The sequence below is a fragment of the Chaetodon trifascialis genome, chromosome 17, assembly GCF_039877785.1.
Source record: "Chaetodon trifascialis isolate fChaTrf1 chromosome 17, fChaTrf1.hap1, whole genome shotgun sequence".
Taxonomy (NCBI): domain Eukaryota; kingdom Metazoa; phylum Chordata; class Actinopteri; order Chaetodontiformes; family Chaetodontidae; genus Chaetodon; species Chaetodon trifascialis.
Window position 1 is genome coordinate 17,580,727 of NC_092072.1, and position 143,879 is coordinate 17,724,605.

At 43.7% G+C, this 143,879-nt stretch overlaps 7 protein-coding genes across 8 annotated transcripts; 3 read left to right on the plus strand and 4 right to left on the minus strand.

The window, feature by feature from the left end:
* The first annotated feature begins 2,744 nt into the window (after positions 1–2,744).
* cfap90 (cilia and flagella associated protein 90) lies at positions 2,745–5,910 on the plus strand. The gene is made up of 3 exons (XM_070983995.1): positions 2,745–2,861; positions 3,223–3,339; positions 5,731–5,910. The coding sequence occupies exons 1-3, from the start codon at positions 2,745–2,747 to the stop codon at positions 5,908–5,910; spliced, it is 414 nt and encodes a 137-aa protein (XP_070840096.1).
* Positions 5,911–7,270: 1,360 nt separating this feature from the next.
* adcy2b (adenylate cyclase 2b (brain)) lies at positions 7,271–50,895 on the minus strand. The gene is made up of 25 exons (XM_070984359.1): positions 50,156–50,895; positions 41,680–41,877; positions 37,172–37,333; positions 36,146–36,295; positions 33,432–33,580; positions 31,846–31,957; positions 30,447–30,574; positions 29,309–29,467; positions 28,121–28,253; positions 24,868–25,044; positions 24,735–24,775; positions 24,565–24,645; positions 24,258–24,327; positions 23,872–23,969; positions 23,053–23,137; positions 19,644–19,784; positions 17,791–17,916; positions 15,715–15,899; positions 14,540–14,624; positions 12,379–12,537; positions 11,368–11,514; positions 11,095–11,202; positions 9,820–9,934; positions 8,270–8,394; positions 7,271–8,188 (listed from the first exon to the last, which is right to left on the minus strand). Exons 1-25 carry the CDS (start codon positions 50,417–50,419, stop codon positions 8,036–8,038), a joined length of 3,351 nt encoding a protein of 1,116 aa, XP_070840460.1. The 5' UTR covers positions 50,420–50,895; the 3' UTR covers positions 7,271–8,035.
* A 13,311-nt stretch (positions 50,896–64,206) lies between these two features.
* Positions 64,207–79,863, minus strand: tent4a (terminal nucleotidyltransferase 4A). Of its 2 annotated transcripts, none has more exons than XM_070983979.1 (13): positions 78,834–79,863; positions 75,718–75,841; positions 74,077–74,123; positions 73,859–73,979; positions 72,784–72,891; positions 70,864–70,992; positions 70,457–70,670; positions 69,978–70,104; positions 69,776–69,879; positions 69,319–69,500; positions 68,856–69,014; positions 68,577–68,750; positions 64,207–67,558 (listed from the first exon to the last, which is right to left on the minus strand). In XM_070983979.1, the coding sequence occupies exons 1-13, from the start codon at positions 79,661–79,663 to the stop codon at positions 67,394–67,396; spliced, it is 2,484 nt and encodes an 827-aa protein (XP_070840080.1). In that variant the 5' UTR covers positions 79,664–79,863; the 3' UTR covers positions 64,207–67,393. The 2 variants fall into 2 exon arrangements, with proteins under 2 accessions (XP_070840080.1, XP_070840082.1); XM_070983981.1 differs by having other exon boundaries at positions 67,243–67,558; positions 68,697–68,750; positions 78,834–79,852.
* A 2,571-nt stretch (positions 79,864–82,434) lies between these two features.
* srd5a1 (steroid-5-alpha-reductase, alpha polypeptide 1 (3-oxo-5 alpha-steroid delta 4-dehydrogenase alpha 1)) lies at positions 82,435–88,552 on the minus strand. The gene is made up of 5 exons (XM_070983982.1): positions 88,090–88,552; positions 87,798–87,964; positions 86,078–86,179; positions 83,833–83,983; positions 82,435–83,744 (listed from the first exon to the last, which is right to left on the minus strand). Exons 1-5 carry the CDS (start codon positions 88,395–88,397, stop codon positions 83,678–83,680), a joined length of 795 nt encoding a protein of 264 aa, XP_070840083.1. The 5' UTR covers positions 88,398–88,552; the 3' UTR covers positions 82,435–83,677.
* A 1,824-nt stretch (positions 88,553–90,376) lies between these two features.
* nsun2 (NOP2/Sun RNA methyltransferase 2) lies at positions 90,377–100,454 on the plus strand. The gene is made up of 19 exons (XM_070985382.1): positions 90,377–90,600; positions 91,311–91,468; positions 91,754–91,858; positions 91,936–92,041; positions 92,244–92,315; positions 92,494–92,578; positions 92,731–92,923; positions 93,541–93,615; positions 93,782–93,912; positions 95,153–95,226; positions 95,409–95,539; positions 96,448–96,544; positions 96,744–96,958; positions 97,086–97,178; positions 97,262–97,397; positions 98,475–98,555; positions 99,007–99,145; positions 99,597–99,636; positions 99,724–100,454. The coding sequence occupies exons 1-19, from the start codon at positions 90,535–90,537 to the stop codon at positions 100,022–100,024; spliced, it is 2,298 nt and encodes a 765-aa protein (XP_070841483.1). The 5' UTR covers positions 90,377–90,534; the 3' UTR covers positions 100,025–100,454.
* An 18,318-nt stretch (positions 100,455–118,772) lies between these two features.
* On the minus strand, positions 118,773–132,466 carry ube2ql1 (ubiquitin conjugating enzyme E2 QL1). Its single transcript, XM_070984181.1, has 3 exons — positions 132,222–132,466; positions 130,639–131,561; positions 118,773–122,409 (listed from the first exon to the last, which is right to left on the minus strand). The coding sequence occupies exons 2-3, from the start codon at positions 131,341–131,343 to the stop codon at positions 122,278–122,280; spliced, it is 837 nt and encodes a 278-aa protein (XP_070840282.1). The 5' UTR covers positions 131,344–131,561; positions 132,222–132,466; the 3' UTR covers positions 118,773–122,277.
* Positions 132,467–134,037: 1,571 nt separating this feature from the next.
* Positions 134,038–135,820, plus strand: med10 (mediator complex subunit 10). Its single transcript, XM_070984182.1, has 4 exons — positions 134,038–134,283; positions 134,372–134,455; positions 135,048–135,150; positions 135,475–135,820. Exons 1-4 carry the CDS (start codon positions 134,162–134,164, stop codon positions 135,568–135,570), a joined length of 405 nt encoding a protein of 134 aa, XP_070840283.1. The 5' UTR covers positions 134,038–134,161; the 3' UTR covers positions 135,571–135,820.
* Positions 135,821–143,879: the final 8,059 nt, after the last annotated feature.

A 143,879-nucleotide genomic window follows, 5' to 3' on the forward strand; every position in this document is an offset into this window, starting at 1 on the left:
TGGCAGTTTGATCAAAATCTGCTCCCATGCTCTCAGTGAGGATTGGGGTTTATATTGTGGTTCTCTCTCTCTCTCTCTCTCTCTCTCTCTCTCCCTCTATCTGTGTGTGTGTGATGTGGTCTGGTCCGACTCACAGCACAGTGAGTGGTGTCCTCTATTGGCCACCCCCTGTTGCTCTGTCGTAATTATGTGGAAGGAGAGAACAATAACAGCAGGTGGCGGACAGACACTCACACCGTCATGTTTCCATCGCTTTTGGGGACATCACATTCATCTCTGACACTTGACCATAACCACTACTTGCCTTGAACCCAAGTATACCCACTTATATTTTGTCCTAGTAAGGAAGGCAAGTCCCTACAATGTGAGTAATACACACACACACACACACACACACACACACACACACACACACACACACACACACACACACACACACACACAAAGTGTATATCACAGCTGTAATCTCCCGAATGGAAAAAGCTTAGAGGTTAACGGTCCCACTATGTGGACAATGTGTGCTTTCTCTGAGGCCACTATCGGTGTGCAAGACACACACACTTTGTGACGTGTTAGGTTAAAGTGTGTTTGTGTCTGTGTGTGAAAGGGTGATCGAGGCAGGTGCAGACATACACAGCCTCTGAAATTGTGTGCTGCAAAATAAAACGACAACGCATTCATTTGCATTTTCATTTTTTAGCCACGTCATCCTGCTTTATCAAAAAACACACAATGCTGTTCTGTTTTAGTTTTTCAAAACATAATTTCACCCAAATGGTCAAATATGGCACTAATATAAAGCCTTCTTGAGTCTACCGACCACTCAAAGCACTTGATGACACATTCACTCATTCACCCAGCAGTGACACAGCCATCAGGGGCAGTTTGGGGTTCAGTATCTTGCCCAAGGACACTTCAACATGCAGACTGGAGGAGCTGGGGATTGAACCACCACCCTTCTGATTGGTGGATGATCAGCTATGCCTCCTGAGACACAGCCTTAAACATTATTTGGTATTTTGAAAAGAATAGTTCAGTCTAAATGATCGATCAATCTAGATGAGTAGATGCCACTATTATGTTTGTTTATTAAGCATGAAGCTACAATCAGCAGCCAATTAGCTTAGCATAGCATAAAGGCTGACAACAGGTCATCAACTAGCAGCACATAACCATCCATAAAACCAAGTTTGAACAGATCCAAGGTAGCAGTTTCCTCCGGGGTCAAGTCTTTATGCTAAGCTACGCAATCACTGTAGCTTCCTTTTTTTAACCAATAGGAAATTATATTGATCTACTCATCTGTCTCTCGGCAAGAAAACGAATGAGCATGTTTCCCAACATGTCTAAGTATTGCTTTAAGCACACAACATTAAAGATATCAATTGTTCATACAGAAGTTGTTTTGCAGCAACTTTTCCTATTTCCCCACTGGACTCAATTTGCCAAGATTAACTTGAGGTGCACCATCTGTGTCTTTATCCTGCTGAGGGACTGGGAGGGTATTTATACTTTATCTGAAGCCCTGGCAAATGGGCTTTTCTTGTGACAACCTAACCACATATTCCACACTGTGCTTGAGGCAGAGTCTGTCCACTGTTATAAATTGATTCTGCTGCCACAGTCATACAGCAAATGCAGCGAGAGACCTTCACAGGACCTTGAAGGCACAAGTGTTATTTGCATAAAGGAACGTACTTAGGCAACTGTGCAAGGATGTGCTATCACTTTATTCTGATGCTCCACTGTTGACCCTCAACAATCCTGCATCAATAAGTCAAAAGTGTATCGGCAACAGACAGTTTGATTGATATTTCTATGTGAATATCAGCATGTTGTAACTCAACTACAATATAAAACTATATAATTATAGTACTGTTAGATTTGCTGTGGAAGACATCTGCTTAAATCCACCTCCTCCTGCCAGACTGTCTAAGTTTAGTTAAAGACAAATCAATAAAATAAAAACTTTTTTTTTTATCATCAATGAAAATAATTTTGTTGGCCTGTTTTAATGTAGCAGCTCATCAGGGTTATGATAATAGTGTCTCTAATAGTACAAAATGGAATATAGGAGCCATCTTATTGATCTCCTCAAAGTTGCAAATGAAGCAAATTAAAGTTTTATCATTAATTGGTTCTAAAAGTGAGGCAATTGCGACAATTAAGTTAATAACCCCACCACCATCTCCTCCTTGCTTGCCATCCTTGTTATTTTCCTGCAGTTAAAAGAAGCTCTGTGCCTCAACAAAAAGGGTGCATTAGCACTGATTTCACATAAAGTTACATACTAAAGTGTGGCTTTCAGCTAAATCATTGAAATTTGATTATTTAAAAAAATAAAAAAGAGCAGACTTTGAAAACATCCCCTGAAATGTATTGTGAGGATTAAAGTGACCAGTAGCAGACTAATGTTCCCATACAGTTTGGCAACGTCTCAATGTGACACACTTATATAATCGAATTTCTTGCAGCAATCATTGGCATTCCGTGTCATACTTGTGTTTAGAGGACTGACTCATATTATACATCCCTAATCAAACACTTTTGAGTTAGCTGACATGTAGCACTTGGAAGCTCTGAAGTACATGAAAAGAAAGAGGTCATGAAGGCAGCACGTCAGGCATGCGCTAGAGCGCATCCGTATCCTAGCAACCACAGACGCCAGCGCGCTGCGTTAACTAGCTGTACGTTCATTTTTCTCCAGTTTTATTACCTTTGCTGAGTGATTTTTAGCCAAGAAGATGGACCTATCACTGGAAACTCAAACCAAACCGCTTTCCACCTTGTCTTCATTCAGTTACATTCCACCACGACGAAAGGAACCAAAAGAAATGTCGTACTTTAATAAAGTCTCAGAGGTAACTTGAAGTGCTAAGATAATCTCACGGCTAATGTAGCTAGCTAGGCAACCAGTTATATGGAAATATTTGTATTCATCATGTTATTGTGACGTACTGCTGATAATATCTGGATGTGAGTTTCAGACAAAGGAAGTAGGTGAGTTTAGTTAATGCTAAAGCTAAATGCCTAATTTATGAAAGGAATGTTCCTGAAATGTTGCTTGGATATAATCGTGTAACTTGAGCCAGCTTTGAGAAGAGATTGCTGCGATTGTTGGCTTTGGTTGCACCTCTACCCCCTGCGCCTTGCCCAAAGTGACACAAAACGATCCCTTTCTGTTTGAGGACAAACACACACTCACTGCGTCTCCTTTGGTAGGTCCCAGAAGTCTCCATGTATGACCAAGTGTTCCACCAGGCCGAGGGTTATGACATGAGACTGCGGCGAGATGACAGAAAACACTATAAAGGAAGAGGACTAGACATAAACAAAGAGGTAATGACCACAATTGACTGTTTTAGTCTTGAACGTCTCAATTTAAAAACGGTTTTAGCTTGCTGATGAGCTCAAACTTGAGTTCAGTTAATCTGAAGAGTATTTAAGGGAGCCTCAGCAAGATATTGGACTTCATGAACCAGACAGCTCAGTAATCCATATTCTGTACTGGATGTTATTTCATCCCCTGATTGATTGATTGTTGTGTAGCATCTAAAAACAAGATAAAAAGTCTGATCATAGATGAAGTCTATAATAGACCAACATAAAAACAAAAATGACTAGTTTTATTTATTTGATAAATTTAGCTACTTCTTCTTCACCAAATCACTAAATTCTACAGTGAAAGAGGCCATCTCAGCCCTAAAGCTGCTACACATGTTCAACTTCTCACTCACAGGGCAGCTGCATCAGAGCTGATCCTCTTGTCACAAACTGGATAATGTGACCAAAGGGTCAAACTTAATATTGCTACTTATAGTGATTTCATTGTTAAATTCCGACCTACTGAAATCCATGGACACAGACATGTAACTCACAAACTACAAATCCTTCCATGACTTACTGTTGAATCAATGGTACTGTGCTGAGAGGGATGGCTTTCCACTAACTGTACTACTTTTATCCCATTTTTATGTACTGGAGTCCGGATCATTAGGTTTTATTAGGCATAGCGATCTTCATGAAAGCTTGCTTTACATGTTCAGTGCTCATGAGTTCACCACAAGCTCAGTTGTTTTACAGCAAGATGCAATGAAGAACTAATGTAATGAACGGCCAAATGAATGCAGTACAGTGTTTTACTTGACGGCCATGGATATTGCCTTATGGCACCTCCGCACCACAGATCAGTGTACATTATACACATCTTATCTAGGTGATATTGACACTGTGACTGTTGCAGTGGTCCATAGACGGGAAATGTCAGTATATTGTAAAAATGAATTCTCAAAGAGCATACACTTCAAAATGTGCCATTTTTCTAAGTCTGTTAACATTCCTTTACCATGTGGTGGCTCACATATAGCTCTACGTTTTCTGACACTTGTTTATGGCTCCTGTTTGAAGCCTTTTCATCCCCACAGAGTAATTATTCATGTCAAGAAAAGTAGCTCACAGTGAGTTTCTGGGTCACTGAAAGCAGAGAGGGGGGTGAACAAAGCAGCCACACACACTGCTGAGCTTGTAATTACAGTTAGTTGAGTGGTTGGCTGACAGCTTCCTGCTGAATTAGGACATTTCTGTTGAGGAATTCACATTTGAATATGAATTAAAGAAACTATTTATTGTATAAACTATTCAGAGGATAATGGTGGTGTGTTAGTTTTTTGTTCCAGTTTCCACCAAGGCTTATGCAAATATGAACCCAGCAGTGAATCTGCCGCAGCCAGAAGCAGGTAGTGACTGTTCTGCAGATAGTCGGCCTGACCTTCCGGAAGTCAGAGGCTCCCAGTGTTCACAAATCTGTAGAAAAAGCTCACACTGAGACTCACTGCTGCCCTGGATAATCCTGAGCAACACATGTACTTCAGTTTTTCATAATATGACACTATGGTGGAGCTAATAGCTTCATTTGTTTGGACTATTTTCAATCCTGCTGGTCTTGCATCCTGTTACAAGTCGTGGCAGTGAGGAGGCAAAAAGAATCTTAAGGCAGAAAAGGAGAAACAATCATCTCTTCATCTCAGTTCTGGCAGAGAGCATGTACTTTTGCTTCAGCTGCAATGATCATAGCTTTCTAAAATCAGGGTCTTCTGCAGCTGTGTACCACCCCTCCCCTTCAATGCTAAAATGCTTTCATTGGGCACATTTTGGAGCTAAAAATAGCTCAATGAATGAGTATGACAGCATGTGTAAACATCAAATGGTTTATAAAACTTTCTGAGGATGAACACAGTTAAAACAGGCATGTACTCGAGGGGGTACGTCAGCAGTTACCAGGGGGCACCTGTAAAGATTCGACTAATTGGGAAAGGTGACATTTGATTTAAAAAATGACAGATTGCTGAATTATTGAAGGTTTTGACTTTCCCCCTAAGGCTATAGCTAATTAAAGTTAATAATTAAAGCCAAAATTGAATATTGATTGGTGTAGTATACCATGAATGGAATGTCTTAGCAATGAGCAAAGGTTGTGTTTGTGGAGCTGAAGAAAGTCTTCAATACCTTCTTCAATACCTGAACCCCAGAGCTGACACCCCGAACTGGAATGCAGCCATCATTAATGTCATTATTAACATCAGTGCTTTTTCCTGCATGTCAAAAAGTCTCCTGGGAAAAAGATCTATTGCATATTTTCCCCAGATCGATCAGCACAAACACAGGATAATGGATAGTCTCTCTTTCCTTTTTTAAAAACTGACTCTGCCCTCTTCTTCTGCTCAACGTCAGGAGAAGTCCCGAACGGTTCCCGTGCGCTCCTCTTCAGAATATGGCCGTCGCCCTGTACCCATCCTCTACCAGCCGGGCCGGCAGTACGCACGTGTGGCTTGTATAAAAGCTGAATTTTTCATGAAAAATGGGATCATCTGGAATGTGGAAGAAGGGTATGGATCAGTGGCCCCCATCTGAAAGCCTCAAGTTTCACAGCATTTACTAATAAACCAGTGTTGTAGTTTAAATTTCAATTTACTTGATAGGTCTAGATCATGTAATCTGATGGCATTTAATTATGGTGTTTTACTGTAGTATATGCTGGTAATTAGCAAGACAAATACAGTTCGTCTCAGTGCAGTATTATCTGTCAAAAGACCAGAAAGAATAATTCAGACGATATGAAGACAGTGACATTTCCCTCAAAGCTCAGACTATATTTTCTACTTTGAGGCTGAAATCGCTCCATCAGTGTGAGCGTCACTTAAAGGCTCAGGTGGTGCTGTCTGTAAGTCAAAAACTGTCTGCCAGTTATTGCAGCTCAGTATTGCACATGATATCAAAGATCAGAGTGTCGGTGTTCAGACTCCTTCCCTCTGTATAATGCTTGTTTTTATTAACACAGAGTGCCCTGGATGACGGGCACAATGGGACTTCTTAAACTGGGAGGATTTCTCTATCGAGCATGCCGCTTAATACAGAAAGAGGGACTAAAATTCTTTTATATAAACTGCATCCCTTCAACCAAACCCACACTGAGCACACTCATATTTCCCCTCTGTTTTCTCTGGTGCACTTCATGTGTTCCCCTCACCTTATGTAAACACAGTTCTTTTTGTGCATCACTAACCTCTTTGATTTGCAACTTCTTGGATTATTTTTGAGAATACATTCTGAACCCACGCAACTGAGACCAACCTCCCACATAATGGGATGTTTTTGAGCGCAGACATCTCTCATTTGCTGCTGCCTTTGTACTCTGGTAGGAATAGGCCTTTTATTGGGAGAAATAATGCAGTATTTGAATCTGTTTGGTGTTAAGAGGTGCAGTGTTTGTTTGGGAGGATTCGGAGCTAATACGCAAGGTGGTATTTAGGAAGCAGAAAGAGAAAAATAGCTGAGTAAAATGAAACTCTTGTCATACAAGTAATTATTTGGTCGCAGAAGCCGTAAGAAAACAATGGTTTCACACCGCAGTCAGCAGACTCATCCTCTCTCTGCTGGGTTTCTGCTTGGTCCTGCAGAAAATGTATGTTATTGCATCAAAGCGCATTTCACCTGAATAGCCTTTATTATGACTGCTGTCTGAGAGAAACTCATTTCTGAATGTTAATAAATATGTCAAAACGTATGTCTGATGTACTCTGATAGCGTTTTGAAATATTAGCAGTGACTCTCCGCCACATCGCAAATAAACTACAATAAATACAGCTGTACCGTCTCTAATCGCTCAAACTATTGATCTTACAAGCCTTTGACTACATTGTGAATGTTAATACTCTGACGAGCTGTTCACTTGTGTTGAGAGCACCAAAAGAAACACACAGAGACACAGGACGTCAGTTTATATACAAATGTTTAATGAATAACAAAAGGATGGCAGTGAACATTAACACACATTGCTGTTGGTTTGGATCCAGGTGGATTATAAAAAAAGAAACCTCTACTTTTCCTCTCGAATCCTGTGCCCGAGTCCACCTCCTCTTCAGTGGGACACAAACGCCGCTCTAAAGCTATAAATACAATTCACAGGTTTTTGGCAAACTACCCATCACACTAGCGATTTGTTGGCGTCGACTGCTCTATATGACAATAAACTATTGTAACATCCATTTAGAATAAAATGGAACGAACCGGCTCACAGTCCCAACCAGGCAGATATTCAAAAAAAAAGCACGACAGGCAGCTCAGTTTGCTCAAGTGTAAGGCTCTGAAGCACTGCAACACTGGCGTGGTTAATTAGCTCCACACCACTACTGTTGTACAGAAGGGTGACTGCAGTCCTTGAGAGCTGCACTAATTTAGCAAACCTCTCTTTAGTCAGGCACTCCTTTAGACAGTGAAGAGACTCCTCGGAGCAAAGTCCTTGTTACACTTGAGATGTGGAAACCATCTGATGTGCAGCGTTGAAGGGCGGCGCGCCTCGGCCCTGCTCTACATTGTGTTGCTAAGGACAAAACTGCTTCTCGACAATTGTCTAGCCGTTGCGCTGCTGGCTTCTGGTAATGGGTTTTAGTTACGGAGCATGACAAATCACTTCTACGGCCACTTTGCGCGTGCGATTGTGTTCTCGAGCCTCATTTGTTCGGTGAGTGTGGCGAGCTCATGGCATCACAGTCCCTTGTGACAGAGATCGGCTCATCTCCGTGTGAACAAAGTAGGTCTTCAGCTCTCCTTTGCCCTTCACGTTGATGATGCCACGACATGAACACATGTACCCGAGTGTGGATAAGATCCGATTTGTCTCCTCTGTTACCTGTACGGAAAGAAGCAAACATGATTAGAGTAAGAAGATCACACTGGAAGACACACACTGTGTTTTTGGGAGACTTCCCACCTGTATTTTTCCCAGCACCCCAGTGGTCTCCATCCTACTGGCCACGTTCACACTGTTTCCCCAGATGTCATACTGAGGTTTCTGGGCTCCGATGACCCCTGCGATCACTGGCCCATGGTTTATCCCTTGAAAAAAAAACAAACAAACCACCAAATCACAAATAACATGAATCACACATCATCAGCTTTAAGTTTTACTCCATCCATCCATCCATCCATCCATCCATTATCTTCCGCTTATCCGGGGCCGGGTTGCGGGGGGAGCAGTCTGAGCAGGGACGCCCAGACTTCCCTCTCCCCGGACACTTCCTCCAACTCTTCCGGGGGGATCCCGAGGCGTTCCCAGGCCAGCCGAGTGACGTAGTCACCCCAGCGTGTCCTGGGTCTTCCCCGGGGCCTCCTCCCGGTGGGACATGCCTGGAACACCTCCCTAGGGAGGCGTCCAGGGGGCATCCGATAGAGATGCCCGAGCCACCTCAGCTGACTCCTCTCGATGCGGAGGAGCAGCGACTCTACTCTGAGCTCCTCCCGGGTGACAGAGCTCCTCACCCTATCTCTAAGGGAGCGCTCCGCCACCCTGCGGAGGAAACTCATTTCAGCCGCTTGTATCCGGGACCTCGTTCTTTCGGTCATGACCCAAAGTTCATGACCATAGGTGAGGGTAGGAACGTAGATTGACCGGTAAATCGAGAGCTTCGCCTTTCGGCTCAGCTCCTTCTTTACCACGACAGACCGATACAGCGACCGCATTACTGCAGCCGCTGCACCGATCCGCCTGTCAATCTCACGTTCCATCCTTCCCTCACTCGTGAACAGGATCCCAAGATACTTAAACTCCTCCACTTGAGGCAGGAACTCTCCTCCAACCTGAAGGGAGCAAGCCACCTTTTTCCGGTCGAGAACCATGGCCTCGGACTTGGAGGTGCTAACTCTCATCCCAGCTGCTTCACACTCGGCTGCGAACCGCCCCAGCGCATGCTGAAGGTCCTGGCTCGAGGAAGCCAACAAGACAACATCATCCGCGAAAAGCAGAGACGAAATCTGCCGGCCCCCGAACCGAACCCCCTCCGGCCCCTGGCTGCGCCTAGAAATCCTGTCCATAAAAATGATGAACAGAACCGGTGACATAGGGCAGCCCTGCCGGAGTCCAACATGCACTGGGAACAGGTCCGACTTACTGCCGGTAATGCGGACCAAGCTCCTGCTCCGGTTGTACAGGGACTGTACAGCCCTCAACAGAGGGCCTCCAACCCCATACTCCCGGAGCACCTCCCACAGAATGACGCGAGGGACACGGTCGAATGCCTTCTCCAAGTCCACGAAGCACATGTGGACTGTTTGGGCAAACTCCCATGAACCCTCAAGCACCCTGTGGAGGGTATAGAGCTGGTCCAGTGTTCCACGGCCAGGACGAAAACCGCATTGTTCCTCTTGAATCCGGGGTTCGACTATCGGCCGGATTCTCCTCTCCAGTACCCTGGAATAGACTTTACCAGGGAGTTTTACTCTTGGAAAAAAATATTTTAACCTGTGAAAAAAATGTCCTCTCACCAATCCTGAGTCTGAAGTCGTTGAAGGAGTGTTTGTTGATGACATCCAGCTTCCCCACGAGAGCGAAGGCAAACTCCACCATGGTGCCAATGTGCATGTACTGTCTGTCATGCTCCTGAAGGGAATGCAGAGGGGGAGAAGAGAAGTTCAAGGTGCTGTCCGCCCCATGTTCAGACCTCAATGTGCCATTGTCAAATTAACATCGTAACTGGGGATGACTGTAAACACATAAGACCACGATCACCACGTGTGGCAATCTCAGTTTCATGCATCATGCACCCAGTCATGGTTTAGCAACCCTAATAGACCTTGACAGACCTGTCAAGCCTTGAATTTCTCAGCATGTTGAAGCGGTGTGCTCTGGACGCTAGAGAGAGTGACACTCAGCATTTTAAGAGTTTGGAGGATGGTGAATTTTTGTAATCACCTTTCCAAAGCCAAAGCCAGGAATGACACATTCATTGTGTGGGAGCCAGATGCTATCAGCTAATGTTAGCGGTCCTGTCCTGCTCTTTATTGGATTTGGGCAAGTTTGCACTCAGCCCAACTCGTTATATGAGAGTGTTGCGTTTCCCAAACTCATAAAAACCATTCCTCTAATGACAGTGATGCACGCCGTTTTAGAATATTGATTAGCTAGATGTAGCTATAGCTAATAAATGGACGATTAGAATGACTGCGCTAGGTGTTCTATGCGATGTTCAGCTCGACAGGATTAGCAACAGTAACTAAGGGGGTGGGGTTTAGTCAAGAAAGCAGATTCCCGACAATCAAGGACATATCTTTATCAAAACAATCTGCTGTCACATGAGTGATGATCTCATTTGCTTCCACTGATGCATTCAAACGATCGTAGTAATGAATCACTGACATGTGAGCGTTATGTGTGACACATTTTAAGGAGCAACCCACACAAAGCTTCCAAATGTATTTAGACAGCGAATAAAACTTTGATGCTTAAGCTTCGTCCGGCTTTGTGATCATGAATTAAAAATGACAAGTTGATTGAAGATGAGCTCCGGCTGCCAAAACAGTTTCAGTGCTCTGAAATGAGGCGAAAAGGCCTGTTGTTCTTTGCCTGGTTGTCGATTCCGTGATATTATTAGAACATGAGCTCCAATGGAAGCTGGACAGTTTAACCTTAGTCAGTGGGTCACTTTGCATTCAATGTGGAGGACACATTAAACATCGTGTGGCCATGTCTTCTCGATGCGCAATGTGTTGAGGTCATATGTCTGTGTGTGCACGTGCAGAAGAATGAGTGTAAAAGCGTGCCTGTGTGCACTCCGGCCCCGGTGTCACATTGAGTCCAGTTGCAGCCATGTAGGTGCTACCGATGGTCTTTATCTTCTCCACTCCACTGAACTTAGGCTTGGACAGCAGCTGAGGACACATGGAGAATACAGAGCGTCACCAAACACACACACAGGAGCAGGACATACTGGCACATTAGCCTGCTACATTAGAGCATAACCATCCTGTGTGACTGCTTCTGCTTTTTTCTCACATTGTCAGACAGCCGGGATTATCAGCGTGAGGGGAGTTTACCTCATCAAAGTCTGCTATGATCTCGTTGAGAAGACGGAGGCACTCCAGTCCTTCCTTATTGACATCAGACTCGGTATAAAACTCTTTGAAGTCGGGGATGGAGGCGAACATCACACACACCGACTCATATGACTGATGATAAAGGTCCTGGTAACGAGCACGAGAAAGATAAGAGCTGGATGTGTTGTACTGATGGAGTGCTGGTGAAAGGAGGTTAAAGATGAATGGTCTGTGGTTTCAATGAGCCTCGACCACAGGAAGAAGATCTATGGGCTGCATGCCTAATACTGAACAATGACACTGACTCTTTAAATAAATAAAATGAAACTTTAATCATCTCTGTGAGGACACTGGGTCACTGCAGCAGCAAAATAGTAACAGCATTCATCATGGGAAAGACAGAGAGTAAGACGGATGTAAGAATGGAGGAAATGAGGGAGCAGAGTGCGACCAAAAATGTACAACTCTGGAATGAATTAAGGAATGGAAAGTATGTTACACGACATCAATCCTCAGCATGTACGCATGGGCCACAAGCAACAGCGGCGAAGGGCGAAGTGAGGAAAATGAAAAGAACCTGTGTTTGTTCAATTATACTGAGAGGGAACATGGAACAGTTGAGAAAACAAAAGAATATGCTGACAAAACATGTGAATCAACAGCACATGCAGAGTACACAGATTTCATTTAAACACTTTTTTTTTCTCACGGCCTCTTTCCTCAGGCTGTGAGATTCATCAGTTCATCCTCCACACGTCACCATAAATAATAGTTCATTATACATAAAGTTACTACAGCTTACATTCCGCTGTACAAGCCTGTGTTGTAGAATGATAAATAAATGAACCCTGTGCCATGTTTCGTTGCAGGCATTTAAATGAGAAGGTCAGTAGAACTGCAGCCATTTAGCGCTTAGCTTAGCACAAAGACCCAAGACAGGGGGACACAGCTAGCCTGGTTCTGTCCAAAGGTCTAAAAACTCATGAATTAACACGTATCTTGTTTGTTCACCTCATTTTTCCAGTTGCGTCCCAGGAAGTGTTCGGCGACGTGTGCGGGTAAAACGTTCTCCAGCAGAACCCGGTTGAGGTTCTCCATGGTTTCGATCTCCTCGCACTCCCTCTTGAACTTGTCCCTCCACAGGAAGTCCAACCTACAGTAATATTCATTCTGTTACAGGAGGACACAGAGTAAAGAGACACCTGTGTCATTCACACCCAGCACTCTGCTCCAAAGCCACAGGCCACAGGAGAAGCCGACACCAAAAGAAAAGCAACTGAACAGCTGATAATTTGATTTGAACTGGATTTGGACCGCAGGCTGATCGGAGACGCCAGAAATGTATCCGAGTCCAGTCGTCCTCCAGCTACGGATTATTTGTCCTTGATACGAGAGCGTTTCTTACAGATAGGCCGCATGCATTCAGTTCTAATCATTACCACTAAATGGAAGCCATACAGGATTTCAGGGAAAACATAACCATCTGAAACTAAAGGGCTCGCTTGGTATTCATAGAAAATTAATGCCCAAATGACAACAGTGAAGAAACGCGAGGAGCTCCGCTGTCACTGCTCAAGGAAATGCAGGCAGGAGTGTTTTGCATAAAAGATATCCGCCGCTTTTTTTGAATGTTTTGGTTATTAATGCTTGAAGGGGTTTTAGATCTGCATCCCAGGAGTGTGTCCTACATCAGATAGGGTCCCCTGAACACGTCATCGTTATTATATATTTGAAAGCTGCAGGCTACCTGTGGTCTGGCGCCTACAGTGTGTGTATGGATGCATGTGGGAGTGTTTTCAGCCTCCCGTGGCATATATTTCATGTGTGTAGTTAGCGGTGTGCATGATTTATGTGTGAACTGACTATTTTTCCCGTTGAGATTAAAATATGGTGTCAATTTGGAGCGCTCCAACAGTATAGGCCCATACTGCTCCTGTGCTATAATGTTGATAGCCTGAGGCTGAATTAGAAAGACTTCCAGCCCTCTAAGGATGGTTAGTTCGAACCATTTGTGTATATATAGATATGTGTATGTGCAGTTTGAGCCCTTCCCATGGAGAGAGAAACTCCAGCACCTCAAGGAGTCCAGAAAGTAGGCCAGAGGAAACAAGGCTCGCTCCAGATGCCACTGAGAAACCAGCTAACAAGCCTGTAAATGAGCTTTGCTCCATCGTGCATCTGTTCTTGAGGGATGAATTACAAATGCCTTCGCCTTCCTAACATGCTTTCTCCTCCTTCTTACTAAACGGTTCGAAATGGGCTCATTTGGGTTGACGACAAACATTTTTGCAGGCCAAATTTGTTAATAGCAGATTGTGGACTGGGTGCTCATAGACCTTGTGGCCTCATGTCCGGCACAGATTTGCATGTCTGCATCGAGGGCTCCGGATGACGCCACTTGTGACACCATGTCCAGAGTTATTTAGATGATAATTGATGAAGCATTTCAACTGCACTAATTTATACCCAAACAGCATCCAGAAGGACCCAGCAAGAACCCAATTAATCCTGAAAGACCTTGATAAGAGCGCAGCCTGGAATAAGATATGACAGTAACAAAGAGTTTACCACAGCAAAGTTGTGTTTCCAAAACAAATGCTCCCCTCCCTTCTGGTGATGGTGACCCAGAATCAGAACAACACATGGAGCTGTTTGGACCGACTGTGGCTCTCAGGGGAGCCCCAGTTTCGTGTACAGAGCCTCATGGGGGACTCTTTCTGTCCAGAACATCTGCTTTGAGGTCAGAGCTGATGGATAGTACCCCGAAAAAGATACCACACGCACACCAAATCTGTGTCAGCTGAGACTAGCTTCCATAAGAAGTGAGGGGGGTGGACACAGAGGAGACGAAGGCAGGCGGGCTGACTGCTCCAATGCTAGAAAAATGTTCATCTGAACAAGTATTTTGGTCTGTGAGCACATTGAGCCAAATCCTTGAACGCAGCTCCAAATTCTGTTGTGGAGAGGAGTGATGATTAGCTCAAATCCCCCAAAAAAAAGCCCATCCTCAGGCAGAGATTGTTCAGTAAAACACGTTTCTGTGACAGTGCTGAATGGTCAAATCAAATGGGTACAACTGTAGTGAATGGTGAAGTCAGAACTAATATTGAAAATAGGCTGTAATTAAATGTCTTGGTGTCATCGTGACGGTCAGTTTAAGAAGACTACTGACCTGCCTGGCTAGTACCAGTAGGGTGACGAAGAAGATGAAAAGAGAAACAGAGCCCATCGTCTTCAAATCCTTCAACACTCCTGGTCTGCACACACAAAGAGAGAGAATACAATTATCACAGTGCTGATTATCTGGTGTCAGAGTCCCATGAATAAAACCAAACCTACAATGAACTGATCAGTAACAAATACTGGCTGTGCAGCATCTACTTCGTCACTGCCTGCCTTTAAAAAATCATTTAAAACTGTTTAAAAATAATGGTATGCCTTGGCAAACGATCAGCCATAATGTTTCGTAATTATGATTTGTAAATGGATGTAAACATGAAAAATCACGGGTATGGTCTTTTAGATACTCTCATAGTTGCCTGCCCCTGTTTATTGATGTGCATGCACAGTAAATGGACCATTAAAATTATAAAGGGTGTTGAAAGAATCTCATTTAATACCTATAAGATTCTACTTATGAGATGACTTCTTTTTCTTAATGTTGAGCTGTTCAGGTAGCTCATAGGTTGGTGTGTTTCTGCTTGCTTTTACTGGTGTACATTATTATTATAAACCCAAACTGTAGTGAGACACACACCTCAATGCCTCGCCAAAATATCTTCCAAGTTGATGAAGATTAAACTGATGCTCGTCAAGAAACAAAAGTGATTTATTCGTCTCTCCTGGTCCATTTCCTTTTCATTTAATACTGCATAACTACTCTTATTTAAACAGTATGTCCCAGCGCTTTGGCAGCAACAACAGCATACTCCTCATGCTAATAAAGTCGGGGTGAGAAAGAGAAACAAAGAGAAATAAGAGATGGAAACTTCACCAGTCTTTGTTAGCGCTCTAAAAATGTTTTGCATAATGGTATTTTTCAACAGTGAGACTCCAGCTGTCAGTCAAATGTAAGAAATGAATTCAGGTCCATCAACACAAAGTGCTGCATCTCATTCTGCCACTCATCGTCCTCCTCAGCTGGTTACACTTGTTCGACAGTCATGTGGGATATTGCTAGCTCAGCAGTACTCCTTCCCTCAAGACCAGGGTCCACTCTCGTGAGTCATTTTAATGGGCTCTGCTGCGCTCAAGAAAGCAGCAGGGTCAGAGGGGACATGCAGCGTTGACCTTAAGTGGTCTTAATAATTGTTTCACTGCTTAGAGTAGAGAGGAGTTTGCAAGTACCTTTCGAGCGTATCGGTGGGGTAAGGAGCTTTGCTAAATTTATCCAGCAGGGTGGCGTGTGTCTGGAGGATGATGACGTTGTAGATCACCACGGCAACGAGCATCACCACCATCTTCAGCTCATAGTTGATCCTCAGGAACACTGAGCACGACACTAGGCCCAGTATACAGCAGTAGATGAAGTACTGGAGACAGAGAGAGAGTCAAAAACGTTTCTCCAGCAGTGAGGCACTGTGCACCCTGATGTGTGAGCTCTTTATGACATTTGTGTCGCACATAATGCATGCTTCAGGCTACAAAAAAAAAAAAAAGGACGGAAATGCAGCTTTTGTGCTGTGTAATATGCTTTCAGGGAGTGCGGCTCTGACAGTGGTGAATCAGACAGCATACTGTGTCGTTAAGATGCAAGAACAGAACTAAAGGTTGCATACTGCCATGAGAATTTATCAATATTCTTATACAACACATTTTGTTTATGTAACCAACCAATGACACAGAAGGAGGATTCTGTAAGACAATGTTTAGTATGACCCAGATTCCGAAAAAGTTTGGACGCAGTGTGCAACTTAAATAAAACCGAATGCGCTAATTTGCTAATCCTCTTTGACATATGCTCATTGAAAACAGCACGAAGACAATAAACTGAATGTCATACCTCGTCGACTTGATTTTTGCAAATATAGTTGGGACAGGAGCAACAAAAAACTGAGAGAGTTGTGGAATGCTCCAAAAACACCTGTTTGGAACATTCCACAGGTTAACAGGTGTATTGGTAACAGGTGATAGTATCATGATTGATGCCTCGTCCACATGTACACAGTTACTTTTCAGCACATTGCTTTTTCTGTGTGTTTTGGTCTTTGGTCCACATAGAAAGGTTACTAAAAATTGAGTTTTTGGGGAAACTCCTTCCAGGGAAGATATTCAGAGTATTCAGAGAGTGCCCCATTATCTCCTTTGTTTACATGAAGCGATTTTATGAAGTGATGAGGCCAAAATAGTGCTGATGCTAACCTTGCTAACAGGACTTTTTGCATCTTTTACAATGCACTGTTAAACGTACAATTACTATTCAACTTTTACTGGGGAACAGAGGCGTCAGAATGCACCACGAGGTCACTGTTGCATAATCCAACACCCCCACAGCACAGACCACGCCAACATCACTGGCTTTGGACGAGACCTGGTCAGACCTCTGATTGCAGGTAGCCTACTGGTAACAGCTTTTTTTCAGGCTTATGATCAGCCAAGATGGCTCAAGGTTCAGGGTTATATCACCGCCTGTTGGTTTGGCACGCTCTTGACAGTGCTTTAGTTGTGCTTTTGCATTTTCATATGATGAATAAGATTTTTTTAAACAGCGTATGTGAGGACTAGGCATGAGTATGAAAGTTGCATCCTGGCTCAGTCGTTCAAAAGCAAGAATGAAGGCTCATCACTTTGTTGATCGCATAAAGAATATTATTACTATTCTTATTCAGGATCGCAGTTCTTTTGCAAATGATTGCATTCTGGTTTTATGTATGCTTTTACATAATGTGCCACTGTTTTTTTAGAATCTAGAATTTAGAAGAAGGACAATGAATGAAGGCTTTGTGCTCGAAGAAATCCCCAATATAGCTGACAATCTGATCACTGAAATGAATGTCTTGGTTTCTCTGAGTGACCTTTTTCCTCTTGCTTTGCATGAAACTATATTATTGGCGTAACAGACAGGAATCGGGTAAACAGAAGTTTCCTTGTCGAACTGGAAAAAACTGGCCGTCTCTCTGGATTGCTTTTTGTGTTTTTATTGGTAAAGAGACACAGCTGTGGGTCAGTGAGCAGTGAGAGATGGTTCTTCAACAAATGCCTGGCAGCGGGTCTCAATCCTGTGTTCACAACATACATGTGAACCAAATATGTCTACTTAAAGTTAAAAAAGAGAATTACCCTGAATGCTGCGAAGAAAGCTAAATTAGCATGAGCACAAATATCAGATACAGTCAATGTTTTAGATGACTTTGTTGTTGTTATTTACATGGATGACATATGACTAGCTAGTCGCCCTCTTTCCACTTCACCTGTTGCACTTACTGGCAGATAAAACTTGTTTTCTCCTGTGATGTCATCCTGGTAGACCAACAGGCTGTCATTACTTAGATTCACCGATGGTATAGTCAGGGTGTCCTCCATGGATCCTCCAGGATCCTCCACAAAGAACTAGCAAACACAACAAAAGGCAAAAAGTTTTGCATTGAGGTTTTGTCAATGTGGAGAGATAAGCAGAGCTGGATGATAGCTGAGCGCAGCAACACTTCAACTTCCTCTGAAGTCTTTTATCCGTGCCACCTTCTTTTAGCTCTGGTAGTTCCTTTCTTCTTCTTTTCTTTTCTTTTTTATTGGCTGACAACTGATGCAGAATCTGATAATTAGCTATTTTCAAACAAGCTTTCCTCCCGTGTGCTTCACCAGGTGGCACAGCAGCAGGCTGAATAGATAAATGTGTCCTTATAATCAGAGTTAGATGCCTTCATGTGTTAGGAGTATATATATATATATATATATATATATATATATATTTGGGTTCAAATACAAAAACATGAAAAATTTCGTGGTGGTGTGCGTATCCATTGTGTAGTACAGTCACAGTATCGGCACAAGGTCACGCAAGATCGCATGAGCTGAGAATCTATTGCTCTACGACCAATTCATGTGGTTCGTTAGCCTGATAGAGGTGATGGAGAGATGGGTCATCCAATCACCTGCCAAGTCTTTTTTGAAAGTGCCTGCCCTTTTCCAAACAGTTTCTATGATGTCCCAGATGGTTCTGTCTAACAATCCATCTGGCATGTCAGGTAATGGAGTGGCCTTTCATGCACGTCACCCAGTCAGTGAGTGTGAATCCATTACTATCACAAGCATGTAATGTAAAGCATGTAAACTACTCACTTACTTCAAGAAAGCTGACAAACAGTATAGGCAACAAATGGGACATAAATAACATTCTTGAGGTTATAAGTAATGATTCAACACACATTTAGCCAAAATAGTCTCATGCTGGTGTCATATTAAAAATATACATGTTTATTTCAAGATCTCAGGAGGTTTTAATGCCATTTTAAAGGTGCTTCTTCACCGGCTGCATTATCTTAAAGCTGCAGTATGAAGGATGGAGCAGAGAGCAGACTTAGCCTGAAAATTTGAACCAGCACAAGTTCCACGTCACTCCCCCTCCCTCTCCGCTGCACTCATGCCCTGCCTTCAAGCCCCTCCTCCCTGCGGTGTCTGCGTGGCTGCCGTGACAACCGGTAACGTTAGCCTTAGCATCGGAAACAAGCTAACTCTGCCCAGCCGCTACATCACAGTCGCTAACATACCATACACACTGTGTTACTGTAACAATCACCATATTCGCTGTGCTTAGCTATGGTGGCTGTTTCTCCGCCATAGCTCTCACTTGCCTCCTGACGCCGCTCACAGAGCTGTTTGACTGAGCGGCAGCCGGCAGCGTGAGTGAAGGGAGGGGGCGGTTCGCAGCGTGTGTGAGTAGTGATTGACAGATGTCTGACACTCCATTAGATGCTCCTCTGGCTCTGATTGGTTGTTTTGTGTCGGGCACGGTGGATTCTTGCAAATCGCAGTAGGAGCAGTAGGTGGGACCAATGGAGCTGCTTTTTTTTTTTTTTACAGATTACATGTTTCATGTGCTGCTGTCTGGGCATAGGGACAGTTTTAGCAAATATGGCAAAAAACTACTTTTATACAAGTTACCAACTGCAGCTTTAATGATAGCACTTTCATCCCTAGTGTGACCTCGAATCATCAAAAATAATATAATCTCCACTGTACTATTACAGCTACTGTCAGGACATGCCGTTCCACAATCACATTAAACATCTGTGGACCAACCACGTCCACGCCACCTTGACCTGTAACTGCTTTCTCACCATATTGAAGACGGCCATCACCAGGATGAGAGCAGTGGTCGTCATGGTGAGGACCAATCTTAGCCAGGGGTTATTGGTGACGATGATGCGGGAGGAAGTGGGGAACCAGGTTAGAGAGCAGGAGGAACCCTTCCTTCCCTGCTGAGGATGCAAAGAAACAGAAACAAAAAGTCAACTGGAGAAGCGAGTTATGTTTAGCTGAGAAAAGACTAACTTTTTTTGCTCTTACCTAAGAGTTTCTACATCTTCATATCTAAGCATATTATAGGTTGGTTCTGTTTTTTCCATAAAAATAGCTGAACTCTTTAGACATGAAAAACAATTTTCCAAGAAATGTGTTTGATCATGATAGCTGTGTAATGCACATTGTCACAGATAGAATAGACACAAACCCAACAAGTGCATGGAGCTACACACTCATCAAGTGTGATCTCGCTCTCTGTTCTCACTGAAGCGGCGTAGAAAGCTGGTATCTGGGTTGGGACAGACCCAAGTTTATTGAAATCCACATTAATCAGTAGTGACCCACTTACTGGGTGATAATACCCTCTTGAGAAGCAAGAGGGAAGAAAATGGGCTCTTAGGGGAGAAATCATTTATTGATTGTCCATAAAACACTTGTGACAGGAAGCTGTGGCAGCCAGTAAATAACACCCATCCCTCCACTTAACAAACAGCAGCAGTGAATTGATGGATGACGGAGAATAAAAGATAGATCAGCTCATATAAACCTTGTATAGAATGGCTGCTGGGCTCCTATGAGACACGTCGTTGTTGAGTTACAAGCTTATCCTGTATTCCAAAGGGTCTTAGAGTAAAAAGGTTGTGCTTGTGTGTTTAAAGAAGACAGAGGAAGAAGGGGAAGTATTGACTTTGATAAGAAGGATCTCATTCCACACTTTTCTACATGGAATTTTCTTCCATTGATCATCAAGTAATTACTGGTACATGGTTTAGTGCTTACTGGATAGCTCAGGTGAAGCGATTCGCCACCGATGCAAAAACCAGTGTGAGCACAAATGCATTCACATTTTTCGTCTACTTCTACTTTTTTTCCTTTTGTGCTCAGTTTCAGTAATGGGCCTCTCTATCTTGTTTGTTTATTGGCAACAGATCACTTCACTTCACAAGTGACTGGTGGAACATTTTGTAGGTTCGAAGCTGAACTCAATGCTTGTAAACAAGCACAGGAAAATGAACTCATGTAAAAGAGCGGAAAGGCTGAATTACCACGCTGTGAAACGTTTTGGTCATGGACCCTTGGGAGGCATCAAATTCAAAATGTGAAACAACACACTTTATATTAAAGCCACAGGCTTTAGGGGTGATTCAAAAACAGAAGCAAAATCTCAAACAGCTGAGATAATTACCACACCAATGCATGGTCAGGTGTCAAAATCCAGAGAATGCAAGTGAAAATAGAAAAACAAAACATGTACATGATTAGATGAGCAATGCAAAGAATAGATAATGCAATATTTCTTTCTTTTACAAATAAATCTTAAATGATGCACTGTATGAAAGGTCAATATTTTGTCTTGTGATACTTATTGGCTCAATAATTTCCACGATCATTAGAGACAAAAATAGGAAGATTTGTAGGGAGTACAAAGAAAAATGTGGTAGATTATTAAACATCAGACACTGCATGATGCTGCATATGAGGAGATTCTGAATGAATCTCAAAGAAATTAGTTTGACCATTCCTAGTTTCTTATTTGTATAGAACTAACAGATATATGTAACTGATGTATGTGTGTGTGTGTGTGTGTGTGTGTGTGTGTGTGTGTGTGTATATATATATATATTGTGGCATGCCGTTCAGGAAATTAATCTTTGAATATATTGAATGAAACTGTGAATATATTGAATGAATCCTTGAATATATTGACTGAAACCTTGAATATATTGACTGAAACCTTGAATATTTTGAATGAAACTTTGAATATATTGAATGAAACTTGAATATGTTGAATGAAACTGTGAATATATGAGCGAACTTTGATTATATTGAATGAAGCTTGAATATATTGAATGAAACTTGAATATATTGAATGAAACTTGAATATATTGAATGAAGCTTGAATATATTGAATGAAACTTGAATATATTGAATGAAGCTTGAATATATTGAATGAAGCTTGACTGACATCAACAATGCACTGTCGCCATCTTGCAATTAGTATCGTGTAATGTGTGGATACTGCTGCAGCAAGAGGTGACATGAGTCAGTCAGCATGGGACCGCGTTGCTGCAATTTTATGCAACGACAACATGATAAACTCATTAGCAAATGCGTGCCAAAATCCGGATATCCATAGGCCTACCCAACACCGGACAACCACTTCTGATGAAGAAGTTCAGTCACTTTTTAATCGTGGCAGACCTCCAACAGGCCAGGCAGCTTATTTAAACATTACTTACCTCGGCCTTCCTCTCTGAGATGCAGAATGTGTGCCCATGCCATGCGCTTGTACATCAACCTCCAGCTGGGATGTTATGTCCACCAACATCTCCCTTAGAGACTCGCAAATTCCTTCCAGAATGACGCATAATGTTCTTTCAGCAATTTTTTGTTGAACATTATTACCCATAAGCACTATGAATGCTGCAACAATGGAGATATGATCCTCAAGGTGACGCGATATAGTTTCCAAACTGTTAGTGTCATTTGGAGTATAACCAGTTGCAAAAAAGTTTTCCAGTTCAAGAAAGTATTGGAATATTTCAACTGTTGCCATTTTGCAAAAGAAGGCAGCGTTCAGAAGGCTGTCACTTTGATGAAAAGGACACAACTAGGTTTTTTATTTCATTCAGTGTTCTCAGTTTTGTAGAAGCATATTAAAGCTTCATTCAATATATTCAAAGTTTCATTCAATATATTCAAAGTTTCATTCAATATATTCAAGTTTCATTCCATATATTCAAGTTTCATTCCATATATTCACGGTTTCATTCAATATATTCAAGGATTTATTCAATATATTCATGGTTCATTCCATATATTCACAGTTTCATTCAACATATTCAAGTTTCATTCAATATATTCAAAGTTTCATTCAAAATATTCAAGGATTCATTCAATATATTCACAGTTTCATTCAATATATTCAAAGATTAATTTCCTGAACAGCATGCCACAATATATATATATATGTGTGTGTGTGTGTGTGTGTGTGTGTGTGTGTGTGTGTGTGTGTGTGTGTATATATATATATATATATATATGACATGTTTTTTTTAAGTTGCAGGCAGTTCAACAGGACATTTTATGAAGTGCTTAGAAGAGCATTGGTTAATGACATCAACTTGTACAGAATTTTTAAGAAAAAAAAACAAAACATCTTCTATATTTTTGTGTGTGTGTGTGTGTGTGTGTATTTTCACTTATAAATACATACAAACCCACCAGAATGTGACCAGCAAAGCAAAGCAGCAGGATTAATGCCAACAGCAGGAATGCCAGGCCAAAGGAGATCCCCAGCACAGCAGTTCTGCAACACACACACACACACACACACACACACACACACACACACACACACACACACACACACACACACACACACATTATTCTAAACCGTCTTGGCACTGCTCGGCCCTCTGCAGTGACATCCAGGGCAATACATGTACTGGAGATTCTAATGTACCTAAGACCTGCAATCCATTTACATTAAGCGTAACTGTGGATTGTTTCATAATGCAGTTAGGTTCATGATCATTTTCTCGAAGGAGAAACACCATATGGCTGATTTCAGGTCCCTTGCCATAAAACAGATGATGTCACATTTAGAAGTGCAGAGCGATGCTGCAACAAACAAGGCGAAGATAAAAAGAGGGTGAGAGAGAGAGAGAGAGAGAGAGAGAGAGAGAGAGAGAGAGAGAGAGAGAGAGAGGTGAATTAGACAATCAATGGCCTCTCAGATGCTGAATTACACCTTTGGCTCCCTGAGGCAGTAAATTAGCATGCCCATGAATTTCTCTCCTCGCCATTAAAGAGACGACACACTTTGATTCACCCGATGTATAATCACTACCAGACATGGTGCCCTTTCATCTCGATCTGCTTTTTAGCATTCTGCCTTTTGCCCCCCTGCCTCTTTCATTTCAGTGCAGTCCTGTTGATGAGACAGCTGGCGTCAAATGGCTTTTTCACATCAACCCGCTGCCACAGCTGGAGTTTGCTGATGCTACGAGTGTAAATCCTGTGAAGGGGGCGCAGACTCACTTGGGCAGGACGAGGACCTGCACTATGAATATGCAGCAGAAGATGAGGCAGGCGCAGGTGACGTAGTACTTGAAGGCTGGTAATGTTGTGGATCTGTACTGTTGAGAGGAGATAATTGAAAATTGAATGAGGCCAGAAATTGGGTACATTATGAAGATACGTAACACAGCAGCTGTAAAACATGCAAAGACAAAATGAATACCGATGGCGCACAGTTCAAATATACCAGACAGCTATGTGGAACGAAGCTAAAAAGGATAAATGATGTGAAGGTTGTAAGGTTGCAGACTCCTTAATGACTTCTGTCTCACTGACACCTATACAATTGTATTGATTTGTCTCCCCAGTGAACAGTGCAGGCTGGTGGTTTGTATGCATTTGCCTACCTCTTTCTCCAGACCTTTGTTGTGAAAGAACAATGAGATCCTCTGGATGTCCTCAGACTTCAGCCATTGTCTGGAGGCACAATCGAGCAGACAGATTGAGAAAACACAGAAGGACGAGGCCCTCCCAGCTTGTTTGAAGCATATTGTTGGCGTCAAATTCAGAATAAGCACATATTTACAAAAAATCAAAACATTAAATATGCTGTCTTTGTACTGTTTTCAACTGTTTGTCAAAAAGAATCATCACATTGTGATTTGCATAACCGCTGCAACAGATGCAGAAATTGGACGTGCGGCAGTCGCTTACTTCTGCGAGTTGATGCCGTCGATAGTGCGAATCATTCGCTCGTTGAGTTCCTCCTCAAACCTCCTTCTTTGAGATTTGGACCTGCATGGAAAGGGAGACGCAGAATGAAAGTGATGAAATGCCGTCAGTGCAGAGCGATTACATGCGACGCAGCATTGCTCCTGGCTTACCTTTCTCGTCTCTGGAAGTGGTACTGCCCCATTGGAACGTCCTGAAACAGGAATGGGACCATTCATCCATTCATGACTGAGATTCTCGTCGGTGTGTGTCTTTGAAAGCGAGTGACGACTGAATTGTACTTACAGTTGTGTTGATCTTGCCGTTGTCTGTGGTCATGCTGTCTCGATGGTGGAGGTTGGCGAAGGGCTTGGCGGCGCCCCAGGACTCCAGGTATCGGGTCATTCTGACAGACGCCCTCATCTTCCCGCCGTCCAGAGAAGGACGAGAGCGCACACCCAGCAGAGGGCTGTGCCTCTCAGTCTGGGAAAACCAGCAGGAATAGAGAAGGACACACACAGTAGGCTTCAGTGGCAAAACCCCTGAGAGCACCGAAGTGAACAGCTTGAGACCGCAGTTCGAAATGTTTTCCTCTCATTGTGTTGATTAATGTCATGCAAACAATGGCCATTGTGATTACCATAGGTGAGCCGCAGTGCATTAAACTGAACCTCAGCAAACAATGTTTGAGTTTGATTTTGTCTACGAAGTACGACTGAAAAGTGTAGTTTTCTAAAGAAGTAATCCTCACAGCACTTCAAAACGCCAGATACCGACATTTTGTAAACGATCCTCCAGAGTTAAAAACATCAAAATTCATTTTCTGGGAGCAAAAGATCATTATTCCTTTATGTCTGACCGAGCTGAGCAGTAATTCATGCTCACACTCAGTGGGTGTGAAGTAAAGAGGACGAGGTACTTGTGGTCAAATGACAGCTCTTGACATCTGTGACCTACCTGTCAGTGTTTTGAGCTACTTAAACCACTTTAAGAGAATGATGCAGCTCTCCTATTATTTTGGCATGTATGCTGAGTGCTTCTCTCTGACAAACACCACACCACTTTACAGCTGACAGAAACATTGCCCTGCACTGAGCCATACAGCAGTGAAAGTCTTTTTTTTGGGGGGGGGGTCGGAATGCAGTGGGCAAAACCAAGGAGGAACTGTCCATGGAAACTGTTTGGAAAAGGGCAGGCACTTTCAACAAATAGTTGGCATGTGATTGGATGAACCACCAGCTATCACAGCCCAACTTCAACCGCTGAGATTAATGAACCATATGATGTAACAGGACTCTTGGCGAAGCCAGTGGAGAGAAGAGCAAAAACATCTTTTTCATGAAGAAAAACCTTCAGTCCTGTTCTTTGCTCTTCTTGCTGCGAAGACATGCTGCTACAGCAGCATCTACGCTAACCTCTGCAGGAGTCGCCATTGGTGATTTTGAGCAAACTCTCCCGCTGTCGTCGCATCTAAACCACGCCCGCCCACAGCTGCCGGGACTTGAAGCCTGGCAAGATCTTGTTCGATCTTGTGAATCCAGCTGCCTCTTACCTTGTTCCATTCCTCTGGTGATTTATTGTAGAGAGTGTGACTGAGCAAACATGGCACATAAGCGAATAAGAATTAAAACAGACACTGTCAATAATGGCGGTGTTCATTTCCCACGGGTGCAATAAAGAGCTCTGACAGTGATGATCAATGACAATGACAGTGGAGATGACACCTCCTGCGACCCATGCTCCATATTTGGCCTTGATCCATTCATGGGCTTCTTGAAAATGTCACTGACCACCCACAGCCTTGTTTCCAATATCTGATAAGCTATCTCCAGCGCATTAAATAAAGGCCACAGAGCAGCATCTTCTCATATTTTGCAGAGACCTCCTAAGATAATAACATTATATTGAAAGTTACCACACTGTGTATACCCAAAGGCTCAGTTTGGGCGAAAAACTGGTGGTTTGGCGTGTTACTGTCGGGCTGCATGGCGCCAGAGTAAATTAGGTCTCTCTACTCAAGTGTTGCATTCAGAGGTGGGATACCAGATCTGAAAGACAAGCAAACAGGGTGAGTGCTAGTCTGTCATGAAATGCTCGAATACACTGCAGCGAACAGAGGGAGCTATTAAAAAGGCAGCTCATAACATGCAGCTCATATGATGGCCCATATAACCTCTCCTTCAAAACCAAACACCCGGTGGAGTTACAACAACAGATTGTTTGAACGTGGTGTCCACTGATGACAGAAGATGTCAGCACACATGATGTCTCTTTCTGACATTCTGCTCATCACAACCGTATCAAAGAAAACACGCTCCATCACTTACATTAGCGGCTTCTGTGAAGGATTCGTGAGCTGTTTTGTTTTGTGTATTTTTCTTGCAAATCCCAGTGCGAAATGCTGCTACTGAGTTGAACATCTGCACTCTGAGAGTGCTGAAACTGACTTTCAGGGAAAGCTACCAATCCGCGGTCAAGCCCTTTGGAGAGCAATCAGACGATGAAAAGGAGAGAAGGAGCCAAAGGATTGGATTTGGAGGAATGCAATGGAAAGCGTAACCCTGAGGTCTGTGAAGCAAGGAGATAGTGAGCGCAGGACGCCTGAAGGAGGAGGGTCTCACTGCACATATTTAAAGAGGTGGTTGCATCTTCGCCAAGTGATGGAGAGATTAGGAGGGAAGAGGACTGTTAAGCAGGGTTTTTAGTTTGCTGAGCCAAACACAGAGCACACGCTGGATGCCAACAACATATTCTATACAGAGATGTTCTCGGCAGATCGCTCAAATGTCCTTAAACAGCCCTTTACTCCGTCCTGGTTGACTGGAGGAGCTGCACCGCGTGTCACAGTGCCTCAAGCAGCGAAAAGGGATCCGTTCTCCTTAGAGTAATTGACTGAACCCCGGCCTAGGTGTTCATTTGATAACATACCGTCATTGGTTCACGACGCGCTAATATTATTTGCCAGCATGAGAGTAAATCTAATATTATTTGATTCCATACTTGACATTGTCAGAGTTGTTTAGCGGCCCACTGCGCTCCAGGCAGGATGGAAGGATGGCGTGGGATTTTTTTTTGTGTAAACCTGCCCTGCATGTTGAAATGTTTGGAAAGCTGTGGTGCTGAAAATAGACCCTCATAGTTTTGCATCCAGGCTCATTATATCATCGCGACCCAAAACTCATATAAGCAGTTAGCGCCGCGGCAAAGAGCGAGTGTGTTTACTGCCCTGCATCTCTACAACTTTTCGTGATAGAAAAATAGACATTTTTCGGCGAATCGAAATGAAGTGATGGCGACACGTTTTTCCAGGGTTAGGGAGAGGGGTTGGACAACAGAAAGACCGTTGAATAAACAGCTCTTTGACACACACAGCTGCAACTAAGCTGAAACATTCTGAGCTAAGTTAGGATTCACTGTGGGGCTGTTATGCTGGGATGCATTATAACGTCACATAGAGATGCAGTTCATTTCCCATCTTTCTTGTGTTAGAATAAACTTTTCAGTGGCTCTTTCTGACTGTATGTGAATGTATAGAACTTTGTAAATGATGGTGTCCGACCTTGGGGTTGATGACCAGGAAGGTGACCACTCCATGCTCTTTCAGGTAGGAGTCTCGGGTCTGTCCATCTCCAGGCTCCACCTTATAGGAGCCCTTTAAGTGCTCCAGCGTCACTGAAGAGATGTGGACCCTCCTGGAGATGAGACAGGAAGGGATAAGAGGACAGACATGAGAGGTTAAGAGCCATCAACAGGTTGATCAAATATATTAGTTACCTTCTGGCTTTATAATACGCCAACCTGCAGTTCTCATTTTTTCGGCTTTGTTTGTTACCAAACAGTGAGGGATGGAGGAATATGTGTTTTTCAGATATCTTTCAGCATGCATAAGAGGAGACAAACCATTAGCAGCCCAGTGAGACAATGCGGTGACACTGGAGAGCTCATTTTCAGTGAGCATGCACATAACCACCAGCACATTTCCCCATGGCTTGTTACAGTGCTTGGATGGCAGACCTAATGGCCACATAACAAGCATAGAGCTGGTGGTCAAATGAGGTGGCTGTAATTGTCTAAAATGTTTAGGATGGAGTAGAATCTCATGTTCCGTGTCAGTCTGTAAATTTGTGTATTTTCGAATGTAAAGCAAGTTGGTAATGAGGCGAGGAAGAAATGATTCAGTGTTGACTGTGCTCGGTCTTGGTGCTGTTGCAACACATCAATATGTTGTTCCCTCAGGTGTAATGTCATATTTGGTTTTAAGGGGGTGGTTTACTGGGGTTCAGCAAACACTGGTTTTAGAACACTGACACTGATGTGAATATTTTTAAGTTGTACTGCTCTGTGGTATTTCATGCTGAACCATATTCCACACCCAAGGATTGAAAACGCAGGTGAAAATTCAGCCTCTTTGAGACACTAGCTCTCCACTGAAACTCTAGATAATGATGCTCTTGTACATGTGGCCACCGGGAATTGCTCACTTCTACTTTAGGCCACATGGAACTGCAGTGGAGCAGATGGGAATTCACCAACTTGCTAAAGTGCAAGTCAACATTAATCACAGAGAGCAGAAAGTGTTAGTCAAATCCCAAAGCATAGCTTCCTGTCTGGTTTACAAACTAAAACTGGCAACCTTGCAGGTACATCCCTCCAGTTTGCCAACCACACAATAATTCTAAGGATCTGCAAAGCAGCAGTGCAACCTCAGTGAGATCAAACATTCTTTCAAGTATTGGTAATATCTTACCCTGGCACACCTCCTGCCTCCATATGATTTGCTAGCGTTACGTCATGTGACCACACGTCATACTGCCACTTCCGGAGGCCGATCACGCCACACAGGACATTCCCAGAATGAACGCCAACGCGCATGTTGATATCGACTCCAGTGGCATCGCGGACCTTCCTGTGGAGAGAACAGGGCAGAAGAGGTCATCTTTAAAGGAAAATTATAACGGAAATGTGCTTGTTGAGAGTGTTGAGTACAGAGCAGGAGATGGGACGCAGTTAGCCGTGCTTAGCATAAAGACTGCAGGCAGGGGGAAACAGTTAGCCTGGATGTGAACAAAGCTTAAAATCACACCTCTGAATGCATCTACAGCAAAAAATAAGAGAGATTTATTATAACAGGATGAAATATTTGAGATTGGATCATCTCATTTTCAAGTTGTTCCCATTACAACTAAGACACTGTGTCTCATTTATTGGCAAAGAGATGTAAGAATGACAATATGTGACTATGGGGAAGCACGTGCTGGAGCTGTTTCTTGGCTAATCAAGCATATCCACCAAAAAGTTGAAGTTTTTAAAAATTAATGTGCTTTTTAGCCATTTATAGACTGCCATTACTAATGCTGCCAGTAATCAGCAATGTATTTTGTGACATGTGCCAAAATGATTCAGTGTTTCCTCTGGAATCTAATTCTAACCAGAGCAGAAAACACTGCACAACCGCAGTGAAATACAGACTCTGCCTCATCGTGTCACAAGTGGACGACACTTGATGATGTCTTTAATATAACTGTGGTTAAACGTCAGCGCTGGCAAGCAAACACATTGGCCTAGAAAACTAATGTGTGTGTGCTCACGCCTGAGTAAAAGGCACAGAAAGAGATGAGCAGAGAGGGAATATTTTTTCATTTGTTTGAAATTTGTATTTGCTCAGTTGGGAGGCTTATCATATTGAATTCACATTGTGTTTGCTCTGGAGTTCAAACAGAGCTGAAATCAAGTCTGGCATTCCTTCTGCTCAGTCTGTTTGACAGGCACGTGTTTGTTTGTGTTTCCATTTTGTGCATGTGTGTGTATATGCGTGTGTGAGAGAGAGACAAAGATGGAGAAAGAGAGAGAGAGAGAGAGAGAGAGAGAGAGATCTGGTATTTTACTTGATGGCCTCACACATATCCAAGCCCATCTTCACGCAGTTCCTGGCGTGGTGAGGCAGCGACTCAGGCAGACCGGACACACAGTAGTAACAATCTCCAAGGATCTTGATTCGCATGCACTCGTTTTCCTTAAAAATAGAGGCGTAAAGAGGGGAAATGGGGATTGAGCGTGCACTTACCAACAAACTCTTTAATAACTGTCAACTATTTCACTTATACAATACTGTTTCTCGTGCTCTTCCTCACCTCCACAAAGCCCTCACGCACACACACAGTCACATCCATCAAGCCCAAAATCATACGCCCACACACCTAACACATTAGCTCTTCTTCCACATGTGGGATGTGTAACAGCTCATCGTTGCATCGAGTTTATATAACGACAGCTTCGTCAGGCGGAAAGACAGAGCTGCTGGACACAAAGCTGAGAGAGCCTGACTCAACTGTTTAGACCCGCGAAGCAGAGCACCCGAGAGACTGCGAGATACACTCTGACCAGCCCACACTGCTACAACCTGCAGCTGTTAACAAGCGCTGCGCTCCGGGAAGGTACGGTGCGAAGGCCGAGACTGGCCGCAGGACGCAGAAAACATCTATTTCAAGGCCACACTTCATCTGATTGACAGCTCAAGACAGACTTGTAGTCTCTTCTTGGTTCTTTTGTAATCTGCCCATTTGTGCAGACTATTCAAATTAGACTGATTATTCTGCACTTCAGGTTACATTAAATGAAAGCACTGCTCATGAACCAGACCACTTTATTTTATATGCTTCATGTGCTTCATTTATTCAATTGTAGTGAATTCTTAATCAAAAATGTCATACTGTAATTTCACTATAATGTATTGATGGTGCATGTTTTGCACAGTTTGGGAGGCTTTTGGGGATGAGCTCACTGTGATGAAAAAGGTTCATCTCAAGAGTCATTACCACTACAAACATGCTAAACTGAATGAGCAGCAGGCGAGTTTGGATGCCCGTCAAGCAGCTTTCACAGACCGCATTCTGACAGAGACAGTGTTCTGCTGGCAAGTTTTGTGGTGAGCGAGCTAACAGCTATTTGTGAAGGAGAGCCTTGTTGCTGCAGCAGAGCTGCTAGAAGCAGACAAATAAAAATGTTCCAAAGTGTCAGTTTGTCTGGAATAATTCATAGAGATGAAGGAAAAGCGGATGTGGAAACTCAGTGATAGCAAGTGTGTGTGTGATTTGACCTTCATGGTGGACATTAGCAAGTACCTCTCAGAGCTGAACCTTATCATCACCATCCTCTTATTTTGTACATACAACAACAACTATGTGTGTTTGAGGGCACGTTACTCATCCGTTTCTGCTGTGATTGTTTTCATCTGACGCACACTGAGTGTCCCTGTGTGTGAAATGTGATATGTAAATGAATTACCTTTGCAATCTGGTCAAACTTGCCAAAGAGTTCATTCAGCATGTGTACAAGTTCACCTGGGGAGCAGTCACTGGCCAGCCTGGTGAAGCCCACAATGTCGGCATACAGAATGCTGCAGGAAGCAAGAAGTGTAGAAGTTGTACTGTATGAGGAGAGGCAGGAAGTTTCATTTGTGTCATTTTATTAAGAGAATAACGTGGATATGGAGCACTTCAGTATTTGTTGCACTTGTAATTGCTTCCAGTGAGCTCGTATGCAGTGTTGTTTTGCAGCACGTTTACTATAGTTGGTGTTGGGGTCAACAGAGGAAGCATTTTACTACAGAGGAAGCCTTTGGATTTACACTTGACAAACTACAAAGACAAACGCTCCCTGGTGCCCCCATGTCAAACAAAAACAAATAAAACAAAAAAAAGCTGCTTAACAGCTCTCTCGGATGCCCCTGTGGTAGATGAAACATGATAAAGTGCCCGCTTTGATGCCCTAACAGATAAAATACAGTGTGGTGCCACATAAGCTGCCTACATGCGAGGAAACTGGTTGGCCTCTATGCGCCCCTTCATGCTCAAAATGATGATAGTTCTTGTAGTGGTTACACTTTAAATCTGAGTCACAGAATAAAACAGTTTTAATCTTAAACAGGATTTGGAACTGTTTCACCATGAATGCAAGCAGTGCTTCATACATGATGTCTCCAGCACCTCAGAACGGTTGCAACTCTGCAGAATCTCAGAATCTGTTTCCCAAAGAGAAGGGATGCTATTAGAACGAGCATAAAAACACACAATTTATCCTGTTTCTCAACAGCAACAACCAATTATTACAGCTGCAGATAGGACGGTGGAGGCAGATTCTGGTGTTTGGCTCTCCACTAGCTGTCTAGTGTAGGAGGATCCCAGCAGAATCACAATGCCACCTGTCCTTGGGTGTCAGTTCTTTGTTCAGGAGAGATTGCCCTCTTCACTGTGAGCTAGACCATGTGAGAATTTGTTATTATTGGAAGGATAATAGGCAGATTAGCATGAGCAAACACACACACGGATGCACACGCTCACCCACACACACACCTGAGGCCCATGAAAAAGGGGCACGGTGATGTTGTTTCTCCCGTGAGGCTCCAGCATGATGGGAAACAGGTTTTTAGAGGACAATCAATTGATAGGCTCTTATGGTCAGCATGGATTTGTGTCTTTGAACCTCACCTATATATATGGAGGGTGCCATCGACAACAGAGGACATAGACCCCTCTTCGTTTGGCAAAGTGATCTCAGGGCGCAATGGAGGTGGATTAAGTCTGAATTGAATTGGGCCATGGCAAGGGATAAGAAGATGGGATGTAGACAAGATAGTGAAAATGCAGTGCAGGGGAGAAAGGAAATAAAGGAAGATGATAGAGGATGAGAGGAGCACAGAGTATAGGGGCAATCCAAATGTGAGAGGAAGGCAGAAAGGGGAGGACAAAAGAAGACGAGGGATGAGCGGTGGCGGGGGGGGGGGGGGGGGGCAGGATGCTACAGATGGTAAGAGAGCAGAGAATAATAACCTTTGTTGTAAGGAGACATGGATAAAGGAGAAGGAGCCATACCTGACATTGGTGTGCCGCTGCACATAGAGGTTGTGGAAGTTGTTGGTGCTCTCAGTTCGACCAAAGTTGGGTCCCTGCAGCCTCTGGATGATCTCGGCTTTCATCACCCGGGCTATGTGAGCCGGCAGTAAGGATAACAGCAAGCGCTCCTGGAGACAGAAAAAGACAAGGCAATGAACTATGTAGCCATTAGAAAAATGAATGAGCATACAGACACATTAACATGCTAGTAACACAATATAATACAGTATACTGTGGTAGATTTTCTTCTGTTCTCTTCTCTAATACTGCATGTAACCATTGTTGTCCACAGCTAATATTTAACCTCCTAAATAGATTCATACATGCCCTTAATGATGGATCAGCACGGCTCATTTTTCTGCACTGAGCACAGGAGGCTAAAGTCAACTACAGACGACACATTGAAGCAGAGAAATTTTCTCCATTTTCAAATGTGAAGCAAGGTAGAGGAAAGCAATGGAGCGAGTTCTGTAAATCTGTCCTGTGATCCTGTGATGCTGCAGGTGAAACTTAAAGGAATCATTCTCGTCAGATTCGCAAATAAGCAATTTCTGATGTTGAGCCCCTTGTAGTGAAGCGCTGTCCTCCCTCACTGATCTCTACTTCAGTCTGCTACACTTGACTCTGAGATGTAAACACCAAAGTTTGATGTTAGCTGCTGATGTTTGAGGAAGTTGACATATTCAAGTTCATATATTCAGCAGCACTAGGAATATCTTTAATATGGCCAGCTATCTGGGGGAATAAGAAAAATGCAGCATCCATCGCCCATAGCTGCTCTGTCACCATGCATGTTGTCGGTTTTTGTGTTTTTTAATTTTGCACCATCTACATTGGATGGAGGTTTCTGTAAGGGTGATTTTGATGTGCGTCTGTGTGTGCATGTGTGTGTGTGTGTGCATATCCGACAGAGTGAATGGCTGCCTGAGGGGGTGTGACTCATAAATGCGGCTCACAGCAAAGAGGGTCATTACAATGTTCACACACCACAAGCTCATTTCCTAAAACACAGCAGCAAATTAAGGGGAGAGAGAGGAGTTGGGGGGATACGCTAAAAATAGAAACCCACACCACCCTCACTTATTTACTCATTCAGCACTGAAGCACTCTACTGTGAGCGTGCAGAGGGGGTATAATAGCCTGAAGAGATGTAGCTTTATTAATCATGTGTTTGATTAATGAACTGAAGTGATCTGTATTCAGCTATTCAATGAGATTTGGCATTGTTTAGTTATGCACTGGCATTTGCGTGATTCTTCACACACACACACACACACACACACACACACACACACACACACACACACACACACACACACACACACACACACACACACACTACGCAGAGATACATAAGTCAGTGAATATTTAACATGAAGATTGTTGCTACAGGTAAATATTTTCTGTTATTATGTACAAGATATAATATTCAGTGTGCAACTGACCTGTGGCTATACATTTTTTACAGCTAGAAATGGCATTAAAAAGAAAAATAAGCCAGATAATCAAATATATTTTTCACATGAGATTGTTCTGCCCACCTGTAGGATAAATGATGTACATAACATGGCAGAAATAACTTATAATAGCAAATAATAATGGCAAATTGTAAATATGAGGTATTTAAAATATTTAAACAGCCATATTTTTAAATGATGTATTAATAATAAATTGTGTTTTTCACCATTTGTGAGGAAACGCTTCAAATTTTATGGCTAAAAGACTAATAATAATAATAACAATCACAGCGAATCCCCACTGAGTGGGCTACCAGTTATTAATGTGTAATTTTATGTGTCATTTCCCTGGTTGGAGAGAATGGCTAATGTCAGGGCAAAGACGCTAATGTCAAGCAAATGTCACTGCATAATGCCTCTTTAGACATGACCGACTTACAAACTCTTCATCCCTGACAAAACTGAGAAGAGACATATTTTGGTCATGAAGCAGGACAAGTGTGAATTTCATTTGGGGTGTGCTTTGAGCTAAGTGCTAACGTCAGCACGCTAACATACTCATGATGGCTGTGCTGACACTATGAGTAACACTTACCATGTTCATTGTATTATGCAGTTTAGCGTGTTAGCATGCTAACATTTGCTATCAGTAAACACAAAGCTGAAGCTGATGGGAAGCTCATTAGTATTGTAGGTTTGTATTGGAAATAAAACACATTTCATCCTGATGATGGCGCGAGAAGAGCAGTCATTGATACAATTACAATTCTTTCTGAGGGGAGCATGAATCTCTGTACGAAATTTCAAAGGAAACTAATCATCGTTGAGACATTTCACTTGAACCCACAAATGTCAGCTTCATTGTAGTGCTCCATGAAAAGTCAGGGAATCAGACAAAAACACTGGAGAATATCCTCTGGGGACCACAAATGTCTGCACAAAATGTCATGGATCAAAGAAGAGGGCTGACTTCGCCATTCCTGGAGCTAAAAAATGTAGCTGTACTGAGTATGCAGAGACTTTAATAAGATAATGTGATGCAAACTTGTTTGCAGTCTTGCATGAAAACATTTGACTCAACAGCGTAAAAGCAGATGTCACATGTATCCTCAGCAATCTGCTGACAGGAGCTGACATTAAGTGTTTATTCACATGCTCATTTTAAGTCTATCTTGTGTGTGTGTGTGTGTGTGTGTGTGTGTGTGTGTGTGTGTGTGTGTGTGTGTGTGTGTGTACCTGTTGGTGCTTCTCAAACTCCAGTTTAATGGGGGACTTGATGCAGTTGCAGGTGTCTTGATAGGTCTGTTTGAGAGCCAGGTCCATCAGGTGCTTGTGGTACGCCCCGGCCAGGTTTCCACAGGTGAAGATGATCACGTTGGCTAAGATCTGGCACATATACCGCATGCAGACGTATACGAACAAAGAACGGGGCATTAAGATAATGTCAGGAAGTGATGCAGATATGCCTGTACATGTACTTTTCCCCTCCTTCCACTTAAGCCTACATTATTACCTCATAAAAGCAGGCCAGTGCGCACACTTTGGCTGCACTTTTACACCACTATGTCAACCTTGAGCTCTTTAAAATGCAGCCTTGCATATCAATAGGTTGTCTCTGGTGCTGTATCCAAGGGCAATGAAGTCGTCCAGCATGTTTTATTGTTCGTGTGCTTTTCCACCGTGCGTGTGTGTGTGTGTGTGTGCGTGTGTGTGTGTGTGTGTGTGTGAGCCTCGGACATTCATGCAAAGCAAAAGCAATTCTGTGAAGCGTTATCTAGCATGTTTCTGTGATGTTTGTTGTTTGGTGCCTTCACAGAAGCACAATGAGTTTTCTGGTTTGTGGTGAGACTTTCTTTGTGCCGCTGTACCAAGAGTACATTCATTTAGAGGCAGCGTTTTAAGAGCTGCTCCCCGAGTACATTAAAAGGCAGTTCATTTGACTCTGGAGGCTTTGCTGAATGTGCTGTGTCGTGATGATACAGGACAGGTTCATCGTTTTACAAGCCAGTCCTTTTTAAAATGTTGCACCTCATCGTTTTTAACCGTGCAGGGAGCAGCCTCACCAATTTGGTTTGTGAGAAACTGAACCCTGTTAAGAAATCATTCAGGCCTTCAGAAAACCAAAAGGGGAAGCTCACAGCAGTCATTCTGCCACATCAGCTGCAGAGGCAGGAAGTTGGGTAAAACGTGGATTTCAACAGTCCTGCGATGAGCTGTGTGTTCAACAGTTTGAGAGTCAACATGAGCAACTATCTGTCTTACCTGCCAGACTAAAGGTTCCAGTTCTGTGACTTTGGAGGCCAGGCAGATGCTGAGGGTGACGGTGTGCGAGAAGCAGGTGATGGCGCTGGCGATAATGGCCCCTCTCATGGAGAAAGGCAGCATGGTGTAGACAACAAACACGATGAACAGGAAGAAGGACACCTGGACACAGGAAACAGAAAGATGGTGATAGGTGAAGGGGCCGATTTGTCTAAAAGGAATCAGATCAAAGCGCTTTTGAAATAAGTTTCAACATTTCTTTCATTCACTCTTTCTTTATCATACTTCAGCTTTGATAACAGCCATATGGTTTACAGAATTGCGTGCATAGTGGACAGTAAATATCAGCATCATTGGTCAACCTGGGTTAATATGTGTGGTCATCCATCAAAAATGACCAGAGCGACACCAAAATATGCATCACAAAGATGGCTGCGACTGAATCCCACCAGAAATCCATGTTTCCCTGACTCTTTGTCTGCTTTTTGTTTGAACACAGAATAGAGTTGTAAGAGTTAATTGGGCTGCCCACTCTTCAAGATCCAACGCTAAACTGCTGATCCTCAATAAATGCTTAGAGATGAGTGGGCCGCTCACTCAGCATTCTAAAAAAACTGCCTTGAAAACAAAACAAAGCAAAATCTCACAATTAGTGAAGTCTAATACGATGACTGCTCGAATTTCACCACTTGAGATCAGTGATGGACTGTGGAACACATTTAGATGGAGTGTCATGTTACTGTAATCAGTCATCTGATTTTCTAGGTTTCCATCAAAGCCTCTCACTCTGACCTCCCATCTGCTCAGACTGTGAACGTGCGTGTGTCGAGCTAGGTGTGTGTTTCCTACTGTGGTGCTCATTGATACCTTGTGCCTTAACCTCCTGCTTTGTCTCTGTCCACTTCCCCTGCTGTGAGTCCACCCCTTCCTGTTATGGTGGCCACCAGCGTGAGTGGGTCACAGTCTCAACTGGGACACCAGATGAACTCTGACCTTCCTGCCTGTCTGTTTATTTCCTGTGTCTTTCAGGTTCAGAGAGTGGGTCTGCAGACAGGACTCTACAGAGAGCGAGAAGCAGACAGAAACTGATCTTGCTTGGACCTGGGCCTCAATGAGCCACGTTATCATACATGTGAAATGTCAAAAATATATGCTCATTGAAAAGTCCTTTGCCTCCTTTGAGTGCTAGCCAAGAAGAGCTCTTTGCATGCTACTAATGGTGTTTATGACCTCAGTGTCATAAACATTATTTGTGCACAGAGATGCATTATAAAGATATTATGAGTCCATGTGGTGTGTTATCAAGGGCAAACATAGGTTCCACAGATATCGAGACTAGTACACTGGATATAAGTGAGTGTTTGTTGACAGAGTTTCTTCTAACAGAAGACCGGAACACAGAGGAGAGAGAGAGAGAGAGAGAGAGAGAGAGAGAGAGAGAGAGAGAGAGAGAGAGAGAGAGAGAGGGGTGTTTTGTGTAGGCTCAGACTTTCTGTTGCTAGGGGAACCAACATAGGGAAGCTCGATGCTGACGTCAGAGCAGATGTGGTGTTATGAAGGTCTTGGATATTTTGGCATAACCTTCAACTGCTAACCCTGAGCTACCACCTCTGGGAAAAAAAAAAAAAAAAACAGAGGATGGAGGGCGGAGAGTGTGTGACGTCTGGTCTGTTAGGGTGGCTGTGGGAATCGAGACTGGCAGTCCAATTTCAGGTGCGTCACCTGCTTCTCTCTGCTGCGCAGGCAGCCAGACACACTCCATCTGCACACCACTCCGGTCTGAATCCTAATACCCCCTCAAACACCTCCAGATGGGAGCCGCTACCACCCAGCTTCTTGGTTGATTTTTTTTTTTCTCTCCCTCCCTCATTTCCAGCTCACAGCCCTCCTGACGGAAGCAGCTCACTTGCTTCCAAACACATATGCAGAATCCCGGCATCACAAATGCTTTGCTCTTTGCTCACTTTAGCGTTTGTGAGCGGCTTGGCAGCGGTTTTGGATGCAGACACACTGTCGTCTTTTGCACGTATATACCAGTGTGCCTTGATTCCGGGGTACCAGGTGCTGCAGCCATCTTCAATCTGCCTTCTGGAAAGCGTCGTAGCCTTTGGAGAAATTGAATAAAGCCCAGACATAACAGGGTAATGCAGCTAGATGGTGACACACGTGGTTTTTACTGTACGCGGAAAAGATATTTTTTTGTGTGTGTACTGGCGTGCATGTTTGGGGCGGAGGGGTTGAAAGTGAAAGGCCGAGTAGAGCACCACTCTATCTCTCTCTCTCTCTTTCTCAGGCCTTTGCTGTTATCCATCAGACATGTTGTTCTCTCAGTAATCACAATCAATTCAGCCCACTGAAAGCGGGCTGTAATTCCAGCTGTTCTGTTTTCACCAATCCCTGCTCCTATAAGTGTTTCTCTTTCTTTCTTTTCATAAAAAGTGGAGATAGATAGATAGATAGATAGATAGATAGATAGATAGATAGATAGATAGATAGATAGATAGATAGATAGATAGATAGATAGATAGATAGATAGATAGATAGATAGATAGGAGTATAAGTGCAAGAGTCACAGGAACAGAGGAGAGTGATTAATAATGCAGAATGATTATGCTCTCACAGGTGGTCGATGGTAAAAATATCTCCAACCCAGAGGATGGAGGGAAGTAGAGAAGGGGCTGGGTAGAGGGGAGAGAGGAAATTTGGACATGGTGGGGTAGGTGGAGGGCGGAGAGGAGGAGGCAGGTGGAAAAGCTGGGCAGAGAAAATGGGATTTGATGAATAGGGGGAGACAGGGCGCTAGCATGAGAAAATAGGATTCCTGAGACAGAGAGAGGAGCCTGGCACTGAAAACTAATGTGTCTGTCTCCTGATCTGCTCACCTCCAGCTCTCATCAGGCCTCATTAACACTTGTCGTCACGTGGAATTAATTGCGCTCGAGTGTGTGCTTGCACACACATATACAACATACACAATCACGTATGCGTACACAAAGGCGCACCTAAACTGATGGATAGATGTGTAACAAAACTCACACACACGTAAGCAATCACAGGAGCGCTCCTGAATACACATGCATGTGTCCCCCCAACTTTATGGGAGTTTGAGATAGCTATAACAAAATATGCCTTTAAGTTTATACTTTTTGTGTACTTTTTCGTGTACTTTCTTTGCAGGTGCAGTCATTTGGATGCATGTTTTTTGACTGGTGAATTGTTGCTTCACTCTGCCCCGTCAGTCATAACTTTTCTTTTACAATTAACTGACCATTTGCTAAAAACACCCCATCCAGTAATTGTCTAATCATAGTTTTGCAGCCTTAACTCGGCTGGTCTGCAAAGCTCTGGATTTCTGTGGATGCTACGACAGTGAAAGCTACTCCATATACAGACAATGTAGATGGTGACCAAACCAAAAATGCATGAGTTAAAATGTAAGGTTTGGATTAAACAGTTTGATTGTCTGCATTAGCATTAGCATGTCCAGCTAACTCTCTTATTAAACTATAATAGCAACCTAACCAAATGTTACTTCCAAGCAGTCATACTACATGCATTGTCAGCATTTAGGCTAAGATTGCGGCTCTGTCCTGCTGCTTCGTGGATTTGGAGAGGATTACACTGCAGAAACCCCAGCCAAACTTGGAAAATCCAAGCAATAAAGCATGAATCAAACCTCTGTTTTGCTTGTCTGATATCTGACGACGAAGCAGGAAATCTCTGTTTGTCTGCACGGATGTATTTCCTTTGCATATCTCAAGAACTATTTAATCATTCTATTTCACACTTGGCGGGTGTATTGCTGGAGACCCAAAGGCTGTTACATAATGTTAACTAGTTACCTTCAATTATTAATGTTGGCCTATTCTTTGTGATGCCCTGGGAACTTGGGAAAACTTCTTAGAAGTAGATTTCAATGGCAGGGTTTTTTTATTAGCATCTCCCACAAGTGCTGGTAACTTTAGTTAATCATCACATTTTTAAAGCATAAAATGATGATACATTTTTTTGTTTTTTATGTTTCTTGTGCACATTTCACAGAAATAACAATAATGATTGTTATTATTAATATTAATTGAGGTGTGGCTCATGTAAAGCAAACACCTCAATAAACTGGATAAAACTGGTGGTTGTTGTAATATTACTGTGCTCTTAATGAAATTTAAAAGTTACCAGTTCAGACAGAACTGACATAGAAAGAAGAGATAGAAATGAGAAACCTGCTTCTGTTTCAGCGACGATGAAGAGTTTCGATGGTAAATCTACCGTTGCGTTTGCTGTAAACTGCATGATGTGCCATGCCAGAACAGAAAACTTGACAGGCGTAGCAACTGTAACTAAGGCAGGCGGAGCTTAGTGAACAGTCAATCAAACTGACTGCACACCCACACATGTGCAGCCAGATATGCTGTATATACAGTAGGTATACCCAGGCCGACAGATGCATCTGCATGTTCTGACACACGCACCCACGTGCACGCACATAAAGCAAGAATAGATTTATAAACCTGGTCCCAGGGGCTGAGGATCCCTCCTGAGAACATGAACAGGTAGCCCATGGTGACCAGACAGGCCCATATAAGGAGAGAAAAGAGGCCGAGCATCCGCTTGAAGACCGACTCAATGCAGACAAGGATGAAGATGGACAGGAAGAGGAAGAGAGCGGCGGGAACCGTAATCAAGAACGTCAAGTGGTCCTCTGTATTCTGGAGAGAGAGAGAGAGAGAGAGAGAGAGAGAGAGAGAGAGAGAGAGAGTATCATTGGTTTATTCAATTTTCAGGGTTGGTGAGTTTGGTTTGGTCGAGTTGAACACAAGCAGTATATTCAGTTCATCCCTGCATGTTCAGCCTCTCACACACAAATATACACTCGAGCAACTCTAAAAACTCCTGCGCTCTGATAAATGCTGGACCTCAGCACAGTGTGGAGGACCACAGAGGGACCCACCAAAGACCCGCAGATGAGCTCTGATTATGCTTTAAATACTCACTACAGAACTACCTTTAACCTGAAAGACTCCCTCCAATGAAAGTTTTTAACCTTGTCGACATGTCCAGGTCATATCATGAGTGAAATACCATGCCATGGCTGAGCATTTCCAGACAATCTCAGAAACAGGGATTCAGACAGCCAGGGTTTCATACACATAAGGAATCAATCCCGTCAACTTGGTGGGCTGAAACGAGGGGCATCAGAGGAGAAGCCAGGTGTAGCTACATAACGGTACGTGGCAGAGGGGGAGCGGAGATGCTTAGATCTGCACATACATGAAGGCAAAGGCGTTACGTTTAAGTCAATGTAAGGCATGAAGGGATTTTTTTTTCCACTGGAAAACAACACATAAGGTCAAAATAATGAAACTGCGTGCTTACTTACTGTTTTTCGTGTCCTGGTGAGGACATTCAGTCCTCATTAGGACGGAGATGCAACATGATACACACACACAAAGAGATGAACAGACGGCACACAGATTGGCAGACAGACAGTCTGAGCCCAGAGAATGTGCTACTGCATCACTTTTGCGCTCATACTGTCAAAGTCAGCATTTAGACGCTGTCAACACACACACACACACACACACACACACACACACACACACACACACACACACACACACACACACACACACACAGACGCTCACACAGGATCTCTCCCTCTTCAACTAGACCTCCCTCACCCACCTCCTCATCCTTGACAGCCTCTTCCTCACTCTCACTTTGTCATGTTTGTGCTTTGGAAAAAGACACAAATCTGGTGGTATTTTTTATTCCTCACCAGGCAGAGTTCACCCTTTTTTCAAGGTTTTTCTCATATCTGGTTCCTTTGAAACGGCCAAAATTAAGAGCAAACGCTCTCACAAAGCTGTCAGAGTTTTTCATTTGTTTCAGGAAAAATGTCTTCATATGCAACAAAATGACTCCTTAAACCTTTTTTTTTTTTTTTTTTTACAGCTTAAAGAGTATTTCTGTAACTCCCACGATCATGACACCACGCTTTGGTGGCAGGACTGATAGTTTATGGGTCATCAGTATGGAGATAAAGTTAGCTGCTAAGAGTCAAGGAAGTTAGCTTCATCTGTGTCTTAGTGATAAATTATTAGTGTTAACAAGAGGAGACTGCACCACCTTTCAGATCCCCTTAATGTCTTCACCCTGAGCGCTTTCACCCCTTTGACCTATGCATAACCTCCGTGTGTGTATGTGTGTCCTAGGCATGTTTCCAATGCTCCATTCTGTGGACAAACCTCATCTGATTTTGACTGAGAAAAAAAAACTTTCCTGTGCAAAAATCCCAGCACACGCAAACACACGCACATCCCACATCCCACAAAATACTCTCTATGTCCTTTCCCCCTCTTCAGACTGTGTAAATTATGGAACAGCAGCAAAATCGCCATCATTTGCTTTCAGGAGAGGACTGAGAGAGTCCACATACTGAGCGCACTTTCACAGACTTGATCCTGCCCGACACCCACGTAAACCATGCTAAGTTATTCCGAAGTCATGATTGCACTGACAGGTCCAGCAGCTGTAAATGTTAAATTATCAAGCCACTGTGTGATTCGATGTCACAGATTTTACGGCGAAATGAACATCAGTGTGGGCATAGAAATGTGTTTGATTCGGCGACCATGCAGCTTGCTGGAGCAGCTTTTATGTAACAGAATGGAAAGATGCCACAGACTCAACCTTGAATTCGTGGCTGATTCGACAGTTTATTGACTTGAGTGACTTGTTGAGAATAGCAGAAGCGATTTGGCCAGAGCGAACGCAGGAAGAGAGCTTTTTGCTGTGTGTTAGAGTTGCAGCGCGGCGTCACAGAGGTAGTGTGAGTCAGGGTCTGGAGAAGGGATCACATGGGATCTGGCTGCTGACGCCATGCCAGCTATACAGTCAGCCTGCAGCGCAGATTGAATCCCAATGAGGACGCGAGCAAGACTGCAAACAGGGATACCTGAGTGTGAATCAGTAACAGCGACCCTTCCTCTGGCACATTTGCACCAACTGCATGCTCACACACAGCCGTGCACACCCAGGTTACAGAGGGAGGAAGCCGCTCTCTCACCACTTCAGTGTTTTCATGTTTTTGTGGTAAGAAAAAAGAGAAGCTTTTGCACTTAGCACATTTCTGATTGTTTGCCATCTAATCCCGTTAAAACCCTTTTGAAACCATTTAAAGCCATTTCCCTCATCATGACATCGAGGGAGGGAGTTCTGCCGGCCTGCCGTAATATACTGCATTGTCATCCAGAACAATTATTTCCTTTTTTAGCCCAGTCTGGCTTATCCAGCTATTATACTGGGAGGAAAAAGGGGGTAACAGGGAGACATAGCAGCAGCAGCAGCAGCAGCAGAAAGATTCAGTAATCTAATTATTCAGTGGTGAAATGAGACAAACACACCAAATACATTATTTGAGAAAGCGAGGAGAGGCGGTTCAGAGGCTTGTGTTGAAATCATAGTAGTGTATGCACTTTCCATATTTTGGTGCCTGTTCAATATTTATCCCGCCTGATGAAACAGCACTCGTGGCAGATTTCTTCAATCTGCTCTCAGCCTGGTTCTGAACATCATCAATAATCAACAAACCTTTCCTTGAGCGCTCCATTTGCAGCGCACAGGAATGTTAACACGCTCTGTTAAAACAGGTCAAAGGTTGCAGAGCATGTAGCAAAAAATGATGATATAAATTATTAAAAGAAGCCTGATCACTTATAGAGGACCTACTGTCATGAAGGGAAAAGTTTGATTCTACTTCAAATGCTCATGAATATCAGTTTCATATCAGCCCTGAGAGGTAAGTAAATTGTGTTCTTGTGGTCGATTCACACCCACACCCACATTTTAAGTACATAATATTTCAAAATACAAACACTTATTTATTGTGTATGGCTATTTCCATTTATGAGATCTTGAGAGATTTTTTTCATCTTCAACTGTGTGATCTTTCAACAGTTCATCACAGGGTGAAGAAACAGTCGTTTCATAACCAGACAAAAAGATGCCAGAAGGCACAGCGGTGACACTGAGCTGCAGAGCGGATCGAACCAGTCTGAAACACATTCAGACAAAGCCGAACAATAAGTGACATACGGGGGAATGCACTTGAGAATTTCTACCTGAGGAAGTAGGTGTTTCATCAGTAGGAAGGCTGATCAGCACTCAATGATTCAAAACGAAAGAAATGACCCTGTTATTTATAGTCATCATGAGGAAGTTCAAAAAACCTCAAAGGGACGCTCCACAATCAGTTTAGTTGTCATGGGGAGTAGCCTGTGAAAACAGATGTAAAACATCTTCATTTGCTCTGGTGATGATTTCCTCAGTCTGAGAAAATAACTCATGATGTCGTCAGGGTTATCTGCAGACTAGAGCTTCAGCCTGTCTTATAAACTAGGGGCGTCACTTTGAAAGACTTGGGCTTTTACTGGGCAGACAGCCTCAAATGAAAAGATGCCTGTGATTTGCATTATGGGAAGTGTAGTATGCAGCCTTTTCAGACTCTTTCCCACCACCGGCAAATGCAGGTGACTTTGGTTGGTGGTGGGTGCATTTGTACGACCTTTCAGCCATGGTGGCGGGTAAATGAAAGTAGCATAACAGAGAGATTTGTGACATATGTGTCTGCTTGTTCGGGCACTTTAAGGAGGAGACACAGAAAAACAACGTGGGGTTACATCACAGGGGTTAAGAGGTCTGCAAAGAACGTACAAACGTTTGATTTTATTTGCAGAAGAGACACACCCTTTGCGCTTGTCTATACAGCTGGAGGAGAGGGTCGTGGTGACCGTTTGGTATACAGGTTTCATTTCAAAGGTAGAAAGGGGCTAATGTTTTCATTATTGTGACTAAAAAGCTATTATTGGAAGCCAGAAAAGACCACGAGTCATCCAAATGCCACATCCAGATAAGAGGGACAGTAAAGGAAAGATCAGCTCTGGAGGACAGAGCGATCGGGAAACCACTTCTTTGTCATTTTCACATGTGGTTAAACACTGCACACAGTGTCATTCAAAAGCCTAAACGTAAGAGATCTCACTCAAGAAGATCGAGGCTTTTTGTTTGCTGGGGATGAGATGGGGTCGTTGTGGTCGTTATTTATAGCGTTGAGATTTTATTACTTCAACTGTGTGATCTTACATCCATTCATCACAGCGCCCCAGGGGAGGAGTTCATCGGCACAGGGTGAAGAAATGGTTGTTTCAAAAGCAGACAAAAAGATGCCAGAGGGCACAGCAGTGGTACTGAGCTGCAGAGTGGATCGAACCGGCGTGAAATGCATTTCAAGTGAAGATCCAGCTAAGTGATAAATGACACACATGTGAGGGTAGGTCATGGGAGAATGCTAACATGGGCACTCAAAATTCAAATTAATAACATGAACTTCAGGAAGATCTGAACGTTAGCTAAAGGCTTAAAGCAAAGCCAGTGGAATTACTCCTGTATTTAAAACCGCAATCATGTGCAGCCCTAAAGGGACACCACCTATTTTACGCATGGAAATCAGTTTAGTCACAGGCTGACCTCCCGGGAAGAACAACAGCTTCAGCTGTTCCAGAAAATGCTCTGAAACAACATACATTTACCCAAAGTCCTCTCGGGGCAGTGGTCATTATGACAGGAGGAAAGGAGGTTGAGGTGGATGGATGGACCAGCAAATCATCAGACTTTTTAATGGAAAGCGTCTAAATGAGACAAGGTTTCTCTGTGTTTGAGAGGAACTTTAACAGAGGCACCACCATGGCACTGTAACATCATGAAACACATTTGTTTTTTAAGGAAAATCAACACAACAATGTCCTATTTTTTCCAGACTGACCTCATAATTTTTGTCATGAAGCACCACATCTGTGTGTAGAGTAGCGCTTTTTGGCGTCGCAGCTCTGCTCACAGCTCAGTCAGTGATGTCACAACATCTATTTCACCTCATGCGTTCACCTTCCTGCCCCTAGGTAATGGATCGGTGATCCATCATTACAAAAACACCCTGCTCTCACTGTCCTGCATCTATCAAAGTGCCAACGACGTGGAATGGAATAAGTGCTTGCAGATGCTATAAATATAATATCAGCGAATTCTTAAAATGCAGAATGATCCTGAAAAGACAATAAATTAACATGTTCTGATATAATCAATGAGGTAAGTGAAGTAAAAATAATGGGATTTTTTATTCTTTATCCAATTCAAAGATTTCCAATGTTCCATCAGCAGACATAATATTGATCTCTACTAAACTGTCAATTGAACATTAAGTTGACATACTGCCATCTAACTGCTGGTTCTGTACAGGCATTTGGGCATGAAAACACACAATACATGCAAATACACTTACACACACACACACACACACACACACACACACACACACACACACACACACACACACACACACACACACACACACACACACACATGCATACCAATACACTCTCCTATCAATACAACTTCAAGCCAACAAGGAAGAAGAAAAGAATTATTTTCTCTAAAAGTTGCAGATAAGCCCAAGAAGGAAATGAGAGACTTCCTCAGACAAACACACCCAAACAACACACACATACGTGTGGTCGCAAAATGAACATGCAAGCATGTGTAAATACAACACACACACACACACACACACACACACACACACACACACACACATACTGCACAGTATGGGTGGAGGAGTCTACGGCTTACAAACACCACATTCACCCACTCCAGCCCTGATCTGAGGAGGAAGATAAAAAGTGTGCAGTAATTTTGGGAGCATTAGTGCTGCTTTGGTTGACTTTCTGCCGGCTCACTGATAAAGCCAGAACACTTACAACAACATCCTCCCTACCCCCCACCCCCCTCCCTCTCTGCCGCCAGGCCCCCAGCTCCAAACCTACCCTCTATTTATTCCTGCCATTCTTCTTCTTCCAGCAGTAATAAATACACATGCCTCATTGAACAACCACTCCATGACTAAAGACAGATCATTTAATGAGAACAAATTGGGAAGAAAAAAAAAAAGGTTTTCTAGATTGACGTTGTGAATGATGGGAGACCATAATCTGGACACACGTGCCCCAGAATAACCTGGAGAATTACACTGACCAGCTGGGGAAATATGATCTATAGATTTTTTTCTTAAATAGAAGTAAAGGGATCGATTTAGGTGGAGTCCAGCTGAATTTGACAGGACGTCAGTGACAGCCTCCAGCAAGCAAGCCGGGGATGGGCAGGTGGGTGGCGTGGGTGTGGAGCAGCAATAAATGAAAAATGGAAATTTCACCCCCTTCAATATTTGTAATGACTGTGTCATTAGCGTCATTAAATGCCTCCAAAAAGCTAAAAGGACCAAAGTGTTTTTTTTTTGTTTTTTTTTATGGGCTCCATCTACCCCTGGCTTCACCCCTGGCCTCCACATATGCTTTCATTGCACATGACGCACGCGGAGAGAAAAGCGCGGCGAGTCCGCAGATTGTGCGGACCATACGCAGCAAACCAATCATTTTGAAACAGCGACAACCACAGTAATGAGTGGGCTTCCTTTTGTACGGTTATTTCATAAAAACACTACAGCGGCACTTGAGAAACAATAGCTTGTGTTTTGTGGTTGAGTGTTTGTGGCCAAAACAACACTTTTCACTTGACAAAAGCACCAACACCCACACAGCTGCGAACTAAACACTCATCCCGCTCTTGATCCTCTCTGCAAACCCGGCGTCCCAATTTAAAGTGCCGCTTCACAGCCTCTTATATTGTCACACATATTCATACACATGCACACGGGCCTCCCTGTCTCATTCAGTCTCGTGCTAAAAGCCAAACTCGTCGTTTATTCTAACGCTGCTCTGTTACTCTAACAAGAAGGCTTCTATCTGATTGAATATACAGCTTGCAGCCTTGCCGGATCTTTCATGGTACTGTAATGAGATGTGCAGCATTCAGTCCATCGCATTAAAAACACACTGTTGCCTTCATTCTGGCCTTTTTTTGAAATGCACATTAAAGTGATTCTTAATCAGATCTTTGATCAATGTGACTCACAGTAGATTTAACACCGGCCTTTCTCTGTGACTGCAGTTCTGCTTATCACTTGTAACAGAGAGAAGCAGAAGTGTAAGGCATAGAAAGACGGTTTTGGGTGGAAGATGGCACATTTGACTACATTTCCCCGGTGTCACGTGTCGCTCAGTTTGTGCAGTTCTGTCACATTCCCTGGTGGTGCTCTTTTGTTTGTGCTGGTTGTTGCAGCTCATCTTAAGGGGATCGTTGAACATTTTGACAAATGCACTGACTCGCTTTCTTGCTGAGAGTCAGCTGAGAAGCTCGATGCCACTCTCATGTTTATAAAATAAATATGCAGCTGGAGCTGGCAGCCAGTTAGCTTAGCTTAGCATAAAGACTGAGAGCAGGGGGAAACAGCCAATTATCATTTGTACACTTTGGTTTTTATACTGATTAAACAAGCAAGATGTAATATGTTAATTACTTAACTTAAAATGTGCTAGAAAGTGTTTATTTATTTACATTTTGCTGTTTCCTCATTTCCAGTCTTTATGCTAAGCTAGCCATCTGCTGGCTGCAGCTTCATAGTGATTGAGTAGTATCCATCTCTTTCTAACTCTCTGGAAGAGAAGCAAATTAGCAAACTTCCCAAAATGTCAAAGTATTCCTTTAACTACCAACTTCCATTTACTCTAAAAACCCTGAAGAAGAGATTTCTGATGATAAGGGAAGAAAAAATGTGACATAACTTGAAAAGGTTGTTTGTTAATATTGTGAAAATGTTGTGAAATGCTGTGAAATGTCCTGTTTACTGGCAGCGCTGTGCTGCTGCATATTTCAGATCAAGCTACACGATCCTCTTCGCTCTGGATAGCCAAACTTACCAACACCTCTAAAGGCCTGTCTGAACACTTACCTCTGCACACACACTGATAACACACTCACTCACTCACTCACTCACTCACTCACTCACTCACTCACTCACTCACTCACTCACTCACTCACCAGTCCTGAGGCGAAGAACACCGCCAGCAGCGCGAGACAGGTTCCCATGACGATGAGCAGCAAGAACACAATCAGCGGATGCTGCTGGCTCATTCTGTAGTAGGACTCGTACAGCCAGTCCTGGGGCTTCTTGTCCTCCACGCACACCTCACCCTGGAACCCCGGGCACCCGTCTCCAAGGCTCTCAGGCCCCTCGCCACCCTCGCCGCCATCGCTCTTCTCCAGCAGGTAGCGTCCTCGGGTCCACAGAGCCTCCTGCCACATGGGTAGCTGCCTCTGCAAGGACAGTCCTGCTTTCTGATTGACCAAAACAACGTGTGCACACAAGTGATCAGGGTGAGGGATGCTTTCTCTCCCCTTCCTCCTTATCCTAAAAAGCCAACCTCCTCTGGCTCCTCTTAATCTAGAAAAGTTTGGTCAGCTGTGTGGGATGGATGGCTGAGTAACAGAGAGACAACTTTTCAGCTCCTCCGGTTTCCCTTGCATCCTCTGCCACTCCCTCCGCTCGAGGCGACAAACTGAGTCAGGACAGTGTGAAAACCGATCTTCCTCCACCTCCTCCTCTTCCTCCCAGAGAAGGTGGTCGGACACCGAGGAGGAGAGATGAGACTTGACTTCCCCTCCTCGTGCTTCTCCTTCTTGTCTGCTCTTTATGCTTGGTCAGGCAGCCTCCGCTCACCGCTCTGCGCTGTGGCTGCGACGAGGCAACATGTTACTCTGCTGAGGTGCAGATGAGGACTGAGGGAGAGAGAGAATGTGTATGGCTGGGAGGGAGAGAAGAGAGCGAGAGGAGAGAGGGTGTGTACCAATGTGTGTGGTGGGGAGAGCTTGTGGGTAAAAGTGTGTGTATATGTGTGTGTGTGTGCTGTACCTATCAGAGCGAGTGGAAATGTGAGAATGGTGATGTGTGAGATTAGCTAATGTGGAGAGAACTGGTATATGACTCAAGACTGTGTGTGTGTGCGTGTGTGTGTGCATGTGTGTCTGTGTGTGTGTGTGTGTGTGTGTGTGTGTGTGTGTGTGTGTGTGTGTGTGTGTGTGTGTGTGTGTGTGTGTGTGTTTGCAAGGTACAGAAAAAGTAGAGAGTTAGAAATTTACATAAGAGAGAAACAGAAGAAACAGAAGACAGAGCAAAGTTGGCAGGCAAGAAGAGAGGAAGAAGAAGAAGAAAGACTGTGTGTGTGTGTGTGTGTGTGTGTGTGTGTGTGTGTGTGTGTGTGTGTGTGTGTGTGTGTGTGTGTGTGTGTGTGTGTGCAAAGCAGAGTGAAAGTGAGTGAGTGAGAAGGGTTGTAACAGCTGCGCTAAACCAAGAAGAGCAGCAGAGTGTGGAGGGAAAGAGAATAAAATGCCATCCAGCAGCCGGTGAGGAGATAAAAAGGAGGGAAAGAAAAACACACACAGAAGGGGGAAGGACGGGGAGGAAGAGGAAGAAGAAACAAAGTCAGGAAGGAAAAACCTCAGGAGACAGAGAGAGTGTGGGAGGAAGAGAGATCGGTGCTTCAAACAGGGGGTTGTTGAAGGAGAGGGAGGAGAGAGCTGGTAATGAGTGAAAGTTTGAGGGAGGCAGCGTCTGTGTGTCGGTTGGTGGGAGTAAAATAAGATCTGATGAACCAAAATCCCAATATTCCTCTCCTCCTTCCAGCTTTCATTCCTCTCTCCCTTTCATTTGGAGCCCCGCTCTGCCACGGCGGTCCCTCTCTCTCCCCTCTGCATGTGATGCTCTGTGAAGTGTGAAAATGGCCGTGCCACTTCAATGTGTCGAACCCACATCGTTTCCCTTCAGCACGTGAACCAGACAGAGCGAGGAAGGGAGAGTGCGCTCGGGCCAAGTCTGCAGCGTCTCTGATCATGATAAATACCGCATATAGAACTTTTGGGAATGCACTTGATCTCGAAGTGAAGGTGACGGAATAAGCTTCTGTCCCCGAGTGCCAACAATTACAAGCAGCCTTAAGCAAAGCGACAGATCATCTCCAGTGAAAAATGCATCCAGCTTGAGGGAAAACTGCTCAGAACTTGAACAGACTGTTCAGCCATGGGACCACTGGCTACTGTGCTCACAATTAGTGTGTCAAAATGCTGATGTTTAGCAGAAGATGTTTACCACAGCCACTATCTCAGTTTATAGCATGCTAACACTCACCAATAAGCACTAAGCCTAAACAGCTGACGGGTGGGAGTGCCATTCGTTTTGTAGGTAGCTGAGATATCCAACAGGTGGAATCTTTCACCTGCCTCATTCTCTGGGGGACCTTGGATGTCCATCAAGTTGCTTTTGAAATAATTCACACAAAAACAAAAAAACTCATGGTGGCGGGGGACAGTCTGGGGATCTGCACAAAATTTCATGGTAGTTTATCCAACATTTGGACCGTGCAACCAGCAGACTGATCAGCATTGCCATCCATGGAGCCCTGCTGCCAGCTTGGCGACACAATGAAGTTTTGGCAGTCTGTTTACAGCGTTTGTGTTGCCTTGCTTTGATTGATTGCACACATGAGGCAGTCAGTACATAAATGAAGAGGTCCTGAGGGCAGATTATTACAGCAAGTACACCAGCGTGCATCAGATTTTATCTTATTCCAGCTGTCAGTTCCACAACCTTCAGATATTTGTTGTATTTCTGAAAATCCCAGAATGCAACAATGACAGCATTTACATGCACAAAATAGAATATTTGCGCAAATCCAAAAACCTGCTGTTGTAGTTGTGGTCTTTCATGATGTTTAAAAAGTAGGTGTGTTCATCCTTCAGACCAGAAAGTCTAAATTGTAAAATGCTCCATTCGGAGAAAGGTCTAATTCAAAAATACCCAAACAGAATATACTGTTTACATGATGCGAATCAAATTCAGAATAGTGTCATATTTGGAATAATAGTGGAACTCTGATTAGCAATATGTGAGAAATGATTTGTAAGGGCTGGTCTAACACATGCTTCCTCAGGATTCATAGCTTTTTACTTCCATGCATTATGGAGCATATTGAGCTTCAGGTCTTGGATCAGCAGACAAACAAACAACTGGAAATCCAGTAGTGCTAAGATCAAATCAATTGTGGCTGTTCAGTGTTCGTGTGGCTGGAGAAAGAGAAAGAAGTGAAGGAAAAGACGTTTTCTCCCATTTTTCAGAAAGAGCATAGGACAGAGAAATCTATCACTGTGGAGGAAATGACATGGTGAGAGCTCACCGTCCAGTTGTGCAACGGAATGATGATAATGACAACGATGATGATAATGATATGCACATCATCATCTCGTCCTGCTGCACATTAACGTTTTTTTCCTCCACCCTTTTGTCCATGCAGGTCAGTAATAAATGGTGGATTTAATGCTGTCACTGCTGTTCAGTTGCTTTTAATCTAACAACAGCAGACATTTAATCAAAGCTGCATGCTTTGTGGCTGAAGGATTAAATACAGATTCTACCTGGAAATTTATTACGTTTATTTCGCTTTTGTCCAAAGTGACTGAAGTGCAAGAGTGTGAATGTAATATATTTACATCGAGAAATGACAATGTTAATTAATTGATGCTGTAGAGCTGAATCAGGGCAAACAGTTTGACATGCCACAGCACTGGATCCACTGACATTACTGACCTCCATTCAGGTGTGCCTGATTCAGGGCTGTCAACTCACACCTGTGCTTTCCCATTTGGAGCTACTCGCAGGAGAAAGAGCCTAAAAGTAATTGTTGACTTTCTTTCTGCTTACGCCTTGGTAACATGTTAGCAAACAATAAAATTCACCTTTAAGCTTGCCTTTCAGTGTCCAGCTTTCTTCACTCACTGGTTGTTTAGTCCAGCATTGTCCATCTCTCTCTCTCTCTCTCTCTCTTTTTCTTGCTGCTAGCCAGGAAGGCAAGCTTTTTGGAGAAAATGGCCACCAGCTGTTGGAGTGGATGAGAACCGTGAGACTCAACTCTGTACTAGGTTGCTAATTCTCAGTGGATTTAATTCAGTGTTGATATAAAAATATCATTTAATCCTGGTGTAAATTAAAAAATATTAATAATATTAAAAAACTGTTGTTGATGTTACTTTGATAAATCAAAGACAAGACAGTAAAATACGCACAATTTTGGCAGTTTTGGGATTAACATCAAAATCTTTCTCTAATGATTTCTCATTCACGACCCCATAACTTAACACTATGTTGAAACTACAAATAATCTGAGGTACAGCAATTTAAGTGTTACATAGCTACAAGAACGGAAACAGTTCTATAAGTAATTATAAATAATGGAGTACAAATTCATAGTGTAGAATAATTCCACATAAAAGTATCATTTGGCTTAATGACATAACATAAGGGAAACTTAAGTAATATGGTAAAAGTCTACAACAGAGAGAAAGGTTTTAATATCATGTGCTGCATTTCAACAGCAACACGAACTATATTCTCAGAAATGCCGAGCCTGAACTTATGGCCTGCTGCTCCAGCGGCTGATTAGAACAGGAGCGCGTTCTCAGTGTCAGTAACCTCCTGAATGTAAAGCAGTCTGCTGCTGTAAAAGATCAGGCCCTCTGGAACAGCCTAGGCCCAAATATTTATTTTAGTAACAGGAAAGACAGCAGCGAGATAGACGGGATGAGTGATGCCAGGAGTCACGCATCACAATAACCCAGATTCCCCCTGACAAGCTGATAGCTGTATGACATCAAGTGTGATGTATTTACAGCCGTTCGGCGTTGCTCATTCTGCCTCTATCGTGACTGTGAGTCTGTCTGTGCACTGTCCCGACGGCTTTGTGACGCCATGAAAATTGGTGTGAGTCTGGGTTTCATTGTCACATCAAATCTCTGCTCTGGTGGTAACAGAGGCATTTGACAAAACATGTGATGAGGTCTAGAGCTGCACTGTTTGGTGTCTATGTCTGTGTGTGTCGTCTCCTAACATATTGCAACATATCATATGCTTCCTGCTTGGTTGCCTTGAATAAGCTGAATATGTGTGTGTAATGTAATCTAATTAGGTCTGCCTTGACACAACAAAGAGAGGATTAATGAACTAAGCAGAGCTCTGTGCACACATACACAACCCCCGTGACAGAACTGCGTGTGTGTGCTTGTAATTGTGCAAGAGAGAGATATCTTGAACTGCGGGCCATTTTCTTTTATTCAGCTTGTCCTTCGCTCAGTGTGATAAATGTTGTTTTCATGAGCCCTTGAGCAATGTTACTCAAATTAGGGGAATCCCAGTCTTTACCAAGATTAACACACACACACACACATACATACACACAAACTTCCCCAAAATGGGCAGAAGCATCACTGTGGAGCTAATGTGTCAAGCATAACTTAGACTGTGAGGGGAGGAGGGAGAGAAATTTGAGGACACAACCTCAAAACTTCAAACACACACACACACCCTTTGCTGATAAGAGTGTGTGTGTGTGTGTGTGTGTGTGTGTGTGTGTGTGTGTGTGTGTGTGTGTGTGTGTGGGTGGGACACAGACAGCTACGGACAGTATACTACAACGCCTGTTTCTACCATGTTGTCAAACCACCGTCCATGTGCTATAAATGGGACATTCTATATAAACTGCTTTACTCCATCACATTAACCACAGGTATGGTGGTGCTGACCACCTGCTCACCCCTCTACACACACGGGCAGCGTTAAAGGCAGTGACAGAATGAGAGCGCATTGCGGAAGATTGGCCCCAACATGCTAATTCTGCATCAACACCCTCCCACATACAGACAGAGGCACAGTGTCAGGACGGAAGCACAGTGAGAGAATACGATGGAGCTATGCTGCCTTCATGTGCTGTGGGAGATACTGCAATAATAAACTTTATCTGTATAGCACAATTCATGCATAAAATGCAACACAAAGTGCTTAACATTAAAACGAATAATATCGTGTGATAAAAGAATAGAAACAAGGAAAATAAAATCAAAATGAAATAAAAGAAAGTAGAATCTGAGTTCAGAGGCTGGTCCAGAGTTTAGGAGTGCCCTTTAGTTCAGGCCTCAGGAACAGTCAAGAGGGTTCAGTCAGACAATCTAAGACAACAGGGCAAAGCAATTCGGTGATTTAAAAACCAATAAAATAATTTTAAATAAATTTGTGACAGACAGACAACGAATGTCAAGATTTTAAGATAGAAGAAAATTGGAATCACAACACGTGCTGCTGCGTTCTGTATGAGCTGTAAGCTGTGAGTTTTAATCACGTTTCTAATGTGATGTTCAAAATTTTGGTCAAAATCAGTGATAATGCCAAGTTTTTTGACTTGTTCCTTGGTGTTTAGTGTAAGTACATTTTAGTGTTCAGTTTCTTTCTCTCAGCTTTAGCATCAGTAAGGATGTTGGTTTTGTCTTGATTTAGCTGGAGGAAGTTCTGAGGCCCTTGACAAGCTGACGTCTGAGATGCATGCAATTAAGCTATTAATAGAACTGTAGTCAATTGAGCTTACAGACATATATAGGTGGGTATCGTCTGCGTAATTATGGAAATTGATGTTAGGATTTCTCAGAATATTGCAAAGTGATAGCATATAAAGACTGAAAATAACTGGACCTGAGATAGAGCCCTGCGGGATACCACATGCCAGAACTGTCGACCAGTTAGATAAGAACTGAACCATTTAAGAGCCGTCAGACAGACCAATCCAGTGCTCAAGTCTGTCCAGGAGAATATTCTGATCTACAGTATCGAATACAGCACTGAGATCAAACAGGAACAGCACAGACACCATTTTCTCATCACTAGAGCTGTTTCTGTACTGTGCTGGGCCCTAAATGTGATGTTTCAAGTAGGACTTGGACTCAATAGCAGACATGCAAACAGGGAGTAAGGGTGCTGGTGCTTGAGAACTCACTGATTGAAAACACAGAGGGAAAATGACACAGGTGATGAGACACTGGGAAAGGAATACACACTCGATGACAACAAACACTTGCAACACTGGTAACTGGCCAACTATCCCCTGAAGCAGCGGAAACAATCTGACAACGAGTCCTCTGCAGTCCACACTCTTTATGCTGTGCTTGATTGTGATGAGTCCCAGCTGCGTTGGAGCCAGCTCCCAAAGCCACCTGGAGAAGTAGCCTCTGCCAAAAAAAAAGGACACACAGGAAGCAAAGCCCCACACCTCTACGCAGCACATAATACCCAGAGTTCTTCAAAACACCACATTAAAACCAGACTGGACTTTTTCCAAACACACTGTTGTCACAGAGGAAATCATTAAGCTGTTTAAAAACAAGTTTTTTCTAAAATCTTACTTGCAAAAGGCAGGTTGGAGATCGGTCTGTAGTTAGAGATGACAGACCAATCTAAACAGTCTTTTTCAAGCAGTGGTTTAATTAGGGCGGAAAGGTGCCTATGAACAATGAGTGATTCATTATAGTTGAAACCCCCTCTGCCAAATAATTAAAAACCAATTTTAAAAAAGTAGTGTGAATGGGATCACAGTGAGCACAGGCAGAGGATTCTAACTCACAGACAACTTTCTTGATCATTTCTGAGTCCACCGCTATAAAGCAGTGCATGGTTCATTTGGATTTTGGAGTAATAATGTTTGTTCTGATGGCCACGATCTTATCTCTAAAATAGGCAGAAATTTAATTGCATTTTGTTGTGCTCGGGTGATCAGAGTCGTAGTTACGGGCAGGACTCATGAGACTATCAACAGCTGAAAAAACTCTTGGATTGTTACAATTTTTATTAATAAGTTCAGAGAAATGAGATCGTCTGGCATTTCTGACTGCTGTATTATATTCTGCCAGCAGTTCTTTTAAGATATCACAGTCGACCTGAAGTTTTTGCACCTGTCTGATGCAATATGGTCGATAGCTGATTGTAGTTTTGGATTTAGATTATCCACTAGATCATCAACAGATGATGGGAGAGTTGGCAAAGACGCAGACCTGTTATTCGTATCCAAGATAAAATTTTGTGCCAATTCAGATGTAAGATATTGGCATTTCACAGTGAATCTAGAATTAAAATTCAGCATTTGAGGAGAGACAGCAAATCCATTTAAGTAGTGATCAGACAGAACCACATTGATGACTGATGAAATGTCAACAACGTTCTGGTGTAATGACGAGGTCTAAGGTACGACCACATTGGTTGGATTGGTTCAGAGCATCAGAACATATGGTGGCTGTCCCTGCACCCCTTTTCCTTGTGTGATGGAGTGGGAGAAATTTTAATTCTGTTGGGCTTTGACATGAGCATGCACAAATGCCCCCTAATAAAGCGATAAATAATAATGTGAAGGTTGTTTCTGAGGATTTTTACCTTGATAAGAATCCATTTTTGTTGAAGCTGAATTAATGAGGGAAATCGACCACACTGAAAACACAACCTGACGTATCATCCCCTTATAAAGTTTTCATGGTCTGTCTCAGACATTAAAACAAATGAAGTGTAACATCTCTCGACATCTCCAAATTTTATTTTGGTAGTAATGTTAGATGCAGAAAGAGTTCATGCATGCTTACATGTGTTGATTTTGGTCATGCAAACAGCATCGGCTTATCAGTTTAACTAGCATGTTGCCTCTTCAGCCTCCATATCCAGCCACATTAGCATAACTTGAAATTGTGTTTCTGAATAACTGCTGAATGTAATCCAATATTCACTCTCCTTTTGGCTGTGTGTTGGTCTCCACCAGCTCCTATGGTGAATATCTGGTTCTGTAGCTGCTAAATGCTCCACTATGTTCACCAACTAGTGCTGGACAGGTAGCATACAGTGGCTTCATCACTTGCCTGCTGTTGCTGGAAAGAATGATGACATGAGCAGGCCAGTTTGCAGGCCAGAAATCCCAAACAAATAGCTAAAATGTGCTAAAATGTCTATAGATATCAGGGAACTTGGGGGTTCATCACTGCAAGCAACCCCCTTTCACGTTCCACTTTATGTCATATGGTCCACTTTTTATTTAAATATTGATCATTGCAGCTTTAATGATATGATGAATAATTTAGAGTATATTGTTAGAAGATATCGCATTATTTGTTGTTTGTGGGTGCATTAACCCCCAAAGTATTGACTTATTATTAACTATATAATATATATAAGGAAATATTCAAAAGGTCTATCTGTTTTTGATCGATATGCTCTATCGGTCCCGGCCAATTCCTGATTGGAGATGCTTGCTGATTGACAGTGACAAGTCGTATTTATAGATCGGGAGCTGGAAGAAAAACTGCAGCCTGAGGTGCAAAACGCTTTGTGGTGGAGACAAAGGGTATTTGTGTGTTCCACCGAGTCGCACATGCGCTTGTTATTGTGCTGTTTTAATGCACGGCTCTAAGACATTTCTTGTGTTTAAGAATCAGGTTGTTTAACTTTTTAGCTTGTCTTGGATAATCAAATGAATAATTAGGATGCATGATGCTGGCAAGGCCTGCTGAGAGAAATCTGCAGCTTGTCACTTTTTTTAAAACAGAGAGCAGCATGAGCCCAGGAAGAACAGAGAGAATAACGATTGGATTCGAGCTCGGTTTCCTCTGTGTGCTGCCGTTTTAAAGGACACCGATAAGCGGCCATACGCCCACCAGGATTGTCACAAATCAGTGTATGGACAATCTGCTTGGTGTCACAGAGCCACCTTCACTCATGTGGGAACTCAACAGGGATGAGGATCAGCCCAGTCTTATGGATTCACGGAAGCACACACATATTAAACGTCAAACATAGAATCTGCTCGCCTGTGCCCTGTCATATCAAATAAGACTGCTGAAGATATCGAAGACATCTAGGTTAAAAAGCATCTTGTGAATATTGAATTGGAACAGATGCAGCTGGGCACGAACAGTGATAATTACAGCAGGAGTGACGATGTGCTAGAAATTAAGCTGATTTCCCACCTTGATGAGAGAAAAGTGGGCTTCATCACCTAACTGGGTCTCTCTCAACCCAACGGTGATTAAAACACACTGAGAGATGACCTAGATAAGTAGCAATCAAGGTAGGAAGGTGGGAAAGAGACAAGCAGTGATGGAGAGAGAGAGAGAGAGAGAGAGAGAGAGAGAGAGAGAGAGAGAGAGAGAGAGAGAGAGAGAGAGAGAGCGATACCACCCACACTGAGAACTCCTGATTCCTCATTAAGACGAACACTGTGGGATTCATTAAGGACCACATGCAATGTTTTTCTCAATCAAACACAGTGATTTAAACCACTCTGTACACTCAGCCTTTTTTGCATTTGATCCCTTGACAAAAATTCCTTATTGGAGAGATACACAGGAATTGACAAAATACTAAGCTAATCAGTCTTTTAATTGCCGTTGATTGCTATTCTTCGGGGGATTCTTACAAGCCTTGTTAAAATGCGGTTTGGCTCCGATTCCCGCGGCACAAAATCTCGAGAAGCGGACGATGGTTGAGTTTGAAGACTCCCCGGACAAATACTGGAGCCTCACAACATCTTTAAGTGCTGGAGACGGGGATCTCTGCACTGACACTGTAAATACAGTCCTAAATAAGGCTGTTTGTAAGTGCTGGTCCCTGATTTGTTAGGTCTGAAAACTATCATAAAGATTAAATAGCAGATAAACTTTCAGAAAATCGTAACATGATCTACTCTGGCTTCACAGCTCACTGGGATTCAGTATCAATGGTAGTTATCTTAACACGTCAAGCACTAAGAAACCTGTATATTGGAAACAGTGGCACTTCAATGGTTTAAATACCATTAACGATCTATTCGAAGACAGGGTGTTTTTGTCATATGATAAGCTGTTACAGAAATTTAATCTGGTGGGAAAAGATAATTTTTGGAAATTTTTGCAAATAAGGAGTTGTATTACCTCAAAATCATGTAATATTACTGATAATATGGTGATAGATTATATGAAACTCCCTCTGCCAAAAAGAAAAGCCTCACAATTTTACAAAATTGCTAATTCTTCTCTCAGCAATGACTTTAACCACTTAAAGACGATCTGGCAGAGGGACCTTGGTGGAGAGATTGAAAGTGATAGATGGACAATAATCGTGGCTGACTGTGGTAAACATGTGAGAGAGGCAAGGGGTAAACTCACACAATATAACATATTACATAGAAACTATTACACACCATCCAGACTGTATAGGATGAAACTGCAGGGAGATGATTTATGTTGGAAATGCAAAGAGGACACTGGGACCTTCCTCCACTGTATGTGGGAATGTGTCGTAATTAGACCTTTCTGGGCTCAGATTCTTATTATTTTAAGTAACTGGCTCGGAGCAGAAATCTCCTCAAGTCCAGAGCTCTGCTTACTGGGGGATAAATCTCGGTTACCCAATATATCCAAATGTAACTTTTCTGTAATTTCGGTGGGCACAACAACAGCATGCCGAGTCATTTTAAGACACTGGAAAGCATCAAAAATTCCGCAAGTGAAAGAATGGGTCTGTGCAATGACTGAAAGTGCATCATATGAATGTATGCTTAGCAGATTGAGTGAGGACAGAAGGGATGGGGCGACCCCATGGAACAGGTTTTGGGACTATATAAAGATAAATAATGACCCCCACTAGGATTCTAGTTTTTGTTGTTGTGACTCCCCCAAGTTGGATCTTGTGATGTATAGCTCAGTAATATACCTATATGAAATACTATGTTGGCTGCCTATTTTCATTTCTTACGTTTTCCCTTTTTGCTTACTTATTTGTTTACTTGTCTCACTTGTTTACTCTCTGATGTGCTCAGTCTGTCGCTAGAATTGATTCCTGATTATACATCTATACTCCCTGTTCCTGTATGGAGAATAATGTTGGATTTGCCATGTACCAAGCCTGTGAAAAGTTCAATAAAAACTTGAATTTAAAAAAACATGTCAAGCACTATTTTTCCAACCTGGGGGTCTCGTCCTCCTCAGAAAAGAAGGGAAAACACATTGTATACATGTATTTATACTCTAATCTATATATATCTATACAGTGCTGTCACCAATGCCACCAGACTCAATTTACAGAAACAGTCGTTTTTACAAACTTCATTTAAATCCACACTCATCAAAAATGTTTGGTGATTGCCGGAACAGCGGAAAGATGAACTTTTCTTTTGTTTCAGTCAGATTTGAATGAAGCGTGTTGGTGGAGTGAGAGCAGCTGTTTCTGGTTAAACAATCAGTTAGCAAACAGCGGCCTATTCACATCGAGCAGACACTGAACAACGTTTGCATTCATCTGGAGCCAAGTTTCTCATCCTCGGGAAAATGTTACGCCCAATGTTCAGTCTTCTTTGAGAGAATTGATTAGTTTGATTAATTTGATTAGCCCGCTGTGTTCCTCGGCCTGTTGCTAGCTTTGCCTGTCTGCTGTTTGGAGCTTGGCAGGTAGTGTAAAATGGGTTTTAGAGCTTTTTTGCTGACAAATGAAAATAATGCTGATGAGAGTGGACCAAAACAGTAAAGTTACAGGCCCTTGAACCAAAACAATGAATTCAAAGATGATGAAATGCTGCATAGAACAGAGGGAAACTGCAGAATTGTGTGATAATTTTGTTACTACAAGTGACACCGTTCATATTACATGCAGTCACTGTCGATATAAAAATATTGATGATAGTAGCTTTAAACTCCTTAGGCTCCTGAACATATTCACATTTTGAAGAGGACGGTCATAAGTGCACAAAGATTTATTTTAAAATCTGAAAATGTATTATTTGTACAATATAAAGTACTAATGTGGTATTCTTACCAAAATTCAATACAAATATGCTCCTTTTCACAACCTGGAAGCTAAATGTTGAGCACTAAGTGCATTGCAGAAGTCTCCTCTGCCTGATCTCTCTGCTTCTCTACGTAAGAATCAAACCAGCTGTGGATGCAGCTGATCGCTGCCATGTTCGTTCAGCCGAGCATCAAGCTGTTGTAGTGGTTTAATTCAGCTTTGGCTGATGAGAGACTGCTGGCCTTCGTCATCAGGTTGTATTGCTGACTCTACTCAGACATAAGCCATAGTGATCATGGATGGTTTTCTGGTGGTTTGAGGTGAAAATACAGTGATTTCTAAGCTGAAGAGACAGGTTCAAGATGTTAAGCTCTTTACTTTCTCTGTTTTTGACTTTCTTCCCCTTAAGAGCACTCCGGAAAACTCTCATTCCTTCACCTCGTTCCTATCGTTCTCATTTGTGTCATTCAACCTCATTGCATTCAAACATAAATCCATGTCTCACTTTTGAACAGGTAGCAACTTTAGAATTTAAATGCTCTCACATTTTGGCCCCTTTCACCTTGTTCTTTGAGTCTAAGCTCTTCAAACGTCCTCTGCAGTTCATCCACATCACTGCTCAGAGGTCACATCGGTGAGTTTAAGACAGGCGGATCAGGATCGTCACAAAGATGCCAGGGCAGGTGCTTGAGAGCTGGCTGGACTGACTCTTTTCTATTATGACAAGCTCAGCTACCAGTACACCTAATCCTGAGCAAAACCTCACATACAAACACCTGACGTCCGCTGACGGCCCGCTGCGACTGAATGTGAAACTTGTGGACAAAGTCTGGCAGTGTGGAGTTAGCGCCTCTATATTTGGTTTCAGGGTTTAAGCGTACTGAAGACACCGACGAGCTCGGCAATGTCGAGCAGCCTTGTGCTTGAGGGGTTCTGCCAATTCAGCGCCAGCAGCAGTACAGGTGCGCCACCTAGTGTTGATGAGAAGGATGACACGTTGAGTGAAGACAGAACCACATGAACGCTGCCTGAAGGAAACCATAAACCATGGGTGGTTCTGCCTAATTACAGACAAATAGGCTGCTTTCAAGAATGACAAGTTAAAGCTGCACCAAGCATATTTTTATAGGAACAAGGGGTCAAATGACTGATGTGTAATGTGAAAGGAGTCACTCATAACGCCCCCACAGAGAATGATCACCTGACTGCGCAGCTCCCCTCAGCCCTACAGTGGTTTAGCTTCTTTCAGCTCATCAGCATTTTCATTTTTATTGCTCTTTATCTTGTGAAAGGATACATAAATAACAGCATTTTGCACCATGACAACTGCATATGGAGATAACGTACCAGTGTTCTTGCTGCGCTGCCGGCACAAATGGCAAATTCCACTTTAAAAAGAAAAAAAACAAACAAACACACAACGACTGGCAGTTTTAAAATGTTTATTAAAAAATAAAATAGAAAAAAATATATTTACATAAAAATGTCAAAAAAAAAAAAAAAAAAAAAAAGCTGGGCAGTGGTTCCCTCTGGCCACTGGTAAGCTAGGTGTCCATTTAGAGGGCCACTGCTCACATGAATCAGCCAGGACATAAAGGGGCTGCCACCTTTCTCTAAACAGCAGCCGCCAGTTTAAAATCCCTCATTGTATTGCAATGGGGGTAATATTACATTGCATCTACATGTACATGTGTACGTCAAAATCTCAGCAGGCCCGCCGGCTACTGTGTCGCTTCCCTTCCCCATCACTCGCACCAATCAGTGTAGTGAAGGCAATGTGTCAGCCCAACCAACACCTAAGCTTAATCACCGCCACCATCAGATAGAGAGAGAGCGATGAAGGAAGAGTGAGCGCAGAGAGCGAGCCACATCGGACCGCTGAGATGCACAGAGATTTGAATCCATACAGACTTCCTAGGATACTGCATGTCAAGTCTTTGCTGTGAAGATGAAGGCAACTCTAACCCGGTCAACAACCGTCCGATACCAATTTCATGTTCAGCCCCATCAATGCTGGTTCTCATCTCTAAAAGCAGACGTGGCTGTCAGGGGTGCAGTCAGAAAGAGTTTGTCAACTACATCCACCTTGTTATCCAATTTATAGGGGGCGAGGATTGCATGGAACTGAGTATTTCATGCGCCAAAACATGATCACCTCCCTATGGGTGGAAGGCAATCATCCACAGGGGAATAACCGGGTCTGTGGGTCAAATCATTAAAAGTGAAAGGAGTTTCTCGAGCTGGAGGAGACGATTAGCTCAAAATCGAAACGGAAACCCTTTGTCTGAGATTGAATTGAAGCCCGGTGCAGGTTGGACTGAGGGATTGGAGTTGCCGTGGGTCAAAGAAAAAGATCAACAGTGTAACAGCACTGAGTCGCAGTGAAAGGGAAAGAATTGTTGGTGGACACTTTGGCCCTTTCTGGAGTGCACCTGCAGAGTGCAAGTCGCTCTCTGGGTGCACTTGCTCATGAGCTGTCGGCCGTTTGATTAAAAAACCTGTGGTGGCAAGTCATGAGTCTCAATACTTTCTCACGCACGTTTCACTATGTCACACACTACACAGACCCAGACCCAGCCATTGAAATGAAGATCCCCCATTCCTTACATTTGGTGGATAACATGTAGAAAACTAGACTTTGAAACATGTCAGGACCTTCATACAAATACGAGGTGGGGGGCGGGGGTCAGGGGATGCGGTTCGAGTTCACACGAGTGTGACAGTCGGTAAGATTACTCCAGTCCAACAAGCAGTGTTTGTCATTTGGAGGGGAAAAAAAACGGAAAGACAAGAGAGTTGACACAATAATTAGAATAATCCACTTGCATAGTAATAACACCAGCGTGTGTAGTGTTCAGGGCGAGTCACAGCCTCCGACAGTCCTGTCTGTAAGTGTGTGTATTTGTGTGACACGGTGTGCTCGCGGAAAACGACGTACACACACTCCAAGTAAACACAAAGAAAGGCATTGCAAACAATTAGCGGAAGTACCTGGCAATCAAATATACACAAGATTCCTGAATGGAATCAAAATATAATTCCCTTTCACTAGGGTCCTTGGTTCAGGAAGACTCCCCCTCCCTCTCCCTCCTCCTCCTTTGTCCAGGACCACAAAGGAGAAAACCTTATCGCTGAGCATCGTAGTGTTGGTCTGCACTGATTTACAGCTGCGGGCGAGACTTGACCTCAGCCCCGGGGATCAGATTTCCACAAGCGTGTCCCTCAACTCGAGAGAACAAGAGGATTTCTCTGACCTGGAATCAGTGGCTTTCTGCCCTCTTACCCTAATCTTGATCTTTAAATTCAAGTCAGATAAGCTGTTGCCTTCTTGGCCCCAACCCTCCTACGACGTGTCAGAAAAAGAGACGAGCACGAAAATGAAAAACACAATAGCATATATGTTGAACAGAACGGACCAAAATCCTGCTCTGTCTGGAAGCTTATCTTTTAAAACGGCCTCCAGTGGAGAGAAAGATGGCCAAGACAGAACTAGCAGGCCACTGCCAGCCTTCCCCTGACTGACAAAATATGGCAACAACACAGCCCCATATGGGACACACACAGATATACACACACACAATCTCGAGGTGACACTGCTAAAGCTCTACCTGCTCACAAGCTACCTCTGTGAGGACAAAACAGACATCCTCTCCCCTCGTGTCTCAGGATATCCCAGGGTGCAATTTCCATCCCTCCACTTCCCTCCAGGATGCCTCAGACTAACTGGGCTGAGGAACAAAACTTCCACAAGGAATTTCACGTTAACCTCGCCCATTTTCACGAGACGGGAGGAAGAAAAATGGAAGGAGTGTCACGACAGAGCTGCGTGTCCCTTTCTGCCCCGGCTTCCCTTTAGCGAACAGAACAACACAGGCGAAGAGGGGAGAGGAGAGAAGGAGGGGGTCCATCTCAACCTTATGACAGACAAAGCACATACACTCCTGCACACACACACACACACACACACACACACACACACACAGAAACAACAGATGAACACACACACACACACACTCCAGAGTTGCTGCCTGGGGAAAGGTTTCGTAAACAAAATTTAAAATTCTACAAAAATAAAACAGTATAAAAATGCCTTTACATATACACACACAAAATTAAATAAGCATTTACTTTAGTTCCAAAAAGAAAAATAACATTATTGCACAAAATGAAAAACCGTTTGCTCTTAAGTGTATAAACTATTGAAAAAAAAAAAAAAGCCCTAACACTGAACCACAGGCAGCTTCGCTGCCAGGGTCAAGACGAGGTCAAGAACTTGGCAATGGCATCACCATCAAGTCCAACGAAAAAAACAAAAACAAAAACCAAGGAACCGACCTGAAATGAATGAAGATGAGGAACAATACTGAAAGTAACATAATACTGAAACTACAAAACTGTGAACAAAAGTCATGCAGGAAAGGAAAGGTGGAAATAGTAGGAGGGAGATGCAGAGCCGAGGGCTGTTGATCCGTGTCGCGGCAGCCCCAGAGTGAAAACTGCTGGTCTCTGGTCCTCTCTCTGCCCGTCCGTCCTCCTTCAAGACCAAACGAAGAGCCAGGGTCTCGCTGCCAGAGAGGAGAGGGAGGAAAAGTGCGGGGGAAGAGGAGTGGTTTCTATCTGCTGAGGCTAACTGGGAGGCTGTCCCTCTTTCTACGTCGCCAAGTGTTGCGGTGGTACTGTGTGTGCGTGTGAGCATGTGTGTGTCCACGGTTAGCCAGAACGGGGTTATTGACCAGCGGCGGGTTGTGGAAGCCCTTCACGTTGAACTTGGCTCCGTTCTGAGGCAGAGAGAAGAGAACAGAGAGAGAAAAAAAAATACAGAAATAAAACTTAGGTTTTCTTTGCTTAAAATGAACTGAAAGGGAAATTATGTTTGCTCTTCTTTTATGGGACAGAACATTTAACCCTGCAGTGACTGTGCTCAGTCCAAGTGTCAAAAAAGACAAAAAAAGAAGTTAAATTGACATTTTACATGTATAATGCATTTACGTGTAGTTAGATACGGAGATTGATACCACTCTCATGCCTACACACCAAAAATGAAGCTATAGCCGGCAGGTGGTTCGCTTCACTTAGCTGGAAACAGGGGGAAAGAACGAGCCTGGCTCACTCATAAAAAATGACATTAAAAATAAACATCAAAAATCTCCACCTCAGCACCAATGTTAAATCTAATTTGGTCAATCCATACAAAAACCAACTGTAAAAACAACAAGCTGGGGTTTTACACCACACTATTTGCTTGCATGCATACATATCTTCTTAACTTTTGGACGGCCAGGCTAATGCTTCCCCTCTGCTTTCAGTGTAAATGCTAAGCTAAGCTAATTGCCTGCTGGCTGTGGCTTCATATGGATCATACAGTTATGAGAGTGGTATCAGTCGTCACATCTAACTCTTGGCAAGAAAGTGCATAAATATATTCTCAGAATATCGAACCGCTCCTTAAATAAGCCGCTCAGCTGTAAGAACTATAATCTGGATGACTATTTTGGAAAATTTCCCTGTTTATGTCACTTCCCAAAGGAACAGGTACACGCCAGATGCTGCCACATCAGGCCTCTGAGCAGCAGTAACAGTGTCATTGTTTACAGATCAGTTACAGACTACAGATGGCGACTGCATCTTTATGTAAGCCATTCGATGGCTGGTTTGAAATGAATGTGAGAGAGAGAGACAAATCAGACACTGGACATGACAGGAAAGATGAGATGGACAGAGTGTGAATGTGTGTGTGTGTGGGACAAGTATGCCTTGACATGGTGTTTGAGTGTGCTTGTGGCATCCGGCGCCTACCTTGTGTGTGTGGCTGGAGTGGGGGCTGGGCGGAGGCTGGGGGCTGGAGGGGGCAGGGGCATGAGCATGGGCTGGGGGGGGCATGTGGAAGAAGGGGGGGAGCCCGGTGTCTATACACACCTGTCTGCCAGGTATGGAGTGCATGGCTAGACCACCGGGCAGTGAGACGCGAGCCTGGAGGACAGAGGGGATCATAATTATTTACAGTCGTTCTTGTTTGTAGAATCTCCATACGTGACTCCAACACATGCAACTCCCATTTTCCTGCTGTGTGCTGACCTGTGAGCCTGGAGGCATGAGGAGATGGTGTCCTCCCATGCCGGGCTTGCTGGTGCCCATGCTGAGGCCTGGTGGTAGAGCCAGGCCCAGAGGCGGGAAAGACGGGTACGGGGGCAGGGCTGGCGGAGGGATGGGACACGGCAGCGTTGAATCAGAGTCCTGGCACACGACACAAAAAGGACGAGATGATGAGCAGGGTTGTGTGTATTACTTGTAGCTGCTTATATGGTTCAATTTGAACGCGACAGTCAAATGAGATGCAAATTGAGTGAGCTTCTATCAGACAGGCTGGAGGGAATAAAATCAGGAGGGTGGCAGGACGTCAACTGCACAATCATAAGAGACTGTACGGCAATTCTCTCTGCAGACTGCACTGTGGATATTTAAACAGAAATTCAACAGAGCAGCCGTTATGTTGATTAACTCTTCGCTGTGTCAGCGAATCCTGCCTGTGTTTTCTTACGTTGTCTGATCCGGACAGCGAGGAGACAGAGGAGGCTGAGGAGTGCTGCTGGGGACTGGAGATGGACATGGGGGAGTCTGCGCTGTGGGGCGACACCGAGTCCCTCTGCTGCTCCTCCGACCCGACACCACCGCTGAGCACACAGGGCTCCTGCTCTGCCGCCGGCTCCTTGGGAGGTGAAACTACAAAAAAAAAAGAAAGAAAGAAAGAAAGAAAAATGGATGAAATGTTGACATATTCTGCTCAGGGGATTTCATCATTTATGAATAAAAGTTTGTCAGTGGTCTATTGAAAGCTCAAGCTGTTCAATTAGCTGTAATTCATTCAGTGCACTCCCACCTCATTTTCCTCTAATTAGAATAAAACACACAGCCCTGTACTCCTCATACAGTCTTGGCTTCAAGCAGTTTTTCTTCATTACTGTAAAATTGTAGATTAAATGTGTAAGGAATCACACCTCTGTTGTCTGTTCGAGCGAGATCCCTGCCCCCCCACTTCTTAATGATCCATTCCCTGTAGTCAATCACTTCCTGGGTCAACCTGATTATCCTGCCCAAGGTGCTGCAGGGGAGAGAGGAAGAGAGGGGAGGGGGGTTAGAAGAGCACCACTTTTATCACCCTGGGTCTCTTTAGTGCTGTTCAGTGTATTGAACACTAACCTTTCAGAGTCTTTGTTGGGATACGACCGTGCAAGCGGGGACACGGCGTGACTCAGGACAGTGTAGGCATAGTCAAGCACCTGCTTGACGTGCATGGCACCATAGGAACCCCTCCCCACATCATTACCTGTGAGGAGTTAAAACAAACACAACAGCACAGTAGTAAATACAGCTGTGTTACTCGGGTGAGCTGACCTACACTGAGAGCTGCTATGGCCATGCTGTGTCATATACCTTCTCACATTCTGAAGAACAAAATGACACAGGTCAAACACGAGCATTACGTCTTTCAAAACTTATGATGCTGATACTGCGCCACCTATTGGCCAAATAGGTGCTAATCACTTATCACCTGTGGACATACAGATGTCTCATCCTGACCGACTTCTATGACGGATACATTTCTGTCTGCAGATGTGTTTGTTCATGGACGACCATCTGTATTCACTGTACTCACTGTAAGCCTGTGAAACACACACCTGGAAGCAGCGGGTCCTCTATGCAGAGCATGGATGGTCTGTATCCGTTGGTCATGGCCTTCATGATCTCCTCTTTGGCTATGTAAGCGCCTCCGTTTTTGATGCGAATCCCTGTTTTCAAGTAGTTGAAATGGCGGCCATACAGCTCAAAGAACTCGATCAGCAACACGCCCAAATTCTCATTGGGGTTTCTGGCGTCGATGCGAGGATGGAGCTGAAGAGCAAGCACAGAAGACTGGATCAGTAGGGATTAAAAACAAGGGTCTTACCACTACAGCTATCACACTACAATAATGCAAGTGCTGTTGTAGCACTTTCACTTTCATTAGCAATGCGCTAGAGCTACTTTCTGCTCTGCTTACAACAGCCTGTTCTTCAGGTGTGTCTGTGTCGGTGTCTTACTGTACCTGCAGGAAGCTGATGACCATGAGGATGAGGCTGTACGAGCTGATTCCCCCGGTGAAGACTTCGTTCAGATCTCTCTGCAGCAGAAACTGCTTCAGCACAAAGATCAGGTAAGGCAGCACTGGATACATCTGAAAGTGGAAGAAGAGACAGACGCGGAATGAGAACAGTTGATTTAGTCAAACTCGAGGTGAGGAGAGAATCCTAAAAAGGAAAAAAAAAAAGCGAATTTAAATTTGGCTCAGGTTTCATTTGGATGACTCACTGAGGAGAAGTGGGCCTTTGTGGTGAGATCAGTGAGTTAAAGACAGGACTAGACTACATTCAAAGTGAAGAGAGCAAATTATTCAGAAAAAAATCACACGACATCACTCAACACTCACGGATGGTGATTTGATTCAAGAGCAATTACTTCTCAAATTTGAGTCAATTCAATTCTGTAAAATCGTGATTTTATCCAGCAGCTATGAGGCAATCTTGTTCAAGCATTCAGTAAATGTGAGGACGGTTTCTGGTCAAGAATTACCAGCACGACGTGCAGCCTCAGAGTGGAAATGCTGTGTCGCCTGTGGTGGGTTTATACATTAGTCATATTTCCGCAATAACTTCACTGTATAACGTTTCTCCTTTTAGGAAGTTATAATGTTGTCAACCCAGAAAAAAACTCTGCTGACGCCACAATTATTACCAAAGCACAATGATTTAATCTTTTTATTTCTTAGTAAGCTGAGGCAGTGTAATCATAATTAGCGTCGATGCCATGTGTGAATTGTCACCCCCTACTTACCAAACAAATACTCCATCTTGCTTCCAACTGGGCCAAATGTTCTAAAAAGGTATTCAACGAGGCTTCCTAGTGCCTATCACTTGATAATGTGCTGAAACCCCAGAGGGTCTGGAAATGGGAATTACAAACATGTTCATTTTCCAATTGAAAAGGAGGCATAACCTCCTGGCAGCGTGTGTGTGCATATCTGTGCCAGTGGAGCGGCGGGGCTTGGTTGACTTTTCAAATATGCTTTTAAGAAGTGAGAACAAGTCTGGGAGGCAACATCGCTCCAGCTGGCTGCACGGGAACCCGACGAATGAGGATTAACATTGAGGCGACCCCTCAATGGCAAGACTGCACTGGAGTCTGTCACACCCACGCATTAACAACATCAACTATCACTCGATCGACGCTGAGCGCAGTCGGCAACTTTCGAGCTGTGGCACGAATTTCCAGAAAACCATAACAGAAAAAAAAAAAGCAACGGCAACAACAGAGGACAAAAGCCAAAACCTGACAGTGTGCTGGAACATCAACAGCTCGAATTCCTCTCCCGCATTAGATACTACAACTGTGACTGAAGCAGGCAGAGATCCACCTTCAGCAGGAATCCTGCTGGAGCCACGGGGTGAATTTCACCTCCGCTGAGCACACTCGGCGGCAAGGTCTTTCAGCAACACACATACTCAGTTTGACTTAAATGGAGATTATGCTGAGCACAGTTGCCGGGGTCCGTTCCAGCCTCGCTTTGGAAAAGAGCCGAGCCAGTGCGAGATCTGAGTGAAGTGAAGTGTCATGCTTTAAAACTGCTGGCTTGTCTGATTCGCAGAGGGAATTTCCAAAGTTCTGTATTTAGCCCGCACTGTAAAATGGTAATTATGTGACTCCTCTGGTGGCTTTTATTTAAATGTGTCTACATGACCTCCTCCCGCTCTCTTCCTCCATCTCTATGCGTTGGTCGCAATGTGCGTTGAGGACGGATTTCATTTACTGTGAGGACTTTGATTTGCAATCCATATCTGGTTGTAAAGTGCAGCAGCCAACTATGCCAATGGCCTTCTGTGATGTGATGGCTTCTGATCAGATTTAATATGACTGACTGTAGACACACCTGTGAGCTGTAGACAGCAATTTCACCATCAGCATATCTCACCTTGACATAATCTTTAATGAAGCTTGCAGCCTTGACTCCAGTCTCCACGTTGAAACTGATGTCCACCTTCACCTCGGTCTCCTGGTCTGTCAGCTTGATGATTGGCACCTGAGAGGGAGAAAAAAACTACATGCATTAGCAAACGTAACAGTCAACTCATCAGCGATGGGCACTTTCAGCGCGCGCCGAAAAAAACCCATCTGCCGTGACTGACAACCTTTTAGAAGGAACGGCTCATCCGAAAAGGAAAATTCAACCATTAACTACTTATTATCGTGTCAGTCGAGACAGCACTGCAGCTTGCAGTGGTTAGCCTGCTACCCCACGGGATGAGCTACCATGCTACTGTGGGATTGTAGCTATAAACGCCTCCACCAGAGCCGTTCCCCACATTGCATGGCCTTTTCAAAATTGCGGTTTGACTTCAAAACAATGGAGAGAAACAAGCAGAAGTAAACAGTGGGGTATCGCTGACCTGAGGGCGAGCAGTCCATGACTAGTTTTAACAAAGCTGACAAAGTATTCGCTGCTATTGTAATATGACAGTGAGCAGAAACAGTGTATTTACAGTTAAACAGAAAAGATGACCACACAGCTCCGCCTGTGTGCCATCTATCATGCAAACAGATGGAGGACACTAATTGAGCGTCTTCTCACCCCCCCAAATTTCCATGGAGATAAAAGAGTGAAGGAGCCAATGCTTTATACTTCTAACTAACTGCCTGAAGTCCAGGAGAACTTTTCTAGGAATACAAAAAGTGCTGCCAAATTTTGACTGGGCTTATTCCAATTGGTTTCCCAATACTGGGGCTGTAATATTTTAGCACTTTGTGTGAAGAATAAAACCTTGAGGAAGGCTGAAAATAACAGTCAAATAATTCCATTGTGCCAGATTATTCATCAGTGCACATGGAATATTATAATATCGTCATTATTTGATCAAAATGTGCGTTTGATGGAGATCTGTTGTTGCAAACCACTGTGTCTTTTTTAAAGGCATCGATATGAACACAGCGTGACATGCATCCCCAAAGCCTAGAGAGTTGAGAGACATGTCCTGCTTCCCACTACTCACTGTAGCCTTGTCCAGCACTTTGATGGAGAACGGCTCTGCCACATTATGCTTGCGGAGAGCTTGTTCCAGCTCTTGCAGCGGGGGGCGCTCCCACTTCCCAAACACCACCAGGTCAATGTCACTGAGGGGTGAAAAAAAAAAAACAGATATCAGAATGTCAAAACACAGCAGGTAGAAAAGTAACACTTTTTCTCTAATCAGAAACCCGGAGGTCTTACCTTGTTGGCAGGTACAGGCCGGTGCTGAAGCTGCCAAATATCTGGACCTGGAAAAATCAAGTTGAAGAAACGTGAAAAAGATAAGCAAAATCACTGGGGTTCAACTTCTAGCCGGCTGGCTCTAATGGCCTAGGCTATATGCTGCTGACAGTACAGATCCTGTATCATCTTGACCCACAGCTCGTTTTTTGTGATGACGTATTCATCCATTCATCATGTTTGCAAAGTATCAGGAACGAGGTATTTCCGGGTTCCACTTCTGAGACAGCGAACGCTGCCAAGTTAAGTGAGCTGCCAAATTAAGTATACAATGGCTAGGGGGAAAAAAAGGCTGTGTTTGGGGGCCGCAAGCGAAAGCCCTCCAAAGGAAGCGGAGTAGAGCCCTTTCCCTTTCCGTCTGGTAAATACGACAAGGCAATAGCACAAAGACAGGCCAGGATTAATAGGCTGAAATGAAAAGGCAAGGCTGGTACAAATCACGGGCTTGATCCATTTACCTGACAATCTGACTCACGCTGGAAAAGGGAAGACTGGCAGCCAACAAATCACCACTGCGCGTGTTTTACATGATTAAGTAATGAGAGGGGGCATTACATCAACCCTACGTCGCTGCATTACTCAACCCGCTGCAGGATCCTCCATCACTATTTCCGCACATCACACAGTGAGCGCACTTCAAAATGTAAATTACATATTTTTTTAAAAACACAACGACTTTTGATGAAGTTGCTTTTTGTAACTTCACCTCCGTGACTACAGTTAACATCAGCGTAATGCACTTCCTGGTTAGCTTTAAGAAAACAAATGGAAGTAGCAGTACCACTGAAATAAGTGTGTGATTCTTAAAAAGGTGTTACAACTTCTACTGTATTTAATTATTAAGCGGCAGCTTAGTAACTAACAGCCAATTAAAAAACAATTCCCTGACTAACACTGCGGGCCAAGCTATTCCTCGGCCAGGACCAGTTGCTAGACAACCAGTAGAGAGTCCAGGAAGTTACTAGGCCCAACCAAGACACAGTCCCCCCCCCACAGTAATACAGCAAATTGTTGGCTTTACACTTCATTGTTTGTACAGATTAAACAAACGAGACATAACATGTTAATTAGTGAGCTTTAGGTGCATGGGTAGGGAGATTTCATCCCCTCTGGGCAAAGTCAGGCAGCAGCTTCACACTTAGTGTACAGATGTGGGAGCGATATCAATCTTTTCATCTAACTCTTGGCAAGAAAGCGAATAAGCAGATTTCCACAAATGTCAACCTTTTCCTCTCAGTTTAACAGAATGAAGCAACTGACCTAAATTTTAACCACAATTAAGATTTCCAGAAGCAAATTCAATACTTTCTGCCAAGCTCGAACCAATCTCAACTCAAATGACATAGTTAGCGAATCGAAAAACAGCATATAAATATACAATAAGCTGGTGTTATCTTGTATAAACACTGCCTCACCTTTAAAAAGAAATGCAGTGTGTCAACAAAGATTTATGAGCAACCTGAGATCACAGTTTGTCTGCGTGCCAATAATTCCTGCTCCTGGAGGGGACTGTATGATTTAAGAGGCTGCTCTCTAAGATATTAAGAACCAGAGAGAGGGAAAGTTGATCCAAATAAACACAGGCATTTGTGTGGATCTTACATCTGCAGTGGGCCACAGCTCCTTGATGATCATCTCTATCCGGTTAACCACCTCCTTCCTCATTGCTGCTTCCTCCGGCCGAGGAGACATGAAGTTGTAGAAGTCCATCACCTCCTCGTGGAGTCTGGGCAGAAAGGAGGACGACAGATGAGGGTTATTCTCACCACATTTACAACTCTGCAGCACACAGAGCAGTATGAAACCTGGATGAACAAAAGGAACTGTGCATGATGTCTTCTAATTTGGAGTACTTGACGATTCTTTCATAATACTTATACACAACTGACAATCTCATGAGAATATCACCTAAAACTTGACTTACACACATTCCAGATTTCGCTTACATTTTGGAAGGAAGGAGGAAAAAAAGAAAAAGTCTCCAGATGGCCCAAGATATGCTTCCTCCTTATCACTGCTCTGATTAACCCCATCATGCCAGAGCCGGGGAATCAAAGCAACTGTACAGTATGCTGTACCGGTACTGATACTTTACTTGTTGTCACGTGTATCTGGAGTATGAAATCCATAAAACTAAAATCATTGTACACAGACTACATTATTATTATTTGCTTCAAATAGATTTTCTTTTTTGCTGGCTGTTATTTCAGAATCACAGCTGTGTGAGACCATGAGCAGCAGCGTTTTTGCCAGTTCTTCTAGTTTTTCTAGGAACACTTTTTAGGATCACTTCAGTCAAAGCCGACTTCTTTAACCTAACCTTCATATTAGTCATAGCCCTGTCCATAACATCAACTGTAACCGGAGCCCTTAACATAACCACTAGCCCAGAAAAAGACAGAACTAAAGTGGTGCTGGTTAGAGGGGAGGGAGAGTTTGCAGAATTCTTCTTATCTTACTATCAGTGAGGACATTCATTAAGACACAGGTACAACACACACCTCTGAGGTTTGGACAGGAATGTGAAAAGAGGCTTTAGCGAAACACTCAAAGCCACATAATGCAGAGCATGTCTGAGGAGTGCTGGGCCTTCTTGTCATTGCTGATATGGCTTTGTGTTTGGCAACACTGGGGCACATACAATGTAAAGATTTCTGGCCAGTCAAATGCCTCCGAACAGTGGATCTCTGTTCAACCCTGTGGCCGTTCATTTTTTTCTAGGAATGCATGCCGTGATGTCAGTGTGAAATACAGAACAGGGAGACTGTCACAATCAATTACCAGGACCCTGGAGGAAAGGCAGCTAACCCGTGTGCCCACTCTTTGGTGGAAAACTCTCTGCCAGCAAGCCAGGGCGTATCCATGCCCACCACTATCAGGGGGTATGGCTATTGTTGGGCCCCATACAGTCAAAATAAGAACCACTACTACAGCCACCTTTGATAGACTAGTTCAGAGTCAAACATCATCTCTTCCAGCAACTTTCGGGCTCACACTTTAAATAATCAATGGTGCAGTCTATGACCACGCTATCATGACAGCTGTGTATCTCTCTGTGGTATCAATGGGTAAATGGAATCAAACTTCATCTCTGATCATCAAAATAGCGATGCTGCATAATCCAACGATCTGGGACTTCAAAGGGAACCCTGAAGGCAAACCACTGCAACAGTGCACAAGCCAAAACTTGCATCAAAAAACTTGTACCACCATGAGCACCATGAGAAAATTAAATATGTTGATTTCCTATTTGCAGGACAAAATACCAACAAACAACTGATTTTTTAAGCTAACTTATGGTTAGGGCTATTGTCAAACTTAGTATTAATCATGTGGCAAAGCTTTCATGACAAACACCAATTCCTTGTACAGGAAATTCCCAGATGGGTGCAAGCAGCCATTACAAACATCACAAGGTGCTGCAACACATCTGGGAGTTCCTTGTCTATTTGTTTATGAGGAAGGCATCTGTCAAAGCAGCATGACTACAGTTATAACTGCAGGGAAAAGTATAATATATTCAGTTACGCAACTCTTACTACATAATGCTGCTGTCAAATATTTACATAGCACCTAATATTCATTCATAATTATAAAACAGTAAAGCTTTTACTTTTGTCAATCTTATCAATAGGACATAGCATTAAGTCCCACCCCTGTTTGTCTGTTATGTCACACAAATGGAGAGCTTCATGTAACAACCTGGAAAAAGAGAGAATTACCTGTGACTGCTCTCAGAATAACTTTGGTAAAAGACTAATTATCCAAAACTGAACACAGTGGAGTAAAGACGATGTGAATAACTCAATGTACTAATAAACAGTTTTATTTCACGTTCATTCAGTGTAGTGAAATAATGTTGACACGACTGAACACGGTTACTCAAACGCAAGGCAAAGTGTTAGCATATCCTCGCTGTTAGCAGTCTGACTATCTGTATGATCAAGCAATTAGTGCATTGTCCGAGTGAATGAACAGTTAGCTCACAAGCCATTACACAACTTAAATGTTACCCAACCCTGTTAGCTAAAAATCTGGAAAATATTGGAGTATTTTACATTTGTTTTGGTTTGACGTTTAGAGTTTTAAATCTTCTTTCGAATTTCATTCAATTTGACAGACGGAAAAAGTTTATTAATTTTTTTTTAAATGTCTGTTTGTTTTTACTTCGACATGGAGCCAAATGGGAAAACCGTTAGCTAACTTAGCTCCTCGGACTGGCTAACAAACGGACTACACTAGCTCGAAAACTACATATCCGGTCAAAGCCTTCTAAATAAATACCCATTGGAAAAATAATTCTACTCGATAAAATTCAATGACGTTATTTACACTGTTATTATAAACATTAACACACTGTGTGCTTTGAATTAATACGTCTCGCTGATTTGTTGGGAAATGGCATTTTTTTAACGGCTCTATTCAAACTTCAGCAGACAAAAACATGGCACTTCCGGTCCTGCTTGGGACGACGAGCGCTGTCTTTACGCAACTAATATAACGGTAGGCTAGCTTTGTGGCTATCCAGCAAACAGCCCAACTCCAGTTTACACTGCAATGCTTGGTCTGCTGTCATATATATATACATATGAGCTGGAAAACGAATAGCTACATCACGTACGTACCATAATACTTGACACCCTTAACACCAGTCGCGAAATACAAGCTTCACCGTTAGCTTTTCAATCCTACAGCAGTTACAGTGTTCAGCCACTCACCCGAGGACCCCGGGGTTGTACTTCCTCGTCTTCCAGGGCGTCCAAGTGCTCGCATAATTGCCATTAGTGTAGTTTGAAAGCAAGTAATTCATCCCATAAGTGCTCGCTTTGTTGTCACTTTTCCTTCGGCCTGGGTGGTGATTGTGTGTGTGATTTACAGGTACAGAGGGGAGAACCTGATGGCGCTTCACGCAAATCTGCTGGAAATTGAAAGCCGGGTGCTCCTGTAGGTGACGGTGATGTTGGTGGTAAAGGTTGACATTATTGTCAATGTTGTCGCTCACGCTGAAAAGCAGATTGGCACCCCCGACGTTTTTATTCATGCTGCCCGTTACATTTCCACCCATAGTCCTTTCAAGTGAGCAGCTGGAAGGGGGGTTGTCCGTCCCGGATTCCTGCGAGCACGACGAGGAGGAGACAGATCCCGTCTTCTGAGGCATGTTTTTTCCCTCACCTGGATCGGCGGTGTTTGCTGGGCCAAAGGAGCTATGTACGTTCCCGATGGAGAGCGCTATCCCCAGCGAGGACATCGCAGTGCCGTGAATAGTAGTAGTGCCGTTCATGATGCTGTGATGGCTGCTGCCGTTGCTCAGACTGGCAGCAGCGTTGCCGTTGCTGCTGCAAACGCTCTTGCCCGATGCCACCGCGGTCGCCACATTTTTTAAAACATCCAACGCGGCGTAATTCACGCACTGGTTGTGGTTTTGATTGTGGAGCTGCTGCTGAGCGGAGAGTGTCCGTACTCCCTGAGAAGTCTCCCAGACGTGCATCCATAAGGCGTTCGCAGGTCCTTTCTGTTCGGGCTGAATCCAAGCTACCCTCGGATCCATTCAACTTCTTTCTCTGGTAACCCCCCTACAAGTATACAACTAACACAAGCGAGCCCGTTGTGAATCTGTGCCGTTTCCTGGACCCTTCAATGGTCGCTGCGCCGTCCGGGGTAATGAAAAGAGAAGTATTTAAACATTAAACCGAATTAGGACCATTGATAAAGTGGCCCTTTTACACCGCTAGCTGGGAAAAAAATGCTAGCCGTTTCCTACGGGAATTCAATATGGCGTATTCGCTTCAAACCCATGCGCATGCGCTCTGCGAGGGGTTTCTTAAAGATGACTGCGCCCCCCCATCCGCCCACTCTTTCATCACTCCGGCCGCTTGATGGATTGCACGGAATAAATATTTGAATTTTTATTTGATAAATATTTAATAGCACAACAAATGAATTACACGATAAAACGTCAATAATAAATAAGGGTCCTGTAGTCCATTGGCTCTTGAAGCAAAGCCTGGGAGCCCAGAGGTCCTCGGGCACTCTATCTCCACCTCCCGGCCATCTCCAACGGGTGGGGGAAACGGGTGGGTGGGTTCAGAGGGGATCCCCCATCAATGTGAAGCTGGACAGTGGCTGAATGTTGCAGGAATGACAGATAACTGCTAACACCCTACCCTAAGAGAGCACATATTTCAATCAAAATTAGATGGATGTTATATTTACAGTATATGGAAAGCTGTGGATTTTGGGGCCATTAGTGGGCTGGGACCTCCAGGGAATCTGCTGTCTTTCTCTGAGGGTAACCCAGGCATGGAGCCACAGCTTCAAGAGCCTCTGTTAAGGAAAGCTCTGACAGAAAAAACACCCACTGTAAACATTTGACATCCTTGAAGAATAGAAAATTAGAGCCAACTCTTCAACAAAATGCAATTTACATAAACATTACACAGGGAGGGAGACCACACTGTGATGTCAGCTGCCATCTCAAATTCTGCCGGTGGTCATATTCGCAACCTCTGGCCCCAGAAATGCTGCTCGCAGACAGCAGACTCACACAGCTTTCCACAGGGTGACACACACAGGTTTTTATTTCTCAATTTCTAAGCATAAATGGTGCTCCTAGTTTTTCCTCTTTATTGTTTCAGATGGAGATATGCCTCCGCCTGTGAATCCAAATGCTCGTTTTCAAGGGGCAATACACAGCAGGTGGTGTTGATCATTCCAGCACCACTAACAGCCATCTCTCAGCCCATTAAGCTCCATGATGGAGCAGAGGCAGGCTGGATAAGAAATAACCAGCACCTTCTGGGATAAGCATGCATGTAAAAGAGAGAGTGAGAGTGTCTTGCATAATGCCCGTCCCCCCACCCCTGCGACTCACGTGCCGCATGTGACAGAGTTAAGGAAAACCCCCCAGAGCAAACTATGTGTCAGCTAGGATATGTAGCTCTCTGTAGAACGCACATAGGCACAGGCACACGCACACACTGCTGCACACTCCCACTGTAGAAATCTATGCTCTTCTCTTCCCATCTCCCTCTATCTTACACTGTACGAAACACAGGCGTTTGAGTGACACACCAGATTGAATAGGCTATTCCTCTCATCTCCCATGTATCACAGTCTCGGCTAAAGCCTAACGCCAGCGCTGACTGTGTGCCAGTGCGTGTGTGTGTGATTTCAAGGCTGGTTTGCCTCATTGTCAGCTTTTATGGGATTATCACATTGGTGACGACTGGACCATAGTTGACAGATGCCTAGCATACACACACACATACACACGTATAAACAGAGACAGGGCAGAAGAAGCCAACAGTATGCTCTCAGGCTTAACAGTAAAAGCAGATAATATTAAGGAAGCAGGCAGTAGTCTGAGGCTGCATGTGACTTGAATGGTAATGAGGCCGCAGCATGTTCCAGATATTTAACCCACATTAGTGGAAAGCTGCATTTACGCTGTTATATCAACAGTTATTTCACATTTCGGCGCATGAGCATATTGCCTGTGGCATGTCAGCCCCACGGTGGGTGGGTGGGGAATAATGGGCCTCAGCAACTGGCATCCAACTGCAGAGCAGCAGGTACAGAACTGCAAATCTGGACCAGTCAACCTGCACCACCTTCAAGCAACAACAGCAGTTGAGACCTACAGTAGGTCTGCTGATGTGTGACATCTACAGGCAAGGAAAAACTTGGCTTCTGTGATTTTAGTACCTGCGGGCATGACTGAGGTTTCGTGTTCATTACTATGCATTGATTTTATTGCAGTTTGCATAGCATGCTTTTTACAAATATTACACCAGCAAAACATGAGCGCTATGCTAACTGGAGCATATTTTCTGCTAAATACTAGTAAGAATATAGAGCTCACACTGCTCTGAATGTCATGCCTGGTTGGTTTGGAAAGGAAGAGGATCCGACCAAAATTTCATTCACTAAGATACAAGCACCACTGTTCAAGCCCATCACAAGTGTTAAAGGCGAAGCAGCTATTCCTACCTTTGTCTGAACTGCTTTTGTTTCCTATAGATGGCGCAGGTTGGCATATGCGTGAATGAATACGAGTTGGAGAGTTAAAGGCCAGGGCATTGAAATGCTTTGCATATAAAAAGAAAATCCAATGGCCTCTTCCTGAAGATGAATGGTATTATAGTCAGATGGCAGGCTCAGTAAATACTGGCTGTGTAATATAGCGATGCTATTACAAGAAGCGTGGATAAAGAGGAGACACGGAGGAAATAGCCTGGGAGAGCAAAAGAGACAGCGGGGACCTCGAACATGAAGGATGTCACTCTGCATAGCTCTCAGCGACACACAGCCTCTGCTTTTCCCCATTATTTATTGATGAAAGCATGTGGAAAAATGACAAATTTATTTCAAATACAACACATTTTTAAAAATTCAGAATGACTGTGACTGGTGTTTGTGCTGGAAACCTGTTCTGAGAAACCAGTGAAACAGTCGAAGAGGCAGATCACGTTACTAGTCTTCAAAAAGTAAGACATGATTCTTAGAAAAGTCCCAACTCACAATGACGAGATTATCTGGCCCGTGGTAAAAGGGATTTTGAAACCGTAACAGAAAAAAAGATTGATACTGAGGATTCCTTTTCTTTTCTGTCCATCTTTCATTCAACCACACAACCCCACCCCTTCACTGTCACTTACTCTATGCTCAACGCGCTCTTCAGCGCTTTCACTCCTTCCCTCTCTCTTTCTCAGACACCCTGCCATGAGTGATCTGTTGAGGCCGCGCTCTCCTCTTCTCATTTCAGGCATGAGTGAGTTATTGAGGGCCATGCTTGATCGCCATTTGATTTCCCTGCAGCCCAGTATCTGCGGACCAGCCCGCTACAGTCTCAGTCTTTACGGGACAGAGATGCAGTTACCGTTTGTTCCAAAGTGGCTTCTCCTCCAGGAGTTGAGGCCATGAGGTAAGTAGAAAAGTCTTGCTGATGACACCCAGAGCAAAACGAGGCAGGACTTAATTCGTGGTCCCTCTTTCATCCATTTAATTCGAACGAATGTTAAAAAGAAGCATTTGCAACAGATGACTCCTGAGAATGTATGAAAAATGTCTGCTTTGCATTTCCAAGTTAATGTTCCATCTGGGAGAATATGCAGATCAGCGGAGGGTCTTAAAACTGTTTATTGCTGGTGCAGAGAGTTATAAATCCCCTGTATTACCATTGAGGTATGCTCCATTCACTATCTTATTTCCTCCAGAGGAGTGTTAAATGCTGCCTCACCGGCAAACCCACCTCCTCCAGTACATTCAGTTCATGATCGTTGAGGTTACTTTGTGTGTTTCATGGACATTATTACCAAAGTAATAATAGTGAACATGATGGCTTTTAACTGTTGCCTACTTGCAGCTCAGATGAGATCATTTACAAGCACGCAACCTGTGTTTCATTCTGTTTTCAGAGAAAGAAAGAAAGAAAGAAAAAAATCAGCATCTTCAAGGCTTGTTCTGACATCAGAGCTTTCCTAAATTAGACAAAAAAGGGTTATGTGAAAATTCTTCTCAGCCCTTGTAAGAGCCTTTTCAGGCTTCAAGTGCCGACAGTGTTTTAAAAGAGGAAGGGAATGAGTGCCTTCCTGCTTTTAGGGTAGTCTTCGAACTTAGCGAGGTACCATCTGTAGAGAGAGAAACAGGGAAAGAGCCATGTTCTTCTATTAATGCAAAACAAGCTTACTGTGTGCGCGTGTGTGTTATTATTCTTACTTGTGGTGGGCCACAGCCCTGCTGGTGAGGACCACTAAGGTGCTGATGGCGAAAGATGAACTGTGAACAGAGTGGGCAGCCAGAGCGAAGCCTGCCCACTCTGTTATCTCTCCTAAGAAGTTGGCTCCAGACACATATTCAAACATTCCGCCTGTGGGTGGAAGACACAGGAATTAGGACAGGTATGCTCATCCTTTCAGACATTCACTGACCCAAGCAAAGCCAACCCTAATATTCGACTCGGAAGAAAAAAAGAAAATGACGGATTTTGACCGAGCACCATTCAGTGCTTAGCTGAATGAGTTCTGGCATTTTGACTGTCTCTCGGTGTAACTGTGAGTCGGCACGCTGCTGGAAACTAGAAGGGAATCCACACAACCAGCTCCACGCTGACCATAGATGGCTGAGCACTCGCTATTTGACTGCAGGCCATGTGTAGTGTTGCTCCGCTCATTGTGAAAATGGCAGATTCTTGGCTGCGGGGATTCCAGACGTGCCTGGAGGTTCATTTGGAGTAGCGCAGCTCACAGCTTCCTCCCGCCTCACCTCTCACCACTTTATTTTCCTTAAGGGTCCGAGATGGATTGTTTCAACAGGTTCACTGCGAGTTCGGGCTCAAGGTGCTATTATTGTGACTAAGCTGTGAGTCAGGGGAGCCGCTCTCTCTGTGTGAACCTGTTATGATTACTGATTCATTTAGCGGAGGACAAAAACATCCAACTTCTGGTTTGAATTTGCCAATTATGTGATCTGAAAAAGCAGCGACTTAGATTCGATTTTGCTTTTCCAATACATACCGCCCTCAAGGCTCTTTGTCAAAAGGAATTTTGGAGATGGGCCAAAATCTTGTTTGTCCAGCCTCACTCCTGCGACTTTCACGTCTCATAGAATGTGCAGCCGCTTCCACACAGTAAAGGTCACACACTGTTAAAAATATCCACCATCCAAACCTCCTGCCTTCTGTTTCGTGAGTGAACGGTTTTCATTGTTGACTGACGCGGCCTGTTTTCTTGATACAAGTGGGCTCACATTTCCTATCATTTTTCTTTTAAAGGAACAGTTTGAGATTTTGGGAAATACACTTGCTCATTTTCTTGCTGATGAGATGATGCCACATTTAGTATAAAGGTGGAGCCTGCAGCCGCTTAGCTTAGCTTAACACGAAGACTGGAAAATGGTCACCTTACTCTGTAAAACCCCAACTTATTGCTTTTACTCTTCCTTGTTTTTGTATGGATTAAACAAACCAGATTGACATGTTAATCAGTGAGCTTTGGCAGTGCTGCTAAGATTTCTTTTTACCATGCTAGGTGCTAACCCCCTGCTTAGAGTATTTATGCCATACTAAGACAACTGGTTGCTGGCTGTAGCTTCATATTCACTGTACGAACACAAGTGTAGTGTCAGCAAATAAGCACATTCACACTTTCTTTATTATTTTACATACTGAAGCTAATTATTACTGCATCCAATTAGCAGAATTGTATAACTGCCTCATGAAAAAGACACATTTACTACTTAATATAACAGTAAAGATGACAACATGAACACTTCTTCTCGAATCTTCCTTCTGTCTGGTCACAACATGTGCAGACGTACATGTGCATGTTCCAATGCGGGCCCGGCTTGCTGTTCAACATGATTACCATCAACACTGTGCACTTTAGAAAATGTGTCACGTAAAGCAAAACTAGACGCACAAACACTCCAAGTATTGTGAATCACTGACACACAAGCGGAGTTAGACCACATTAGAATCAAAGCAGCAAGAACCTTTTTAGAACACTAATGTAAGGGCTCGCAGAGGGCACAGCACCGAGGCAAAGATAACTACTGACAACCTGTGATTCTGCTCACAGTGTCATCCTGTATAATCATGCGACCACACTGGAAAATTAGCATGTAGCGCTGCGTACAGCGACCACAGAGTTCTGTGCCATGATGTGATTACTGCTTTCTTGACTTTCTTGTCACCCCACAGCAGCGCTGGAAAAAGGATCCGAACTCGAAACTTAAGTAGAGGTAGCATCACAAAGTCAAATGTGCCTTCAACGGTGAATATCCTGCATTTAAAAGTAAAAATACTCCGAAGAATGGTCCCCTTCAGTTTGTTCAATTTCAGTGTTTCTCACTGTACTCTTCCTCTGTGAAAGTTAGATGTGCTGTGCTGTAATCGGAGAGTCAGGCTTGCTCGCTGCGGTGAGAGAAATAATTTCGCCCAGTGGTTGATGATTAAAGCCCTTACCTGTGGGAATCTTGTAACCAGTCTCTCCAGGCTTTCTCAGGTTCCTCAGGATGTGGTCAGAGTGCACATTCACCAGCCAACCGACCAACCACAGCACAGACCCTGGAGACGAACCAACCAAAAGCTGCATCAGCACGACATTTTACTGACCAAACGCCAGTCAGCCAACTTTTAGAGGTTTTAGACAAAAAAAAAAACTCTTATTTGCTTTCCATCCAGGAGCAAGATGAGCAGATCAATATCTTTATGCTAATGTCAGCTAATCCCCCCCCCCCAGCTCCACGCTGCATGCACAGACACGAGCTTGACGAGTGCTCAGATAGAGAGCAAATACAGGAGTGACACAATCTTTTTGTAAACATCTGGCAAGTTTAGTAATAATGTATAGCATGAGAAACATTCAAATGGATAGCTATAACCACATTACTGTATATACATGTATATAATATCTAATAGGAATCCCCTTGTCCTGTCAGGGGGCTGGTAAATGAGAAAGAAAACTATACTTTCAAACTGTCATTCCATTCTCGTTGAATAATTTTCTATTTCGTTCCACTTGTCTTTGTCTGCTGCAGATGCAGCATTTGATAGTGACAGTAAAGGGAGCAGAGGGACAGCCCCGGTGGAAAAACATATATTCTGAACAGACATGCTCCTATGTTTCGAACGGCAAGCGGAGCCAAGAAAAACCGTTGAGCACTATGAGTGAGGTTTGGAAAGCTACAGAAACACCTGCAGTGGAACAAAAGCCAAGAGATGACAGACGAGTTTGAATGACAGCGATGTTTTTAAGCTTTGCCATTTCATTTAATTTAAAATGAAGAGAGAAGCCCTACACATGAACTCCCTTCACATACAGCTGACTCACTTTCTTAGATTTGCAGCCAAACAGGATTGATAGAATAATAATTTTAGATGAGAACATGCAGGTTATTGTACAAGCACAATGAGCTGTTGGTGTAATTATCACAGCAAAAGAATTTTACTCTACTTGCGCATGACAAAATGAGACAAAATGAAAATAAATCAATTAAAAATAAAGAAATGACAAAAAAGAACTGAACCAAAGATTCAGCCTGTTAAAAAACAGGGAAGCCAGGATATACAGTATGACACTGAATTTCACTTTGACAGGGGGAATTTGTCATTTGAACTCTAAAACTTGTCAAACTCCCACTGCTGAGGTTTCATTTTTGTAACAGCAGGTTTATGATCATCACATAAAGTGTGTTGCATGTTCATAGGGAACATCCACCAATCAAACACCCAACATCACCCCTGACCACACCCAGTGGTCATATCTACTCATGCGGCGCACAGCACAGCAGGAACCATGCAGGACCAAAATTAGACTTTGCTCATTTATCTGTTGCATGCTGGGACGGTTCCCAACATGGTCAGCTGGTATCATCTTCAATCACGTGATCGTTTGCCTTTCTTTCAAAATAAAAGTGCACTGTTATTCAAGACAAATTCATCCAGGATAAAGAAATCAATCCTCAAACATCACAAAAAGCAAATTAGCTGGATAGAATGAGAATAATCGGGGCCATTGTAGTGTGAACTAGTTCAGCCACATTTTAAAGAACAGGCCCTGGAGCACCACTTTAAATCTTTACATTCATCCTCTCTTATCCTTGTACACTATGCACAATAAATGTCAACACCTGCCAATGTAATTCATGTTTCCCTTGTAGAAAGCAGCAGACAGAAGACCTACCTGCGATGAAGCATGGGTGTGTAACCCAGTGTGCAGGGTACTCAGCATAATGGCTCAGGTACCTGATCTGCATGTAGCCATTATAGATGCAGAAAACAAAGGCCATGGCAAATGAGATGAATGGTGTCGGTTTACCTCCTCGGATTAAAAATGGATAAATAAGGGATCTGCAGCAGAACCAAAATGTTGTTAACACACCTCAGTCATTTCTAATACTTGCTTTGACGCACAGATGTAGATTAGCTAGCTAGTATTACGGTGCAGCCTGATTGGCTGTAACGTTATTTCCTACCTTTGAGCATAGTGGCAGAAATACATAGCAATGAGCAGCTGGTTGGGCAGTAGTGAGGTTTTCGCAGAGGATGTCCAAACAACCAGGCACAGAGGCACCAGGAACGCAGGCAGCTCCTGAACGAACCAAGCAAACCGGACATTCACTGGAAATCCATATTTGCTGGTAGCATATCGCCCGTACGGGACATTTTCGAAAAGTAAAGAAACTGAAGTGCAGGCTGCCATGAAAAACATGAAGTAAGCCATGCAGTCCAAAATGTACGGCTCCTCTTTTTCCGAGAAGAGCCTGGAGAGCAGTGAGTCCATGGCGGGAGGACTGTTGTTACAAAACTAAAAAAGAAATAATGTATATGTTTTAAACAGTCGTAACTATTTGACTATATGCTGTATCACTGGCTAATACCGAAGCACGCTACAGATTTTCACACAGCGAATGCACACGACTGACGCACGGGTGTCCCACCCCGACCAATCACAGCTCAACGAATATAGGGCTGTCTCTTATTAGCCAATCAAAATGCTCGGCTTTGCATCGAACTTTATACAATTGTCGTCCACTATCTGATGCATGGGTGTGCCAGCTGATGTCAATAATACATATTCATAAGTTAATTGACATATATAATCCGCTGTAAACAATGACCTGGTTACCTGGTCGCTCACGCTGACGTTAACTTGACTATTCGCTAATGTTTGTATGTGACATATAATCAGAATTAGAATGAGAATCAGAAATCCTTTATTTATCCCCAAGGGGAAATTGTTTTAGTTGCGGTGCTCCTTACAAGAACGGAATTAGAATAAAATTAGAAAAGAAAGAAAAGAGAGAGAACTATATATATATAAAGCAAATATAAAAACAAAATATTTATATTGGGGAAAAAAAATTCTATAACAAAATATACCACAAAATATAGAACAGAATATAAAAGTATATATGTATATACTGAGGAAAAAATAAACAGTATATACAAACAGAATAGAATAGAACTTTGCAAACGGGTGTGCAAAGTAATGTGCAAAGTGATACATACAGATGCACAAGAAATTACAAACGGATGTGCAAAGTAAGTTTGGCTACAAAAGGATGTGCAAGTTGAATTTAGTCAAATATGTAACAGATCTAGTCAAATATGTAAGTGAAAAGTCCAGGGGCCATTCAGAGGGAGGAGTTGTACAGGTGGATGGCCACAGGCAGGAATGATTTCCTGTAGCATTCAGTCCTGGGTTTTGGTGGGATGAGTCTCTCACTGAACGTACTCCTGTGCCTGGCCAGCGCATCATGAAGTGGGTGTGAGATGTTGTCCAAGATAGTCCGTAGCTTATTCAGCATTCTCCTCTCTGACACCACCGTCAGTCACACTCCATCCCCACAATGTCACTGGCCTTGAGGATCAGTTTTTTGAGTCTGTTGGCGTCTGCCATCCTCAGCCTGCTGCCCCAGCACACACCAGCATAGAGAATAGCACTTGCCACCACAGACTCATAGAAAATCCTGAGCATAGTCCAGCAGATGTTGAAAGACCTCAGTCGTCTCAGGAAATAGAGACGACTCTGGCCCTTTCTGAAGAGAGCGTCAGTGTCATATTGTGTCATACTCCAGGTACTTGTAATCCTCCACAATGTCCACACTGACCCCCTGGATGGAAACAGGGGTCACTGGTGCCTTGGTTCTTCTCAGGTCCACTACCAGTTCCTTAGTCTTTGCCACATTTAGTTGCAGATGGTTCTGCTCGCACCATGTGACAAAGTTGTCTACAGCAGCCCTGTACTCATCCTCATCGCCCTTGCTGATACATCCAACTATGGCAGAGTCATCAGAAAACTTCTGAAGGTGGCAGGTCTCTGTGCAATAGTTGAAGTCCGTGGTGTAGAGGGTGAAGAGGAAGGGAGAGAGAACAGTCCCCTGTGGAGCGCCAGTGTTGCTGACTCTGTCTGACACACATTGTTGCAGGTGCACATACTGTGGTCTGCCAGTCAGGTAGTCCACTATCCAGGACACTAGGGGGGCGTCCACCTGCATCGCTGTCAGCTTGTCACCCAGTAAAGTCACCCAGTAAGCACGAATTAACAATAATACATAAATAATATTGTAATACAAAAAAACCCACAAACGAAATAGATGAATATTTTAAGCGAATTCGTTCATGAAGCGAATTCGTGTAATAATTTCATAGTGCACTTAGTGCATGTAATTTTCAATTATTTCATAAATCGCACGAGATGTGTTACTTTATTTCAGGCAAAATTCTCGGCCACCTCGAAGGGTCCTGATTCACGTGCGTCACAGCAGAGGCAACACGTTTCGAGGATACACAGCATAGCAGTCCTTCCTTAAACGCTCTGTAGACATACGTTTTACCAAGTTGCAGGCCACTTTTCTCTGCATTCATCCACCACGCTGTTCCGCACACCTTTCTCCAGAGTTGTCTACTACTCCAGCATGGGGAAAAGAAGCAGACAGCGCCAGAAAAACCAAACTACTAGCAGGGACAACAGAGACAACGCTGTAAGGTTCACGCACAAGATACAGCAACTCCGGCTAATGTGAGGTGTAAAGTGCTCAGTCTGGCAACATGTTAGCCTAGTACACTAAATGCAAATGGAGCTGGGACAAACACGGTTGTGTGTTTCAGAAGTCATGCTTCTGTGACGTCGCTAAACAGCTGCAACGTCGGAGAGCTTTACTGTTAGCTACCGTTACCTCAGTTATTATCAAAGCCATGTGTGGCCACTTTTTGTCACGTTTAACTTTTGATACGCGCCTTATTGATTTGGTTTGGAAAGATTGTGGGGCTTCACCAGACTTGGTTCAGAAATGTGTTAATTGTATGTGAACATGCATGCAGGCAAAGGGGGGCGCACAAGTTTACCTCACAAATATATCAAAACACTGACGGGATGGGGCAAGCAGGGTTGAAAAAAATCTCCAAAATGTCCTGAAATAAGTACTATTAGTAGTGTGCTTCATGCCGAATTGACCAGAAGACCGTAATAAAAATGTGGCAAGTCTTATGACGTTCAACAAGTTATTTACTCCTGACCATAAACAAGAAAACATTTAATCGACGGAAATTTGTAAGACTTTCAAGGTATTTTTAATATGAAAGACTGCAACCCCAATTAGTAGGTGTTTTTTCAGTTAGTTTTGTACAGAAAGGCAGTTGAAATGTTCAGTGTGTGTGACCCTTTCTAATAACCATTCATCCATGTGTTTAGGGCTGGGGAGCTGGCTATGCTGACATTGTCAAGGAGAATAAGCTGTTTGAGCACTACTACAAGGGACAAGGCCTGGTGCCTGATGGAGAGTTTGAACAGTTTATGGAAGCAATGAGGGAACCGCTGCCGGCAACCATCCGCATCACTGGGTATAAGAGGTGAGCTGGACAGATTTATGACCTGGATTCACACTCTTTGTCTTGTTCATTGAAAAGTGGCACGATAAGCACCATGCAAGTTGAGTAAATGAATATACCTTTTCTGTATGGCAAGTGTATGCACCCCATATAACATCATTCAAGACTTTTCTGATTCAACCCACAACTTTGCACATCTGTATCATCTTGATCTAAGCCCCAGTATTTTGGCTTGTAAAGGGGACGGTGGTTTGACAACTTCCATTACTTCATACCCAATTTCCCCTGCTTCCTGTCTTGTTCCAGCCATGCCAAGGAAATCCTCCACTGTCTGAAGGAAAAATACTTTAAGGATATTCAAGAGCTGGAGATTGATGGCCAGAAGATTGAGGCTCCCCAGGCTCTGAGCTGGTAAAATCTCACGATTTACCTAAGACATGCAGATTCAGATGAGAAACTCGGTGCACACTGTGTCCTATCCTTTCCAGGTATCCCGATGAACAGGCGTGGCACACCAACATGAGCAGGAAAATCATTAGGAAGTCTCCCCTGCTGGAGAAGTTCCATCAGTTTCTGGTCAGCGAGACTGAGTCGGTGAGAAAAGCACAAACTAAACAGAAAATGTACCAGAAAACACCATAAAGTTAACGTCTCAAAGCAGCACTGCAAGTTTGAAATTTGGTCTTGCTCACAAAATTTACTCTGGATAAGCAGTTACAAAAATAAGAGGAACACAATGTCAGAAATCATCAGAGAAATGAAAAGATGAGCGTCATTTTTGTGTTTGTCCTTGCAGGGTAACATCAGTCGACAGGAGGCTGTCAGCATGATCCCTCCTCTGCTCCTGAAGATTGAGCCCCACCACAAGGTAAAAGCCCTCTTTGAAGGTTAAGAATACGTCTGTCACTGTTTTAATGCATTTTCTATTCAGCATTTTTTCTCCCTTGTGCCTTCTTGTAAAACTCTTTCCCTGTAGCTTGGAAACAGCTGTCTTCAAAAGAAGCTCTTGTTTTGAAGTATTGGCATGCGTGTGTGTTTGTGCGCAGATCCTGGACATGTGTGCAGCTCCAGGGTCCAAGACAGCTCAGCTCATCGAGATGCTCCATGCTGACATGGACGTGCCATTTCCAGGTGGGAAACACACGTTGGAAACCAGGAAAGATGTTACAGTGACTGATTACTTTGTGTTTGAGTGAAAAAAAATATAATGTGCACAGATTTATGGTAATGAGCAACTACAGAGAACATCTGTGATCCACAATCTCCACTTTTCTACCCTCCAGAGGGCTTTGTCATTGCCAACGACGTGGACAACAAGCGCTGCTACCTGCTTGTGCATCAAGCCAAACGTCTCAACAGCCCCTGCATCATGGTGGTCAACCACGACGCCTCCTGCATCCCCACGCTCAAGATCAGCTCCGACGGCAAGAAGGACATCCTCTTCTACGACCGCATCCTGTGCGACGTGCCCTGCAGGTCAGTGAAGGGCTGCGTGACCCCGTGTCTGCATCACTGACATGTATTACAGCACTGCGGGAGAGTTAGTGTTTGAATGACAGAGGAGGAAGTGGATGAAAAGAGAAATATGGTTGATAAGCTCTGCTGTGTGTGTGGTTGTTTGGAGAAGAGATTTTGTGTGATAGATAGAGATAAGGCTTCACCCAGTCTGTTAAATGCAGGGTATTTACAGGTCTCTTACAAATGGCTGTTATAGAGTTTTGTTCTTAACGTTTCAGTCCAGGCTTTGGGGTAAAACATCCTTCTCCTCTTGAAATCTCGTGTCATTTTATGGCCAAAACAGAACTGCATTTGTTTGCAAATGCTGCCTGAGTTTGGCCAGCTGTAGTGCTGAAGCCAGGAGGCCGTGCCAAACACAACATAGGGAGAGGGAGGGGAGGAAAAGCTGTAATGAAGACAGAGAGAAGCAGGCAGCAGTGATGCGAGCAGTCAGCTAAAGCCCAGCGTTTAGACCGTTTGTGCTTGGCAAACATTTTTACCCTGCGAGAAGTGTCGGGATCTCTGGTGGTTTCAGCGCCTCAGGCTAAACTGGGGATGTGTCTGACTGGTGCTGCTGTCTGCTCTGTGCTCTGCAGCGGGGACGGCACCATGAGGAAGAACATAGACGTGTGGAAGAAGTGGACGACCAGCAACAGCCTACACCTCCACGGGTGAGTGGGGGAGGGCGCGCGTTTGTGCTTTGGTGACAACATAGGAATCCATACACTTCTGTGATAGACCAAAGTGACTAAGCGACAAGGGAATGGACTGTGCTCTTTTGGTGCTAATTAAAAAAAGTTGGCCGTGTTACAGAGCGAATGTATATGTGTTCACCAGGCTCCAGCTGCGTATCGCAGTGCGCGGCGTTGAACAGCTGGCTGTGGGAGGGAGAATGGTCTACTCCACCTGTTCACTCAACCCTATAGAGGACGAAGCTGTCATTGCAGCGCTGCTGGAGAAGAGCGAAGGTAACACACACACACACACACACACACACACACACACACACACACACTCACACACACACTCTCAGGGCTGTACAATTTAAGCAATATATGGCAGACCTTTTGTTCAAATGAGAGCTCAATTTTAGTTTCATTCATTCCACTTTTTACCCTTTATTTCCTAAGATTACAAAGATTTTTCTTCATGACCTTATGGGGCCTGCTCATTTTTTCATTTTCCGTCTCTGTCTTGCTTGTCTGTTTCTTTTGCCAGCTTTTCAACACAAGTCAAAAGTCTTTGCTCTGATTGTTTCACACAACCTTCTGTAAACGTCTCAAAAATGGGAAGACGTGTCCATGTTAATGAAGAGCTCATGTGGTCTGGCTCAATCAACCATGTCCACCACAGATGTCCAATTAGAAAGATGATCGTTGGTGCAAAGTTACCTATGGCATTAACTAGCTTACACCTAATTGACAACTAGCCTAAAACTAGATTCTGACTAGCTTACAGTTTGCTCATTTTGTCTGACCACCAATCTAAAATCCAACAATATTCATGTTATTGTCACATATGACAAGGAAAGGCAGCAAATATTACATATATTAATATATATCCTATATTAACGTGTATCTGGAAGCTATCACACAGTGGGCTGATGTTTTTATCTGATTCACTGAACCTCATGCAGATGTATGAGAAAAGTGTGGGGCAGAACCTTTGCACACCTGGATGAACAGGTGTGTAGGCGGATAGTCTGCGGGAATCTTTCGGTCTAAAACAAGCGTGGAAAACGTTTGGTGTTATCATTTAAGTTATGCATGTGCATCCATATGTGATCCATTTGAAGGTCCAGTGGAGTGTAATAATGTAACTCAAACCAAATGAGTTTCTACTGGGACTCTGTGTTCTGGACGAAGAAATATTGTATTAGCACACGTCTGAATGCCCACACAGAACATTTCAGAGCTTAAATCATACTGCTAAAGACTGCCAAGGAAGAAAGTCTCATTTCTCCTTGTGCGATGCAGATCTTTAACGCTGTCTGTTATATTGTAAGACTAATCAGATAGCACAAAACCAGCAGTTGGAGCACTTCCTTCATGTTGAAACACACAAGGTCAATAGCGACAGAGCCTACAATAAAGTCCCCTTCACTTTTGAGCTGCTAAATGTATCAGAATGCAGTAAATAAATATGACATCTAAGTATAGCCGCTTGTTTTCCGCCAAGTTGTAATGTCTTTCCCATCCCCGTTGCCAGGAGCACTGGAGCTGGCTGACAGCTCAGCTGATCTGCCAGGGCTGAAGTGGATGCCTGGCGTCACTTCCTGGAAGGTACTGGAACGTTTAGTTTGTGGCAGTCAGTACAACATCAACCGCCTCAGCAACATATCATGAAGGAAAACGGTGTTTAGGTCACAGAAGCGCTTCAAGTCAGACAGCATTGTGTAGGTTAGTGTCCTGACTGTGGATGATTTCGATTGGATTGCACACTTAAACAGATGTTGTCTCTGTAGCTGATGACCAAGGAGGGCCAGTGGTACTCAGACTGGTCCGAGGTTCCAAGCAGTCGTCACACACAGATCCGCCCCACCATGTTCCCACCTAAAGACGCGGAGAAACTCGCTGGCATGCATCTGGAGAGATGGTATGCACACACTCACACACTGAACGTTTGTATGATTTTAAAATGTGGAGGACTTACTTTGCCATTAGAGTAGTCCACGTACAGTCGGCTGAGTTCTAATGGCTTCAGCTAAAGGCTCAAGAGCCAAAGCAAATAGGTGCAGTGAGAGCAGGAAGCCTCGTTTAAGGCCAATTTGAGTCTATTCTGTTGGTGAGTTCAGTAGCAGGGAGACGATTCAACAAAAAAAAAAGAAGATCCAGCTCATAAAATTTTCTTCAGTGTATAGAGGAGGAAGGGTCATGTGACCAGATTCACCTCTTTCCCCCCAAACCCTCGTCTTAATTTAGCAACCCTTTTTATCCTCCTCAGAGTAATGAAAGCAGAAAAACACAAGCGCTCACACACTCACACTTTCCTGTTTTCATTGGTGCCAAATTCATTAGCTGAGTAATGTGTGTGATTTATTTTTTTGGCACAGCTTCGCACACACACACACACACACACACACACACACACACACACACACACACACACACACACACACACACACACACACACACACTGTCTGCATAGATGCACATATATGTACACACCTGCACTCTCACATAATGGGGGATGATGTCATTTCTACTCTGCAGCTTTTACTTTAATGCTCAGACCAACGTGACAGTGGCCAGCAGATGGCGCTCTTGTCATATATTGTCTAAGCGCCTTTTTATTTAATGCTGAAACAGTCCTTGTTTAACTTCACAGTAGGTGGCACAATAAAAAGCAAAACCATGACTTATGTTAGTGTGTGTGTGTGTGTGTGTGTGTGTGTGTGTGTGTGTGTGTGTGTGTGTGTGTGTGTGTGTGTGTGTGTGTGTGTGTGTGTGTGTGTGTGTGTGTGTGTGTGTGTGTGTGTGTGTGTGTGTGTGTTATAATGTTAGTATGAGGATTCTGCCACATCACCAGAACACTGGAGGTTTCTTCGTGGCCGTGCTGGTGAAGAAAGCCCCGATGCCTTGGAACAAAAGATATCCCAAGGTACTTCCTCACAAACACACACACTTAGAGTCCTACTCAAAGAGGGAAGTGGAGGAGAAACTCCCCGTGTGGGTTTGGGGGTATGTCTGTTGAACCAGCAGCAACACCCCCACTGCATCACTCACCTGTTCAGCGTTACAAACCACAGCTGGGACTCCTCCTTTCTTTGTCTGCTCATCACACTCCTCGTTGTCTCCAGCTGAGGAAGGATGTCTCGTCCCTCTCAGCGGCCCAGACCGGAGGCTCTCCGGCGGCCTCCATCCCCGCACACACTTCTCATCTCCCTGAGAGCACTGTGGAGGAGGGGGAGGCAGGAGGCCCAGAGGGAAAGGCAGACAGGGAGGCAGAAGAGGAGGCACCCACAGGAGCTCCCTCTGCCCAGGAGACCACTGATAAACAAGATGGAGTGTGCGGGTGAGTCATGTTGGTCTGGTTAGTGGATGAACAAAGGGAAGCTGCAAAGTCTGCAGCCATGATTAAAAAAAAAAAAACAATTACAATGCCATTAAAATAAACAATGTCTCATCTCTCTGTGTTCCAGGCCTCCAGCCTCGAAGAAGATGAGGCTGTTTGGCTATAAAGAAGACCCCTTTGTGTTCCTTACTGAGGAAGACCCTGTCTTCACCACCATACAGTAAGTGCCTCTGTGTGTATTAGACAGGAAAATGTTCATTTTCAGTGGCAAAACTTTTTTTTTCTTTTTTCTGTTGTCTCTAGATCTTTCTACAATCTGTCGCCCGACTTCCCCAAGCTCAATGTCCTGACCAGGACCCACGAGGGCAAGAAGAGACACTTGTACATGGTGTCCAAAGAATTGCGCAACGTGCTACTCAACAACAGCGAGCGCATGAAGGTGTGTTTGTTTTGGAGCAGCGTTTACATCATCGCACACACTCACGACCAGGTCTGATGGTGATGATAAAGCATTTCCTCACCTGGAAATCTGATACAAATAGATGCAACAAATCAAGAATCGCTTCTTTCCTGGAGACGGTGCGTTTGGTATTAATCACATTACACAGTGTAGTCCAACAGGCTGCAGTGTCTGCAGATTTTGGATACAGACATATTGGTTTTACATTGGTACATCGGTTTATTTTTATAGTTTGTGCATTTGTGTGTGTGCGGTACAGTGTGTGTGTACATGTACCAGCTCATCAGAGGGAACCAGCCTAGCAGATGGGACCCTCTCTATCCCAAATCCCTCTGGTCCTCCACCCTGTAGCACCTGCACAGGTGGCTGTGTTTGTGTGTGTGCGTGCGCATGCGTGTGTGTGTGCTTGTGTATGTGCGTGCATGTGTAGCCTCAGTCTCTTTGTTCTCTTCATTTTGTTTAATTTTTCTCAGTTTTTAGTCACTTCATATTGGGCTAAACCACAGTGAATTGCATGTCTCCACATTGCCAGGGCCTATGTTCACTTCCCTTCTCTTTCTGTTATCTCAGGTTTCACAGAGAAAAGTTCTGGAATTTGTCTTTTTATCATTAATTTAATAATTTTTAATTTAATTTTTCCCACCTTAATGTTTTCATATTAAAATACCATGCAAAGCTAATTTTAATCACTCCACTTCCATAAGGTAAAAAATTCAACATGCTTATTTATTTGTAGAATAGTTGAATTTTACTGTGCAGATGACAGACAGTCGCCTCGCACTCCTGCTGGGACACCGGAGACCAGCTGCCCTGTGTTTCCCCACAGTTTTGTAACATCTTGTAAGGAGATGCCTCGAGCAAAGTGAACATGGTGAACATCAGTAGTACTGCAACACCACAAGTAACACAATTAGTCCTCTGTTTTAATTTAAATGACCCTTGATCGTGTTTTCTTTAGAGATGTTAATTAGCGTAGTAAGCAGGTAGAATTTGGCCTCATTGTGTTGTTTTTGTGCGGATCCGTGTGTCAGCGTGGCTGTTGTGCTTGTTTCGCAGGTCATTAACACGGGGGTGAAGGTGTGGTCTCGCAACAGTGATGGAGAGGAGTTTGGCTGCGCCTTCAGACTCGCTCAGGAGGTAACACACACACACACACACCCCACAGCAGTGTGAGCGCCACTTCCCGTCCTCACATGAAATCTTCAGGAGTAAAAAGAATTTTCTGTAAATCCACCTGTTCTGTGTTCAGTAGTGCCTTTTTAACCGAAAGCTGCGTTACTGTGAAAACATCCTCTCCACACATTTGCTCCATTATTTCCATCATTCTCTTTGTATGCAAATCAACCTCATGATGTGAACTGGTACACACAGTGATCCATGATGATGAATTCTTTGATTTTATAGTATATTTGATTGTCAAAAGCTCCTCAAACATGCATTCAGCTGTCTTTACTGTATTCACCACAGAGGCGATGAACAAGGGAGTCCACACTCGAACGTAGCATTAATTCATATTATATGCGCTGTGTAACTGGGTCTAGTCTGAGTTTATTATATTTTCAGCCACATCTCTCCTTTGTCCTACAAGGGTATCTACACTCTTCAGCCGTACATCCGCTCCAGGATAATCGGAGTGAGTGTGGAGGACATCAAAGTGCTGCTGACCCAGGAGAACCCCTTCCTCAGCAAACTGCAGGACGACGCTCACGCTCAGGCCAAGAAAATGGGTGAGCAAAACATTCTCATCCCAAAGTCGAAGGCGACCAATGAAATAACCACTTTAAGAAAAGTATCACTCTGTTATTAGTAGACTTGAGATTTTACTTTTGATTCTACAACTAGAAGAGTGCGGGAAGCAGCCGTAGCAGCCGTAGCAGCCTAGAGGTTGGAGTGGTGGGTTAGTGACGGGCAGCTTTCTGGCATAGAATGAAAAAGTGAATGAGTAATGCTCAGTCTCTCTCAGCAACTGCTGCTGAGCTGCCCTTGAGCAAGGCACCGACCCAAAAACCTCACAAGAGGGGCCGAGCAAAAGAAGAGCTGTAGTTACGCTGGGCAGTTAGCCAGTATTAATATATGGAAGTGTGCATGTCCAGCGTGGTGGAGTAGCTAATGTTACAACGCGCTTTTGGAAGAATCTGTTGTTGCTTATAAGTTATTGATCCGCTCTTCTCTCCACAGTTATGGGTAGCATTGTGTTGAAGTACATTCCTAATCCAAAGTAAGTAGATTTTTTATCTGCATATTATGTTTTTGAAGCGATGACCTTGCTCATTTCTGACAGCCACCGTAACCCTCTGTTTGTCAGCGCCCCAGCGGAGCCGCAGTGTCCCATCCAGCTGTGTGGCTGGAGGGGAAAGACATCCATCCGAGCCTTCGTCCCCCGCAACGAGAGGTTTCATTACCTCCGAATGTTAGGCGTGGAGGTCTTCAGAGACAAACAGGGCCTCGGGCAGAAACAGAGGGATGAAGGCAAGGAAGAGGTGGAAAAGGACGCAGAGGAGGAAGGAGCGGTGGAAAATGAGGCCGAGATGGACTTGGAGAACGGCGATGAAAATGGATCGTCGCAACCAAAGACCGACAGCGGCAGCCAGGCGGCAAGCAGCTGAGGATGTGGAGGAGACGGCGGAGAGGAAGGAGGATTGGCTGAAGACGTATTGAAGCTCTAAGAGCTGTTGATCAAATCCAAGACCACATTATGTGGAAGAGGAGGGCGACGTGCCTGTATGGGTTTCTCTGTTTGCCACACTGCCACTACAGAAGGATTTCTGCCCAGAGATGGACTCCCTTTGGATTGTCACGTTTTGGAGCCCCTCCAGGTGTCCGCTTTTTAGTTTAACAGCTTGTCTTATTTTATAGAACTGTTTTTTTATGGTTTAACAAACTCACTCCACTGACCCAGTGGCATCACGTTTCTTTCAGTTTCTCATGTTTAGAGAGGTTTCTATAAACTGCCATCTCATTTTCTACACCTGTAATTAAGCAGAAATGCGGAGTTGATTAAAAGTGTTCAGGTTAATTGTGTCACCGGACAAATTATTTGACTTTATGCTCACTCTTGGCCCATTGGAGCGTAAAAGGCATGCTTGAAATGGGGTTCATTAGGTTCTGCAAATTAGACAAAATAAAACAGCCATGAGAAATTTAATAGAATGGTAAATTAATCGAATTAAGGATGCAAGTTTTTATTTTTTTATTTGACATTTTCCTCTCCTGGCATTGATTAAACCCCTTGAAACCCAGGAAAAAATCCCACTATGCCTTAAAATGGCTTCGATGGTTTCATTTACTATGCACAGATCAGTACCCACCTCTATCTCCACCCGCCCCTACTCCACAGTCCTGCAGCTCGAGCGTACCTGCTCACTGAACACACAAACTTCTGCTTATTTTCTGTTTTGCAAGCTAGTATGTGCTGCACCATGGCAAGTGGTCATATAATGATTAATAATGTTTAAAACGGAAAGAACAACCCCGCAGTCATGAAGTTTTCTGTCAGAATCATCATAATGAGTGGAGCCCAAACTTTCTTCATCAGCACTCCTGAGCCAAAAAGCTAAAAAGGGGACTTGTCTATATTGTATTTTCATATGTAGAAAAATAAAAGAAACAAATAAGGCTGAAAGACATAACATGTTTTCCAAGTCAACTAATATTTTATCTTTTTATTATGTCTTTCTCTTTAAATAACTAAGATTGGTAAATGCAAAACACAGGTTGTGTTTTTGTCCTTGAAAACCTAAAACCAAGTCATAGAGGCCAGGAAAATAGATCTCTACGAGGGGACGCTGCGGATTAACCAAGACTAAGAGTCAACAGCCATGCTAGAGCTCTGTGAGGCTGTATGTGAGTACTGTGAGAGGTTTAACGCTAACATCCGCATAGCAGCATCAGATGACATGCTCAAAACGACAGCGCTAATATGCTGATGTTTAGCAGCTATGTCAACCAGCCTTTGTTTAGCATGTTAGCATCCTAACATGCAAGTTAGAAGTCCAGCTGAGGCTGATGAGAATGCTGTCATTTTTGCGAGTATCTTGCCATAAACCAGGCAAAAAGTGCAGGAACCACAGGCCTTAAAATGTCCTTCAGAGGCATATTTTTAAAGACAAGCCTCGCCGCCTCCACCAGTTTCCTCAGGGTGCAGAGGAACACACGTGTCCTTGCAGTGATGATCAAAAAACATCAAATTTCCCATGACAACAACATATTCTCAGTGTCTTGTCAGCGGTTGACAAGGCTGCACCGGATGGACAGACATCTCTCCTGTTTATTACCCAGTCCAGCTGCCATGACAACAGCCGCCATGACAACCAGCCCCCTCACCTCTCTCCGGTGACGGGAGGAGAGCAGAGGACAGAGGGACCACAGAGAGCATCCCGCACTCCTCTGCTCTCCTTTTCTCCTCCTAACTCCGTCCTCACTTTTCTTCTTCATCTCCCCCGTCGTGCCTCGTTCCCTTCTTCTTCTTCTTTTTTTCATTTGATCTGTGACCTCTAAAGTGCACGGCAGTGAGTATTACCAAGCAGCAGAGCGGCTGTCATGTCAATTCCCTCCGCTGTGGATATGCCGGTGACAGCGCTGTTTGCAGAGGCGGAAGGGGACAAGTCTGGGGCAAGAAGAGTCAGTGTTTGGGTTACATGCGAGGATGGAGTGGAGGAGTGAACCCAGTTGTAGCTTGCTTTCCTTGCTTTTATTGTTAGCCAAATTGTGGGAGGGGGGGGGGACAAGTAGATGTTTTTAAAAATGTGCAGAAGGTATTTCACAGCGAAGGTGAAGGCGTTAACAGAGGGAGGAGCTGCCTGTGGAGTCAGTCAAGGATGAACGAGGAGAGAAAAATCGAGCTGAGTGGAGGAGAGTGCATGAAAATATAAGGAGTTGAAAATGATAAAAGCCTTGGGAGGATGAAGAGAGATGAGTGGATGGAGGGTTAGAGAGAGCGGGTGGGGATGAATAAATTGAATTGGACAGATAGAGAAAGGTTTGGAGATAAGGCAAAAAGTTGTTACTGAGTCATAGGCCTGTCTGTGTGCGTGGGAGTGTGTGTTTGAGTTAAGCCCGAGTGTGAATCTGTGTGTATGCCTCAGCTAAGCCCGTCTTTGTGTGTTTAAAGTGTGTGCGCAGGTTTGTCAGCGTGAGTGATGCCTTCTGCCTTTTAGCTTTAACGTTTACTGCCAACCTACTAATACTAGCGATGACATTAACTCCGCACAGGGAGACATTAACTTGCTGTCTTCTTTCTCCTTCATCCTCTCCTCTTCCTGTCTTTTACTTTCTATTTAGATTTCCATCCAGTCCTCGTCTCTACCTTTATTCATACCACTCACTCCTTCTTTCCATTATGATTATCTTTCTCCCAGGAAGAGCTCTCTGAAAGCACTCACGGCCTCCCAAAGCTCAGATTCTAAAATGTCTAAACTGTCCTTTCAATTTAAGACTGCTTTTACTTCTCCCTCAATACACCATCTTTTTTTTATTGGAGCACTATCATTCTTGTACCCTCCATTGTATGCTAGATATTTTCCAAGGCTTCAAAGAGGTTGTATCAGACATTGTATTATGTTAGCACAATTGAAACCTAAAAGTATTTGTTCCTGGTACATTTATTAACTGGCTATTGCCCTTTTTTTAAAGCTGAATTAATTACTTGTAATGAAGCCTTATCACATTATTTGTGTGAATTCGACCTTTGAACCATTTGTGCAGCCTGTGTTTATTCACACTAAACAGCCAATGTACGGACTGTACAGATGTCAGCTGTAAGATAGCTGGCAGTGTACACATTGACCACATGTGAGATAGTTTGAGAGTGCGTTCTGTTATGTGGCAGCTCAGCCTTCTGTTTGCTCTCAGTTTGATCTTCTCCAGAAAGCATGCAAGCTAAAGTTGAAACATTTCAACTCACACAGGCTCAGTTTGTGCCACCGCATGTGCGTTCTGCTCTATTTGCACCCACTCACGTCTGTCCATTTAGATACGTTGCTTTATACAACAGCCAATAACAAGAATAACCCTCAAGTTGCCAGGTTATGAAGACATTTCTCTTGCTAGCTATTGTGTTCAGCTTCACAAAGACTCAGGTTAGTGGCTGGAATAGACAGCATGGACCTACAGGCCGTAAAGCAAACCTGTACAGAAGCTGTGTGATGAATTCGGCTTCACACACCAACTCAAGCCTGATGCAAAGCCAGTTTCCCTCAAAGGGCCACAGTGTGTGAGGAAGGCGCTCATGTGCATGGAGCCGCTGGGTGTCATCAGCTGTGAAGAGGAGACAGAGTGGCGTTCCAGCATGGTGGCACCAAAGAAGTCTAAAGATGGAATTTGTGTTGGCCTCTCCCCCGTCAATGACGTGGTGGGCAGAGGAAAGTTAGGTCTTCCCTCGGTGGACCAGACGCTGAGCTGGCTGTCAGGTGCAATGATCTTCATCAAAACTGACACCAACTTGAGATTCTGGCAGCTCCCATTGTCAAGGCAATGTGCACACCGCCTTCATCGCACCTTTTGGGCTGTGCTACTTCCACTGTCTCCCATTCAGCATTGCCTCGGCCCCAGAGCACTTTGAGAACCGGGAGGTGACGGAGGTGACTGAATGCCTTGATGGAGTCATATGTCACATGGCTGACATCCTCATCTGGGGGTCAAACAGGCCATGGCAGAAGCTTAGGACATATTCATCAACATTGAGGATGTCGATGGACGTGAGAACAGAAGAGAAAGGGCGGAAAATCTTTCCAAACATGGCACCAGGATAGTGAGTGTGGCTCACTGACACCAAGACAACAAGCATCTGCACATCTATGCCAACACCACGCTTGGTCAACGGGCCACAAGGGAGGGGGAGGAGGGACTGCCGTCACCTAATGCTGAGTGTATCTTCACTGATTCCTCATGTCACACCTGCAGCTGTCAGAACGAAATCCGGCTGAGAAGTTTTAGACTTTTAGTTCTATTTTATTGTGACAAATTATTTAATCCATTAACATTTATTACATTACCCTTTACTTTCCACCCTGCACTATTTAATTCAATAAAACATGCTGCCTCCTCTGCTCTCCTGCAGATGAGTTTACATCATCATTAATGAATTTCCAGGAATAAATGTGTGATGCCATCAGAGCTGTGCTCAAGACGACAAGTGCACTCTGCGTTGTCCCCTGTTCACCTCTTTCTTTTCTTGTCCTTGTCCTTCCTCCTCCTCCTCCACATCATCCCCCTCTTCAGTTTGATGCTCTTGCATGCTTCATGCACTCTAGCGCTCAGCCTCGTGGCCATGCATATATGTTTGGGATTATATAATCAAGCTGTTACGCAACGCTAAAAGAGACCGAGGGAGGCAAATTTACACACACACACACACACACTTAGAGGGAGAGAGAGAGTGACAGGGGGGAGGGGTGGTGAGGTGGATGTGTATGTGTGTGTGTGTGTGTGTGTGTGTGTTGTGGGGGGAATCTTGTGTTTCATGTTTGGATTAAACCAAATCCCACTCTGCTCTACACATACACACACACAACTGCTCGCCCTTTTAAAATCCTCTGGTAAATCTCTGGTTATGGATGTTGGCTCTGTCTGATAGCGTTATTGTGCAAAGCCTGTGTGCATTTGCATCCATGTGTGCACGTGCATCCTCAAAATATCACAGTTTTAAAGCAGCTCCCTTCCCACTCCACACATGGACAGAGACAGAGCTCGTCCTAAATTTGCCAGTGTATTTCTATCTCTGTTACACACTCTGTTCTCTAGCGTATGATGCTGCAGCTTTCACAGGCTTTAATCCTTTTTTTCCTCTCGTCCTCTGTCCGTGACTCATGCTAAACGTGTGTGTCTGAATGTGCTGTCTCCTGGGACTGCATGGGTTTAAACCTGCATTTACCTCTAATGTGTAATAAAATCATCTCTCACCAGTGAACAAACACCCACTGCTGCATTACGCCAAATTAATGCCTCAAGAGGTAGACTTGAGTACTCTTTGCCATTATTGTAATCAACAGTTGAACAGCATCCACATCACAATGAATCTCTCTCCTTGAACATCACTTCAGACTCGCAGACCATATCAGCGTTTTATTACATTACTGTACATGTATGCATTATGATGATTATGATTTGATTTTTTAAAAAAAAGAGACTTTTGGGGTCTAAAAGCAGCAAATGCCTTTCTATCACAGCACAGTCTGGGATCGTTGCTTCCAAACTGTATGTACTTGCTGCCTGTCAGGTTGAGTGATCACATATATGGTCCATAGATTCATCCTCCCTCCGTAGCACAAAGAGAAAGATGGGGTAGTATGTCAGAATGACAGTTTGGGGTTAGTTTTACCTGCCTGTGCCCCCAAGTGCGCTGTTTTTAACAGCTGCCTCCTGAAGTTGCTGCGTCTCTGCAACGGGTCAGCCCTCATCCTGTCTCAGCTGACAAATCACCAAAACAGAAATGATAATATTCTCAAGGTAAATAGATTGAGGGTAGAGGGCAGAACGCAGGTGAGAGCCAGGTCACCTGTTCAGCCTGCGCATTAGTACCGCATACTCATGGGATTCCCTATCATTAAATTGGTGGGTGCATTTTTCTTAACATAAAGCTCATACCACTCAACCTTTCTTCAATTTAGCACTCAGAGATTGGCTCATACAATCTTCAACAAGTACAGTGCCAGGAAATAGTTCTGGTGGCTTTTACCACCACAGAACCCTTTAAAGAATGCATGAAATGCTCCATATACAATCGCTGCTGTATTAAAAGAACATAAGGGAGAAGGAGAGAGTGTTTCTGTTGATGTCTGTGGAGGCGGTTTGTTGATTCTGGTTCATTGGTGCTCTGAAGGAGATCTGAAACACTCTGCATGCGAAATAATAATAATGAAAAAAAAAAAACCTGTATAAAAAATGACATTTAAAAACTAAGATAAAAGCCTCTATTACATGTACTAAAGAAGAAATTGTAGACTTTATTAGAAATCAACCCGCCTCCACACTGTCTTTTCTTCATGCTTTGGTTGTCCTTGATGAGGGCGACTTTCACTTTTCTTTCATATTAGCTATTCAATAAAGCATTTTATACCTTTTGCTGTAAAAGCGCCTTGAAGCACTTGCATGCAGTGACTCATAGACAGTAGGATTTCCACTAAGTCCTTGTGGAAGTGCATTTTTTATCAGAACTGATAATAACCTCTGTGCAGCACGAGCAGGTTGCATCAGCTTTTCTTAACTTCAGACTTAGCCTCGCTAAGAAGCGCTGACTGAAGGGAGTTACTCATTGCGAAATTAAAAAGGGCTGCATCACACAAACTGACTCTTACACAGAGATGAACTGTCACTAAATATTTACACCTTGAGGTGTAACAGCTAACTGCTAATGTTAGCTTGCTAATCTCAGGGTTAATTCTACAGCACAGCGCTGTATAGTGAAATGCAAGCTGTTGTCCCTTTATGCTAAACACACACACACAAAAACAAAAAAAAATTGTCAATTAATTATTCATACTGGAGCACAGAGGATGAATCTCACAGCCTGAGGAAAGAAGCTGTCTGGTGTTAGGGCAGCGGATACTTTTGTACTGCTTGCCAGATGGCAGCAGGGTGAGCAGGCTGTTGTTGGGGTGGGTATCGTCCATACATTTAATTAAAGAAAGGGTGCTTTTCCAGCACCACACTATGGGCTGTCCCACCACCCTTACCACTGTCCACATTCCCCTCACATTTAGACATGGCGACACACAGCGAATCCTAAAATCACCACTTGGCAACAACTTGCTTTCAAACACCAGACAAGGATCAGGTTAACTCCAACATTAAGTGACTACAGTCAGGTGGTCAGAATCACACACCTGGTTGAAAGTGAAATGCTGTGAACACTCCCTCATCATATGCATGAAAACACAAAAGTGCATATAAACTTAACACTTCGTGTATGTATTGCTTGAGGAATATGTGCACATCACTTACACATTACGCTTCACTCGTGATTCTGAGACGGGATACTGGCAGGTGAGGCAGGTGAGAGGGTGATGGTGTAAATACAGTCCTTTCCGAGCTTTCTCCACCAGGGTGGAGATGTGCGATGTTTATGACAGGTCCTCTGTGATGCTCATTCCCTCTTGGCCTGCTCGACCTCAGCTCCACTGATGTAGACAGGGGTGTGTATCTTTTCCTCCTTCTTTTCTGAAACCAACAATAAGCTGCTTGGTTTTGTTGACACTGAGCAGTGGACTCTCTGTGCACCGCTCTGCAAGATCCTTGATTTCGTCTTGATATGAATGCTCATTGTTGTTTGTAATCTGGCTGATGATGGTGCTGTCATCTGCAAACTTCAGGGCATTCTCTCCGTGTTAGGGACTGCAGTCATGGGTGTATAGCATGAACAGGAGGGGGCTGAGCACACTGCCCTGGGGGGCTCCTCCACACCACTGGAGTGGAAGCGGTGTGACTGCGTGAACTGTTTGGAATCTGTGAGGAAGTCCACAATCCAGTTGCAGAGTGTGATACTTATACTTTGCCTGATTGGGTTGAATGCTGACCTCAAATCCACTAACAGCATTCTGATGTACGTGTGGAAAATTGTTGATTACTTTGACCTGACACTTAATAAAACTGAGATAAACTGGAACAAGATTTTAAATTGCACCTCACAAAAATAACGCAACATACCTCAAATTATAAAACCTTATGCCAGTAAAGAAATGTAGGTGTCACTATGGACCAGCTGTTGGAGTCATTCCTGTTTATTTTAACTGAGAAATGTTGCAAACCTCAGACCCTTTTTTATCATCCCATCTTGCCTCAGTAAAACGTCCCTTGATCACCTACAAGTGCTGCTGCTAAGCTTTTGACCAGGTTCCCCAAAAGGTCTCATTTGACACCAATCTTGATTTTTCTAAACTGGCTCCCCATCAAATACTGAGTTCAATTCAAGGTTCTTGTGATGACAAATAGAGCGCTTCATGGACAGGCACCAGCTGACATTAGAGATCCACGGCAGACCTATGTTTCCAGCAGGTCTCTCAGAGCCTCTGATCAGGGTCTGCTGGGTGTTCCTCGATCCAGGCTTAAAACTAATTAGTTGCTGTTGAAGTTGTGGCTCCTAAACTCTGGAACACTCTTCAATTAAAATGTAGCTCAAAGCCCTATTTCGACTTACCTTTGTGCAATTTTCCTTTATTTATGTTTTCTGATGTTATACGTCTGTATGTATGCTGGTTGTCTTATATCTTTGGTGAGGTACTCTGCACTCGAGAGGGGAGTGTAAAGTAAGCAAAGGTTCTCACGTACTTCACCCATAATGCAATGAATTTATGAACAGCTGGTGCAACCTAATCTAGCTGATAACCTTTTCTCTGCTTCACATTTAGCTCCAGGTCACCTTCATCAGTAGAGGCAGAAGTAAGTCATTATTGTTGATTTAGACTCAGCACCTCCGGTGGGAGAAAGTGTGGCCACTTCTCAGCACAAAAAGATGAAGACTTTAAACGCGACACTGGCTCCTGTAATCTGATTTACCTTGCTAGCTGTGTCCCTAACCTTGTTTTTTTTTTTTTTTTTCAAACCAATGAGTACTGTCGTTCCTACTCAGTATCAAACCAGAATCTGAACCAAGACAATGAAAACAAACAAACAAAAACCCACTGCTTTCCAGTGTGGAGAGGAGGATAGGAAGAAGAGGATGTGTGAGGGACAAAGTAATGGATGATGGGATGAAGGGTACGGGTTCCTGAGAGTTAAGGGATGAATGAGAGAAGGAGAGATGGATGAGGTTGATGAGGAGAGAGACGAGAGTTTGAGTTGGAGTTAGAGGCGGGGGGGTTGAATAGTGGGTACAAGGCTTTATTTAGTGCATGCCTGCAGGTGTTGCCTAGTAACAGAGAGGAAACAGATCGAGGGAAGAGAGCCGGAGAGCACATCTCCCTTTATCTTTTTCGCTCTTTGTCTTTCTGCTTCTGGCCTTACACTCTTCCAAAATCCCAATACAGCACTCACACACAAACAAAGCCACTTTCTCTGTGTCTTTCTCCCTCTCTCTCCCTCTCACACACACACACACCAACAGCAAAAGCCCTGTCCCTCATTAGCAGTCAGGATGGCTGCTGTCCTCCTGTCAGGAAGAAGACGGGGAAAGGAGGGCAAGGAGAGGCAGGAGGAGAGAGATGAATTAGGGAGGAAAAGTAGACGTGGAGGTGAGAGAATGCAGTGAGAAAAAAAAAAAAAAACATCCACCAAGGTTGTTGCCATAGCATTTGTTGCTCCGTTACACTTTGTCATCGTGTTACTCTGGGAAAGGTTGTTAGTGACGGATGTTCTGCAGTTTGAACATGCAGCACACATCCAACATCCAACCAACATGATGGCTTTTAATGTCTGTTGAGTATCTCACCGGAGAGCTTATAAGATGAGTAAGGAAGGCAGCGCAGCGAAGCGCTCGATGTGCTGTCGTAGCTCTTAGCCAGTCATGACCCTTCAAGGTTAGATTGAGGGCACGCTGGACGCCAGAGTTTGTGTGTGTAATCGACCCAGTTACCTGCAGCCTTGTTGAAAAATGAAGCAGCAACAGATCAGGTGTAAAAAGAGGAGAGAGGTAAAAAATGATCACACTGTATCTTTGCTGCTTCCACACTGAAAAAAGTCCCATGATGATGCTGTGACTGAAAATCCGAACAAATCCTCCTCTGTCCATGCATCCATGCACGGAAACGCACAAGTTGCATCACTGATGTGGCTAATGATCCAAGGATATGTCTAATGTCTGGACTAGCAATGTGTTTTTTTTAATCTTTCTATTATCTCTTATGTCTGAGTAGATGCAAAAGGCTACATCCTTGGGTGTCTGCTGCACCGCGCCTGTGAGTGTGTGACCGCTATCTGCTGCTCATGTTCATGCATGCATGTCTTTGTGGCCGGGGGTGTGCTTTGCATTTTAACACCCCATCCCTCGCTAGCGACGTCTGCAAAGCCTTTTCTCTCTTCCTATTCTTTGATTTCTCCTTGCAGCCCCCGTCTCCTGCTATCAGCGTCTCTATCTTCCTAATTGTCCTTCAGTAAAGAGGGATCACCTTGTGTAAAATCCCACATGAGACGCAGGTCCTTAAAACTGGAGCTTTATTGAATTTTAAGCTAACATAGCGTATCCTACCTTAAAGGAAACTCATTGAGAATCAATGCTGTAGCTGTTGCCAGCGCACAGCAGTCAGAATTGATTGAATTATTCAAGGCCGACACCGATGCACATGCGCGCACACATGCACAGATGAGGGGAGTCGAATTAAGCCACACCAAAAAGCTGTCTGGTTTCACAAAGAGCTGGCTTCTGGTGAAAGCACTGAAAGAGGCTAAAAATACATTTTTCCCACATGCACTGTGCCATATAAAATATTTATAGTGAGCCCCAGTCTGCTAAGAATGGCAAAGATGCTACAGAGAGAGAAAAGGAGGGGGGGGAGTAGCTGCCAAAGCTTGCAGTAGCCTCTATCTCAGTGCCAGAGCTTACATAAGAGCTAACTGCAGTTTGAAAGAAAGGAGTACAGAGCTTAACACACACACACACACACACACACACACACACACACACACACACACACACACACACACACACACACACACACACACACACTCAAACACAGAGTGACAAGGAAAGACAGACAGGAAGAGGGAGGGAGAGGACTGATTCTACTGTGCCTTCTTTCTCTGGGAATCTATATTTATCGTCCCTTTGTACCTTACAACTCGCTGCTACGCATGCCCTGATTCTACCAAGCTTACAGTTGTGGGAGTTATTCATCATTCAAGGCCACATCGTGTAAGGAAAGAGCTCAAAATTACGATTTGGATTGTATTAATGTGGCACTGTTTGCCTGAGCGTACGATACAAAGGAAGGTGAGCAGAAGAAGACATCAAAAGTGGTCTGAGTGTACTATGGGTTGTTATCTAGCTCCTACACTTCCCTCACTCTGGACAATTAGGGGTTTTCAGCTCGCACATCAAACCTCATTTCTCATGAAGCTGTCAAGTCGGAAATACCCATTTTACACGCATCACTTGAATGGCAGTGTACTTTTTGGACCAACACTTTTTGCGGGAGGGGAAAAGCATTTCCTCCCTGCAGAAAGTTGTGGACTTTCATCGTGGTTGGCTGACGTGGGCAACGTTTTTTTTTTTTTTTCAGCAACAAATTTACACATCAGCTCACAGTCAGTTATGTCATCGCTACACGCGGGATGGTGATGCTGACAGGCTTTCTTTCTTTTTTTTTTTGACATTTTCTGCTTTATGTGTGATGGTGACAGCTGGAAAGGCAGGGGAGAGAGAAGGGATGAGAGCAAAGGGCCTCGGGCTGGAATCAAACCCAGGCTGCGGCGGCAAAGGACGCAGCCTTGTTACATGCATACGCATTCTACGGGGTACCACGGCACCCCATCACTGACAGCATTTCTTCCTCAATGTGGGAGGAAATGCTTTGACCTAACGTGGCCATTTCAAAGGATTTATTCAACCAAAAGTCACAATTCAACAAGTAGATTAACAAAAGATCCTTCAATATGCACATTGGTTTTGAAATGGAAGTGTATGTTAATGCTCCCAAAATGATCTCTGACCCATCATTATTGGTCTGGAGCTTATCAAAAAAATAAAATACTGTGTATCTTCATATACACTAGATGACACATGCAGCAAAACTGAATCGTAAATATACTATGAATGAAGCATGCAGCTACTAATAGTAAATTCCTCAAATGTCTGAGGACTGCAATTCCGGTGTCAGTTTCAAACAATATTCAGAGCTCTGATAATATGGTTTTGATGCACTGCCATGATTGCATAAAACAGTTTAGGCTGATGTTGACCTTGGCTGTCTCCTGCATTTATGTCTGGCTGTGCAGTCTCATCTCAGATGAAACTATATCATCTGGTGAAGCCTGACAACAATGATGCCACAGGAAGACAAAGTGGCCTTTTCATTCCTGAAAACAATCTTTGAATCCAGAGTGAGATGGTGCACGATGTCAGATGGCGATCAGATTTCCTGAAAAACGCAGGAAAACTTGCTTCTTTGATAAAGAAAGAATGATACTGAATACAGACATTTTCTTTTTTCATTTATTCCATTGATTTCACTGAAATCACTATAATCAGAAACCTAGACAAAATGAACTGTGTATGGGAGAAAAGTGGCATGTAAGAGTATCATTTAGAGAGTATGACATACACCAAAATTAGCCCCCTGCCCTGGCAAATGACAGCGACAATGCTAACTTAGCTTCGATAGAGCTTCATTTATTTTGATTGCTGCAAATAACTCCCATTCCTCACACGGCTCAGTTTGTCTGGCAGATGTTTGCCCGTGGAGCAAAATACATTTTTGATGGCAGCAGTCATTCACACACTTGCGCAGCGCCTGCATTATCTATATGCAAATCTTCCCTCACACATACACTCAATCCATACATTTGTGTATCAACAGGGAAAACAAATTCATTATTTAACAGCATATTTCCAAATGAGACAGCAGTATATTGGGCACAGATGCATAATGCATGCAGCCTGCATGGAGCGAAATCCCGTCTCCAGCGTCCCTCACTCTGCACAGTCGAGCTCCATGTGCCGTACGCACACAATGTTTCCTATTATTTCTCAGGCTGTTGTGGAGGAGAGGAATCCCTCAGCTCCTACTCAAAAAAAATGATTGTCGAAGACCGCATCTGTTGTTCATGCTGATGAACAACTGATAACACATTATTTGATGTAGAAATATTATTGATGCAAAAACACCTCCAGTTTTTCATGCATTTTGTAGACAGCGACTGTATATACATCATGTATTGACTTCTGTATGGGCAGGGGGAGAGGATCCATAATTCAACACAAGCTTTTTGATGGCTTCTCCCCAGAGATTTCTGGCCCTTTAGGTTTTTCTTCTCTGATCCCTTCGCAACCCTTTCCTGCCTCTGCTGATCCTCTTGACATCAACTCCGTCACCAGTTGAATGGCAAGTGTTTCTCAGTGTGACAGCACTGGATATATGACTGTGTCTAATGGCGTGTGTGCTTGCGCATTCTGTAAGCGTCCTCTGGCCGGCTCTCGACATCGCTGATCTCATACAGAGACATTCTGGGAAATCTCCCCAGCATTGCTTGTGTCAACGAGGGCAGGGCAGAGGAAATGGGCGACTCACAAATCACATCTTATCTAATGAAGTTAATATAATTCAGATGGAGAGGAGAAACTAACCCCCTGCTCTTCAGGCTGTGTGGCCTTATTTCGCTGTCTTATAAAATCCCCTTTTGTTTACCAAAATCCCCCTCTTTCACTGTCTCTGCTCGCTTCACGGAGGGTCACTGTCCCATTGTGTTTCCCAGTCTTACTGAAATAAGGTGATTAATCAGTTTATCGACTGACAGAAAACAACCAGGGCAGTAGTCTAATTAATAAAAAAAAAATCTGGTTTGCTGGCTAACATTTGCTAGCTACATCTTCTTACATCTGTAAATTGAATATATTTATGTCCTTTTCAGTGTTGACAGCACAAATTTGGACTCTCAGAGAACACGAGGGGCATTTCAGCTAACTGCATGATTAAAGCGGGACGATTTTGAAAACAATTTAAAAAAGAACAATTTTAGCTAACCTTAGCAAAGAAAGTGCTGAGTAACTGACATTAGAGTAGCTACTGCAGTGCTAAAATTATTTTTTATCTTGTAATTGCAATATGAAAGAACAGGCCCACTTACACATTATTTATTACTATTATTATTTCTATTTTCTATTTTTTTGGACCTTTGGATAGAGCCAGGCTAGCTGTTTCCCCCTGTTTCTACTTTTTATGCTCAGCTAAACTAAACTAAGCTAAGCTAAGCTAACTGCCTGGTGGCTGTAGCTTCATATTTAGAGCACAGACATGAGGGTCTTTTTTATCTAATATTTGTCCAGAAAGTGAACAAACATATATCACAAATTATTGAACTGTTCCTTCAAAATCAATGATCATTTCATAATGACCACATTTGTATTCCCTCGCAATTACAGGTTAATAGAAAAGCATGTAAACAGCCACCTCTCTATGCAGAAATCGACATGCATTTATTTAATCTGTTTCCCTTAGAGAGATAAACCCTCTTATCAAACACTAGTTGTGCTACTAATCGCAGAGATGTATCCTCTGACTTTATCCTCCAGATTTATGTTCATTGTGAAAAGGAGGGCAAAGTATTCCACTTGTACAAACATGGCTAGACTGCATTTAAGAGGTTTTACCCTCCACTTCATCCATAATCCTGAACAAAACAACACTCTAGGTACGACACCACCCATATAAAACAGCTTATCACCATTTCCTCACCCCTATTAAAATCCCATTCCCGCGAAGCTTGCTCCATGAAACAGGCGCCATATGCTCGCATCTATCAGATTGTCTTGGTGCTATTTCATCACGCTGCGTGTTGCTTTTACAAATCACATAAACAGCTTCCTCTGGGGGCAACGGTTGCCATTTTTTGGAACAAAAACAATAACTGAATACATAAACACAGTCATAGTCACCTTCCTCTCAGCTTCCTCGCTCTGCCTCTGTTTTTGCCGTCTCTCTGAGCCTCGCCGAGCTTGTTTTGGATGTTCTCTGTGTCAAGGTAACCTTCAGGGGATTGAGTCTTGTTGTCTCACGATTGAATAATGAATGTTTTTATCTCTTGCTTCCACTCACGCAGGAGTGCACACACACACACACACACACACACACACACACACACACACACACACACACACACACACACACACACACACACACAGAACTGGCTTTTTTAGGCAAGCTTGCTGCATTAACTAATCAGTAAAATGAAGCATCTTTGCTTGGCCCCGTCTCCAGAGAGCATTCGGAATGGTGTCATCAATATCTTGCTCAATCTCTCTGATCCATACGCTGTTCAGTCTCTCTCCTGCCGTAATGAGCAGCGGGGAAATATCAACTAGACAAAAACAAGAGTGCTGGGGGATCAATTAACTGGGATATGTCAGCAATGATGATGGCAGTGTGCGTGTGTGTGTGGAAGGGTGGGCGGATGTGTGTTCAGTTCGCAGGCTATTTGCAAATCTGCATAGTTCAGCAGATATGAGTGTTGTCTAACACCTGCTGTGTTAAGCTAAGTTAACTGGATCCTGGCTCGTATTTACTGCACAGATGCAACAGTGATATCGATTTTCTCATCTACCTCTCGGTGAGAAAGCGAACATTTTGTGAAACTGTTGTGCTTGTGCACCGCTGCACTTCTTTTAAAATGCTGTGTTTTACTTGATTTTATGCATTCAATGTAATCTGTTTTCACCAGTATTTTATTATTTTTATTTTTGGCCCTGGATCCAGCCCCTGAGGCTGGGCGTGGTCTCCTCCGCTCTCTGCTGTCTCCTGCCTAATCACCTGCACACCTGCTTGGCATCAGGCTCATCAGGCCAGCAGTATGTAAGCCTGGCTTTCTTCACCTCTGGTTGCCAGTTTGTCCTGACACCTCCTCTGTCAAGTGTTTCCCTTTTGCCTCTTCTCCCAGTTTTTCAATTTGATAAGCAGCTTGCATAGAACAATGGAGCAGTTCATGTTGTGGAATCTAAAGGCCTTTTCCCCCGAAACTGGAGCAGCTCAATGAAATCCAGCCATCATTCATTTCAGTGTTTACGCCTGTGCTTTACTGTGATGTGCAAAATGTCCTCTGTGAAAAAGGCCTTTTCTGGACACAAAATAGATCAATCTTCTAATGTAACACACACACACACACACACACACACACACACACACACACACACACACACACACACACACACACACACACACACACATATATTTTGGGTGGACTTTTTAAGCTCCTACTTCAGAATAGGTATTCTCCCAGCAAAAGATGACGTTTCATTCGTAGTTCCACTTCCCTCATTCACTTCCCCTCAGCCCTCGGTATTACAGCATAACAGCATACGTCACACAGAGCCCACTTGGAAAGCAGAGAAAGAGTAGGTGGAGGAGGAGGAGGAGCAGGGGATTTTAATGGAAAGTACATGCTCTTACACACTTTCATACCAAAGAGTCATGGGTTGGCACTACCCATTGTTCTGATGGTCCATTAATCCAAAATCCCAGTAGTCTGAAAAATGTTATTGTATTGTTTTATTAATTTTGTATTTTTGTACTGCTTACTTTATTGCTCAGCCATTTTTTGTGTGTCTTTTTTTGTCCTTGTTGAGTACATTGAGTATAATCTTTAAACTGGAGTCAATTTCCTTGTTTGTGCCCACAGACACGGATAATAAAGGTGATTCTGATTCTGATGTCTGGAAAAGCTCGCCCAATGTTGCTCTGATTGGCTAGTTTTCATACTTGGTTAGGATTACCTGGTTGGTTAGATGGTTAGGGTTAGAAAAGCCAACCAGAGGCAAAGTAGGGGTGGGTGTTTGTGAAATATGAGCGGGAAAAAAATTACGCAGGGAATCAGAATAATGGGCTGTTGGAAGAATGGTGTAGCAACGACCGGTTGGAGCCAATGCAGCTGCAGCAACAGCTGTTTTTAAAAACCTGTGTAAAATGTTAACCATGTAAACAACAGCTCATAACATTAAGCTTCAAAAGTGAAACAAAAGACATACAAATGTCCATCAAAGTGTTTTGTATGTCACGCAGAAGAGACGTTATAACAGCCGTCGGCCGGCTTATGTCACTTCAGCCCTTGAAAGTATTTAATTCATTGGGGGGCTCCCCAGTGAGCAGTTCCCCTCAGGGAGTTTCGAGAACCATTCGGTCTGAAAACTCCCAATATCCTCAAATGCACAGTCTAGTGCTCGATCATGCAGTGATTTAGGGTTTCAGGACTGGAGTCCAACATGATGGAACAGACATGTTGTAATAAACCCCTGGTTTATCCATAATCTCTGCACCATTTGTCTTGACGTCCATGTGAACACATCAGAAATGTCAGTTATAACCCCTCACTAGGTAGCAGTTGATGTGTGGCAGCACAGTGTTTACTGTCTGCTGTTTACTGTCAACACTTAAGGGTTAATCTGTTAACCACCAAGAACATTTTGGACTGATGATTGCTGGACAGCTCTCACAAATGAAAGCTATATCACAACAGACAACAAATATCCAACAATTAATACTTTTCTTCCCAGAAAATCTGTTGAAGTGTCACAAATTTAAGTCTCTCTGGTCATAATGTCTGATGAAAATAATTTTCGAGTTAGACGTGAGAATATTCTGTCTCTACATGCTGTTTTCACCTTCTGCTTCTCTGATGCCCTTCCTCTCTCTCGCTCCTCTCCTGGGATTTTCACGTCTAATCTGGTGAATTTAAGGCTGATTTTATCCAAACCAGATTTGGTGGTGACTGTAGGAACAATGAAAAGATGAACCAAGAAAGACTTGGTTCACTGTCTAGTTTGAATGAAGTGTGTTTTACAATTATAAAATGACTGTTTCTATAAATGGAGTCTGGCTTTGGTGAGAGCAATATACTGGGTTTTTCTGATTAAAAAGAAAGTATATAGACAAATGATGACCAACACAAACGGATTACATTGCAGCCCTGCTGGCTCTAGAGCTCTTTCTCAATACTGGACCAATTTCAAAAACACGGGAAAGTAGAGTCCATAAACACAGAAAAGAATTTTTCCCATTAGTCCTGAAATCTTCCAGGACACGCGGACCAGAACCAATTATTTCATCTCCTGATTGGGAGATGCAGTCCAGTGCTCTTCTCAGCAACCAGTTACCTGTTAATGAGCGTCGGGCCATCCAGAGCAAAATGAACCGAAACTGACAACCCTTAGATTTTAAAGTTAGTGTTTTTTAAGTCAGGGTAAAACTGGTGGTTTGTCTGCAGTCTGCTTGTCATCTTTTTGTGCATTGGATTCCATTCTGCTCTAAGTGATGTTTCTAAATCCCAGCAATGAAGTGGGGGAAATGATGAAAAAGGGTTTTTCCTAGAGGGTGCATATTCTTTACAGTGCATCTAATTTAACCTTCACAAGACTCAGTTCACCCTTAATCTCAGCATGACCTGCGCACGCTCTCTTGAACACATCTACTTCCAGGCGCTCGTGTCAGATTAGGGTGACCACTCCACATACAGTGAGGGGACACTGTGTCTCCATCAAGCTGGAGGCCGTCTGATAAAAGCTCAAGAGTAGAGGACAGATGATTACAGTCTGTCCTTCCTGAGGATGGGAGAAATAACGCCTTATCGACTGCAGTAAATGAAAGTGGGACAACGCAGAGGCCATGCAGAGGACACAGCAGCCTGAAGTGGGTCATTAAAATGTAAGTGTAGCAGTAAATGGAAATTCCAGGTGTGGCATTACCTCATAATGCAGATATGAAAGAAAACAGTCCAATCAGCAGATTTTGAATAAGCTGTAACTTTTATTGCACATTCCTGTTTGGTCTTGCAACGACCTTTCACTTTTTGAACTTTTAAGACCTCGGTCTTGACCAAACACTCAAGTCGGGAGTGGGATGAAGTTGCCCAGAGTAACTGATCGCAGGTCAGATGTGCACATTCCCTTTACGAGTGAGATTTGAAGCATAGGGAGATCATACTGATCCTAGATCTGTGACTGGGGGAACCTTCAGTCCAGATCTTTGTGTTGACTTCATTATCCATACGCCAAATCTAGAGCAGGACCAATGGGGAAGGGACAGTAGTGACATCATGGGGGGGAACTAGGAAGTATTCAAGGGAGCGTAGGAATTTTCGTGATTCCACTTTGATGCACTCCCCATGACAGAGTCACTCCACTTTTTAATCTTGAGGCTTTGCAACCTTCTGTCCTCCTTTACTCCCTGAAATCCCCCCGAATAAACACACCTTCCCCATCACACAAATACATAGGCTATCATTCTTAGTAAGGTTTTTTTTTTCTCATTTTCTGGTGACAATACCTGCAACATGCTTCAAATCTTCATTTTGGCAAACCACAAATAAATTAAAACACGAACATTCATATAACACAATGTGACATTTTTAGGACGCTTAGAAAGAGAAAAGAAATATACATACAATACAGAACCCCGAAAAAGAAAAAAAGAACAAGAAAAGAGAAGCATTTGCATCTTTGTTTTCCCCATGTTTTTTCTTGCTTTTCTTGAAAAAAGATATACAGTAGCTAGCTACCAATCACATATCACATGCAGATATAATACAACATAATCGGTTCACCCAGTTAGTGTCTGCAAACTACCAATCTAAACTATATCACAAAATTATTCTCTTGAAACCAGCAAACACTCAGCTTTTGAGATATTTTGTCTTAATAATAATTCCGTTTACAGTTTTCTCCGCTGACAAGCCAAGAGATCACTATACGATCGACCCTGAACTGACTAGCCAAATTTAAAGAGGACTAACACGCTCTCGTACATGATCACATACCAGATGGTGTGTTGTTTTTTTTTTTCTCTCCTTTGCCTATTTTTTTCAGAATGGGAGTGGAACACACACGTTTGCTCACACATGCACTCGCGCACAGACGTACATTTGTTATCGCAACACGTGGGTGGCTTTGAAACGCGGCCTCCAAACTCGGCATGCTGGCGGCTTAGCAGTTAAAACATCCTGCTCCGGGATTACAGCTGGGCCTGCTGAGAGCGCCACTGAGCTGCTCCTTTACCCCTGGTCTCTCAACACCTAGCCCACTTTCTGCCCTCCCTGCACGCCCGCCTTCCAGCAAAAAAACCAGGAGCGGAAAGTGACAAAATGTCAGCGCAGAGCGGGAGGTTTGACATCCTCCATCCCTCTGCTCTCAGCTGCTCTTCTCTAATGACGCTCTGCTGAAATGTCAGACCAATTAGCAGCTCTCCCTCTGACATTTAACTGACAGGTACCAAAACAAACACACGAGGGGCCCTCTGGACCGCTCGGACAGATAGTCCGTGGCTAGTAGGAGCCCGATTGATTGAGACTGATGTTGCTGCAGCGGGTGCGTTACTATTAGATATTTATAAAGTCCTTTCAAAGGTGGAACTAAGGAACTGTGTGTCTCTTAAGTAATCACAGTGGGTAAAGCACAATAATATGTCTTCGGCCATTTTGCAAGCCACCTGACATTTCCAGAAGCAGCCGGTAGTGATCAAAGCTCCCACAATTCCCTCCTCCCCCTGTGTTCTTCTCCCTCTCTTTCAGCAGACATCAATCAGGCGGGCTCTGAAGCGTGCTCTCATTTAAAGCACCTCTCCGTCTGCGGTGGCGCTCGAGCCGCTGCCCGTCTCCTTCTGACGTCAAAGGCCGCAGGTGTACGCACGAGCACGTGCATGTGTGTGCGCGCGCGCACACATCTTCCAGCTAATCTTCCAACACGTATATTTTACTGACCTTTAGTTCTTTACATGGATCGGAGCGAGAGAGACGAGGCTACGTGCACGTTGATGCTCGGTCACAACCACGCATGTGTTTACAGTAGTAATAATCAGGAGCTGACGCAGAAAGTGGAACAAGACGAGTAATTCAACAAAAAAGAAAAAAAAAACACATTCCCTTTAGGCCTCAGTGTCATTCACAGTAAATCATATTCTTCTCTGTTTAAAGGGTCGTCTCCCTTACTCGCACACACACACACACACACACATACTGAGGCCTGGCCTTCAGCTGTACCATCTGGTATCTAAATCATGGGAGTTACAGTCTTCTTCCTCTCTTACACGCACACACACTCACACACACACACACACACACACACACACACACACACACACACACACACACACACACACACACACACACACACACACACAATAACATGAGAGTAGAGAGAGAAAGAAAGAGAGGTGATTGACTGTCATTCTATTTATCATACATAGTCTCTGCATAAAGCAACATGTGACGTTTTATCTCTCCATTAGAAATCAATATCCATCTACGCAACAGTGAGCTCTAAATTTAGCCACAAGAGACGGAGAGAAAGAAAGAAACAAAGTGAGCTAGCGAGCTAAAGAAAGATAGATAGATAAATAGATAGATAGATAGATAGAGAGAGAGAGAGAGAGAGAGAGAGAGAGAGAGAGCACAGCTCCATGTAAATTACAATCTTCATGTTGCATTGAACTGTGAGCAACGGCACAGTCGAAAAAGAAAGGGGAAATGAAGGAGTGAATGAGTGAGTATAAACGCCAGTGGGCTGCCTGTCTATTAAACATTAACAGCTTCATTTATATGTAAATGACCCGACAGCTACGGAGAGGGACGATGGGAAGTGACGCCAGTTCAGTGCTACAGAGAAGAAGGGAGCGAGGGGTGGAGGGAGAGGAGGGGATGGGGGTGGCAGGACAGGAGAGGGGGATGAGTCTCCGTCATTCAGTAGTCTTTCACGTGGGTGGAAAAGTCCACACTGTCCGATTTATCCGACTGCACGTGCACGGGTGTGCGTTAAGAAAAAAAAAAAGAATCCACCAACGACGCACACACTGATGCACGTGCACACACTCCCAGGTGATGTCCGATGGAGTGACAGACATACACACACATAATGCGCACACACACACACATAATGCGCACACACACACACACACACACACACACACACACACACACACACACACACCTCCCTCGTAGGTCTTTCCGAAATGGGGGAAAGAGCCTCCCTGGGCGAGAGGGAGGGGAATGAAAGTCTCTTCTTATTGGAGGAGTGAGGATGACGGCGGCGTGTGTCTGCTCTCGGAGCATTTTGGTGGAGGTGAGGACAAAAAAATAATAACACAGACACACAAAACCAGAAAAAAAAATTCTCGAGTGAAACGGCAAAAAAGGTGAAGTTGAGAGATTGTTGAGTTAGCGTGGTGTGTCGTTTTGCGTGTCGGGGCTAGCTGGGGTTTGTCCGGCTAGCGCTGGGGTCGGGGGGTCGGCGGCCAGGTGCTCAGCCGTCAGACACAGGCGGGGACACCCAACCGTACTTCTCGTGGGTCTTCACCAGGGACTTGAAGGTGGCCTCGGCTTCCTTGCGGCTGAAAGCTTTCTTGGACTTCCCTGATTTCCTACATATACGCCCCTGTGAGGAAAAGACAGAGACGGGGGTGAGAGGTTAGGATTGTGTGGGAAGACAGAAAATATAGAAGTTGTCAAACTGTCCACTAATGGGACAACAACACACTGACTCATTCCCTTGTGGATTCTTAGGGGATTCTGCACACTCATTTCATGCATATATCCGAAAAAGACATTGATATTCCATCCTCTCAACTCATGTCCATTGCCCCCGGTCAGCACCTGAGAAGCATGTTAAGCATATGCGGTGGGGTGGGGGGTGGGGGGAGTGGACTGCTTCCCAACATTTCAAGAAGCTTATTCACTTCCTGGCAGAGACTTAAATGAAGATTTATATTCTCTTAATAAAAACATTCAAAGACGAGTCAAAGATGTTGGGAACGTGCTGTTTCGCTGGAGGAAGTTGGACCCATGACCTCAGCATTTCTACATTTCTGGCTACAGCCCTGCATAAAAGTACCGTGCCTGCCAAAGAGGCTATTTTTTGATGCATTCGGATGGAAACCTAAACAAATTATGATTGAATTTTTCCAAAACTGGATAGACAAACAGGTCTGACCCCAAAAAAGAACAAAAAAACAAACAAAAAACAACTGAATTAGATGCTGGTGATGATCTAAATCAATGATGTCTGTATTTTTGTTGAGTCATAGCTACGAAACTAATGGAGATCGAGGCTTCCTTCCAAGCCCTATCGCTGCCTTTGCATGTCTGCAGAATCAATTATTATCAATACTGGTTAATCCGCTGATTCTCTGATTTACCCATGAATTGTTCGTCCTGAAAAGTGTCAGAAACTGGTAACAAATGTCCATTGCAATGACACGTAGAGGCCATGATGATAACAGTTCACCGTCATATGAAACAGACAGAAGCAACAAGTCATCATCACTCCAGAGAAGCTGCAGCCGGGGACTTTTGGGGGTTTCAGCGAGAAAAATACCTTAAAGGATTACTTATCTGTAGCTGTAGGTTACTGTTGAAACCTGACGCAGTCTTTGCACGTGATTCAGCCCATTCAACTCTGGTATGAATACACACCATTCCTGATACCACTGCATGACGCCCACATAAGAAATGTTCAAATCAGACACACAGTGGTTATAGTAAAAGGCTTTGCTGACATTGATTTCGCTCTGCGGGTCTACTCAAAAGAAGAATATCATTCCGGGTAGATTCAAAAGCAGCATATGTCAAAACATTGTTTGTCTGATCGAGGCGCGTTGTCAGATCAAAAGAAAAACGGTCCTCTCGTTCACGACTGTCGGTGTTCTTGTCAAGCTCGATCTGGAAAAATTGTTCGGTCTTTGCAGGCGAAACAGAGAAAGACACGACCCCACGCATGCACATGGATGAACGCGCTGCCATGGGGGACATGTTGACAGGACAAGTGGTCTGAATGCAGGTTGACCAACATTAGATCGATGTTTGGGGGGGGGGGGGGGGGGGGGGGGGGCTTTGATTATGAGCGAATGTATGCCCTCCACTGCACTGAGGGGATGGAGAGATAAGTGATGACCAGAAGCAACCGCTGTAATAAAAGTGAAAAAGTTGTACATATGGCAGAAAATAAACACATGAGCAAGGACCCCTCTTGTGGCAGAGGCATTTTCATCCAGGCACCACCTTGATGAAGCCCTCCCTGCTTCACACACTGGGTCTAATAATAAGCGTGGGTGCAAAAAAAAAAAAAAAAAAAAAACCACAGGGAGAGAAGAGGTGTGAGCGTCGCCTGCGACATTAAAGCTTCTTATTCTGTTGCCGGTCTTCCCTGAAGAAGAGTGCGTGGGAGGAGGAGCAGAAAAAGAAACGACTGTCTTCACACTCTGATGGATGCGCGGCCATGACAACACAAGGCATGATTCATATGAATGTCACTGCAGTTTGAAATCACCTCCAAGACACCCCAAACGGTGACGAGGTCGTGACAAACAGGTCTGACTGCACAGTACATTTCTGTCTGCTGGTCCTAGAGCAGCTGGGCTGATGTTTCTGTTGCCTGCTGCTGTGTAATAAGTCAGATGCTTTACTGTATTTGTTTGCACACACTCTGTAACACTGCACCACTTCCCTCTACCCAGAACAGCTCTTGGCAGGGGGAAGGTGGCACTGAGGTCACTCCACACCACTGAAACCCATACTAATGAACTTCTTTAAGGAGGTGAGCTCCTGTGCATGCTGCAGTGCAGCACAGATAAATGTCTGCACATTGTGTGCTCCCATCCAGCTTTTCAGAGAGAAATAAACCGGATTAGGCGTTCGCCGTTGTTATGTAGAGACACACCAGGCAGCAGTGATCTGCATCATTTTCCATCTGGTGCTTAAAGGAATAGCTCTTGCTGAGAGTTAAATGAGACGGTTGATGTTTGTCTGTGTGGTAAGTATGAAGATACAGCCAGCAGCTGGTTAGCTTAGCTTAAGACAAAGACTGGAAGCAGGGGGGAAAGCTAGCCTGCCTCTGTCCCATAATAAAAAAATCTACCTGCCAGCACCTCCAAAGCTCCCCAACTAACACCTTATATCTTGTTTGTTTAATCCCTACAAAAACCACAGTGTGACGATTAAAGTCCACCTTTTTACAAGGAGCTGTGGGTCAGACTGCTGATCCTGACCAATCCATCTTTGAGATGGATTTCTAAAAACCTGGACACCCAAAACCTAAACTATCTGCTTGGCTAGATACCACTAGTAAGAAACTGGAGGTAAGAAAATGTGTGTTTCTTTTGAAATTTGGGTGAAACGGCTCTTTAAAGCAAGTGAAAAACAACATGACTGATCAGGATGACTTGCTAGTTTGCACCTGTGTTGTGCTTTGCATGTAAATTGAGTGTTTGTGGCTATCTGGTGCTGTTAAAAAAGTGTTAAAGTAAAAATCTCAATTAACCCTTTTGACGCGTGCATTGGACACTGTGTCCCCGAACAACACTGTCTCACACTCATGTGTCCTAAACATAACAGCCCAGAGTATTTTTAACTACCTTAGTCTCAACACCTGGAAAAAGGAGCCTGAACGCCAGATTTAGACAAGGACTAGAGAGATTAAACAAGATAACAGTTTATCTGCATTACCTGTAATGTTACACAACCTAAGGCAAGGGAGAGCAGTGATGCTACAGTTTGTCTCAGTGTCTTGAACAAAAAGTGGATTTCATCCATCAGACCTGTTCCCAGTGTTAATTCTTTGCTCCCACCACATCTGATGGATGATCAGTATGTCCTACTGCGTACTTGCGCAGCTATTTTGGGTCAAAAGTGATGCAGGGGATTAAAGGGAGATGAGGTGATAACAGTGAATGATCTGGAGATTAGGGTTACAGTTTCCATTCCTGTAGCAACACTGGCCTCATTTCACTGCAGGGCTTAGCGACACTTGCGCTCGCTCTCAATTCGCCTCTCTGTCTCTCTCAGGTGTGCACACACTTTGAGGGGCTTGTCCAATTATTTTGACATTCGATTTCAATCAATAGTGACATCAATCACTGCTAGAAATATCCGCCATGACAAGGAGGCAGAACGCGGCTGAGCCCGGTATGAAGACGATGACTTGATTCTGGAAACTGTTTTGAGGTGGAAACCAGAAAACTTTGCCTTTTGTTGGAAGGCTTTTTCGCTTGTTGTGAGAAAAACTCACCGCATGACTCAATGAGTGACTCATTCAGAGAGATGTTATGTGCAGCCATCCTTGGGGACGTGCTTTCTGCTCCTCTCTTTTACTAAGCCACATTAAAAAACAACCTACTCTTTTCTCAAACTGATCCCCGCAGCCTTTAAACCAACTGGGTGTCACCTCAGCCGCGCAGCCTGAAACCCGCTCTGCCTCCCCGTGCAGTCAGAGGCCTGTGATGCAGATTTACCCCGGCTGACAAACACAGATAATGCACCGGTCGGCCACTGTCACACAGCGCCGGTGCGAAGCTGGGACACGTTCTTCTCTTTTCAAAGCAGCCTCACAACCATGAGCATCTTCACATCACGCCATATGGCTGCTGTCACCACCTCAAAATGGCGGCCGCTGCCTTGGATGGATATCATTATGGCAATTGGCCATTGTTAAAGAGGTGTGATTACCATGGTGATCGATGGCGGGGGTGGGGGGTGTACAACATACCCTTGTCATTATAGCAATCGCTGTGAGCATCATGTACTTGTTTTTACACACGACAGCCATCAATTTCTCATTGCTTTGCTCCCAATGAGGAGAGCACTGGGGCTTTGCATGTGTGTGTGTGTGTGTGTGTGTGTGTGTGTGTGTGGACAAATTAGATGGACTATTTGCACACGCTTACACGGAAAACAGTCATTGCATATGTGTGAACAAGAGACAAAAAAAAAGAAAAGAAACAAATGTACCTGAAAAAGAGGAAGGGGGTGTGTGAAAATACACACTGAATGTGTGTGTCAATGCACAAGCCTGCACAAAAATCAGTGACTTCATGAAAAGACGAAACTGAGCATTAATTAGAGCCATCGTCATCCACAACAATGGCTCAGTATGAAGCATCCGAAGATGACCGCAGAGAGGAAGTAAAAATATCTGCTCCTGCGAGAAAGAATGAGCAAACAAAAGAGTGTGTGCATGTGTGTGTGTGTGTGCATGTGTGTGTGTGTGTATGTGTGTGTGTTGCAGTTCAGCTGAGCGAGCGCCCCGGGCCTATACAGTGCCATGTCAGTGTTTATCTATTTCAGCTAAGCGCCTCCTCGTTGAGAGGTACACACTCATGTAAAGTGGCTGCTGGGTAATCGTGTGAATGGAGATCAGTCAATGGGCAGAGCAGGGAAGGCCCCAGTGCATGTTGGGAAGCAGCGCTGGGGGCTCGTGGGAGGGGGGGGATTGCATAACGCAGACATGTGCTTAAAGGGGTCGAGATAAACAAACAGGGATCAATGTCATGGTCGTCATCAGATCATTAAGGAGAGCGCCGTGGGACTGATGGCGGGGTCATTAAAGGGTAATACCGCTGTTTTTTTTTTTTTTAAGTTCGTGTCATCCTGTCTGCACACAGTCTGCAGAGCGCTTTGCTGTCACTCATCCTTCTGCATAGAGCTGTGAAGTCACAGAGAGCAGGAAACTTTACTCGTCACAAGGAGCACCAGCCTGAGCGAGCAGCAGTCCAGTTGGACAGTCTTCTGTGGCTCTGGGGAAACTTTCCAAAGTTTGAAAAAAATGACCCTGTTGATGTCATCAGGGGTCATCTCAGCCTGCGCTTGCAACCTATAAATTTCTACCAGAGTCTGCATCACACACTGGAGGTGTTGAGAGAAGTGAACATTGAAGAGGCGATGGGCGTCTAATGGAATACCCTATCAGGCTGCATTATGGGAAATGTAGGATCCAGTATCTTTGCATTCTGGGGACTAAAAGTCAGGATATCTCTGCCTCTGCTGCTTCAGTTTTGGTCCTACTTGTTTTATCTGTCTCTTGTGAGTCTCTTGCGAAGTTCTAAAATCCTGGAATACCGCGTTAATTTGGTTTGGTTAGGTTTTAGATATTCCATTTTAAATTACCTATAACAGCAAATGATTACATTTGAGAAGGAGGACCCAGGGAGTACGTATTTTTGCTTAATAAAGGACATTTAAGGATTAATCGGTTATTAAAATTGCTGTCACCTGGCAACACGCATCATTTTTCATTGGGTGTCATTTTTAGCACTTGATAGCAGATCATTTCAAGCTACATTTAACAAGCTTGTATTTTCAAATGAATAATGAAAGGCTAGCAATTACAACAGAGCTGAATTTTACGTGATGAAGGTCTGAAGAGTGAAACATTGATGCTGTGTGGGATTCTTTGTTGTTCACAGAAAAGGATTAGCGAAGAAATGCATGCAAAGAAATCTAGTTGGAGGAGGTGCGGCAATGCAAACTGAGAAAATGTAACATGTCATAGCCAAGAAGTAAACTGTATATTATACACTGATGTACTTTCTAAACACTGCTGTGTAAACCAGCAATACAGATCAAGTACCACTTTGGCTCACACTACAAAGACATATATCAAACATGATGCTGAGTTTCCCTGCACCACACAACTGTTAACCACCTGCAGCACTGTGGGCCTTAACTCTCTGTCACACAGGCGAGATTACACTGTGACAGTGATTGCCTTAAAATTGTGAGTGTCTGCAAGCGAGAGTGGTGAACTGGTGATTGCCTTTGGTTCAGCCAAACCTCTTAAAATGTCACCTCATCTCACCTTGTGTGATTGTGTGTGTGTGTTCCCTCACATGTGCAGCTGAAGACATGTGTAGCTCTGTTGACTTTCACCTCGCCACTTTGTCACTGCGTGTATCCTCTCACCCTAAAAATAGAGAGGGTGCTTCTAAACAAGCCACGTCACTATTGTCACCGTGAATCGCTGCCCAAGGACGAATAAATATATGCTGTGTATTTAGGTTTATATATAGTTCTGGGCAGCCCTGTTTGTCATGAAGCATGAGAGACGAGTATATCTCCCTGAAAATGAGGACATGAAACACATGCAAGGGCCCTTGTAGGCACATACCCACAACAGAGGCAAACAAAGAGATAACGAGATGCACACACACACGCACACACACAGGAATAATTAATCAATATTGTTTCCATTAGCAAACTGAAGAAGGAAGACACTGCACCATAATTAGGGAGCACTGCAGAGCTGCTAGCTCATCTCCTCAAGCAGCAAATCAAGATGAACACACACACACACACACACACACACACACACACACACACACACACACACACACACACACACACACACACACACACACACACACACACACACACACACACACACACACACGCACGCACTCTTTCCTCTGCCTCTCTCTGCTGTGGGTGCAGTTTTTGCATGACCTCTCTCGGTAACAGATGCTTAATGACCACAGATGACTCGGGAATAACGCTCAGTTATATCATCAAAGACAAAAAAAGCACCAAGGGTTGGAGGCTGGGCAGGAGAATCTGGTGACAGTTTACATAAGGTCTCTTGCCACAGCGCTGTCACGCTGCTGACGTCAAAAGACAGAGAGTCTGTGAGGAGGATGAAGCATCTCTACATCTCTATAGATGAAATGGCTGGAATGTGATGCAAAAGTGACCGTTTGACAACAAATCAGAAAACAGAGGTTCTTATCTGGGTGGAAAACTGAAAATCTATTCAAAGTTTAAATGATTATAGCCTGGAGTGCATCTGGGGATGCAGCCATTTCCATTGGAATTACAGAGCTGCTGCTGCTGCTGTTGCTGCTGCAGTGCACTGAGGATGCGAAAAACAGATTTGACAGGATTACATAATCCAGTCAGTCTAAGTCACTGACAACTGCTGGTAGGTAGGCAACCTGCTGCCTCTATTTATTCATCTGTCTTTCTATCCATCGTCACATGTCTCTCATTCCTCCTTTAGAATAATCTGATGGGACTACAGCTACAGTGAGGCTGCATTAGGGCCTGTATGGGGGCTTCTCCATTGCATGGTAGCAGGTCTTTGTTGTCAAAGGATGCTGATTTATGGAGGTAATAAAAGGGAGAGGAAACCCAGACTGCAAAGAAGAGCTGGCATCAAGCTGATACTGAGGGTCGCACTGCATGAAATGGCTGCTGTATAAAGTCACATAAAGATTATTAATATTCACAATCATAGGCTAGTTCATAGCGGGGGTGGGGTGGGGTGGTGGGGGGGGGGGGACTAGAGGCCTGTTACATATTACAGTACATCTACAGTTCACACTGTGCATAAAAATGCTAGAAATAGAATCAATTTGAATGATTTTTTTTCTTGGAATCATATCCCTTCTCAAAAACACAATCACTTCTGTGACCATATTGTATTGTTCTGTTGTTGTTGTTTCATGAATTCTCCTATAAACATAATGTACTGACAGATGACTCCACTTGTGTCCACAAATGACAGTTAACTGAAGAAAGTAAATCTGGGCTGCAAGTAGACTTTCATTGGAAATGGGTGAAATGATCAAAATATATATCAAACTTTTTTCATTTGTATTAAACAAAAAGCTGTTTAAAGATCCATATTAGACTGAAAACCTTCGCCATGGTGGACATATGTTGTAAATGCGTAAAAGCGGTTTTACGCGTTAATTACGCATGACGCACGAATGCCTAATGGAATTGCTCATATCCTCTACGTGTCATGGCTGTGAGTAAATGCACTAGAGATGATTAACATGTCGAATGACAGATGATAGCATGCAAGCACCCTCGACCAGCAAACCCCTCTTCCCCTCACCTGTCCTTTTACGAGGCTGGCCGCAAACTGCCTCATGACCGCCTCCACCGTGTAGGCGCTGGACCATCCGCGGGGGGTCAACAGCTCCATGCAAATGGCCCCGCCGTCCAGCACGTAGCCGTTCTCCAGCCGGGGCGTCAGGACCCGCATGAACGGCGGCGAGAAGGGGAAATTGTCGGGAAAGGTGACATTGAGCAGTATGAACTCGGTGCTGGTCTCCTTCATGTCCTGCCACAGCGCCGAGTCCTTGTCCACCTGGTGCAGCTTGACGTTCCAGTCATACAGGTTGTCCTCCACCAGCTCCACCGTGATGAAGTTGTCCCCTAACCTCCTGATCTCTTGTAGCTCCTTCATCAGCCTCCGCGTCCGGACCTGGGTGCAGTGTTGCCGGTGAGGCGCCAGCGGTGGTATCGAGGAGGCACTGGTCGCTTTACTCCCGCCTCCTCCCGTCTGCTGCTTCTCCTTGGCATCCCTGCCCTGCTTATCCTTGCCGGACGGCTTGTCCTTCCCGAGCTGGTCCAGCTTCCTCGCCTTAATCTCCGGAGTGCTCAGGATGTTGGTTTCGTTGGCGGTTTGACAGTGTTTGTTGGCGTTATTTTTCTGGTTCCCCTTGGTGCCCTTTAACGAGCCTTGATGGTGCTTTGGGTCCTCAGTGTCTCGGTCGTGCAGGCGGATCAGACCGATCTTCCGCAGTAGGGTGGCCATAATTTTTTATAGATCTATATTTCTCCGCCGTTCCCCCCGCACAGGGGCGAGATTCACCCTCTGAAGTCGGTCCCCGCTCACAGAGCAGACCTTTATTGACGCTGATTATTAACCTTGTTGTACCGCAATCCCCCCTCCGTTCGCTGCAGCTTCAGGATGAACACAACCGGGGAGCCTGCGCTGTTTTCTCCTCAGTGCAGCATCTCGACACGGCTCGACTGAGGACAAAAGGGAAAAACAACGAATAAATGCGACTTTAGATGACTACGAACCCCACAATTGCTCATGTCAAAACAGATGAGTGAAATTCGGTCATTTTTTTCCCCACAAGTGGAACGACATCATGGCTGTGACTGCAGTTGTTCAACGATAGGACGATGCGTTACGCAGAAGCACTGAGGTGATCCTAGAATACATTTGAACAGGAATGTGCACAACATGTTACCATGGCGAGAAGACATCAATGTACTGCAGGGAAATAACAGCAGCAACCAAATGAACAAGCACCTCAATGCATCACAAGGTTGTTAAAACGAATGATTATCTCACCAATTACAGCAGACTCCTATAGGGAATGTATAGAAATAATATAGGAAGATAGGCTCTGGAAGATGAAACTACATCAATATAAATATTAGGCTGCTAATGTCACTACAAATTGGATTTAAATATAAGATAAGCTGTTGTAAATACTGTGGAATATGTTATTATAGTGGGTTAAAATACCATAAAGCCCGATGAAGTCACTATAAGATCACTATGCGTCCACAGCGCAGCCTGCGCTCTAAGTCCTTATCGTGAGAATCTCATGCAATTTCCTTTATGTGTCCTTCTTCCGTCCACACAGACCCAGCATTGGACCAGCAGCCCGTGCTTACCTAGGACGGCTGAAATTTGGAATATGTCCGTTTCACGTCCCGATGTGCAGACCGGCCACCGATCTCGCTGTGTGTCAAAATAGGAGGAATGGCTCCACCATCCAGTGGACCTGCCGTCGGTGGAGGGAGCTGCAGCGAGGAGGAGAAGCAGAGCCTTTGATGAGTGTGCAGCTGCGGCAGCTCCGGCTTTAATGCAGCCGAGGACGAGCCAGCCCCCGGTAATCCTTCTCAGCCTGTCTGCTCTCACCGGTGAAGCGCTGCCGCGGCTCCTCCATTTCAAAATAAAAGCCCGAGAGTTAGGGTACAGGAAGCCCAGCTCCAAAATGAGCACATTTATGCAGAAATGTACTGCATATGAAATTATAGAAATGACATATTTCAATCGGAGATTACATTAAGGATCATAAATCAAATAAGATACTTTAAGTGATCGCCTTTTCCAATAAAATGTAAACATTTAATGCTAGATCAACTTAATCATTGGGTGTGTAATGAAAATAAACACACAACACAGCAAAATATGGTTCTGAACAGGGAAGAAGAACATGAACTGCCTTCAGGTTTGAGTCCAATGCACTACGCGCGATTTTGATAGGAAAAAGAATGAAAATATAAAATAATGTGAGTCACAATTAAGAACAGTTTACTAAGACAAAATAACCAATTTTTTACGCTACAGTGACTTTACGTATTTCGCTCATAAAACGTTGCTGTGTTTCATAAACATTTCAATCGAAGGACTACATCGTCCTTGGCCTGTGTGCAAGGTGCCATGTTAATATAGTAATACTTTTATTTTAAAGGCGCACGCCTCTTCCTAGTTCATTCTGGCTAACTCTGTGTAGCTTGGTGTTCGTGTGTTTACCTGGAAGAATGCAAGTTGGACGGAAATCAGATGCCAGAGGACCGTGATTTCAACGTCACTGACATTCAGTTTCACTTTTAGGATCCTGTTTTACCCCAATACGTCAGCAAATGTTTAACGTTGAGAAAAACGTTTTGCTGCACTCTGAGCAAAACTCAGCATTAATTTCGAGGTTTATTGGAAAATACAGGCTGTTTGGACACCTTTTCCTTGACCGCTGAACGTGTTGGAAGGCGTGAGGGGTTCACTCCAATCCTCACACCTTAATGTCCTGCCCTAGTAGCCCACAACCATACATTTTTTAGTCACAATATAGCATCGGTGCTGACTTTATTTCATTCATGTCAGACAAGAATTAACTGAAAAAGCTCATTCCTCTTTGTCCTATTTGATTTCACCCGCAGGTCATATTTCAGAAAGTGAAAACTGGCAGTCATAGAAAAAGTATTATGATATTGTCATAAAAATAATCAAGTAGCAGAACAATATGAAGCAGCACAATGTGGACTGACTAGGCAAGAGTGAAAACACTATTTTGACATCTGACTCTGACAACATCTACAGCAGCGATTAGCCCACCGACATATATATCAAGCATATTCTTGAAATGATTTCTAACATATTTCTAAACCAGCACAAAGTAAATACTGTGCTGTGCTTAGGCTACAAACACACATAGTCATCCAGAGTAATAACATAAAATAGCAGGATTTGAAACAATGTGTATACGCAAATATTATATTCCAAATGAAATAACACACATCGTCAATATGGTTTAAATACACAGGTACAGTAACTGTCCAACACCAGTTTACAGACAGACTCATTTCATGAAGTCTCTTCCCTATCGGGCAGCACGACACTTTGTCAGTTAACGACCACCTGTCATTGGTTGTTACTATGGTAGCAAAACACTACCCAAAGCGATTGGCTCTCTTATTGCCGTAAAGTACTACAGCGCTTTGACTGTCGTAGAATTGGTGGCTGACAGTAAACAGCGATTATTTGACAAAGGAATTCCTCTAAACTGAGTCATTTGTATGTATTTCCGGTAATTAAGTGACAGTTAATTAAGATGGCTGAAAAATTTGATAACCTGGAGGAACATTTGGAGAAATTTATCGAGAATATCCGACAGTTGGGAATCATCGTCAGCGACTTCCAGCCTAGCAGCCAAGCAGGACTCAACCAAAAACTGTGAGTCACGTCTGATTAAGAGCGTTCTAGCAACGCGAATCTGCGAATAACCATTACATTTACTCGTTGTCTTGTTTTTTCTTGTCAGAAATTTCATGATATCTGGGCTACAAGATATCGAGAAGTGCCGTCAGCAGCTTCACGAGATCAACGTCCCGCTGGAGGTCTTTGAGTGAGTCCAGTAACGTCAGCTGTTATATTGTCTGTCCGACTTTATAACAAAGCCTTATATAATATTTACACATCTACTCCTCTCTGTCATTGTTGTGTTGCTGTGAATACACGTATATGTTGTGTTGAGAGAATACATATAGTCTGCTTTAAAGTCACGCCAAACCCCATTCAAAAATCGTACAATTTTATATCATCATTTCTTGCCCTCAAAACTGATGATGTTACATGCATCATGTTACTTTCTTCTGTGTTTTTGAAGTCCATTTTAATATTTGGCATACACATACTATTAAAGTAACATCGTCAACTTTAATAATTGGTTCACTCTTTGTGTTGCTGCTCGTCAGGGTAGTGTTACTGTAATTAGGCGAAAGACTGCTGAATAATAGAATATACACGCAGAGCTTTTGCTGAAATAAGCAGATCATAAGTCAAATCCCCAAAAAACTCTGGATTCTCGTATATTATGGACTTTCCTTTGCCAACAGTGCCAACTTGCCACATTCACCTATTGGAATTAACAGTGCCTCATTTGTTCTTCATAGCTTCATCACAGTTCCCCCGACTGATGTTATGCATTATATTTGTAGATACATTGACCAAGGTCGAAACCCTCAGCTGTACACCAAGGAATGTCTGGAGAGAGCCTTGGCAAGGAACGAGCAGGTCAAAGGCAAGATTGACACCATGACGGTAAGAGATAGTGCCAGGGTCGCTGCGATACTTCACCGATGACACTGCAAGAATAAACAGAGCCAATAAACTATTTCACCGATTAAATGCCTCCAGGCATATGCAGGAATTTCTAAAAAGATAAAAACTTCTCCTTCAAGGATCATCTTCATTATACAAACAGCCATGCACTTGAGATAGCACCCTCTGCTAATGTGGCCTTCTTTGTTGATGATAAGTTAATAAAAAATAAACAAACACATACACAGATGTCTGTATAGAATTAAAAGTAGCTGTAAGTCAGTAATGAACCAAACCCGACTGTTGTATTTTCATTTATTGCAGAAATTCAAGAGCCTTCTCATCTCAGAGCTCAGCAAAGTCTTCCCAGAGGAGATGTCCAAGTATAAGGCTATACACGGAGAGGATGCCCCCTCCTAGTGACTGCTGCAACGTGACCCCTGACCTTCAATCTGTGACTTTTGTAATGAAAGCCTGAATGGAGTTAGACCAAGCAGGATCCTCTGTGGTTGCCAGCAGAATATGATAATAAATGATATTATTTTCCGTAAATATTACAATGCTGTTGCTGACCAGTACCCCAAAGGAGAAGGTTTTCTTTCTGCTGGGCACCCTGACTCAGCCAGTCCTCTCCTATTACCTACATTCGAACGTCATTTAAAGAATTACAGATCAACAGCAAGCGCAAAGCAGAGAGGAGAAACAAATCATTTTATGTTGCTAGGAAACACTTTTGTTTTGAATGTCCCCACTGAGGCGTGGACACCGAGTGAGCAGCAGGAGCGATTTCTACAACTCCTGTCTGTACGGAGGAAAATGTCCAAGAGCTACCAGGCACCTGTCAGATTCTGCATTAAGGAATTTACTCCACTGGTTGTACATACACTATATTTATACTCTGATGCTCTCCTTTTGTAATGCTTCCTCATCATTGTGCAACTTACATTTGTACCACATGCAGTTCATGACATTTTGTATCAAGCTCAGGTTTTCAATGGCCATGATTATCGAATGCAAATGTTCTTTGATGGTAATTCTGTGCCTGACCATTTGACGTGGTCAGAAGCGAGTCCTCTCTTTGTTTGTAACTTGTTTGTATTATAATTTTTTGTTATTAAATGACCCTCGTCGGAGTGATGCTGTGTTCTGTCTGTTTGTTAAAAGATAAGGGGATAAATGTACAGACTACACAGTATAAAATAATACATTATTAGGAAAATGTGATATAGTATTTGCTGAGAACCATTCAGAAAAATTGCATATGATCACCTCAAGTGTGAAATATTAATGTAAAGAATATTATAGCTGTACAGTAGGTTGAGCGTTTCAGTTAATAATTAACATAAGCAATTGAAACCTGGGTGAATGTGTGTCACCTGCAGACATGACCTGCATGAACATGATGACGTGTCAGCGATGTGTTCAGGGTCACTCAGTTCACCTTCGTAACATTGTAACCATGCACTGTAAGTGTGCGTGTCTCCCTGTATATAAGATAGGGACAGTTGCTGTGGAAATAGACAAAGCTGCGTCATTAGGCGGTTTACAGTCCAACATGCCTCCTCCTGCTGGGGCTTAACCAGGGCGACACGCCCTTCTGACCCTGGATCTTGATCCTCTGGCACAGAAGGAGAGAAATGAGCCCTGCTATGAGTTTATGATCTATGCAGTGAAGTAATACAAACAGTCCTCTTCCCTCACTGTCACTCTTTCATGAGGATTTAGGATTTACTGTTTTGTTAGCCGTGGTTTACTGAAGACACAACTTCCACCTTATAGGGGAGGAGGGTCACAGATGCCATATTTCATCCAAAGCATTCTGTGTCTTATGTGTTTCTCAACCTGCTTTTTAGATGTTGCCTATGCTGAAAGTGTTATAACTCAGTTCATGTCATCTGAATATGTTCTTTCTACCATTACAAACCACCTGATTGATACTTACAGTCTGAAAAATAAAAGTCTTACTCTTTTCATTCTTGTTTTTGAAAGGAACACTTTGACATTTTGGGAAATACGCTTGTTCACTATCTCTCAGACAGTGAGTTGGGAAGACTGATAGCACTCTTATGCCTGCGCAATAAATATGAAGCAACAGCCAGAAGTCATTTAGCTTTGCAAAAAGACTAGAAATGAGAGGAAACAACTCACTTGGCTTTGTTCAAAGGTAATAAAATCTGCCTATTAACACCTCTAAAGCTTACTAATTAACACTTTATATCTGGTGTATTTAAACTGTACAAAAGGTGAAGCAAAAAAGCAACATGCTGTTGTTTTATGAGGGTTTACAATTCTATGAATACACTGTCTGACCTTGGAAGAGTCTGGCACACAATCTCCCATAAAACCACAACTTGTCATTTATAAACTTTGTTTTTTGCTTGGAAGGTGCTGATATAAACAGATTTTTTAACCTTCAGATATAGTCAGGCTAGCTGTTTCCCTCTGTTTCCAGTCTTCATGCTAAACTAAGCTACCTGACTGCCGGCAGCAGCTTCATGTTTATCATCCCACTGTGAGAGCGGTATTGATCTTCTCATGCAACTCTCCTCAATAAAATGAATGTGTATTTCCCAAAATGTCATTCCAGTGAGAACTATGGACCCTTTTTCATGTAAAATATGCTATTCGCAATTCATTGAGTCTATAATTGCTTTTGGCAAGGACAGGGATAAGTGCTACATACAAAAAAAAAAAGCTTTACTCATTTTATTAGTAAAGCCGAGGTCTGATTTAAGTATTGTCTCCTTTAATTTCTGTGCAAAAACTTAACAAAACCCTTGAGGAATGTAAAAACATAAAATATGAAAATAAAAGTAAAAGCACCAGCATGAGATAGAAGCTATAGGGGTCTTCATGGATCCACAAACGGACTCATGGAAAACGCTGTTCTGGGGCTAAGCACCAAACTGACCCAAGAATAGTCAGACCTGATCCCGAACGTGGTCAAAATGAACACAATCTGGTCTCAAATCAGTCCTTGGAAGTGGAATCATCAACCATGGTATAATCTGGAAATGATATACCCATTATTTTAAATGTTTTACAGTGCTTCACTTCACATCTTTAACCCCAAAACTCTCATTGGAACCAAAGAAGCAGGAAGCCTGCGTCACCTCAGAGTGGTTCACTCAGAGCCCCATGAGCATTATTTATCAGATGCCATCAACCACCTCTATTTCTCTGCCCTTCATTTGCAGCTTATTTTTACCCTTTGATCCTGCTCCTCTGTCTCTAGGTGACGAACATCTTTGCTGCAGCGAGTCGCAGCGGTGTTGGTCAAGGGCACCCTTTCAATCCAATAACAAGCCCATTCGGAGAGAGGAGAAATGAAATTAAATGCTGTTTTTATCCAGTTTGTGTTTGTGTCTGCTCGCTGTGACATTTCTTTCACACGGGGACACTGACTGCGCGTGTGGATGTGTGTCGTGATGCTTGACTACAGAAAAGGGGAGAAGGAGAGGGACGGGGTATTGTATTGGAAGTATGTCTTTGCATGAAGTGCTGAGGTGCGTTGGATGACTCATCCAAGGTGACTGAGTCTTTCTCTCTTTTCCCTCTCCCCACTCACCACCTCTTCTTGCGCGCTCAGGCCCGACACCCACGTGCAAGCTCTTCCTTTACTTAGGTTACCTTCTTCCCTCCTTTAATGGCCAACGCTTTTTCTTCTCCTGTGCCATCTTTCTCTGCATTCCCCCGAGGAACTGCGGTGTGTGGTGGAAGCATGTCAGCGGCGTTGATGGGAATGATTCATGTGGAGGTGGACACTCCTCGGTTTTGTTTGTTTTTTGTTTGCTGAAGGGTGCTTTAGCGCAGGAGGACAGGGTTCATAGAACACGCTGGGTGGAGCAAATGCTGTAATTGCCGCATCCTGCCATTCATTTTGTCTGCTGGAGCAGCCCTCCACACTCTGATTTCGTGGTGTAAATGGGACACTCCACAAACTGCTTTTCAAAAACAAAGGCAGGCTGAAGTGCACTGCTCCGCTGACTTTGTCCTGCAGGTATCACATTGTGAAGGAGCGTTGGTGTAGTATCAGGTGATCTGCTGCCTTTGCAGGCTCTAAATACTTAATTAAATTCTCTGAAAACATGAATTTAGGTCAAAGAAAAGCATTAAACCATGTAATACAGTCAGTGATCACAAGGCACACAACCTTATTTAATCTATAAAACCAATTTATGTCCATTTATTATTATTTAGCAGAGAGATCTTATCTGCTGAACATACATAGTAATTTCATACTATTTGTCGATGTGTGATCTAAGTATGCATTTAAAGTCTTAAAACAGTGCTGAAAGCTTAATGTCGCCTCAGGGCGAGCCGCTGCCCTGCTAGCTTCTTCTTGTGAATGGGGTTTACTTCATATGTTCTAAGATAAATGAGTCTCTATAACAGCAACTGCCGTCTGGAGTGCGATTCATCTCAGAGGGTGGACAGTAAACCTTAGGAACATACTCTTTTTCAGAAAGACTGATGAAGGAAGTGCTGAATGAGAGACTGAATTGAGTTACAGAGGCCAGTGGAAAAGAGACAAGCCTGGACATGACCTCAGCTCTCTATGTATGTCAGCCTAGCTTAGCCATGATATTCACCCACGCCCAGGCTAAAAGATGCTAAAACACAGAGGAAGAGCAGAGTCGAGTATTCACGGGTTTGGAGCAACCCCTTTTCACGTTACAGTTATTAAAGCTTTAACAACTTTTTAGCTTGTTGTGCTGTTTGGTCTTCCTGTTCTGCCTGCCTTTGTTAGCATCATGTTGTAGTAGTTCGCCACTTGACCGGCATTGGTCTTTCACGCCGGGTGAAGATTAACCTGCAAAGGTTTTGGTGGTAGAAAACAAAAACAAGAAATAGACAACAAAATGACATTTTTAACCTTACCACCAATGTCTTGACAAATGGAGTGAACCAGTACTGCTGAGCAAGGTCATAATGTTTGGATCTTTTGTACATTAGCACAAATGTCAGTGAGATTTTGCATGAGATTTCTATCTCTGGAGTGCAAGAGAGACAGAAGTTCTGGTTTCACTTTGACTCTATTCTGTAGCGTGCGCAGACTTTAGCTCGTTGTACCCTGCTGACTCGAAGCCTTTCACTGCCCGTGGACTGTGGACCTTTAGAAGCTTGGCCGTGCTCCAGCATTTGTGTAATGCATCACATTTTCTCCATCCTTTACTTTATCTTCATGCATATGCTCTGGGAGTTTCGGGCTGGATCGGCAGTTGAAATGTAAAACCATCCCGTGCCCTTGGGTTGGCGCAGGAAACACAAAGGCTGCGGCTGCTGCCTTTGATGCTATTAGCATAATGTCTTTCTGATGCTAATGCTAAGTGCCTCACACTGACCACTGAAGCTCACACGGCCCACAGCCATGATGGGCGAACAAGGCTGCTGATCGCTCCCTCTCTCGCTCTCGGCTGTAGCATTGTGTCTGCTGGCCGTCTTGCCTCAGCTTAGTGACAGTCATTCACCTTCTCAATGAAGGTCGGGAGGCGGACACCCTCTTCCTTCTGTCGTCCTGATCACCATGGAAACACCCCTCCCATTCGCTGTCGCCCACCCTTTCTCTCTCCTGTCTGGACAATGGCCTTTGCTGTGTGTATGTCCAAGGGCTGCATGGTAAATGTTAAAAGTCTGTGTGTGTGTGTGTGTGTGTGTGTGTGTGTGTGTGTGTGTGTGTGTGTGCGTGCATGTGTGTGCGTGAGAGAGAGAGCGAGTTGGGGTCTTATCAGCTGATTTTACAGCACTCCAGTGATCAGATATGAATTGGAAAACACATCACAGCAAGAGTCACACTCCTTCATGCTGCTTTCTGGACATCTATTACCTCCACATGCACATACCCACCCACACACGTGCACGCACTCACACACACACACACACACACACACACACACACACACACACACACACACACACACACACACACACACACACACACACACACACATGAAGACACAGGCATACAAAGTGAGTCAAGTCAAAGAGCCCTGCTGCAGAGGTGAGCAGGGCCTGATTGTGTTGCAACCACTAATGACGCATGCAACACAAAGGCTAGTGAGGAGAGGAGCACAACTATTATACCTTTTGGACTCTCTCAGTGTCCTTGTGAGGGTGTTTGTGCATGTGTGTGTGTAATGGCCTACAGTGGGATGATAAAGACACTAAACGAAAACTAGAAATTAGCACACTGTCTGCTGCACGGCGCTCCTCGAACCTGCTGCAGCGAAGCACCCATCAACATAAAAAAATTGAGTTATCGTGCAAAAAAAAATCCACCACAGATGGAAGTTAATAGATGGAAAACATTACTTTCATCTCCGCTTTGTGGCCCAACTGCCGGCGTGTGTACTTTCCTCCTCTTCTCTCTCCTATCTTTTGGATTGCCATTTTACATCTGCAGCCAGGCTGCTTCGCTGATGAGCGGCAAGAGTGGGAGTGAACAAGACAGAAAGGGAGAGAAAAGAGATAGAGAGGGGGTGGAGGGGAGAGAGTTGTTATAATTTCCCCCTGGTTTAATTATCTGAGTCTGCAGACAGCCCCACTCTTTCTCTCTTGTCGTTAAATGTTAGAGGTGAAAATGTGAGCTGTCTGCGCGTGTATCTGTACTTGTGTATGAGATATTCCTCCCCCTGTGTGTGTTAACGGCATGCACAACAAAGCACAAGGCAGCACTGAGCAGGGAATAGCCTGATCCCACTGTGATGTTTAAAGCTTGCTTATTACACAGTGAAAAGAGGAAATCGATCATTTTCATCACCCGCTGTCACCGTGTGATTACAAGTCAATGGGCCATCATATTCATAGTTATGATTTACTGTACACTGGTGCATTACTCTCGCTGATGCACCATGTATGATTGGAGCTTCTCAATTACACTTCCTCTTCAAACAATGCCTGAGAAGACAATCAGAGGAAATTCTCACATTTCTATAACTGCTGTTGTGATACTGGGGTTTGCCAGAGGCTGTTTTGGCCTGAGGCCGTGTGTTTTCAGGAAATCAAGACAGGTGCTGGGGGAATTCTCCTTCATTATATGTTTGCTGTTGTTGTTCTCTTTGTTTCAAATCCTGTATGTCTTGTAGTTGATTTTACTTCAGAACTGTCTGTTGTTATTAAGCAGTGATGTACCTCTTTCCACAGCAGACTCTCCGTAGCGTGGAAGGCACAGGTGGAACTAATAACAGTTACGATGATTTATAATTTGCTCACTAGCAAGACACTTGGAACTGGCTCACCTGAGTGGAAGGTAGTCACTATTAATGTTATTAATTCCACCCTTGCTTTTCCTGCTGTGACTTGTCAAAGTGTCTGCTGTGGAAAGGTCTCAGATCGCTGCACCATTATGGCTAATGTTGCTAATGCTAATCACCGAGATTTATCAATTTTAAACCAGCTAAAAACAGCAATACATGAATTCAAGTAGCATAATTAAATTCAATATTCATGGACTTGCAGCTACTTTTTGTTACTTTATACTTCAACTTGATTACACTTCAGAGGGAAATGTACTTTTTACTGCATCATAATTATGTGATTGATGGGGTTACAAGGCGCTTTACACATTAACACTGTGGAAACAAAGCAGAACGACCCAGCAGCATATAAAATAGTTAAGATAAACTCCACCTCCAGCAGCCACAACACTGAAATACTGTTTACGCATCAATGCGTCGGTATAACGAGGAGTCGATTCTGCCTTACTTTTGACATTTTTGTGCTCATACTGACAGGAATAGTCAATTTGTCAATAAGTCAATCTCCAGAAAATCACCTAGTGACTATTTTGACTTTGATGAACCAATTCATCATTTCAATCACTTTTCAAGCAAAAACAACAAAACATGACCCTGTTTCAGCTTCACAAATATGAGGATTTACTGCTTTTATTTGTCACATGTGCCAGAAAGCTGAATATCTTTGGGTTTTGGACCGTTGGATGATGAATTTATGATGGGCTTTTTTCATTACTTTCTGATATTTTATGGACCAGATGATTAATAGAGCAGTTGAGAAAATAAAATAATCTGATCTTCCACCACTGCATGCAACATAAGATACATCACTGCATGTGCAGCATGCATCGTCGGGAGAGAGCAGTCATAGAGAGATCTGTGGTAGTATTAAAAGCTGTAAGGAACCACGCTGAATTATAACAGCCCATATTAGTGAAACAGAATGTATTTAAAGGAAAATGCAGCAAACAGTTTAATGTGAGATTAACAGGCGGAGTCCCAAGTGGTCGAGTGAAATGTTAATTTGTTTCTTGAATAATTTCCTCTATAGTCAGCTGCTACACACCTCTATTGTCCTCAGGGTCTCTTTTATCCCTATGGACACACACACACACACACACACACACACACACACACACACACACACACACACACACACACGCCAGGCTCCATAAAACTCGCAGCCACGCCTCGCCTTTGTTTTGCCATTTGGCTTCAACTTCTGTCTTCTGATGTGACCCCCACAGAGGTCATCACATAAATGCCAAGCTGGTGGAACCCCCCCCCCCCCCAGCAAACATGCAGCGCACACCCCACCACACACAAGGTGACCTGGCCACATGCACATCTCACAAACTTCCACCCACGCACATCTGACCGCGAGCTCGCCCTATACATCCAGAGGGCTGCAGGGAAGCAAGGAAGAGAAAGGGAGAAGGCACAAAGAGGCAAATGCAAAACTGTCTGTGGTGGTAAAACTGATTGTATCTCCAG

Excerpts from the sequence above, each read along its gene's own strand:
- srd5a1 (XM_070983982.1), bottom strand. The coding sequence starts at position 88,397 with ATGGACTCACTGCTCTCCAGGCTCTTCTCGGAAAAAGAGGAGCCGTAC. Across the intron at positions 87,965-88,089 it reads TTCTGCCACTATGCTCAAAG|ATCCCTTATTTATCCATTTT; the intron begins GTAGGAAATAAC and ends GTTCTGCTGCAG. Across the intron at positions 83,984-86,077 it reads TGGTTACAAGATTCCCACAG|GCGGAATGTTTGAATATGTG; the intron begins GTAAGGGCTTTA and ends TTCCACCCACAG.
- tent4a (XM_070983979.1), bottom strand. The coding sequence starts at position 79,663 with ATGGATCCGAGGGTAGCTTGGATTCAGCCCGAACAGAAAGGACCTGCG. Across the intron at positions 74,124-75,717 it reads AGCTGTGGCCCACTGCAGAT|GTCCAGATATTTGGCAGCTT; the intron begins GTAAGATCCACA and ends TGATTTTTCCAG. Across the intron at positions 72,892-73,858 it reads AAGTGCTGGACAAGGCTACA|GTGCCAATCATCAAGCTGAC; the intron begins GTGAGTAGTGGG and ends TCTCCCTCTCAG.
- med10 (XM_070984182.1), top strand. The coding sequence starts at position 134,162 with ATGGCTGAAAAATTTGATAACCTGGAGGAACATTTGGAGAAATTTATC. Across the intron at positions 134,456-135,047 it reads GTCCCGCTGGAGGTCTTTGA|ATACATTGACCAAGGTCGAA; the intron begins GTGAGTCCAGTA and ends TTATATTTGTAG. Across the intron at positions 135,151-135,474 it reads GCAAGATTGACACCATGACG|AAATTCAAGAGCCTTCTCAT; the intron begins GTAAGAGATAGT and ends CATTTATTGCAG.
- adcy2b (XM_070984359.1), bottom strand. The coding sequence starts at position 50,419 with ATGTGGCAGGAGGCTCTGTGGACCCGAGGACGCTACCTGCTGGAGAAG. Across the intron at positions 15,900-17,790 it reads AAAACAAGTTTTATCTGCCA|TACTTCATCTACTGCTGTAT; the intron begins GTAAGTGCAACA and ends CTCTGTCTCCAG. Across the intron at positions 12,538-14,539 it reads TACTGGTACTAGCCAGGCAG|AATGAATATTACTGTAGGTT; the intron begins GTCAGTAGTCTT and ends CTCCTGTAACAG.
- ube2ql1 (XM_070984181.1), bottom strand. The coding sequence starts at position 131,343 with ATGGCCACCCTACTGCGGAAGATCGGTCTGATCCGCCTGCACGACCGA. Across the intron at positions 122,410-130,638 it reads CCAGCCTCGTAAAAGGACAG|GGGCGTATATGTAGGAAATC; the intron begins GTGAGGGGAAGA and ends TTTTCCTCACAG.
- cfap90 (XM_070983995.1), top strand. The coding sequence starts at position 2,745 with ATGGACCTATCACTGGAAACTCAAACCAAACCGCTTTCCACCTTGTCT. Across the intron at positions 2,862-3,222 it reads ACTTTAATAAAGTCTCAGAG|GTCCCAGAAGTCTCCATGTA; the intron begins GTAACTTGAAGT and ends CTCCTTTGGTAG. Across the intron at positions 3,340-5,730 it reads GACTAGACATAAACAAAGAG|GAGAAGTCCCGAACGGTTCC; the intron begins GTAATGACCACA and ends GCTCAACGTCAG.
- nsun2 (XM_070985382.1), top strand. The coding sequence starts at position 90,535 with ATGGGGAAAAGAAGCAGACAGCGCCAGAAAAACCAAACTACTAGCAGG. Across the intron at positions 95,227-95,408 it reads CTGGCGTCACTTCCTGGAAG|CTGATGACCAAGGAGGGCCA; the intron begins GTACTGGAACGT and ends TTGTCTCTGTAG. Across the intron at positions 98,556-99,006 it reads CCTTCAGACTCGCTCAGGAG|GGTATCTACACTCTTCAGCC; the intron begins GTAACACACACA and ends TTGTCCTACAAG.